General features: G+C 39.5%; 2 protein-coding genes across 2 annotated transcripts; one reads left to right on the top strand and one right to left on the bottom strand.

The window, feature by feature from the left end:
• Positions 1-659: 659 nt before the first annotated feature.
• On the bottom strand, positions 660-38,901 carry MRPL13 (mitochondrial ribosomal protein L13). The gene is made up of 7 exons (XM_040979366.1): positions 38,802-38,901; positions 37,881-38,004; positions 25,469-25,562; positions 21,572-21,632; positions 14,348-14,434; positions 11,260-11,381; positions 660-920 (listed from the first exon to the last, which is right to left on the bottom strand). Exons 1-7 carry the CDS (start codon positions 38,826-38,828, stop codon positions 896-898), a joined length of 540 nt encoding a protein of 179 aa, XP_040835300.1. The 5' UTR covers positions 38,829-38,901; the 3' UTR covers positions 660-895.
• A 211-nt stretch (positions 38,902-39,112) lies between these two features.
• Positions 39,113-103,473, top strand: LOC121155893 (MDM2 binding protein). Its single transcript, XM_040979365.1, has 22 exons — positions 39,113-39,293; positions 40,038-40,118; positions 41,784-41,857; positions 41,940-42,091; positions 43,834-43,892; positions 45,719-45,863; positions 46,790-46,907; positions 49,292-49,426; positions 51,627-51,721; positions 53,754-53,826; positions 58,218-58,335; positions 69,003-69,176; positions 71,119-71,226; positions 77,799-77,960; positions 79,196-79,313; positions 85,229-85,384; positions 87,417-87,512; positions 94,621-94,887; positions 96,783-97,032; positions 97,929-98,042; positions 102,776-102,841; positions 103,412-103,473. The coding sequence occupies exons 1-22, from the start codon at positions 39,185-39,187 to the stop codon at positions 103,448-103,450; spliced, it is 2,709 nt and encodes a 902-aa protein (XP_040835299.1). The 5' UTR covers positions 39,113-39,184; the 3' UTR covers positions 103,451-103,473.
• Positions 103,474-105,496: the final 2,023 nt, after the last annotated feature.

The raw sequence follows: 105,496 nt of genomic DNA, 5'->3' as shown, positions 1-105,496 counted from the left end.
CTGGCGGGGAATGGAGGTTGAGAAAGGTTTGAGTGACATCTGCTTAACCAGTGTTTAACACTAAGCCTGGAAAACAGCAATACTCAATATATATTTGCTGGACGAATGAAAATGTGGTCTGAAACCCACTTCTTAATTGGCTAGTTAGAACAACACAAGGAAAAAATGGAAATGAAATGCATTGCCATAAATAATCTCAGACAGAGTGGTTTAGCACAGTAATTTCTAGAGCTGACACTTTTCCAGGGATATTCCTTGCAGGACCTCAGTCTCAGTACACAGCACAGAGGCAAACAGAAGCCCCTAGCACAGGTGTGGAGATCCCGTGGCGAGTCTGGGCAGTGATTTCCAGGAAGCAGCCAGGCATTTAACTACTTTGGTGTCATGGAAGATCAGCACGCTAGACAGAATACAGAAAAAGATAGTACCTTATAAAGACTTCAGGGAAGGAGTTACTAAACTGAGCTACAAGGATGAAGTAAGGTAGAAAGGGTAGATAAAATAGCCACTGAACGGAAGCATGAAGGTGGGGTTTAGTCACAGTGGAAAAGAACAGTGACCTGTAGCTTAGGAAAATTTGCTTTGATGGGTGTTTTTTGGCAACTTTTAGGTACAATTCTATACCCAGGACCTACATTTTCATCAAAGAAAAAAAACCGAATACTCAAGTAAGAAAACTTTTAATCATTATTTAAACCATTCAAACAAGATTATGTAATAAAATAATTCTATCAAGTTATGTATTTTGTTGCGATTTCCTCTTGAAGGAATATCCCTCCCTGACCTTTCCTTAAAAGTGTTTAGCATGTGCAATCAACGCAGATCCGGAGAAATTGCCTCGCTCTGCCCCACAGTTAGAGGAACTCGTCAGAAGGAAGTTTCAGTCGCCTCAATGCTACTTTATGCGATAATCTTCAGGTCTGAAACACAGAAATCAAATCAACAAATATTTATATCTTCACGAATCACTATTTCACTTCTTGTGGCTAATGCATAAAATTATTTTTGTGACTTAAAATGAATTAAGCTTTTTTTTCACTGGAAAATATCTGCAAACATTTTCTGACTTCTGGGGAAAATCACTAAAGCTAAGTCATTCTAAAGCAGGCCTGCTAAGCGACAATTCTGAATTTCTTTTGAACATACATTGATGTGTGCCTCTATAATTGAGTGTATTTAGTGCCTTACTTCAATTTGATTTCTGTTACATTTTTAAATAATTTCAAAAAATGCCTTGCAAAAAAAGGATTATTGTAATCTTTAGGAGTTTAAGATTTGTAAAAACAAACTTAAAACGACTAGTTTTCCAATTTATATCCTTTTCCTTATGCTAAGTTCAAATTTCATTATGATATGCTGATTACATGCATAAAAGCCAGTCCTATCATGCTTCATTTACAAATGACTATGTCCTCATTTATACAACTATGTTGCACTTGCAAATTGCTTCCATTAGTCAATTAAAACGAAGAAAAATTTCAAGGAAATGTTAAGCCATAACAACAGGAAAACAGGAAACGCCACAAATGTAATGTATCGTTGCTGTCTTTCAGCAGTGTAGTGTAAATGTTGGGCTTTTATGTGGCTATTTCTGAAGTAACTTAGGAATAAGTAATCTAAATTGATATTTTTGAAGCAGCTTTAAGGATATTAAAAGTTCCTTAAATAGTAAGCTATACCTGAAACAACTTCTCTAAGTCTCTTTCTAGGTTCACAGTGTGTTTCCTTAAACTGAATACTCACAAGACAGATAGCCCAGCTAAGCTCAACTAGCTCACTAAGAGCTCTGCACTACTCTTTAGAACTGCTTGCTGTTCAACTCGGAGGGTCACAGGCACTCCCCTGGGAAAGCAGCCAGACATGCTTCGCCATGTCAGCTACTCCTAACAAGGAGATGAACTGCAGAATTGTGCCACTGCATTTCTGAAATCTCCTCTCAAATGTAAAAACTGCGTGTGAAGTGTGGGGAATGAGGGCAGCTCAAAGTGGCCCCATGGTGTGCCCTCCTCTAACCTCTGCCACGTGTAATCAAAGCAGTTCTAGTCAAGAAACGTCAGTGCATTGGAAGAAGCAATTTCTTCCCCCATCCAGCTGGTTCCTATAATTGCACCGGGGGTGGTGGTGATGCAGCTGGAAAGGAATCTAAGCTGATGTCCCAGAGAAGTCTTCGCGTCTCCACTTAATACTGAAGTCAATGTGCTGAGTCACAGCCACGAGCTGTTTGCACAGTAAAGGTTAATTTGTGAAGTCCAAAGGAAAAGAATATCACCTTTCAGCAGAAATAAATATGAGGATGGTATCTGTCAGGCAAGGGAATGCGAAGATTGACCTCAAGTTAAGAGGGGGGCAATGGAGCCCAAAGCTGTATTCAATTTTTTAGGAGAAAGTGAGGAGAATGTAGACGATGGCTTATTGAGAGTGAGAACAAGATCTGGTTCAGGATTTTAGAAGCAACAGAGTGATATGCTAGAATGGGGCTGGGGAGAAAGGGAGAGACAGGGGGAAGGAGGCCTGGGACTATCAGAAAATGATACTTCAAGATAATACTCATTTTCTGCTTAAAGAATGCAGTGAATGGCGATCCTATTTTGAAGGGTTTGGGATGCAGCATTAATCTGGTATTATTATTTTTAATATTTTTACTGAAAGGCAGAATTACACAGAGAGGAAGAGAGAGACAAATATCTTCCAATACTGTTTAATTCTCAGTGCTGCAACAGCCAAGGTTTGCTCAGGCCGAAGCCAGGAGACCGGAACTCTCTGGGGTCTCTCACATGGGTGGAGGAGCCCAGGCATTCGGGACACCCCTAATACCATCCCAGGCACGTTAGCAGGGAGCTGGATTGGCAGTGGGCAGCCAGGATTACAACTGAGGCTCTAAGAAAGGACATCCCATCACTGTGGGTGGCTTAACTCTCTGCATCACAACACTGGTCCCCAAGATAGACTTTGAATAGGATGAAATCTAACACAATATGCAGAGAGAAAAGAGGGCCAGAAGTTCAGGGGAGTTGAGGCAGGGAGGAATAAAGCAGAGTGTCTTCCGCACACATTCTTTGTCAGCCTACTCGGCCATTTAAGAGGGCTCTGCTTAAAATTCTTCAAGATCCCTTTTGTTTTATTAAAGGTCAGATATGTTTGAGTTAAATATGATTCTTTATGAATGGGCCAACCTAATCTTGCCGAGTCATTTCTTCTGCATTCTGTCTTTCTGTTAGTTGCTATTGTCCAGATAAAAACTTGACACTACTGTTCTCGGGAACTTGAGATTTCTTCTACTTGGAACTTTTCTCTGCATGGCAAACCTCTTTAGTCTTTCAAGATGTAATTCAGAGGTTACATCACATCACTTCTTTTCCAACCTAGGAAGAGTTCTTTTCTCTGGCATGGCTTTTCAGAATGCATGCATCTACTACAGTTTGTTGATTTATATTGACTCTAATTTGCAGTAACACATGACAAATGCAGAAGTGTAAAATATATTTGTGAAAAAGCTGCTCTGGTTAGATACCACTTTGATTCTCAGTAACCAGGCTAAGGCCGGAGTTGGGGACCATCGATCTGGTCCTTGCCTGGAAGCACCCTTTCATTCCACCAAACTCCTATTAGACTGCAAGTTCCTTTGAGGACAAGATGTTAATATGATTGCCCTGCCCCTCCAGCAACCAGCGTCATCCCCAGCAGAGTGGTTGCAGAATAAGACATTTGTTATTATAGTATCCTGACTGCCTTGAAAAGCCCATTTTGCAAACTCATCCTTTCCTCCTTTTTCTTTTTTAAAGATTTATTTATTTTTATTGGAAAGATTAACAGAGACCAGGAGGAACAAAGAGAAAAATCTTCCATCTGCTGGTTCATTCCCCAGTTGGATGCAATGGCTGGAGCTAAAGCAATCCGAAGCCAGGAGCCACAAGCTTCTTCTGGGTCTCCTATGCAGGTGCAGGGTCCCAGGGCTTAGGGCCATCCTTTGCTGCTATTCCAGGCCACAAGCAGGGAGTTGGATGGGAAGTGGAGCAGTTGGGACACAAACTGGTGCTCAAATGGGATTCCAGCACTTGGAGGTAGAGGATTTAGCCAATTAAGCCATCATGCTGGACCCTTTTCCTTTTTCTAATGACAAAGAATCACGATCTTTACCAGACTCTCAGTTTATTTCCAAGGGGGAGAAACAGAATAATCGCCAAGGGAGTGGAAACTTTAGATGCCAGTAGAGTAAAAAACATCACCTCTCACTGGGGGCAATTAGCCCTGTGACATGGCTTCAGAACTCTGTGGGAAACACGGGGCTTTATACTCAAAATGGTTACATTTCGCACAAACAAAAGCAAGCATACTCATAACTCTCCTGGATTGCTTATTCCCGTCAACTAAAAGGAGATCCAATGATAGTATAATCAAGGGAGGGCAGTGTTATTTACTTTGGTACTTCTCGAACTTGAGTTGCCCACCAATCATTTGTGCAATGAGCACAGGCTGAGGTTTTCCCTTGCCTGTGTGTGGAAGGGTTCGCCATTCTGTCCTCCTAGAAGCTCTCCTGGGATGCGATGTGGGCTCACTGCTAGCACTGACTAGTGTGGGCTCACAGCAAACTTTAGATGCAGGAACAACTATTCAGAAGGGCCGGGAAGTAAAGAAGCACTGTTTGGTGGAATTCTCTTCATGGCAGTCTCCCAACCAGAGCATTGTGATAACAGGCAGTGTCATGTTTTATTGACAGAATAATATCTATGCTTTTACTAATAATAACCAAATGAAGCTGCATACTGAATTAGTTTGATGTCATAAAGAAAAGATCAAATTTTAGTTCAAGAAGTTTTAATACTGAGTAAATTTCTCTGTATATTGATTCTTTAAAATTGGTAACATGGGGCTGGACTTTCAACATAGCACTTTAACCTGCCTGACGTGAGCATCCCGTATTGCAACTCTGGTTTGAGTCCTATGAGCTCAGCTTCTGATACAGGTCCCTGCCAATGTGTTGGGAGGGCAGAAGATGGAAAAGTGTCTAGATTCCTGCAGCCCACATGGGAACTGGTGCAGAGTTCCAGGTTCCCGCACCATTTTTCATTCAATATATCTAATGCCTTCATAACACTAATTATTAAAACCAAGAAACCTCATACATAATACACTTTAATACTATGGATGCTTACATTTTGAAATTTTAGCAAAATGGCTTTATTTTGCATTAGAGGGTTAATCAGTGAATTTAAATGCGCCCATTTTTAACAATAAATTATTATCCAATGGAATGAAGTTTCAGGATGTAGAAATGATGATCAACAAATTTCTATCATCTTTAAAGCGGGGTCATTTAAATAATTCACCTTTTGACTTCAGGAAAATCTTTTAAGGGTTTTAGATTTAATTATAAAATGTAGGTGAAAGTCCATGCAGTTGTGTATAAAATGAAACATAAAGCTATAAAGCATACGGTGTACATTATAGTTCAATTTGTGACAATTAACATTATTTGTCTTGTTAAGGTAATTTAATTTTAAAGTACAAATGCATTCATATATCTGTTTCAAATCCAAGAAGTAGGGTACAATTTAACTCTAGTGAAATCTCAAAACTCTTTTATTCTTCCTTTGGCCTTAAGTCTTTTCCTGTTTAAATCTCTCTTAATGCTTGGTTCACAAAATATTCAAAAAGATGAAAATAAAGTGGGAACAGTCAACTAATCTTAAAAATAATCAAAAGTCAGTTTAACTGAGTGTTCAGTCACTTCTACTGAGTGAATGGAAGTAGGAGAAACCGCTCGAGGCAGTCTGCTCTAAAGACTTCGGATGCTCAGGCACAGGGAGGTGGGGCAGAGAGCCTTCACAGCCATGTGGACAGGCACTGGAGCAGCATCCTGATCAGGAAACACTCACAGTAAGTGCTCTCAAAAACAAAATATCTAGATCCAAAACAGTTTAGAATGACTAAGCTGAGCAAAACTTAGCACTGGAAATACTGAGAGCTAGAGTTGAAACTACTACTGAGCTGGTGGAACTGCGTGGGAAAGCTGGAAAGCAACCTTGCTCCCAATTCTAGCTAATCACTTTTGACTCTGAAGAACAACAAATTAAGTTAAATCTGGTGGGAAAATGCCACATGACCAGAAATGCATAAAATTACGGAAAATTTTAAGCTATCCAAAGATTAACTCCTCATGGGATTGGAAAAGGCAAAACAAAACAAAACAAAACAAAACAAAAAACAAATACAAAAACAAACTTCTTGCTTTCTTAAAATTAAGTCTCTGATTTGAAGCATATTTAAAAGGCATAGGTAAGGCCTGGTGTGGCCTAGAGGCTAAAGTCCTTGCTTTGAACACGCCAGGATCCCATATGGGTGCCGGTTCTAATCCCAGCGGCCCCACTTCCCATCCAGCTCCCTGCTTGTGACCTGGGAGAGTAGTCAAAGACAGCCCAAAGCCTTGGGACCCTGCACCCGCGTGGAAGACCCGGAGAAGGATCCAGTCTCCTTGCTTCTGATTGGCTCAGCTCTGGCCGTTGTGGCCACTTGGGGAGTGAATCAGTGGACGGAAGATCATTCTCTGTGTCTCTCTTCCTCTCTGTATATCTGACTTTCCAATCAAAAGAAAATAAACCTTTAAAATAAAATAACATAAAAGGAATAGGAAAAACTAATTTTCTGAGTATTAAATTAAATCTAAGAATTTGTATATTTAGAGCATTAACAGGTTGCCCATCAGAGAGCAGACCTTAAACTTAAGTTTCTGCGCTCTTTTTAAAGCTGCAGACTAAACAGGGAGTTCAATTAGGCCTTTTTCTAATATTCCCAGCACCTAGAACCTTGCCTGCCTTTGAAAGGAGCCCAAAGGATCACAGACCAAAATTCTAAGTTTAATCACATTTGAAGGAAGCAAATTTCAAGTCCCATCCTGGCTATCCTCATTCCTCCCCTGCTTCATCCTGTCCACCCTCCCTGCCTTTGCAGGCACATTTGTCAGCACACTCTGGAATAACATTTAAGTACCTGGGGTGTGGCTTTTCATGACAAACAAACAGCTGTTTTTATGCATTCAATGATATCTAGACTTTCCATGCTTAATACCTCTACAAGGGCCTGAGTTCAGCTTCAAACAAAGCATTTTATTTTAATAAATAAAGCTTTAACAGTGAGGTACAACAATATACCTCAGAACCTTTCCAAACCTCAGAGGTTTTCCAAAGAAAAGCTCTCCTACTTTTAAAATTTGAAAATAATAACAAAAAAAGCTTTAAATAATCCAAGTTTTATTTTCAGCTCACATAGTGAACATTTTCAATGCAACAGAAGCACTGTAATTTCTACTACTGGGGTCTGTAATATATTGGGGACACTGTAAAAATTATGAATATAATTATTAATAGTATTAACTTGACCACTTAAATGCTACAGTTTCAGGCAACAAAATCATAAAAAAGTAAGGATAATTTTAATGCTATTTCTTCAAAGAAATGGAGAAGCAAATTCTATGAGCAAACCCCACAATCATACCACCTGCACATGCAAACACATTTATAGTACCAAGAAACATGAATAGTAATACATTAGATATGCCTGCTAATTTAACAAGTCCAATGAACAGGCAATAACACTGATACGGGGAATAGTTTGAATTTAACAATATATGTTCATAGTTCTGGGTGGCAGGAGAGCATAGCTGGATTTCTCCTAAGGAGCAAGGCATTTTGTCATCAGAAAGATAAAACTTCAAATATACCAAGACTCCCATTTTTAATGTATTTGGTTATATAACAAATATTTTAACTCTAATTCTAGAGTATACAGTAATTAATAAAATTTTTTGAAATGGGAAATGACCAAAATGGTGTAACCCAACAGGACTCCGTATGAGGCTACTGACATTTAAGTTAATTAAGGTAATTAATTAGTGTAAGTCTTGAAGAGCTACCTTTTCTTTAAAAAGATTTATTTATTTTTATTGGAAAGTCAGATATACAGAGAGGAGGAAAGACTTGGAAGAAGACCTTCTGGCCAATGATTCACACCCCAAGTGACCACAATGGCCTGAGATGAGCTGATCTGAAGCCAGGAGTCAGGAACCTCCTCCAGGTCTCCCACATGGGTGCAGGGTCCAAGGCTTTGGGCCATCCTCAACTGCTTTCCCAGGCCACAAGCAGGGAGCTGGATGGGAAGTGAAGCTGCTGGGATTAGAACCGGCGCCCATATGGGATCCTGGCATGTTGAAGGCGAGGACTTTAGCCACTAGGCCATGGCGCCAAGCCCAACAAACCACTTTTGACTAGGAGCTAGGAGCTCAGATACAAGCCTGCTTTTTCTTTTTTTTCCATTCTGGAAGTTATTATAGATAGCTCTATTGGATGACACTAAATGATCATCTACTTACTGGATAGCAAATTCATGTTAACCACAAAAAGACTAATTTTTCCTGTCACATACTTTCCATGTGATAAACACTAACAGGGCCAGACATCAGTTCTATTGTGCAAGGAAACAACAGACTGAATGATTTGTTGCATGATTATGAGGTTATCAAATATTCATCTATCCCCAGGCTTCGTTAGTGCAGTCATTGTGTTATTTAGAGGACAGAAGTTATCACAAAGCTATGTGAATGCTGAAGAGGAACAAACTCAACCAGACAGAGCGGACAGGAAATGTGTACTAATGCAAACTCCTGCTAGAGAGAAAACTGGGATGGAAAAATATAGGTGAGGAAAACCCATTTCAAAGCAGTCACTTAAAAATGTATCAAGTAAACTAAAATCAAAATGTCAATGAAGAAGTCACAGGATGTGGTTAAGAACTTGCATTTTTTTTTTAACATATTGGTTACTCAATACTATGTCCACTAATTCCATAACGTTATAAATTGTTGCTGATGTTATCTTGGGGCTTTTAATTGATCGTGATGATACTCTGCCAGCTCTACCTTCAGACCAGAGAAGGTCTCCCCTTTGAAGCCTTGAACTTATCTGGGCAATAAGATACCGGACTCTATGCTCGGTATATGCTTGCAATGAAGAAATCTCAACTGAACTTGAACTGTGGCAATGCAGCAAGGTGGAGGAATCCACCATGGAGGGAGGGTTTGGGGAAGGGTGGGGGGAAACCCCAGTACCTATAAAACTGTGTCACATAATGCAATGTAATTAATACAAAAAAACAAAGCAAAACAAAAAACACATCAAGTGGCTCTAAGTTCCTCCAAAAGTATCTTTAAAATAATAATAAACCAAGTGTTCTAAATCTATTACTAAAATCAAGGCACTTGGTCAGCTTCTCATTTTACAGTGAAGCAGAAACTATTCAGTAAAGTGAACATTCTTAACAGTCCTCTGACTATAGTCACACTTAATACACACTGCTATGAATGGTTACTACATTACTATACAACTCAGTTTAACTGATTTACAACATATTTTGGAATATTCATGATCTACAATTTTAATACATACTATGTGATTGTCATCTATTTGCTAAAATTACACCTTTGGTACTTCTGGTTTAAAAAAAGTAACACATCTCTCTTGATTAGAAATCAAATGCTTTTAGATTGGCATTTCTGTAAGAATTATATAAGACCCACTTACTGTATTCATAGAGCTTCTTTTAGGAAGGTAAGCTGCCAAAACTGCCAAAAATGTAAGGACTTAAATGTTTTTCTCAAAATATAATTTGCAAAACTAAGTAACTGAGAACTGTGAGAACATAAACTAGCAAAACACTAGTAAAACCATTATGGAAGGAAGACAGTATGGAGTTTTCTCAAGAAATTTGAAAAATATTTTACTATAGCACTCAGCTATTCCACTCCTGGGAATTTACCTAGATGAAATGAGTCAGTATATAAGAGTTACATGTACCCTCATGTGCACTGCTGCTCAAGTCACACTCGCCAAGACACAGAAGTGAACCAAATCTCAGTCACAGATGACTGGATAAAGAATAAACACACACACACACACACACACACACACACACACACACACACACACCTGCTACGGAATACTACTCAGCCATAAAGATGAAATCCTGTCTTGTCACAAGACAAATGTAAATGGAAACCATTATCACCACATAAGAATAGCATCTGGCCAGTTAGGGGTACTTAGTACAACAAGGGCCCTCCAGCACAGTGACCAGCAGTGTGATGTGGGGACCTGGTCACACAGAGTCCTTAATCTAACACTTAGAAATATCTAATCTTAGGTAAGTTAATTCATCTTGATTCTTATTTTTTGTATGTTTGAAAAATGGGGATAAACTAACTCATTCATTTGCCCTGAGGTTATAATTTCTTTAAAGTATGCAATAAACGTTCCTAAGCACTTGTTATTTTTATTACTGCAATTACTGTAGACCAACTCAGAGGATGCAAAGATACAAAATGAATTATTTTGGACAGTGATAAATGCTGTGAAAAATGAAAAGTGCTGCTCGGTTTCTTGTAGAAATTCTCTCATAAAACTGTTAAAAGGATATTTTAAGTCTTCACAAATTTATTCCATAAATACTTGCTAAGTGCCTACTTAATGTACTAGGCAGAGTGCTCAGTGCTAAACAAGAGATAAATGTAGTTCCCTCATGAAATGTAGTAAGGGACATCGACCAGATAATCCCATCAATGCTTAAGTACATAAGAGTAAATTTAGTGAATGAAAAGGAAAGTGTTGGATGACACTGCATAACAGGACACCTAAGCCAGTCCATGTGTTACAGCTTGTCACTGCCTCCTGCTGCACCTGCACAGGCCAGGCAGAGCAGCCTGCAGCAATCAGATGGAGGCCGCTAGTCAGATCTTGGCAGCTCTATGGGCTTTAGGAAAACAGCATCCAGGACAGCAAAAAGTTTTGACTTTGTTTTTCTACTTGTTCAATTCCAGAATGAGTAACTTCATTACATGATATTCTTGGTTTATAAAGCAATCTGGAAAACTGGAAATCACTTTATTTTAGGTTAATGACAATTAACTGAATTATTTATCATGCAAAAGGACTACAGGCAATCCAAGTAAGGCCATCTTAAAAAAGTAATTAACAACTAGAGGCATCTAAAAACATTCTTGATCTTACGCAAACAGGCTGAGGCATACATAATTTTGGTTCTAACATCTATATGTAGAATTTACTTAAAGGTAGTGGTTGCTGAGTTTCTAAGAATGGAAAAAAAATATTTCATTTTTCATATTTCCAAGGTTCTTATCACTGAGGAAACAGGCTACCAAATTGAACCTTACAAACAAAGAAGAAAGCCAGGAAACAGAAAGGAAACACTTACGGAGACCATACTCTTGGGAAAGCCTCTATTTCTTCTTGTGTGTATTCATCAAGACGTTTAGGTACTTTGCGTGGCTGAGGAAGTTCTTCCACTAAATTTTTAAGAATATCTTCTGGAATATTCTATAATAAAAAAATAAGCTTAATTTTCTCAAAATATTTCTCAATAAGTATCAATAATATTTAGGAAATGTTAAAGAATAATAAGCCAAAGAATGCTAGGATGGCAATGGTTCAAACAATGGCTGGAATACTACAGCCCATACAAAAGTGCCTGTGAAATGAAGCCAGGTCTAGTCAAGAGTCCAGCTTTGTTGTAACGAACACCTGATGAGGCATTAAGTGGTGGCCCAGGTAGTTGGGTCCCTGACACCCAAAGAGACTTGGCCTAACCTCCTAGCTTCAGCTTTAGTCTGGCCCAATCTCAGCCACAGTGGGCATTTGACAAGCGAACCTCTATCTGTCTCCTCTAAGTATCTCTCTGACTCTCAAACACAATAAACAAAACAACAATAATATAAAAGGCCAACAACTACGGCAGAATCTTAAAAACAAATAATTATAGAATCAGGAAACTAATCTTTAAAATGAACAAAACCTGTATAAAGCCCCCCAAATTCATTATAACAATGTATTATCTATTTTTAGAAAAATACTATTGGTTATTCCTTCCTGCATGGCTTGATCTCAATCTTTTCATCTGATGGGTGCATGAACTAGGGCTACTGTATCCAGACTCACTACCTTAATCTATGCCCCAGGTTGCTGCTAGAAAAAAAAATTTTAAATGATCTTATAGTCATTTACTTCTCTGTGAAATGTTTTCTGAATTTCTTACCAGAAACTGTGCTAGGTGCCAAGAAGGTAGAGAAAAAAAATCAGATCATAACTACAGCAATGTCCCCACTCCTGGCTGGCCTCTCCGACGTGATTTCCACACACCTATGGCTTCTTATTTTTAACTTCTTCACTTTTCATGGCTTTGGTTTAAACCCAAACCCTCGTGCCTTTATTAAGAGTATTCCTTCTGCTCAGAACCACTTTCACCCTATTATATATCCAAATGTTCAGAAAAATGAAAACCTGCAAGACCGATTTGGCATAGCAGGCATAATGGACTGCAATAGGAGGGCACTGGAAAACAGCTAAGTGGCTATTTCAGCAATCAAATTAAAATGTGAAAATCTGAATGTCGGGAAAGACAAATCAGTTAAAGAGTAAAGCAAGACTCTGAAAAGTAACTTAAAAGAAGAAAATATAAGAATCAGAGTAAATAAAGGAAACAATAAAGAGCAGAGGTAACCAATAATAAACATTCATCTTGCGCCTGTGACACAGAAATACGGAAGTTCGAAAAATTCTATTTTGAGACTCCAAGACAAATTAGTTTGGGAAACATTATTTAAATAATGGTAACATGGGTCCGGCGCGGTGGCACAGTGGTTAAGGTCTTTGCCTTGCACGCCCAGGATCCCATATGAGCCCCGGTTTAATCCGGCGGCCCTGCTTCCCTTCCAGCTCCCTGCCTGTGGCCCGGGAAAGCAGTCAAGGACAGCCCAAAGCTTGGGGACCCTGCACCCGCGTGGGAGACCCGGAAGAGGCTCCTGGCTTCAGATCAGCCTAGCATCAGTCGTTGCGCTCACTTGCGGAGTGAATCATGGGATGGAAGATCTTCCTGTCTCTCCTCTCTGTATATCCGCCTTTCCAATAAAAATAAAATAAATCTTTATTAAAAAAGAAATAATGGTAACATGCGGATATGGGAATATCGTATGGGTATTTTTACAAGGACAGTCAGTAAAATTCCCTATTTTCGTTACAGATGTTTTCAAAAAGATTATCATACATTAGATCTCTTTACAGAGAGTAACATTGCAATTTCAAATCAAACATTTGGCAAAAGATATGGCACCAAAGAAGACAGTTTTGGCCCCTTAGGAACCTTCAGTATATGTTAACAATAAAATACAATTTTATAGTAGCTTTAGAATCACAGAATTCTACTATGTTAATTCTAAAACCTGAGAGAGCAAACTTTTTTTTATAGTTTGAAGCCTTAAAGACTTAAAATGGCTATTACGATTGTGGCTCGGATTGGCTCAGCCGCTATCGCTGCATACCACAGTCAGTGTTGATCACATGCTTTCTCACTGAAAAGTCTATAGCAAGATGCAAAATGCCTTTCCCCAGCTCCGTCACGTCCTCAATTCAAATCTGTCAGATAATTACACAAAAACAGGACAGGAGAGAATGCCTGAACAACCACGTACTCGTAAGACACCTGTTTTACTTATGAAGGCACCTACTTGGGATTTAGAATTTTATTAAAATTTATGATATTACACATTCCTTTGGGTAATTATTAAACAAATCCTTGGTTATGTTTAAAGACAACTGTACATAGTGTTTTATGATATTACACTAAAAAGCTCAGTGCTTAAAATAGCATAGTGGCAATAAAGAAAGATGTTTAATTTTAAAAATTACTTTTTAGCTAGCTAAATTTTGAATAGGAGAAAAATCTAAAGGTAATTTACAGAAAATAATTAACAAGAAAAATTATTAACAAATCATTTGTGGAAGTTTCAGTATTGGTCAAATAAAAAAAAAGTGGATTCACTTAATTTTTTCCCATAGATGGTAAAATTATCCAAAAGTACTGCAATATAAGAGGAGCTCTAATCATAATTTCTGTCAAACCAAAGCGGGTCCCAGCACTGCCTCCCACTCCAGCCTCCTGTGAATGCAGACACACGGAAGTACCAAGTGTTGGTTGAAATGGTTGGGCCTCAGGCATCCACAGGACAGACACAGATGGAGTTTCTAGCTCCTTGTTTGAACAGACCCACTTCAGCTGTTACAGGTGTGTGGGAAATAAACCAGCGAACAGGAAATGATTCTGTTTTTCCCCTCTCTGTTTCTCTGCTTAAACAAGTAAAATTTAAAAAAAAACAAAAAACTAAAAATTAAAAGAAATTTAGAAGTTGACATAATTATTAAAAATAGCTCTTCAGCAACTATTTAAGAATTAGAAAAAATATTTAATTGAAAATTTAGGACGTATATTTCATCAGCAATTACTGACTTACATCATCTGGAAAAAGATGCAGTCGTTTCATCATTGTTCTTCTCTGAAGGTTTTTGGGCAGCATGCCATAAACAGCCAATTTTACAATCTGAAAAATAGGTACACTTACAATTAATAAGAAAATTATGACTCCCAGTAAAAAGAATGCGAGCAGAGTGGTGGTGATGGAAGTAGGTGGGCAAGACTGAACAGGACCTCGGGACAGAGGGGATACAGACGTGGGGCTACACAGGAGGGGGTTTTAAATCACCATGTGACAACTTTGTTTAGGCTCTATTTGTTTTACAGCATATTTAGAAAAAGAAAATAAGAAACAAGTTAAAACTATTCTGTGTGTGAGTATGTGGCAATTCTGGATAGAGTAAGAAGAAATTCTCTACGAATAAATAAGAACCTGTGGCTAAAATAATTTATCACATGCTGAGTAGAGAAGAACCTATTTCCTCCCAAAGCAAGATCAGCATTTTTTCAGCTCTCACAGCTGTTGAGAAGCAGGGTTACAACAACAGCGAATGTCTAAAATGTAATGAAACTGTGTCTGGTGATCAGTGCATTACATTTCAAAAATATCTTATTCACAATGCCGTGAAGTAGGTTACAACAGCTCCAATTCACGGTAAAGAAAGCAGACTTACCGCACTTAAAGGAATTTCCCAATTTGATGTGTCTGATAAATGGGGTACTGGAATTCAAACTAAGAAATCTTTCTCCCAGAGCAGACACGTGCAACCACCCCTATAATATGCCTCCCTTTATGAACCCCTCCCCACAGCCAAGTCCCTTCTACTCAGCACATCCCTCCCCCCCCCAAGACAGGAAGCTGTTCTGCGGTTCACTCTTTCCTTCTGAGGCTACACCTGCTGCTACCTGCTGCCGGTCTGCATGACTTCTCCACACCGGGTTAGGAGAAGGCCACACTGTGTCTCCTGGCGCTCGCCAATTCCGAGGGTTGCCCGGTTTTTAATAAATACAGAGAATACACAGTGAGCCCTGCATAAAATCACCAATAGAAATTTCTGAAGTGCTACATTGGGTTTTATCATCTGTACTATAATTTTATGTCTGTTGAAGCTAAGCTCACTAAAATAACACGTTTCCACAGGGCTGCCTAAATAAGAGGATTTCCTATTCCTTTTACCCTTCCATTAAATCAGACTACAATGCTAAGCGAGTAAAGCAGGGCCGCATGGAACTTAATTTTCAGATTCAAAAATATTCAGCTGTAATCAGATTATCGAGTTGATATTTCATAAATTTTCTCTTTCAGAAAATGCAAACATTGTGCATTAAGTTGGGGCAAACCAGAAAATATGAAAAACTTACATTAACAGACAAGACCCATACAAATATATGCAGACAAAAAAAAAAAACAACAAACAACATAGATACATAATAAAATGATTCTAGCAGTACAGACTTCAGCAAAGTTTTTCAAAAGTCAGGAAGTGGCAAAGACAGATACTATTAAAAATGCTTCTCACTTGAACCCAGGCCTGGCCCCTTGGAGCTGGGAAAGGTGCACAGAGGCACCAGCGTGCCCTGTGAGTGCTGGTTCTCCCGGCTGCTCCGCTTCCCGCCCAGCTCCCTACCTACGGCCTGCGAAAGCAGCAGAAGATGGTCCAAGCCTTTGGTCCTGCCTGGGTGCCTCCTGAAGAGTGAATCCCCACAACCCCTCTGCGCAGAAGCGCATGCTCGGGATCACACAACACAGCCAGATACTGTTTACAAGCAAACAGCCCCAGCACACGGCTGCTGTGGGCTAAGTCACTGCTTGCCACTCCAGCATCCAGTTTGACGATCTCTTTCTTTTCCTCCTGTCCCCACCCTTTTCTCTTTCTTTCACATAAATAAATGCATATTTGAAAAAACAATGTATAACCCAGGGCCTGAACATCTACTTCACACAAAACATTTCAATTGCACGAAAGACAATGTGGAACAAGGAAGTACATTGGAAGAGAGAATAGATGAAGAATCTCTTAAGGAGACTACGGTCATAAAGATGTGGATAACACAGAAGCAAAGCACACAGGGAACGGGTAGAAGTAAAGCATCTATTTGAAATTAGAATATATGTAACTGTAAGAGTCTTTGAAATATTCAACATGTCGCCTATTTGTAAACAATATTCTGGTTCTATATTAATAATCAGAAATTTTCATTATTAAAAAAATTCTTCAGCAAGTTAGATCTGATGATAAAGGTCTACTCTTCCAGAAAAATAGTGCCTGAGCTGGAAATAAATAAACTGATTTCTTCCATAAAGACATTCACTTTTGAAACAGAAGGTCAAAATTCAGACATAAAAAATTAAAGATCATTTTATGAGGTGATGATTAACAAATTCAACTCTGCAATATTTTCTAACCCTTCCTGGAACATTTTATAATACATTTCAATCTTTGCTCATAAAAAAAAATAGATCTGAAGTTTGTGGAAATGTTAATTTGAACTCTTTAATAAGAGCTGGACTATACTGCCTCCTAGTGTAAATTTAACATATCTGAATAGAATTATTTTTAGAAAATCTTTAAATACAAAATATTATAACAGGGTACACATTACCAGCAGCCACCGCAACCATTTATTTTTGGACTATTTATTTATTTTTATTGGAAAGGAAGGTTTATAGAGAAATGGAGAGACAAAGATCTCCCCATCTACTGCTTCACTCCCCAAATGCCTGCAACAGCTGGAGCTGAGTCGACCCGAAGCCAGGCCTCTTCTGGGTTTCCTATGCAGGTACAAGATCCCAAGGGTTTGCACCATCCTCTACTGCCCTCCCAGGCCACAAACAGGGAGCTGGGTGGGAAGAAGAGGAGTGGAGCAAGAACTGGCACCCATATTGGATCCCAGCGCTTGCAGGGGGATGTTCAGCCAGCTGAGCTATGGCACTGGTCCTACAACACCTATAAACATTATGCAGAAACCATATTCACAGTCAAAATAGGGAATTTAAAATATTACCTATAAAACTGAACGTTAAGGGCCCAGAGGCATGGCGTAGCAGCTAAAGTCCTCGCCTTGAACGCGCAGGGACCCCATATGGGCGCCGGTTCTAATCCCGGCATCCCCATCCCAACCAGCTCCCTGTTTGTGACCTGGGAAAGCAGTTGAGGACAGCCCAAAGCTTTGGGAACCTGCACCCACATGGGAGACCTGGAAGAAGTTCCTGGACCCTGGCTTTGGATCGGCATAGCATTGGCCGTTGTGCTCACTTGAGGAGTGAATCATCGGACGGAAGATCTTCCTCTCTGTCTCTCCTCCTCTCTGTATATCTCACTTTCCGATAAATAAATAAATCTTAAAAAAAAAAAAACCTGAACATTAAGTACTTTTAAAAAAGTAATCCTTGAGCATTTTTGGAAAATAGGAGAAATGAATGGCATAAAATAGTTTGAAACACTGAGTCAGCTTTAATATAACAAAATATCCCTCTCTTTCACTTTGCCAAAAGAAAAAAAATTAAGTGCTATCCTGAACAAATGTTTGCCTTCTTGAAATATATACTTTTGTCACTTTAGTTAATTAAAAACATTTTATCTGGGCCCGGCGCAGTGGCGCAAGTGGTTAAAGGTCCTCGCCTAGCACGCCCGGGATCCCATATGGGCGCCAGTTCTAATCCCGGCAGCCCCGCTTCCCTTCCAGCTCCCTGCCTGTGGCCCGGGAAAGCAGTGGAGGACGGCCCAAAGCTTTGGGACCCTGCACCCGCGTGGGAGACCCGGAAGAGGCTCCTGGCTTCGGATCGGCATAGTATCGGCCCGTTGCGCTCACTTGGGGAGTGAATCACCGGACGGAAGATCTTCCTCTCTGTCTCTCCTCTCTGTATATCCGCCTTTCCAATAAAAAAATAATAAAAATAAATCTTTAAAAAAAAATTTATCATGTATGAATACTTTTAAGTGAAAAACTAAAACAGTCTTTGGGCTGACATATGTTATCTGCCCCAGGTGTATCATGCCAAAGCCAGGTCTGTCCAGAGTTCAGTAAGGTGCCTGGCGCAATGGCTCAGTGCTCAATCTTTGCCTTGCAAGCAATGGGATTCCATATGCATGCAAGTTCGTGTCCTGGTGGCCTGCTTCCCATTCAGCTCCCTGCTTGTGGCCTGGGAAAGCAGGAGAGGACAGCCCAAAGCCTTGAGATCCTGCACCTGCGTGGGAGACCCAGAAGAGGCTTCTGGTTTCTGGCTTCAAATCTGTGCAGCTCTGGTTATTGTTGCAACTTGTGGAATAGCCTGTCGACAAAAGATCTTTCTCTATCTCTCCTCTCTGTAAAATCTGCTTTTCCAAGAAAAAAAAAAAAGTTAACTAAGGAAGCATTGAGAGTCAGCAGGAGTGGGTGATTGCAGTGCTGGTTAGGCCCCTGCCTGAGGCTCCTTCAGCCCACGTGCTGTGCCTGGTTGGAGTCCTGGCTCTCCTGACTCCCAGATTTCTGCTGTGAACCTTGGACGTCAGTGGGTGACGGATCCCTGCCATTCCCCTGGAAGACCTGGATACAATAGCAGACAATGGCTTTGACCTAGCTTTGGCTGGAGAGTGAACAAGTGGATAGGGGACGTGCCTGTTCCTCTTTTAAACAAAAGCAGAAACAAGAGACTTCACTTTTACCAGTAGCAGAGACTAATATGCGTCAGAATTTCAATATATGAGTTAGTGAGTGGGCAATAAACAAATACTGGTAAAATTGCAATACTGTTTACAAAGGTAATGTTGAAACACGGAATCCTCTGCAGGCAGGAAAGAGAAGGCCAACGCCCCAAGGAAACGGGAGGCCTAGGGATGGCTGTCCTCAAGCAGCACCTCAGCCTAGGCCCTGGATTTGAAAAAGGTAACGCCTGCTGCATGAGCAACACGAAAGACCCTTTACCTTGAAAAAACCACAGCAGAAGTGCACAGTGAAGACATTTGGAAAAAGATGAAGCATTTGTTGATAAATAACTATTAATCCCAAGTACAAAATCTTAGGTCTTTGAGCTTAAAATCCACCCTCCTTATGGGGTCAAAATCCGGAAAGTCAGGAGGTTTGGTATTCATTTTCCAGACTTATTTTTTAAAAGAAATTCACTTTTAACACAGATTCAAAGAAATCCTAGAATAAACTACCAAGAAATGTGAGCTTCCTGAGTATCTCAGGCAGACAAAATAAGTGGCATAACCACAAACACAAGAATCAGATGTGAATGCTAAGAAGTATGTTTATTATGCTGAAAGAAATATGAGGGAACCCAAATATAAAAAGGAACAGAGTTCCACGGGCTACAGAGAAATCTGAAAACAAACAAACAAACAAACAAACAAAGTCTCAGGAAAAGGAAAGAAGATTCTAACTGATTGAAAGCAGGAACTCAGGCACTGTGGCATGGTGAGTAAAGCCACCATCTGTAGTGCCAGCATTCCACATGGGCACCTGTTCATTCCCAAATGTTCCACTTCTGATCCAGTTCCCAGAAAAAGTTCTGAGAAAGCAGCAGCAGTGGATTCAGGAGTTGGGCCCTCTTACCCAGGTGGAAGATCAGGAAGAAGCTCCTGGCTCCTGCACTGATACAGGCCCAGGCTGGGCCGTTGTGGCCATGTGGAAAGTGAACCAGTGGATGGGAGATATCTCTGTCCTTCTCTCTCTTTCTGTCCATCTGCTTTTCAAATAAATAAATAAATAAATAAATCTTAAAAAAAAAGGTGAGAGAGTAAGAACTCAATAAAACTTAGGTCAGACATTGGTTGAAAGACAGAAAAAAGAATCACAAATGTGAAAGAATTACTGACAATGCATTAGAAGACAAGTGAGATACAGTATTAGTTTAGAGGAAATAGAGCCAGATGTCTAAAGAGAGAACAACTCGGGGATAAAGAGAAGCAATATCAGAAGATACAAAAGCTAACGAGTTTCCAGAACTGAAACCTGGATCCACAAAAACTCTAAAAATGTATGTAATACAAAACTTTCAGAACACCTGAAGCACAAATTAATAGACATGTAAGGTAAAATTAACTCAAAACTGAAATTTTAACAATTAGAAATATTTCAAGTAATGAGTGCATCAAATGAACAAATAAGCAAGTTAAATGTAAAACTGGAATAGCAAACTTAGCATGTTGGATAATACATAAATATTTAGAAGTGCATACACACATGCTTAACCCATGCATATGTAAGACTTTCAAGAATTTCATGGAAAATGCATGAAAAAAATAATGCATGGGTTTTAATTATCTTGCAACAAAATAAACTCCTACTTAAAAAAAAAAAAAGATTATTTACTTTTATTGCCAAATCAGATACATATGAGGAGAGACAGAGAGGAAAATCTTCCATCCGATAATTCACTCCCTAAGTGACTGCAATGGCCAGAGCTGTGCTGCTCTGAAGCCAGGAGCTCTTCCAGGTCTCCCACACAGGTGCAAGGTCCCAAGGCTTTGTGCTGTCCTTGACTGCTTTCCTAGGCCACAAGCAGAGAGCTGGATAGGAAGTGGTGTCGCTGGGATTAGAGCTGGTACCCATACGGGAACCCAGCATGTTCAAGGTGAGGACGTTAGTCACTAGGCCACTGTGACCAGCCCTAACTCATACTTTAAAAAAAGATTGTTTTATTTGACTAGCAGAGTTGCAGAGTGAGAAAGAGATACAGAGAGGACTTCCACCTGACGAATCACCCTCCAAATACTGTGATGGCTAGAGCTGGGCCAGTCTGCAGCCAGGAACCAGGAGCTTCTTTCGGGTCTCCGATGTGACCACAGAGCCCCAAGAAGTTGGGTTGTTCTCTGTTGCTTTCTCAGGCAAATAGCAGGGAGCTGGATTGGAAGTGAAGCAGCTGGGACTTGAACCAGTGCCCATAGGAGATGCTGATGCAGCAGGCAGAGGCTATGAGCATGGCACCAGCCCTCTAAACTCATATTTTCAGTTCTACTACTCTGAAAATTTTTAGAAGTATCTTTGTACAGTATTTGTTTTTCCCTCACTCTTCAATGCACCTTCAGTAACTTCATCAATTAAAAAAAAAATTATGCAGTTTCTCAAGAAATTAAAAATCATCAGAATTCTTTGACTAAGTACAAAGTAAAAGTCAGCAGAAAACAAACCTGAAAAATAAAAATAATACTTTAAAAACTTATATACAGCTAACATAAAGCATTTGTAACCTTGAATACTCTACACTGAAAAAGAATGGAGACTGAAAAATTTAAATCCGTTTTTCACAGATTATGAATAAAAGCTCAAAGACACTTACTGCCACTGGGTCCCGCTGGTGAAGCTCAGCAGCTGTTACTTGTCTAAATCCACCTGGGTAGCTGTTAAAGAAGCAGATATGACGAATGTTCACACGTATACAGAGCTACACAGAGAGAGAACCTGCATGTACTGTTTTATCCCCAAATGCCAGCACAGCTGGGGCTGAGACAGCCTGAAGCCAGGAGCCAGGAACTCCAGCCAGGTTTCAAAGGGATTGCCAGGAACTCATCTGGTGGCTCGATGGATGCAGTGGAAGGAAACTAGGCAGTAGGCAGAGATAGACCTGAACCACAGGTGCCACACTATGGATGCAGGTATCCCAAGAGGCACCATAACCTTGCCTGTCAGGAATTATATTCTTAAATTGATCTTTTTATATTAAGACAACCGTATTAATAGATAAAATTTTGCTTCAAAAAATTTGCTGCTTCTTAGTATTTCAAACATTTTGGTACGCTGGATTATGCTGCTGCTTGGTGACACGGGCATCCCGTTTCAGAACACCAACTTGAATCCCAGCTGTGTGTTTCTGATTCATTCCCTAGTACTGTGCCTGAAAATACAGGAGTAGATGGTACAAGTATTTGGTCCCCTACAACCTGAGCGAAGGGACCAAGATGCAGTTGTGCGCTCCAGGCTGGCTCTACAATTTAAGGCTGTTAAGGGAGTGAACCAACAGATGAACAACTCCATCCCTCCTTTTTTTCCCCTCCCCTCTATATTTCAAACACATACATCATTTTCTTTAAAAAGCTTAAAAATTACATAGTAAACTATTCTGCTGGAAACACTAAAAACAACAATAACAAAGCAGAATACAAGGGGATTTTAAGTTGGCTGAAATAGGGTTGATTTTTGAACAGAAGATATCAAAAGAAACGTGGAGGAGGCACATGCCCAGGGCAGAGCTGGGGAGAAGATGGTAAGAGAAATTCCACAGAGAGAAGCTGTGGGGCAGAGAGGACAGCACACACACAGCAGTGTGCAGGCACATCGCCGTGACCCCCTAGGCAGGGGTTAAGGAGACCACAGGTTCAGAGGGCAAGCACAGGCTTCTGATACCCACTAAGGGACCAGACACCCTACTAAGCCACACAGGTGTATAGCAAAGGTTAAAGCCATCAAAGGGGAAAACCACCAAGGGCTTAAACAAAAACCACAAAGAATAACAAGGAAGACAACATGACTCCCCAAATGATTAAGGGATCAATAAGTGACTACAGCAAATGCATATGCACCCAAAGTCAGCTTATCTGGCTACTTCAAACAACTGTTTATGATCTAAAGGAAGACACACTGCAAAACAGCAACAACAGACAATTTCAACACCCGATTTTCACTCATGGACAAACCAACTAGACAGAAAATCAACTAAGTAACAACAGAGCTACTGTACACTATGGGCCGAATGGACCTAACTAATACCTACAGAACACTTCATCCCACAGCTGCAGAATACACATTCTGGAACGGATAGAGCGCATGCTAGGCCAAAAGCACGCCTGAACAAGTTACAAACAAACAAACAGAATCTGCAACAACACTGCATGTCTTTTCTGATCAAAACGGAGTGAAAATGGAAGTTAACAGCTCGAGAAATTCTAGAAAGTACCTAAACAACATGCTCCTGAATGAAGGGGGGAGGGTTCATAGAAATCAAAAGGGAAAGCAAAACATTCCTGGAAACAGATAAAGAAAAAAACATAATATATTAAAATTTATGACAATCCTTAACAGCAAAAGGAGTGTTGAGAGGAAAGTTTCCGTAGTAATTAGTGCCTACATCAAGATTAGAAAGGCATCAAATTAATGCTCGATCAATGAATCTTAAGGACGTAAACAACAACAACAACAAAGGAAACCCAGAGTTGGTGGAAGAAAAAAGTGATTAGTACTAGAGAATAAACAAAGCTGAAACAAAAAATAAAGCAAAAGATTAGGGAAATGAATAGCTAGGTTTTCAACAATAGAAATAAAACTGATATACTACTGACCAGATTAATGTTAAAAAAAAGCAAATAGAATAATCAAATCAATAAAATAAATAGGATTTTAGAACAGATACCAAGGAAATAAGTATCATCAGAATACAAAAAGCTGTATGTCAAAAGGCAGTAAAATCTAGAAGAAACACAGATTTCTGGATACTTGTGCCATTAAGACATCCATTAAGAAAACCAAACACACTGATAACCCACACTGAATCAGTAATAAAGATTGCCCTACAAAGAAAAGCCCCAGATCAGGGATGGCTTTACTATTGAATTCTACCAAACTGTTCTAGAAGACTTCATTTCAATCCTGAAAATTTTCCAAATAATCAAAAAGAAGGAAATACCCTGAAACTTCTTTTATGAGGCTAGCATCACTTTAATTTCAAAGGCAGAAAAATAACAAAGAGAATTATAGACCAAAACCACTGATGAACAAAGATGCAAAAATCCACACAAAATATGAGCTAATTGAATCCAATAACACAACCAGAAAAATCATTCAACCCAGAAAGTTGAACCAAACTTTAATGGATAATTAAAAGTCCCTGAAAAACAGTAACATGTCAGTTCTAAGAACAACATCTTGACATGAGGGAAGACAAAAAGGTAAGAAACAGCACTACTTCAGCTAAGCAGAGAAACAGTAGCGGCAGCTGGGGGGCCGGGTCTTGCCGAGGAGACTGCGCTGGCAGCCATTGTGAGAACCGCTGGCAGCAGATGCAGAGCCACGCAGTCCATCAGTGGCTGGTGCGATCCTCTGGTTCCAGGCAGTCACAGTGCACGTAGCAGTGCTTCAGCAGCTACTACACAACCGTGCCAGCCCTTCACACTTTGTCACATTAATTTCTTCTGATGTTTCCAAATCTCTCTCAATTTTGGAGAACCTGGCTAGCATGTAGAGATTTTCCAGAAGCAGAAACCATTGAAGATGGATGTAAATACACTTCTTGTTATGTTATACAAATATTTCACGTGTTCTAAGGGGAGGACTGGGTGAAGGCAGCTGAGGAAGGCAAATTAAGTAAGATGAACTTGAGCAAAATATGAAACAGATGGAACTATCAAAGGACAACGTAAAGTTGCTAATAAAAGAATGATTTTGGTAAGAGTGAAAAAAACCAGAATTTCTGATTACAAAGTGAGAGAAAAGATTTAGGGTTAATTAAATTTGCACATGATCTGAAGCTCCAAGTTAACTAATAAGCTAGATGATAAAATCAGAATCAAAGATCTTAAAAGGCTGGAGATAAAATTCAGCATAGAATAAGCACACAGTCTTACAGTGTGAAACACAAAAGAACCTTGAAGACAGACACATCCTTGAATGGGGGCATGCCTGAAAAGGACTTAGCAAACTCAGCTGACAGTAAATTCCAGGAATCATATAAACAACATGGCTTTGAAGAACAATTATATCGTAATAGATTGCCTAACAAAAAGATGGAAGAAAAAGTTACCCCGTACTTGGAAGTTACTGTAGCACATGTAGGTAAGTCTACATACTTAACACAAATACTAAGAAAGATCGTATTTAGAGAAGAGTGGCCCTTGCATAAATGTCAGGTGAACCTCTCAACGTTCTCAATGGTTCAGGAAACACAGTAAGATGAAGTATCTGGAGGAAAAAAGAAAGAGGTGACAAAACTGACTTAAAAACATGAGATCGTAATTGATCGGAACGGTCTTATAAAAAGGTGGGAGGAACAAACATTACCAGGTAATAGCTAACATTTTCCATTATTTTGTAGGGTATTTTTAATGAAGGAAATCATTATGTATCATGAATAGAATCAGTATTTTCTAAAACACCTTTTGAGAATTTTTTTAAAAGAATATTCGAAGTATTCCTACAACACCACATCGTAACTTCCATCTTCCTCCACAATGCATTCTTCTCTTACCCAGAGTGTGAGGAGTACACTTTCTGCTCCCATTTGTTTCCAGAAAATGCAATGTGTCTTGTGTTCATTATGACAACATGATCGCCACAGTCACCTAGGTCACAAAAGAAATATGTAAGGACAATTTGATATGAAAAAATCATAAGCTTAAGAAAAATGGCCTTAGTTATTTATAAACCTTAATGAAGTAGGAAAAATACACCAAAATATAAAAAGCAAGTCACAGTGTAGCATAAAAAAAAATCCCTGAATAGATTTCTTTCACTTTTTTTACATAACATTTAAGCATAGAAAGAACTGGCTGGCTATTTGGAAAGTCAGAACCCTAGAAGGAAAATTACATTTAAGATTCCAATAACAACAATACATATCCTAAAAGGAAACTTCTGTTATTCCTATTACACTTCACATAAAAATGTTGATATTCACCACCTTCTAATTCATGACACAAGTTTTCCCCTAAAAAAGAGCAAAGCAAATGAAAACAATACACACACAGATATAAAAAACTATTTGCTCAGTAGGTAAATCGAAAACAAATGTGAGCTTTTACAATTGATTATTCTTTTCAAATTTAGAGAACAACAGGGAACTATGATCTTGGGCTTCAAGGCCTCTGCCAATCACAACAGTTATATAAAAACTGCCACTCCCAAATATAACTGCAAATGTATTTGAAGGATGGTTTGAAAAACCAGAATGTATATATTCTATCAATAGTGAAAGATATCCCTAAATTCAGCTGTTCACTTAAAAGCAAATCAAAAAGTCAACAGTCAACAACTTTTTTTTTTTTTCATTACAAAGGCAGAGTTACACAGAAAGAGCTAAAGGAGTTAAACTTATTATTATTATTATTATTCTTTTATGATAGTTAGATAGCTCTGGGATTTTCCTTATCCCCCTACCTAATTTTTTTCCTCACCATTGATTACCACTAGATTATGATAACATAGTCCTTGCTAAATAGCCATAAGTCCATTATTCTCCTATTTAAATGTATCCTGACATTGCAGAAAGTCCAATATCCTATTATCAACATATATTTAACAGTTTCCCTGGGACTCCATTTTTCATTTTGAAGTAGAGATGCATATGCATTGTATCTTCATATCAGTACACAACAGTCTCTTAATAGTTATTACACATCCCCTTATTAAGTCATAAAATCAACAGGAAGAAAAACAGAAAATATACAATACCATGAAATGAATATGCTACTGAATGACCAATGTGTCACTGAAGAAATGAAAATCAAAAACTATTTTAAATAAAATGATGCTACTGTACAATCTATGAGTCTTTGAAGAATCTAATGAGAGGAAAAAAAAACTATTTTGAATATATGAAAATAATAAAACCCATGAGCTATAGCAAAAAGAGTATTGAAAGGGTTATTGATCATGTATTTTGTGAAGAGGTTGCCTGGTATCAGACAGAACATACGATATTTGACCATTTGTGATTGACTTATTTCACTGAGCATAACGGTCTCTAGTTGGGACCATTTGGTAGCAAATGGTAGAATTTTTTTTTTAAAGATTTATTTTTATTATTATTATTTTTTTTATTGGAAAGGCGGATATACAGAGAGGAGAGACAGAGAGGAAGATCTTCCGTCCCATGATTCACTCCCCAAGTGAGCACAACGGGGCAGCCGATGCTATGCCGATCAGAAGCCAGGAGCCTCTTCCGGGTCTCTCACACGGGTGCAGGGTCCCAAAGCCTTGGGCCGTCCTCAACTGCTTTCCCGGGCCACAGGCAGGGAGCTAGAAGGGAAGTGGGGCTGCCGGGATTAGAACTGGCGCCCATATGGGATCCCAGGTGTGCAAGGCGAGGGCCTTAACCACTTGCGCCACTGCATCGGGCCCAAATGGTAGAATTTTATTCTTTTGATGGCTGCGTGGTATTCCATGTAGTAGATGTACCACAGTTTCCTTATCTACTACTCTTTGGATGTGCATCTGAATTTTTTCCATGTCTTTTCTATTGTAGATTGTGCTGATATAAAAATAGGATCACAGGTCCCTTTGTCATATGTAGTTTTCATTTCCTCTGGATATATTCTAGCAGTGGGATGGCTGGGTCCCCTATCAACTGTGTGGTGTGCAGATTTTCTGCCATTCTGTTGGCTGCTTCTTCACTTGGTTGATCATCTCCTTTGCTGTACAGGGTTTTAGTTTGATGTAGTCCTGTTAGTTTATTTTGGCTTTGATTGCTTTTACTTTTGGCATCTTTTCTAAGAAGTCTTTCCCTGTTCCTATATCTTGGAGAGTGCTTCCTATGTTCTCCTCTAATAGTTTGATGGTTTCTGGGTGCAGACTTAGGTCCTTGATCCATTTAAAGTTGGTCTTTGTATAAGATGACAGCTGAGGATCTTGTTTCTTACCTCTGCAGGCTGCTATCCAATTGTCCCAACAGCATTTGTTAGACACCAGTTTTATCCCTGGATTATTTTCAGTTTTCTTGTCAAAGATTAGTTGGCTATACATGTGTGGGCTCCATTCTGGGGGTTCTATTCCGCTCCACTGATCATCTTCTCTGTCCCTGTACCAGTACCAGATGGTTTTGAGGATCACTGCTCTGTAGTATGTCATGAGATCTTAAGTTGTGATTCCTCCAGCCTGGTTTTTATTCTTCAGAATTGCTTTGGCTAGTCATGGTCAAGAGAGAAACTTCTATCTGTGATTCACTCCCCAAACAGATATAAGGCTGGGTTGGGTTAAAGCCAAGAGCCAAGAGCTTCATCAGGGTCTCCCATGTGGGTGGCAGTGCTTTTGTTGCTTTCTCTGATACGATAGCATGGAGCTCAAGCAGAAATAGAGAAGCCAGGAATTGAACCAGTCGCAGGCAGAGCTTAATCCACTGTGCCACATTGCCAGCCCCAACATGTAGGTTTAACATGAATCACTATACACAGCAAAATCATGTAATCTGGGTCACAACAAATGTCTATTTTATTAAGAAAAACAACTTCAAAAGATCTAGAAACTTAAAAAAAAAAGAAAACATTACTGAGAAGTAGTAAAAACATATAAACAGGAAAGGATCTCATTATAAGATCTATGTACTGCACTAAATTAAATGGTTTTTAGAGAGCTTCATAAAGTATATAGGATATGAGAACAATAACGAAAAAAAGATGAAATAGGTGTTTTCATGTTGTATTATGACAAGGTGACAGAAGTTCATGTAACTGACACACAAGGAGCTAGCAATGCAGTGGTGTACTGACAGGAAGAGCCTCTGGGTGTGAGAAAATACCTTGACAGCAACAACGAAGGCTGACGTCACCTTAGCTAGCAGGAAACCAAGACCCAAGGACACAATTACCCTTAAAAGTCACCCTGTCTCCTTGCAGGCCCTTCCAATGCTAATCTATTTGGAAGGGGAAAATAAAACTGGAGCACCTTCTACTAAATTATTTTGTAAATGTTATTTAAGCTTTAATAAGCAAAAAGCATCTTGTGCCACTCAAAAATGTTTATATTAATCAAAAACGAGTCTTTGAAGGCACTTTTGAGAGTATACTGCATAGGAAGTGAAAAATGCATTTCTCCACTAACTAAATAAGTTAATCTAAATAAGTTAATCATGCAAATATTCACATTCAGCTACATTGCATTTGAGAGGACTTCAAAGATAATGGGAAACATAAAAGATTCATTTTGGCTGAAAAAAATCTATGCATAGTTTTCTCATGATATATATTCCATTGAGTTTCTGAAGACCTTCATATGCTTCAATTTCACAATTATTTTTCTACTAAAATGAATTTATCTTTTACTTCCATTTCCCACACACTCTGTGGAAATACCCTCGTAGTAACACAAGTCAGCAGTATAAAAGGCAGACACTCCTGGGACCACTGTGGGGGCACAGCGTACTAATCCTCCACTTGCAATCCAACTCCCTGCTCTGGTCAGGAAAGTAGCGCAAGATGGCTCAAGTCCTTGCATCCTGCACTACCTGGGAGACCCGGAAGAAGCACCTGGCTTCATATCAGCTCAGTTCCAGCCACCTGGGGAGCAGACCAGTAGATGAGGATCTCGCTCTGTCGCTCTGCCCCTCCTCCTTTCTGTTTAACTCTGTTTTCCAAGTAAAATAAATCTTCAAAAAAGTAAAAGTAGTGACTCTGGATATAGGATGATTGCCCTATTTGTTAATTTCAATGAATACATGTATTTTCACTTAAAATATTGTAACTAAATCTTACATCTATGTAGCCAATGTAACTAAACCACGGCTCTACTCCTGGAACAACAGATGGTCAAAAGAGTCACTGCATAGTGAAAATGGTTTGCAAGGTTTTGTAAGCAACTTTTAGAAATATACATTTTCAGTTTATTCACAAAAATTTTCACCTTAGATTTCTAACTGTATCTGACTACTTTGTACAATGTTGGATGCTAAATTAGGTGGCCACACAAAACTCCAAAGCTTCACATGAGGGCACACAGGCCCCCCCAGGGGTCACTCTGTCATGTCTCAGTCCTGTAGCCTGTGTGTTTTGGCCCACTTTCTCTTTTAAGCCACAACTGATAGTTTTTCTTCCCATTTGCCTGAATGGAGAATAAGTGACATTTATTCAGTATCTTCCTGATGTGAGAGACTGAGCCAGGAATTTTGTCTTCACACTTACTAACACCAAACATGCTATAAGTTACTAGATGGTCTTTGTTGTACCTTCTGTCTCCCATCACTCAACGTATTTTTAAATGAGAACACAGGGATTAAAAAGAGCTAGGGTTATATGGCCAGTACCCAGTAAAGTCAAAATCCATTTCCAAAACTTACACTGTTACTGTTTTAATCCCATCCCGGCTGACAGGAAGTGAAGGCTGTAGCTTGATGTGCATGCCACTTGCTCTGCTAGTTTCGGGAGTTTCAGAAATGCTGCTCCTAGCTGAAAGTCAAAGCGACGTGTTGCCTTGGCACTTCACTAAGTGCCAGTTCCTCAGCTAGGTATTCAAGGAAACCTACAGCACAGAAGGAGGTTTTCCAGCCGTACTGACAAGCCCTTTCCTAGGCCACTATAAGCAGCGAAGCCGCAGCACCTGCAAAGCAGCATCTCACCTTCCTTGTTGGACTCCATCCTTGCACACACACACACTTGCACATGCATGGTCTCCTTCTTTGATTTCGGTCTTTGTTTCTTCCACTAGGAAGGTCCTTTTGACATAGCTCATCTATTAAGTTTTACCCAAGCTTCGAGTTCCAAAATACATATCCTTTTCTTCATAAGTCCCTTCCTAATATTAACTTTACTTTGTCTCCCTAAAGATGTCTAACTTTTTCTAGATACTGAGTTGACTCTACATTGTCCTAGCATTTTATAATAAATATCTTTCCAACTACATTATTAAGAAACTGCTGGAGCTGGCACCATAGCTCAATTGGCTAATCTACCTGCAAGTGCCGGCATCCCATATGGGCACCAGCTCTAGTTCTGGCTGCTCCACTTCCCATCCAGCTCCCTGCTTGTGCCTGGGAAAGCAGCAGAGTACAAGCTAAAGCCTGGGACCCTGCACCCTTGTGGGAGACCCCGAAGAGGCTGATGGCTCCTGGGTTCGAACTGGTTCAGCTCCGGCAGTTGCAGCCACTGGGGAATGAGCCAGTGGATGGAAGATCTTTCTTTGTTTTTATTTCTTTGTAAATCTTCCTTTCCAATAAAAATAAATATAAAAAAATTAAAAGAAAACTGCCAGTCTTGTTTAGAGCTGCTATAATAATTTACATATTCATTGACAATATACGCATAATCCTGCCTCTCAATCTTCATCAGCATTAACTGCTGTCACCAGTTTTCACTTTAGTCACTGACAGAGCGATATCCATTTGCATTTTTCTAACGGCTGCTTACACTGAACATCTTTTCATGAGGTCATCTGGATCCTGGACTTTTCATATTTAATTAATTTTTTTAAATGTTGAATTTCCAAAGTTGTTTAGATGTATTCCATATACAATGCTTGTTTGTGGTTTACAAACATCCTCTAGTTGGCAATCTGCCTTTTCATGTGGTTAACAAACGTCAAACCCTTCCTTCTAAGCGCTCTAAGCCAGCACAGCGATCTCTACGCTGGATCCGACAGTTCTTAGGGTTCTAAGATGACTTAAGGGGCAAGTCAAAATATTCACTTCCAAAAGGGGAAAGTGTTACGGGCACAATATGAAGCCGTGCTCTCCCCCAGTGTTTTATAGGATGATATTTGAGGAGTGAAGACCTACTTGAGATTTTCTGGGAAACTGGAAGCAATTTCAAAAAGGAAAGTTCACAGTGATTACGAGCCCATTACACTTACTTAATTCATGCTTACAAAATACGTGTCAGAAATAAACTTTTGATATAATTCTATAGGCCCTGGGTTTTCCCTTATCCCCTCCTCTCGATTTCCCCTATATCTTTATAATAGTATAGTCCTTCATAAGCACACCATTCTGCTACACAGGGGTATTCTGACATTGAGGGTACAGACAATGGCAGAGTCCAGCACCCTATTGTCAAGATACAGATAATAGTTTCATTGCGAGTTCATCTGTCATTTGGAAGTAGAGATGCATACTGCATTGTACCTTCACAAGAAATAAACTTTTTTTTTTTTTAAGATTTATTTTATTTTAATTGGAAAGGCGGATATACAGAGAGGAAATACAGAGAGGAAGATTTTCCATTCGATGATTCACTCCCCAAGCAAGCGCCACGGCCAATGCTATGCCAATCCGAAGCCAGGAGCCTCTTCCAGGTCTCCCACACAGGCGGGTGCAGGGTCCCAAAGCTTTGGGCCGTCCTCGACCGCCCTCCCAGGCCACAGGCAGGGAGCTGGATGGGAAGTGGGGCCGCCGGGATTAGAACCGGCGCCCATATGGGATCCCGGGTGTGCAAGGCAAAGACCTCAACCACCGCACCACTGTGCCACCGCGCCAGGCCCAAGAAATAAACTCTTAAAGCACATCATATTTATCAGTTGAAAGTTACTTGCAATTTAAGCTTTGATTTTAGCGACACCTTGTGGACACAAAATGTTATGGTGATAAAAACCATAATGAATATAATGAAAGAAAAATGCAATTTGGTCTTATGATTGTGACAAATATATTTAAGATTTAATTTAAGATGAAACATATGGGAAATGGGGTCTTGAGTATATAGGGATTCTTTTCTCAACCTCAAAATTTTTTTTTCTGTAAATCTTCAAGTATTCCAAAATACAAGTTTAAACAAAGATTTTAGAAATTTCTTGGGGCTGGCATTTTGATGCAGTAGGTTAAACTGCGATGTTGGCATGAGTGGTGGTTTAAGTTCTGACCACTCCAGATCCAGTTCAGCTCCTTGTTAATGCTCATAGGAAAGCAATAGAAAGGGCCTGAGTGCTTGAGCCCCTGCTAGACATGTGCGAGACCCAGATGGACTTCCCCACTCCTGCCTCACCCTGGTCCAGCCCAGGCTCCGGGACCATCTGCAGAATGAGCCAGGATATGGAAGATATCTGTCTCTCCCCCTCTAACCTGCCTTTCAAACAAACAAACAAACAAATCTAAAGGGAGAGAAAAAAAGTTACCTTCTCATTTCTTAGAGACCTGATAAGTAGCCATAGCGACTCTCCCAGTATTCCAGCAGAACGCTTCATCTCCAACATCTCAGAAATGCTTTTGTAAAGGAAGGAGATGCTTACACGGAAGGAGAGCCTCAATCAAGAGCACAGATGGTACTCTGTGTGGAAATGAAAATTAACTGACTATTGATGATTCTACTTTCCTTCGAATTTGGTATTTTTCATTTCTGCCAAGGCAACTCAGGAGAGCTGCTGATACTAATGCTAAGGAACAAAAGAAAAACAAAAAATCACGCAAGAAAATGCACTTGTAAGTGGCTATGAATTATCATACAAAAGTGGAACAGAAATTACCTCCATGAGAAAAGAGGTGCTTCTAGTCTGGTCTAGTCTCAAGGCTGCTGCTTCTTCTTTTTTTGATTTATTTATTTTGCTTGAAAAAGTTACAGAGGGAGAAAGGGACAGACAGATCTTCCAACTACTGTTTCACTCCCTAAATGGCTGCAATGGCCAGAGATGAGCAGCACCAAAAACAGGAGCCCGGTGCTTCTTCTGGATCTCCTGCATGATGATAGGGGCCCAAAGACTTGGGCCACCTCGTGCAGCTTTCCCTGGCCATTAGCACAGAGCTGGAACAGAAGTGGAACAGCTGACACATGAACTGGCACCCACACGAGATGCCAGCACCACAGGCAGAGGATAGCCTGAATGCCACCACTGCTACCCCTACATGCACTTTTACTATAAGGTAGCTGAATGACAGCAAGAAAGTCACTCCATGCTTTTGATCTTCATTTTCTAATCTGTCAACGAGGCAATTAAACAGAATATCTACAATCCTAGGGAAATAAAGTTGATTCTATAAGGATGGTGTTTTTCTGGTATGCCAAAACATATTTTTAAAGAAATTAATTTATCAGAAGTGAAAATTGTAAGGTTGGTGATTACTAACTTACCATCAAAACACAGCTGACCTCATGATTCATGAATTTTGTGTTTGCAAACTTGACTAACTGCTATTTTCAACAGAGATTGAACAAAGCAATACTTTGTTTCACTTCTCATAAAGTAAGCGAGTGTCCTCTATTGTGGTATATTTAATATCCTGTTTCTGGCACGCATGCTCTTTTTGTTCGTGACTTCACTATTCAACATTTCACTCATGAACGGTCCTGGAGTTAGAAGGCTGTGACAGAGCTCACAGAAACAACATGCTTGATAAACTTCATTTAGGCATGAGTGCTAATCCTATTGGTCATGAGTTCAATATCAAAAGAATCAACATACCCAGGAACCTCAAAAGTCTGTGGAAAAATGGCAATGAAACATCAGTTTACTTTGGTGCAAAAGAAAAACTCTGAACTACTTAGATATTAAATAATGTCTTTGTAAAAGAAAAAAGCATGTTAAGAAAACATACACAGATACGCAACCAGCTCACCTGGCCAGCGGAAGATAGAGAGTGCCTCCTCAGAGGACAGAACGCTGAGCAGGTCGGACAGCTCTCCTGACCAAGCACTGCAGCAAGTGGATGTGCTAAGGTGGACTTTGTAATAGACTGGGAAAGATTTTCTCAACCACAACATCTCAGAACTATTAAATCTGGTCAAGTAACACCCTCAATAGGGTCTCTAAGGTGACACCAGAAGACTGTCCCTATCCCCAGGCGCTCATGTACTTAAGACAATAAGGAGGAATCCTTTCTGTCTGTCCCCTGCCTCCCACCCCCACACAGAAAGGAAAACGAAAAATAACAAATACTTATCCCTGCCACCTTCCTCCATAGCTTAACACTCCTCACCCTCACGTAGGCCCACAAAAGCATGCATCCTTCTTAAACACTTGGAACAATATTAAAAACAAATGTCATGCATCCAGCTATGTGTGAGGCCCTGGAGATGATGCTGTGAAGGAAACAGGCAGATTCTCTGTCTTCGTGGAATCTGTCCAATGAGGGGAGGTGGAGAAGTGAGACATGTCAGATGAGACATGAATGCTGCATGGTGCTGAAGCATAAAGGGATACAGAGCAGGTGAACGGAGTCAGGAAAGACCTTCACTGAGCCCAAGATTGCAATCTGTGAAGGAGTAACCCAGACGGATATCAGGGAAACAGCATCCAGGCAGAGAACAGAAAGAGAGAGGGTCAAACATGCTGGGCAAAAACCTGCAGGGCTGGCAGGAAAATGGAACAGCAACAGGTATGCAAGGTTTGCCCAAGTGCCAGACAGATAGGAAATAAAGTTAGAGTTGTAAGAGGAGCCACCTCGTATATATTTTTGTAGGCACTGGGAGAACTCTGGCTTTTGCTCTGAATGTCACTGTGGGAAAGATCATCACAGCTGTAATGTGGAGAAAGGATTATCCAGGGAGAGAATTCGGAAGAGACATTTGATACAAAACACGAGGGTACAGCAGCTTATACTAGTGCAGAAGGCAGAGATGATGAAAGATATCAAGTTTTAACTAAAATTTTAAAATCAATTTTGGGAGAAGGAGTGCTAGTGAATCAAGAGGAGTTGTAGATAAAGCAAAGGCTTAACCTAGAGCTAGTAAGAGGGCAGAAAGGCAACTAGTTGGCATTGGAGAAAACTGAGACGGAACAAGCTAGTCAGAGTAGGATAAACCAAGAAGCAAGCCACACCCAGACAGTCCTCTTCATTGGTGATGTCTACCAGATAACTAAGAAGACGTGCCGCACATCCACTAACACTGTCAACCACACAGTGAAGAAATTCAGTCCCGTGAGTCCAGAGAACAAGCAGGGGAACAGAGCGGGAGGCACACGCGCAGAAGGTAATAGGATTCAGAATTTCTAAGATCAGTGAGAGTGAAATCTCTTAAGAATGAGAAGAGAAACAGAGACACGGCCTGTGGCACTCCCCACCTTTAGTGAAAAACAACAACAAAAGAACACGTGAGAGTTTGGAAAGCTGAAGATAGCAAAGGGGATGTGTACTCACGGAGAAAGTAAGAAACAGAATGTATTCAAGGAAACAATGAAAAATGTATTTTAAGAAGAAAGTTCTCCACACAATTAGCTGCACTGCTGAAAGGGTAGGACAAGAAAAACAGCATTGTTTTACATCCAAAGAGAATGCAGGAATATAAAAATTAAAGGCAATGCAGAAACACTGGTTGGATCCTAGAGTAGAACAAATAACCGAAAGACACATTTTCGGAATGACTAGGGAATTTTAAAATTACACTGAACATTAAAACATGCAGTTACATGGTCTATTTTCTTAGGTGTGATGATGGCATTTTGAGTATATAGGAGAACAGTACTATGAGATCTATGCTGAAGAACTTGGACAAACACCTGCAGCATGCTTTCAAATGACTGAAAAAACACAGTGCTTTACAACACAAACATCTGTGTAATCTAGATGAAGAATTAAGAATGTTCTCTGTACTATTATTTGAACTTCTTAAAAAAGAAAAAAATAAAGAACAACCCAGTGGAATAAAGGCCAAAACTCACACATAGCAATTTTATAGAAAGGACACATCAAGGTCAATAAACAAATGAAAAGCTGTTCAAGCCTATTTGTAATAAGGATGATGCAGCCGCAGCCTTGCACATCTACCTAAGTAGTCAGAATTCAAAATCACACCATTAAATGCCACTAAAAATGGGCAGCAGAAACTAGAATTTGCTGCTGACATAAAGACTTCTCAGCTGCCCAAGCATCTTTTTTTTAAAAAAAGATTTATTTATTATTATTGGAAAGTCAGATGTACAGAGAGGAGGAGAGAGAGGAAGATCTTCCTTCTGATGATTCACTCCCCAAGGGGCCACAACAGCCGGAGCTGAGCCAATCTGAAGCCAGGAGCTCTTCCAGGTCTCCCAAGCAGGTGTAGGGTCTCAAGGCTTTGGGTCATCCTTGATCGTTTTCCCAGGCCACAAGCAGGGAGCTGGATGGGAAGCGGGGCTGCTGGGATTAGAACCAGTGCCCAAATGGGATTCCAGCATATTGAAAGTGAGGACTTTAGCTGCTAGACTACCACGCTGGGCCCCAAAGCATCTTAAAACTCAGTCATTCCTGCCTAGGTACACCTCAGAGCAACTTCCCCCTGCACAGAGAGCAAGGCACAGGACTACGGAGGAGCTACACTGTTGTGTCAGGTGTGTAAGTATTCATTTAAAATTACTATTACTGCAAATTTAAAGTATGCACATATCTATAGACACTTACATATGTATACAAATACACATAAATACCTTTACACACTGGCTACATTTCACAAGAGTTAAGAATGTGACCAATTGCAGCCAATGCTGACGGTGTTACACAAATCGAGGATGAAGAACTGACATCTGCATGTGCCAGTCAAGTGCCAAGGTGACAACCAAAACCACCACGAAGCACAAGTCTCAAGAAAAATTTTTGTTTTGGAAGAAAGATGCAGAAAAGTGCACCGACCAATTCAAAATGGTGAGAAACAGGCATGCCATATCTCACCAGGTCTCCTGCTCTCCCTGAGGGGAGGGATATTTTTAGGAAAGGGCAAGATTATTTTGAGAAACTCTGCTTTAGATGCATGTTATCCTGTGAAGACATGTGCAAAGGTGAACATTTAATTCCTAGTGCAAATCAAGATACTTTCAGGAGGGTGCCCGGAGGGGCTAATGCTAATTTGGCTGGACAGTGGCATACAGTGAACACTCCCAAGAAAACTGGTCCCCAAGGTTTTCTAGAAAGAAGTCAGCTCAGTTCTGTGCCCTGTTAAGGTTGAAAAGTTGTCAGCAAACCTGGAATTAAGCCTGGGGAGCTGGCAGGGGAGGGCACATCTTTAAATACAGTTCCGTTACATGAACACCTGTTTGCTAAGGAGAAACATACAGGTACTTACTCAGTTGATGGTATATAGGCTTGTGGAGTCCTTGGAGTTTCATTGATGCTAGGGCGGCAAGTTTTCCCGGAGGCTGCATTTTCCCATCTAAGAGATACCACATTCGGGCAAAAGTGGCCCATTGCTTAAAAAAAAAAATCCCAGCTAACATGAAAATCATTTAAGATACTGTAACATGACCTCTACTGTATATATTCTCTATATGTCATCTCTATTGTAGGATTAAACTTGGAAACTACTGTGAGCAGAAGACACTAGAGGGTTTTTGTTTCTGCAAAGCGGGGAGGGTGCGTCTCATGTTGTATAACGGAAACAGTGGTTTCTTCTTTGCTTTTCTTTAAAAAACATAACATGCAAAGCCCCTGGAGTTAATATGGTCCACACTGGACCCTTCAGGAAACCCTAGTGGCTCCATGGTCAAGCAGCCCCTCCACCATCGGCTTGGCACCCTCTGGCTAGCTGGGTTAGCTGTCTGGGCTCCCAGATCCCGGCTTTCCCTGCCTGGAGAGTCCACGCCCAAGGTGGACCCAAGGTGGACCCGAGGTGGACCCAAGGTGGACCCGAGGTGGAGCCAAGGCAGACCCAAGGTGGACACAAGGCAGACCCAAGGTGGACCCGAGGCAGACTCAAGCCCTCGCACAGAACCTCATTCACTTAGCAAAACGCAGATCCTCACAACGGCCCACAATGGCCCGCCGCCATGTACCCTTCTGGAAAAAGAGACACCCAGAGGCCAATGAGGAACAGGACAGAGCGACAGGTGCGGTTTGGCTTTCTCGGCCGGAGTTCGCGTCCCCCGACACAGCCCCGGCACGGCAACTCCTCCGGGTGAGTCTCGCTGTCCTGTCCACTCAGCTTCGCCTCTCTCTCTCCTTCGGCTGCGGCAATGAACCGCATCGAGCCATCAGACTCCCAGCTTACCTGGGACGCCTTGGAGAAACTCGACATGCTCCCCAGGCCGCCCTCTCACCCGGCGCGCGGCCCGGTCGCACAGCTTTACAGACCCGGCCGGAAACGCCGGGAGCCAAGCAGGACAGTTCCGACCCGGCCCGCACACAGGCTGCTTCTTTCCTGGGCTCCCTTCCGTCTCCGCACGGAAACAGTTTCGTCTTGCAGCAGGGAAATAACGCAGTATTAAAGATGAAAACTCCAGAAAATAACCCATTCGGTTGAAAACAGCCGAAACATAATCCAGGACCCAATTTCCAGCCGGGCTGAGCGGCAAGGAACCGGAAGTACGTCACAGCGCGCGGCTTTTTGGAAATGGGAGCCGAGACCTAGAACTTGGGGTGACTCTGGACGAGATGGATCGGTACCTGCTGCTGGTGGTCTGGGGGGACGGAAAGGCTTCCGCGACCACCAGTGGGGACGCCGAGCCCGCGGTGGCGGCTGGGGAGACGGAGAAGCCGCCCGGTGAGCGCCGGGAAGGGGCGGGAGCAGCTGGCGGGAGGCGAAGTTTGGGGTTTGGATCAACTCCTGCGGGGGATGCACCTCACACATCAGGGTCCCAGGAGGCTGGCCGGATGACCGGTGAGGCGTCTCAGTGGAGAAACAGGGACACCAGATGCCAGCCCTGAGGAAAATTTGAGACAGCTTAGCTGAAAGAGCTTTCCTTTACAGTGGAATTTCCGCTCCGTGGAAACGTGTAGAGTCCCTCTGCCTCCTGAATTCCATATGCAGTTAACGAGACAAGGGTTTGTTGTCCTCCAGGTTACTTTTACTGGGAGGACGCATTTCACCAATACCCCGAGCTTTAAAAAAATGACACATTTTATTGATGATGTTTATGATTGTACCATCTCTCGGTGCACCTGCTAAGACTCTGAAATACTTTTTTTTTCTTTCGTTTTGGATCGGGAAGGCATTTTCAGGAGGCGACATGTGTGGGTGTGTATAAGGTGTCCTGTGTCGTGTCATTCGCCCTCCTCCTTGGAAATGATACTTTGGGAAGGGATTTTGAGTTTGTGTTAACGGGCTGGCATGTTCAAGGCAGGAACCGTCCCAGGCTCTTCCAAATGCTTTGTCTCTACTCTGTGGGAACTTGAATACCTTTTGGGTAAAGTGCGGTTGTTTATGGATGGGAATCTGATGGTCACACTGGGACGGACCCAGTCGGTGCACCCGGGAGCCACTGAGCTAGTCTGATTTCCCTTTCAGACTTCACAGCAACAGGTGTTTATCAGCTCCTGAAAAGAAGCATTGGTGCGTCAATTCACCCACAAGACAGCGCTTTCCCTGGTAGGTATAAAATGCCCCTCTCTGGCAGAGCAAGTGTCTGGAATGAACTTAGGACCTGTGGGAATGGCAGGTGTGCTTGTTAACTCTGCAGGGCTCCGGGTTTTGGACCGAACAGAAGATAAGAAACTGAAGAAGGTATTATTTCTCTCTTTGTGATGCTTGAGTGTCATTAAGTTGTTACGATAATTAATGTCAGTACTCAGCTTGACTTTTGCTCCTCTTATAAATGGGGATGTTGCATTCTAAGGAGGCTTAATGCCACCAGCGACTTCATTACCATTACTTACTATTCTGTTCTTATCTGCTACCAAGTCACTTCCTTGTTGAACATAGCGGTTTGTTCCCATCTGCTCTTTCTGAAGTATTTCACTTCATCTTTTATGATTTCTTAAAATTTTTATTTGAAAGATTTTCAGAGAGAGAGAGACAGAGAGGCCTTCCATCTGCTGGCTCACTCCCCAGATGGTCACAATGGCCAGAGTTGAGCCCATCTGCAGCCAGGAGCTTCTTCCAGGTCCCTTATGTGGATGCAGCCTCAGGCTGTAAACAAGGAGTTGAGTGAGAAGTGGAGCAGCCGGGACATGAACTGGCATCCATATGGGATCCTGGTGCCGCAAGTGGAGGATTAGCCGGCTACAACACCGTGTCGGCTCTGAAGCATCTCACTTTTTGGACCACGCCTCTGTTATTTTCTGTTTGCTTTATACAAATCGATCAGCCTGCTTTACTAGTTATGTTTTCTCGTTCTTGGCCTCTAATACAGACTAATCCCTAAGGACTCCAGCAGGTCTCTGGATGCCAGGGAGAATTTGATCGTTGGATAACACTGAAATTGTCATGACTCTACAATCTGGTTCTTTTTCTGTTTCTTTTTCCACTCAAAAAATTCCTCAGTGTTAGCTACCAGTGGGAAATCATTTTTAGCATGTATTTACCGCACCGGCCTGTTTCCAAGTCCCAGTAATACTTTTAATGGCTTAAGTTGACATCACGTTAGGCCATACTACTCTTACTACAGCAAAGACCTGTGTTTTTTCTAAAAAGATGTTTTGGAAATTATTGCATGATAACTTCTGTTTTCTTCAGAAAGTAAGAGATGACGTCTTCTGCTGAAATTGTTAGAAGAATGAGTTCATAGGTACTTAGCATCTTCCCTAGCTTCCAGGAGACACCTCAATAGCCATATTTCTCTTTCCTTTGGGGAATCCAATTTCTTTACTCGTGCTAAGTTCATCATGATTCCTGTGACATACACCATGGTGTTGTCTTTAACTTTATAATCCTCCTGTAATATTCCATTCTCCAAGACTGGCTTCCATGCCCTTAGGCTGTGTTGTGCTAGTATGGTTTCTGTGATTTTTGTGTCATTCAGAAAAAATCAAGTAGTTCTAATTTTAAACATCTTTGTGATAGATTTAAATCTACAGGATCATAAAAACACCTTAGATATTAAACTGTGTTGGCCTAAAGCAAATGATTCCTTCTTGGTACATGCTTTTCTTCTTGAGGCAGGTAACATTCAACTTAAACTTTTAGCAGATTTTAGAAGATCCATACTTCTGCAACTTTGGAAAGCTGTGCGATTCAAAATGACAAACTTCTCTGCACACGCATGCTGTGACGTTGTCTCGCTTGTGGTCTGATCAGTATGATTTTGTTTTCAAGCCTGTTCCATTGGCGGTGGACCCGGATCCAGGAAGTGGTTCTTTGCAGTGCAGGCAATATGTGGATTTGAGCAGGTAGTAGTTCCTAGTGAATATCTTTGCTGATACAGAGAACCCTGGGAATTCCATTACTTAGCGCACTGTGTTCCTCTGTCAGTTTTGCAGTTCTGATTGGCAAGAGGTACATTTTGATGCAGAGAAAGATGAAATTGAGGACGCCCTCCAAGCAAGCCTGGGAGAATGTCTGAGCACTGCTGAGTTTGCGGAGGAGGAAGACAGTAACAGCAGGGAGTCCCTGTCCTTGGCTGAGTATGTCCGTATGCTGCCTATTTGCTCCGTTAAATAATTCACACTTGGCAGTTGTTCAGGACCATGAGACTGAGGATTAAGATCTTTTAGCAATTATAGTAATAAAATGAATTAATTAGAGATGTTTGCTCTTCATTTTGGAAGACTGTTAGGCAATTTGGGCCTCTTATTTCAATGAAATTCTTCAAGAGCAAAAATGGATACCTGAAAATGTTTTGTTTCTTATGTGATTGCAAGAATGATACAAAGCAATTTTTTTGTTAGGATTTACTTTTATTTGAAAGGCAGAATTGTAGAGAGAGAGAGAAGAGACAGAGGACAGAGAGATCGAGGAGCCAGGAGCTTCTTCCTGGTCTCCATGCAGGTGCAGCACCCCAAGTACTTGGGCCATTCCCTGTTGCTTTCCCAGGCCATTGACATGGAGCTCCATTGGTAGGAGAGCTGGTAGGGCTTGAACTGGCACTCATATGGTAAGCTGGCACCTTAGGCAAAGGCTAAGCTTGGTATGCTACGGTGCTGGCACTAGTGAAGTAACATTTTAATTAACATGTCACTTTTAAAAAATAAATTCTATTATATATTTTATTTTAAAGCTTGAAACAAAGAAACTGTCATTTTCGCTTTACAACTTGAGGCTCAAATATATGATTTTTGTTTATCTTCTGCATTTCAAATAGCTGTTGAAATTCCTAGAAATTTTGAGAATTATTTACATGGCCACGTTCCCTGGTAGGTTTTTTGGAACTGCAGTGTGATATTTAACTTGCCTCAGATGACAGCTATGGTGCTGTTTTCTTCGTGTAGTATTTCATCTGTGACTCTGAGTAAACAACCTTTCATCTTAGCTTCAGTGTTTCATGAGAGCCAACGGCTTTCGTTACCTTATACAAATACGATGCTTGTACACCTGTAAATAACTGCAAGCTTAAGTATTTCCTTTTCTGCTGCTAAATCAGATTTGTTGGTGAATGGAGACTCTGTAGGCTGAGGGAAAGAGCCCAGTCAGGCAGCATTGGCGATGGTCCTGGCTTACGCAGCGCTGGGCCAGTTACTTAACTGCCCCCGTCCTTGGCTTTCTCATCCATAAACCTTGGGATCTTTTAGACGATATCTGAGGTGCCTTCACTCAGCCCCCAAAGCTCTGACCACTATTAAAACGACAGCTTGAAAAATGTTATTTCTGATGTGGGATCTAATAACGATTTCCACAAGAGGGGGCTAGAAAACCATAGTTTAACGTAAGATACTTTGTGATTTTTAAACAGTAGTGGATTTATAATAAAGAATCTGGGTAGTTTCATGCTGTATAATGAGCAGCTTGAGAAGAATGTCCAATAGTTCAACCTAATAGATTTTAAAGAATCAGAGGAGGGCATTAAATTATTAGGACAGTGAAGAAAAAGTAATACCCTTCTTATATACTTATTATCTTTTTAATATTAGAACAATGTTTTGTTCTCAACTATGTTTAATACACCATCTATTATTTGCGGAGTTTGTTAGTATTTTGGGTGTGGAACAGAACTTTTGCTTGGATTTCCATGCATGCTAATTATGTGGCTCTAGGCAAATTATTAAAGTAGAAATGTAACAGTAGTGTTACTTAGCATGATTGTGTTGATATCAAGATCAGATGAGATAGTACATGTCACATACTTCATGTTGATCCTTTTAGTTAACGCTTCATATTTTGGTGCATGTACTCTCTGCCTACGTGTCGCTAATTTATCCTTTCATTGTAGTCTCTATGAAGAATCTGCAGAAAATTTGCATCAGTTATCGGACAAGCTTCCTGCTCCTGGTAATATTTTATTATTACTTTTATACTGTATATCTTGCTTTATACTTATTTGTTATTTTTTAAAATTTATTCATTTGAAAGGCAGAGTTGCACAGGAAGAGAGACAGACGAAAGACTCTTCTGTTAAGGCTGAGGCTTAGTCTGTGCCACAGTGCCAACCCCATGTCACATGTTTTATAAATGAGTGATGATTCAGCATTTTTGCTAGTACTCTGAAATGAAGAACGTTTTCTTCATTCGAGTTCACATAAAATATACGCTAGCATTTTATTGAAATACATTGCTGAAACATTTAATTCTTTAGAAAATTAAGTACTCATTGTTGCTTCCCTTTTTCTTTTTAAAAGATTTATTTATTTATTTGAAAGTCAGACCTATGGAAGGAGAGATATCTTCCATTCTCTGGTTTGCTTTCCAAATGGTCACAGTAGCCGGGGCTGGGCCTGGGTGAATCCAGGATTTTATCTTGTTCTCCCACATGGGGGACGTGGGCTGCCTTCAGCTGCTTTCCCAGGCACGTTAGAAGGCCAGGTTGGAAATGGAGAAGCTGCTCTCCGGCTCTGGGGCGCCAGCATTGCAGATGCAGCTTCATCCACAAGGTCCAATTACTTATCTGTTAATTCCATTTTCCATGGACCGTTGTTGGGCACACCATGTGCTGTACAAGTTCTATGGACAGTTCCTTAAGGAAGAGGGCAATAGGGAATTTGGATAAGGTCTAGTCAGTGTAAAATCAAAATTTCTTAAAGTAAAAGAAATCCTTGAGTCAACTATTTTTTTATAAAATGCATTTTTTCCTTATATTGATAATCATATTTTATGAAATAATGTTTCATTATATTCTTAAAGCTGGTTTTTATCTTAAAGTAATATTTCTTTGTGTTATTTAAATACTTACCATGAAGAGTCTGGGACAATCTGACATTCACAAATGTTTTTGAAGAATATTCTTTTCTGAATATTTTCTATGAAGGCTGTTTATTGTACAGACATTGCAGTGACTGTAATGTGACGTTATATTAGGAGTTGAGGATGCAGTGATGAATAAAGCATGTAAGATGACCATTAAGACCTGTGGCTCACAAAAGTCTATATTTAAGACAATCATATTTCAGTGCAAAATGTCCCACATTGTAAATAACTGAATGCATTGATAAATGAACTTGCCAATTATTTTAATGTTTTATTTTCAAAATATGTATTAAAATATTGTATAGGTGGTGTTTTGCCAAATTAGAGGACTTGCATTATCATTTTTATTTGGTTTCTATTTCATTTTGTTTTTTATTCCAGTAAATTTGCAGCCTTATGAAATTTAAACTTTGTGAAGTTATTCTTTTTTTCAGGGTCAACTAATGTTATCAGTATAATTGGGTTTTCTAAGTGTTTCATTGTACTTTAAAAATGTAATTTCTTGGAGTATGTAATTTTATAATGATCCATTCCCTTTGGATAACAAAATATAGAAAAATATAATGAATTGCACAGGGTTTTTTTCCCTACTGAGTACAACAATAGCATTGATGATCTTGAAGAGTAATGTGTATCATTAACCACTACTGTAGAATTGGCAAGTAGTTATTGTACAGTTCATTGCTTTGTAGCACATGCTAACTTGCAGAAGAACATGCTTTTCATTAAATGTGGAAATTAAAAATTTTTTGAGGTCCTAAACATATGTATTCTTAGCAAGAATTTCAGAAATTCAAGTTAAAATTCCCCTTTATCTTCTAAATAAATAAAATCCAATTTTTTAGGGTACTGGAACATTGGCACAATTCAAAAATAACATCTCTTAAATGTGTATTTTTTTCTTTCCTTTCTAGGTAGAGCAATGATAGATGTAATACTGTTGCCTTCTGACAAAGATCCTCCAAAAGTGAAAGACTGCTTACCCGCCGTAGGAGCTTTGAAACATTTCAGAGAATGGCATTCTGCAAAAATTACTGTAGCCGGAAATCACTGTGAAGTGTAAGCTTCTGTGTTCATATTTGGTTATTATATGGTTTCCAACATGCTGCTCAAGATTTTGAAATTACTTTAGGGTAATACCATAGTTTTATGTCATAGTGTGATTGGAGAATTATTCTCTTGAGAGTAATTAGATTTTTCTTATATTTGTAAAGATATATTTTTAGCAAATATGTTATCAGTGCTGTCCTATATTGTTGAACATTAATTTCCTAAACTCACTATGTGCATTTAAATTGGCTTGTGTGGCCAGTGAATAGCATAGTGAATATCATGGGTACACTGTATTTGTAATGTCATTTGTTTTTGTGTCATGTGACAGTGTGCAATTATACTCTGTTGTCATTTATGACAGGTTTTTTGTTTTGTTTTTTACAGTTTTGATTCTTAAATAAGCATTTAAATCGGATTTATTCATGACATTTTTCATTCTACCATATTGTTGAACACTTGCCAAACACAGCTGTAAGTGCTGTTGAGTTAAAAAAGTAAAAAGACATGATCTTTTTCATCAAAATGCAGATGTAATAAGAGAGACAATGGTTAAGATAGTCTGTAATCAATGTTTTTAGCAATTCCATACAAAGCTATTTGGAAACAGTTTAGTTGAACAATTCTGTCTTTGAATACGAAGAACCAATGTTGTGTGTGTGTGTGTGTGTGTGTGTGTGTGTGTGTGTGTGTGTGTGTGTGTGTGTCTGTCTTACATAGTTAAGCCAACACTAAAAAGAAACCATTTCTTCATTGTTGGTTATGAGGGTAATTACTCTTAATTTGTAGATATGAAGGATTAAATCAGCACTTCATTCAGAGACTGAATTAATGGTTGTTCTGTAACATGTAGAAACATTGCAAAACTTTCAGCTTCTTATATAAAAATATAAAACCCTACAGTTAATTATAATCGTTTTTTTTTTTTTTAATAGAAACTGTCAGAAAATTGCAGAATACCTTTCCGCTAATATTGTACCTTTAGAAGATCTCAGAAATGCTATTGACTCAAAGGAATTGTGGAGGGGAAGGATTCAGATATGGGAAAGAAAGGTAAATGAATTTCTCTTTTATCACAGTGTGCAAAGCAGGTCTTTCAAGTCTTGACTATGCAGATACTGTAAGTACATCTTAATGGAAATGTAGCCTTTAAAGATGTTCCAGATCAGCACTGTTAGGATTTTCTACGTTAATGGAGATGTTCTCTGTGCCAATGCAATAACCAACTAGCCATGTATTGCTACTCAGTGCTTTACCTAGGACTAGCGTGATGGCTGAACTACATTTTAATTTTGATTTTAATTAAAATATTCACTCCTGTTTTGATCATTGCTATTCTGTAATGTAGCACTTGTAAACCAGAATTTGACCTTAACCAAGTTCATATTTATCTGAATCTCCTTTTTTATTGCTCGTGTGAAGTATCTGGAAAAACTGCTCGGACTGTGTTAGGTTACTTATAATCCTACCTTTGGTGATCTCCAATTTCTACTAACCAGTTTTCTAATTTTGAATGAATCTTTTTGTTGTTGTTAGATCCTAGTTTTCTAAACAACAAGATGATTGTGTTAGGTTATTCTGACCCTGAACTTCTGTGAGACTTGATTCTCTTTTGGCATTTCTTACTGAGAACAAACATTTTGCAAAGCTTTGCTCGGTTGTGCCCTTGTGGCTGCCTTTGTGGTAAGTGGGTTGAACCACCACAGCTTAATGCAGGTTGCCATATGGGTGCCAATTCAAGTCCTATCTGCTTCTCTTACAATCCAGCTTACTGCTGGTGGCCTGGGAAAAGCAGTGGGAGATTGCTCAAGTGTTTCGGTCCCTGTACCTTTATGGAAGACCCAGATGAAGCTCCTGGCTCTTGGCTTCCATCTGTCCCAGTGCTGACTACTACAACCATTTATCGGGAACCAGAGGGTCAGTGGCCTCTGTTTCTAACTACGTCTTTGAAAAAAAAAGTCTTTTAAACTGTTTTTTGCTAAAATATTCTTAGTAATTTATGTCTTTCGTAGAGAAGCAAAACAAAACCACAGGTTTTTTTTTTCTTTTTTAGATGTATAGACCATTTGTGCAGTTAGCATTGGAATATGAGTCAGACCTTGCATTTTTATAAAGTCTGCGGTTTTTTTTTTTTGCATTTATAGGTAGACTTTTTAAAAGATTTATGTGTTTATTTGAAAAGCATATAGCTAGGGAGAGATGGAGATGGAGATATAGGCTTTACCTACAGAAAGAGGAAGACAAATAGTCCATCCTCTGCTTTACTCCCCAAAGGATGACAACACCACGACCCAGAAGATTCTTCTGGTTCTTCCGTGTGAGTGGCTGTAACTCAACAAGTTGGGCCATCTTTTGCAGCTTTTCCAGTCCGTTAGCAAGAAGCTGAATAGGAAGTGGAAGAGCCAGGGCTGGATTGGCACCCAGGGGATGCCAGTGGCACAGGTAGTGGATTAAACTGCTAGGCTGTAGTCCCTGTCCCTAGACTTTTCAATTCATCCTTTAAAATTGCTTATTAAAATCTAAAGAAAGGTGATGAGAATTGATTTGATGGGCTTATTTGTTGATTGCCAAGTTGACCCATCCTAATCTCATGGAAGGGTATATCAGCAGGTGAACCTTTTATGCAAATGACTTTAATATAAAAGAAATATAGTCAAGTAGAAGAGAAGAAATTATGAAGAGCTAAGATTGCTTTCATATATATATATATTTAATCTGTATGTTTGAACATGACTTATTTGGAACCAAAAATTAACCTAAAGTCACATTTCACTGCAGAAAACCTTTCAGCCAAAAATCGTTTAGTATATCTAGTTGTTCAGTACGTGGGACCTGACATTACAATGGGTTTATTCCAGTCTCTCCTCTGCTTCATTGTGACATATTGGAGGATACTTTGCCTCTTGATAACCCGCTTGTATACATTTATAAAAGAGTTAATAATAGTTCGTATTTCATGGGTTTTTATGAATATTAAATTGTTTCAAAGTAACCATCCTGTATTACCTATTGTTGTGGTTGTTACCATTAATATTGTTAACACTGCTGCTATTATTACTTGCAAAGTAATTCATCTCATAAACACCATATATTGGAAGCCTTGTACTTAGGTTCTAGTGGTGAGGAGAACTGACATTTTCTATCTATGCATTATAGACTAGTACCAGAATTCTGACTAAGCACATGCAGAAGAGGTTATTTGGCCTTGTTACAGCGTAGAAGGGGCTGCTCTTGCTGGCTGAGGAAGGGCCAATGAGAGCTCTTCATGAAAACCTGGTGTGTTAGTTAGGATGGAACGATATGTACCTAGATAGAAGAGCCAATTGTTAAACTGGGATTCAGGAATTTACACTGGGAATTCATGAATTTTTTCAGGAATTAATCTTTCTCTGTCTGTTCATGAGACTGCTAAATGTGTTTTCTTGTTTGCTTTTCAGTTTGGATGTGCAGTTAGTTTTCCTGAATTTTGTTTAACTGGAGTCACACCTAAGAACTTTAGTATACATAATTTAGATACTTGCTTATTTGCCCCAAAAAGAGTGACATCAAAGGATAAGGATCTTTTGCCAAAGGTAATTATGTTTATATGTTTGTTTGCACTCATCTATTTGTGCGTTTTTATTCCTGTAAAATGTATTTGAATCTTGAGTTATTATCACTAATATGTGTGCTAAAGTGTGCTTGCTAGCGTAAATTTTACTAAAAGTAAGTATAAGCTTTGGTGAGACTATTAATATTTTAGAAATTTAAAAAATTTGTTAACAGTGCTAATTTTCCGGCAGCACACACCTGAAACTACCTTTGGTTTGGACTTTACACTGTGACCTTTCTAAGACTCAATTTGGGGAGACTGTGAAGGAATGGGGAAAGGATGAATTTGAGTTAAGCTAGACCTGGATTTCAAACCTGACTCACAAACCAGGTGTTGGGTACACTGTGCCTTGCATTTGTGGATAATAATGATACATTTATCTTCTCAAAGTTATCCAGTTTAGATGAGGTAAAGAGATTAGCATTTGGCATACACTTCAGAAGTATGCGTTTTTATCCTGTGTCATGTCTAAACTTATTATTAAAATACATGTAATCATTAAATGTAAAAATTAGAAAAAGGATGAGTTGGATTTAAAAAAAATTTTGAATGCAACAGGAGAAGAGATATCTCTGCGAAAGCACTTTGGAACATCCTTTACTTAAAAATATTTGTTTAATATTAAAAGTGAACAAATTTCATGTATTTCATATAGACAATTTTAAGAACATGTGGATACGATACTTCCCATCCTGCCCTTCCAATATACTAGTCAGGAAGTTACAAGGAAGGCCAATTGATGGCTAATGTTTTCTGATCAAAGAATGGTATGAAAAAGAGTGTAATTCCTGATGTGAGCTCATTTCCCATATTTATTAAGAATTGTTTATGTAACATACTGTGTCCATCTTTCATAATAACATTATTTCCCAATGACTAGCATCATGGGATGGATGCCATTACTCTCTCTTGGTAATGTTACCACACTAGTATGATTTTTTTTGTTAATATTGAATAGAATGTTAGGGTTCATCTTTTTCATTAAATATAAGGTTTCCTCTCCCTGTGTGTGCCATACACAGGTACATATATGCAAATTATAATATATGTGTGTATACACATTCAGGCCAAAAATTTTGTGGAAAATGGAGTCGAAAGATAACTATTTTGGTTCAAAAATTGTTAAAATCTTTGGATAGGACTTTTTTACTAGGCATTTTTCTGGGGCCGGGGATGGGGCTCTGATGGGTTCAGCTGCTGCCTGCCATGCTGGCATCCTGTAGGGTTCCTGCTTGATTCCAGGTTGCTCCACATCCCATCCAGCTCCCTGCCAAGGGGTCTGGGAAAGCAGCACATGACACATAACCCCAGTGCTTGGTCTCCTGCCACCACTGTTGGAGACCAGAACTATGCCCTGATTCCTGGGTTCAGCCTGGGCTGGTCCTGGTCATTGTGACCCCTTGGGGAATGAACCTCCCTCCTTCTGGCTCTCCCTCTCCCTCTGTAATTTTACCTTCCAAACCAATGAACTAACCTTAAAAGGAAAAATTAATTTCCATGAACTTTTCTAGGACTCCTTATATATACTATGTGTATGGTAGAATTATGGAGCTTTCTTCTGCACATTACACAAGTTTCATCAAGATGTAGTCCTTTGGTTTTGTTTGTTTCTTTGTTTTGTTTTTGCCTCATTTGTGACGTGCTATGGTACCAACTGTTGAAATGTTAATCCTTTTTCTAGCTCACTCCAATTTCGTTTCAGACTCAACACTAAGAAATGCTGAAATTGTATTTCTGAGTGGAACTTTCTGTCTTAATTGGCAGCTGTTGTCTTCACCAGATTGTTGTTTGTTTCTTTCCTCCATCGTGGGGTGTCTTTTCTTTGTTTCAGGATTCCACCTGCAGAGGTAGCTTACTCGTTTGCTTGTTCAGCACTCTCAGCCCTTGCATCGCTTAGGCTGCTGAATATAAACAACACAAGTGGAGAACTCTTCTGTTCCTTGCCTCTCTATAAGCGTTTTCTTCTCTAAAGTTCTTTTTAGAGAAGGAAACCTCCATGTCTCTACTCTTGAGGTGGAATTTGATTTGAAGAATTGTTTTCTCTGCGATAGATTAAATGTTTGGCTTGCGTAATGTATACAATATTAGATTGAAAGTTTTGAGCCCTTTATAACTAACTTTGTAATTTTTGTTTTGTCCAGAGTATTCAAAATACTATGTAATTCTAATATGTTTTTCAGGTTTTTCATTATTATGGCCCTGCTTTAGAATTTGTGCAGATGATAAAATTATCAGATCTACCTTCCTGCTACTTATCGGACATTGAATTTGAGCTGTATCCTTAATGTGCATATTCATTTAGGTCTTGTTTTCTATATCGAGTATAATGGGCTTGTATTGTCAGCTAACTGTATTGTAAGTATATATTCATTGTTATTTTACTATATGCATTGTTTTTATGTGGCTGTGTAGGTATGCTGCCAAATTCCTTAATTTTTAAGCTGCCGAAGAAAAAACTTCTTGGTCTTTCCATATTCTGGATCAAGTACTTTTCCTATCGGAAATCTGTCTCGCTGTGCAAGTGTTTTCTGGCAGTATCTGCTGAACGTTTTCTGTGTGCAGAGCTCTAGAAGGAAGCCAAAAGTGACAGTCTTGGTTTCTAATTATAACGCTGTCCGCCTGAGCAAAGGCCAGATCTCTGTCTCACTTGGTCCGTCAGTAACTAAAGCTCTTACTCCTCCTATCTCCAATCAGACAGCCCCACATTCCTACTGTATGTGTTCTTATTGCCTCTGCTGTCCCTCCTGTTACTACTTAATGCTTTTTAAAAATAATTTTCCTTTGTCTGAAACCCAGGAAACCATCTTCATGACTTTGATGTTTTTCTCCATAAATATTTCTGTTGAAAAAGTCTATCACTGCAGTATGTCATCGTATATTGCAGATATACTCTCTGTATTATACAGATATATACATCAGCTCAAACCAAAATGTTGATTTGTTTTCTTATTGCAAATTCCTTTCTACAGAAGATATAATATTTATGAAAGAATAAGAGAACCTTACTCAGACGAGAACTGTTTTCTGGGATCACAAAGAGTGGTATCTTAGTTTGTTTCGGGAAGTTTTTGGTTTATTGGTTCTGGTGGTAAGGGAATTTGCAATGAGATCAGTCTGCAGTACCTTTTCAAATGGACCACATGCTGTCAGTTGGATTAAACTGTCCTGGAGAAGGAAAAAAAACTGTTGAAGAATTGCAAGCCAGGAAGTAGCTTAATCGGGAATAAATTTTCCCATAGGAAAAAAAATCTATCTGAATTTTGATGAAAATTCAATTGCATGCATAGGTCAGTTTGGAAAACCGAAAATACTGAATGTTTGAACTTATAACTATGGCTATTTATTTACATGCTTAGCTTTTGTTTCATCTCAAAAATGATATGTAGTTTAGAATATAAAATCTTGCTTATTGTGAGTATGTATATGTGACTTTAGGTGGCTTTCATATGAAGTGTGTTAAGCATTAGATTTCAAGTTCTATTCATTTGTTCTGTATGCAAATAAAATTGAACATTAGTTCTTAAACAATACAAGTAAATTGTAGTGGCTGGTAAAACTCCCACCGATGACACTGGCATTCTCTGTGGGCCCTAGTTTGTGTCTCTGCTGCTCTGCTTCTAATCCAGCTTCCTGCCTAGTGGCCTGGGAAAAGCAGCAGAAGATGGCCCAAGTGCTTCGGCCATGCCATCCATGTGGGAAACCCAGCTGAAGCTCCTGGCTGCTGCTCGGGTCTGGTCCAGCTCTGGCTGTTGCGACCATCTGAGGAGTGAACCAGTGGAAGAAAGATCTCTGGTTCTCTCTGTCTGCAATTCGTTCAAAATAAATCAATTTTAAGTACATCTTAGAGTATACTGGTAGGATATTGGAACTTAGAGTTTGAACAAAAGAAGTGTCCCTTGGAATGGAGAGCCTGGGCAAAACACAGGATGAGTTCAAGACTTAACCGGAACCATGACCTGAGCCAGTCAGGGAGAGCAAGGAGGCTGTGTGGGGAGTAGCATGGTTGCCTGTGTTGATGCTCAGACACGAAGAGGCCCTGGGAAGAGCAGTTTCACAAAGGAAGAGTTCAGGTTTGGGTAATTGGAGTATCCGTATACATTGAGTGATTCTGAAATTTTTTTTCCAGTGTACATTGTGTTGAAAAATGTATGACTGTTTCTTACCAATAGTTTATATTAATTCTTATAGTTAAACTTTTTAATAAGTGAATTTAAGCAACATGTGGAAGAATTGATTAAAATTAATTTTCTGGAGTACAAGTGTTTTTCAAGTTCGTATGCCCTTACTTCCTTAACTCCCTAGTTTAGAGGGTTGACAAAGAATAGTACCAGGCAGAATTCCATGTTGCTGTTGCAGCAGCTCTCCTCCCTGCGTGGCAAGGTATACTTGTGCTTGGGTTACATATTTTGTTTTTATACTTAGCATTTGTACATGTGTAAGAAAAAGGATGTAATTTGTTTGCATAATGACTTGGTTTCTTTGATGTACTATATCATGATGCTATTCCTGATTTGGACATTTTGGATTTTAATATGCAAAATATTTACTGACAGTATTTATGTCACATTTGCTTATTATTTCTACAACATATAGACTATTATCAAAACTGCAAAGAGTAAATGAATATTACAATGAATGGCACTGCACCATGGTGCTTTAACAAAATCTTATTTATAATTTTTTCAGAAAATTGAAGTTGAAAATGAAACATGATTTAACCTTAAGATATTCAACTAGTGATAACTCAGACTTTTGGCTTTCAGACTTAGTTTTCCATATATTAGATAGTCTTTTGAGTTACTGTGCTGAAATAGTTAGTAATGACATACCCTTTGGGTAGCCCAAGTTATAGTGCTTTGTTAACTAAGTTTTCATTTTGTGAAGAAAAACCCACATGCTAAATTTCAAAATTGCTAAATTGTAAAATTTATTATCCAACATATATTCTGCTGTGTTTCAGCACTGTGCCAGTGTTGGGGACCATGGGACAAATTTTACAGATTTAGCTTCTATCCTCATAAAACTCAATATATTTGGCCCGGTGCAATAGTGGCTAACTCATTAGCTTGCATCAGCTAGGATTCCACATAGACGCTGGTTCCTGTGCCAGCTGCTCCACTTCCCAGCCAGCTCCCTGTTTGTGGCCTGGGAAAGCAGTAGAGGATGGCCTAATGCCTGGGGAACCTGCAACCTTATAGGAGACCTAGAAGAAGCTCCTGACTCCTGGCTTTGCATTGGCTCAGCTCTGGCCATTGTGGCCATCTGGGGAGTGAACCAGCAGATGGAAGATCTTTTTTTCTGTATCTCCTTCTCTCTATGTATCTGCCTTTCCAAAAGCAAAAAAAAAAAGCTTAACATTGGTGGCAAAAGCATAACTAAATCTCTACAGGTATGAAACAACAGAAGAAATGAACACTCTAAGAATGTATTTTAAATACAGATGAGCAAGATTAAACTTGTTGGGGCCCAGCGCAATAGCCTAATGGCTAAAGTCCTCACCTTGCACACACCAGGATACTATATGGGCACCAGTTCTGGTCCCAGCAGCTTCACTTCCCATCCATCTCCTTGATTGTGGCCTGGGAAAACAGTCAAGAGCAGCCCAAATCTTTGGGACCCTGCACTCATGTGGGGGACCCAAAAGAGGCTCCTGACTCCTTGCTTCGGATTGGCCCAGCTCTGGATGTTGCAGCTGCTTGGAGAGTGAATCATGGGATAGAGGACCTTCCTCCCTGTCTCTCCTCTCTGTATACTGACTTTCCAATAAAAATAAAATAAGTATTTTTAAGAAAGATTTAATTTGTGCCTTTCTATACAATTGTGCACATAGAAGTCGTGTGATGCAATTTAAAAATATGTACTATGAATTAAAAAAAAAACACTTTCTATTTTCACTCAAATAGCTAAGTTGTTCTCTGTGTAGCCCTGTCTGGTTACCTTTTTTTTTTTTCTTTGAGTCCTTCATTCTAAGAAAATTAAGAACTTATCCAGCATGATTATTTTGTAGTGTTTGAGAGACAGAGGTTCCACCTCCTTGTTCACTCCCCAGACACTGAGCACTGAGGGGTGGAGCAGGCTGAAGCTAGGAACTGGACACTTAGGACAAGTTTCGCATGTGGATTACAGGGACTACATCTGCAGCCATCACCTGCTGCCGCTTGGGCTGCACGTTACAAGGAAGCCGGAGTGGGAGTAGGGTTGGAACTTGAGTCAGGTGCTGCGTTATAGATTGTGAGGATTCCAAGCGACACGTCAACCACTAGATCAGCCTTGGCCGTGCTGTTATTATTTCACCAGTATTGTCACATAAGCTAGAGAAAGAAATATGTTGTAGAGATTCCGAAACAGAAGGGTGTATATCTTAGAAAACTTATAATTAAGGCCTTGGCTTTGCACTCACAGACTTAGACCTTTATAAATTATCAACTGGAAATAATATATCTTGTGTTACCTGTCTCAGATTTGTAATGAAAACCAAATTAGAATATGAGGAATGCTGAAATTTTCTTGCACCAAAGTAAACTTTTACTTAGTGGAAGTGCCATTGATAAGTGATAGCTGTTATTCTTCATTATCTTTGAAGCTTATGTGTATCAGATGATTACACTTTCATTTCCTGAAATGTGTGGAATAATAGATACTCTCCAGGTAATTTGAAGATGTGATAAGATTTGTGAACATTATGTGGAGAAATTCATGGAAAATATACTGTATGGAGAATGTTACAGAGTATAGTCAGATTTGCAGAATGTTCATTGGGTGTGAGGTTAGGATGCTGCCTGGAGAGTCTTCATTTCGTAGTGTTTGGGTTCACGTCCTTACTCCACTGTCCGTTCTGGCTAATGCGCACTCGGGGAGTCAGCAGAAGGAAGGGCAGGGAGTTAGAACCACACTTCCCCAGTGCGAGCCCCAGGTTAGTCCCGGATCCTACTGGCCCGGCCCACTCCTGCCCACTGTGGGCCTGTGGAGTATGAACCAGTGGATGGGATGTATCTGTGTGTATCACTCTGCCTTTCAAAAAAATTTCTCAAAACAAATTTATGCACTGGAATAGCAAAAGTTTAAAGGAATCTTTACTCCTTATAGTTATTTAAAATTGGCAACAGCAACTCTAAAAGCAAGGTAAAAAAAGACCTTAATATTTGTTATGATCATAATTTCAATCATTTTGTTTTAAAATTGCTATGTTAGATTGTCAGCGTATTGCTTCTTGGACCAGGAGGTTTGAAACTCAGGTTTGAGTTCCTAGATTTGGCCTTTAAAGAGAATAATAGCCTCAACAAATTGTCGTCAGGCTCCGTAGAGGTTATCTAATGGTTAATGGAATGGTGGGACCGAGGTAAGAAACTAAGTGAACTATGAGTGCAGTGGAAGCAGGTGAGAAATTTATGTTGTGGAGAATTACTGTTTGAGATTTGAAAATGTTTATTTGCATATCTGTAACAGATGTTTAATCAAAATTACGCTATCAAAAATGTGGCCACTTCGTCAGCTGCTGGGTCCTGAGCTTTTCTGTCAGGCTGTCAGTCATGCATGTCGCTGGCATGTTGAGGAAGCTCTGCTGGGACCCGACAGGGCATGCGCACCTTAGAACTGTGTCCAACTTCTAGACATGCAGTCTTGTCATGCATTTGGGGATTTGATATCTTATTAATGCAAGAACTGGGATATAATATCTTAAAAAATTAGATGTAGTTTTTGTGTTAAATGATATTTTGATTTCTAAGTATTTTTATTTTTAATGCCTAATGCTTAACTGTGTAAATTTTGGCAGACTTAAAGTTATATCTGTTATAAGAGAGACTAATATATCTATTGTGCCATTTATTTTCACCTAAAATATTATTTTTTGTATCTATCATGAATGGATAGTGAAAATGAATAAAAACAAAACTAGTGGTTAAAGTACTAATTATATGAGTGTCACAAAGCTCATGTAACCAGTCCATCTCCGCTGGGAGATGAAGTGATCTGTGCTAGGTTTGAGTTGTTTGACAAGCACCTTGCTTCCTTCATTTCTTCAAGAACTTTTGAAGAAAGTTTGCCCTTTGCTAGGGTATGCTCACTGATGCAGCCCACTGCTAAAAACTGACAAATAAATTTTCAGAGCTTCCCTTTGTTCATTTTTAGCATTTAATCAAATTGAAAACTTTGCAAATTGCTGGATTTTTGAACAAATATGTAAGAACCACTTGTATGCCCAGCCCTGGGTGAACAGAATGGATGTGTTGAATTTGCATCCAGGTCAGCCCGAAGCTGCTGTTGTCCATTATGTAGATCTTTGTCTTTTTCACACCATCCCAAGTCCTTACTTGTCAGAATTAAATCTGATTTCTAGGAATGACTGTTTCTAAGCTATAGATATTCCAGTTCTGAAGCCAGGACAGTAATCCTGTGCAGTGACTCAAAATTATGACTGAATGTGACAAAATCTTTTGGTGCTAGAATCCCAGCCTTTCTTACTGCTTTTCATATATGCGAAGAAATTACCCCCACAACCTGAGTTTCAGGCTGATTCTGAATAGTAAGGTTTTCAGAGATGTACACCTTAGTGGCTGGATGTTCTGTCTGCTTTTCTTTGTTGCTTGCCTTTTTTTTTTTTTTTTTGGTGGAAAGTAATACTGTTATGCTTTTCTTTGGTTGGTATGGTAGAGTTGTTTGGCAAGATTGCTACTAAACATTTGTTACCTAGGTAAAATGTGAGTGAAAACTTCTGTCATAATGATGACTTTGAGTATGCAGTCAGTAAACACATGTTCTGTTTCATCCAGGTGGGTGCTCTGTTTGTGTTGCCATGTACTGTGAGTAACGTATTTATCCCACCTCCCAACCAACTCAGTTCAAGAAAATGGAAAGAATACATAGCTAAAAAACCTAAGACCATCAGTGGTAAGTAGTTAACCTTTAAATTGTTTTAATGATGATGCATAGATAAAGCATCAGATTTGAAATGGAGATGATGTTTCTTTTTAGAAAATAGTGTTTGTTATTTAATGTCTCTGACAACCTTATTTAAAAAAAAATAGTTACCAAAAGGCAGAACTCTTTTTTTTTGGATTTATTTATTTATTTGGAAGTCAGAATTATGGAGAGAGGTGGAGAGAGACAGACAAAAGAGAAAAAGACACATTTTTCATCTGTTGAGCCAGGCCTAAGCTAGAAGCCAGAGGCGTCCTCTGGGTTTCCTGTGATGATGATGGGGGCCCAAACACTTGGACAGTCTGCTGCTTGTAGGAGATTAGCAGGGAGCTGACTTGGAGGTGGAGCAGCCAGGATATGAAGTGGTACCCATGTGGGATGCCAGTGTTGCAGGCGGCAGCTTTACTTGCTGTGCTACTGTAGCAGCGCAGTGTCAGCGCTTGTTGTTATAGAGATGATTGCTTCCAACATGGATTTCTTCAAGATTTCATGAATCAATTTGCTGAATATTAAAAGAGCTCATTAATGTGTTACATGGTGATTACAACTTTTGTTTACTAATTCTGAAATTAGTGAAATCCATTATTTAGCAGTTTAATTATTTTATGAAGTTTTCTGAGTACTGTAAAAATAACAATTAGTTTGTATTTTTACAATAACTCAGAGGCTGTATTTTATTCCCATTTTATAGATGGGGAAATTGGTGCTTGGAGATGTAAGAGAGCTGTTAAGTGACAGAATGTTGGCACCAGTCCTGGCTCTGTCAGCTAATGAGATTAACTTCTCCAAGGATTTGAACCTAGACCCTTTGTTCTTCACTTCTGTTTGATGCTAACAGTCTGGGGTATTCAGGGTGCCGCCACAAAAATCAAGTCTTAATTTCTATTATAAAACCAGAGATTTGTGTGAGGACAAGCACTACTATTTATAAAGTAATCATGGCTCAGGCTGTTCAGATTACTTTTTCATAGTTCCATAGCCAGTTAAGCTATTCCCTCACACTTTTGCTTTAGTTTCAGCATTTTTTTTCCAAATATTGAGCAAAAATTTGCTTGAAATGTGAGCTTACAATTTTTGTGACCCACAATATAAAGAACATTGAGGATATACATTATAAGTGTCCCCCTGGGACTATTGTAGACAAAGCCTATAGAAATATCTCAGAAAGCTCTAAAATTTGAGGAGTAACATACTTAAATTAGTGATTGACACTGTATTTTATAGGAAATAAGGGGACATACTGAAACCCATTAGCAAATATTGAATTTGAGATTCAGGCAATCTAAGCTACTTGGAATTTGACTAGTTTTAAGCTATAGTTTGGAATTCAGATCTGGATCTGTGGGGAAGAGTCAGGGTAGAGAGCTGAATCCTGAGTTTACCAGAGGTTCTGTCTGTTGAAACTCGATGGTTTGGAAGGGCTAACATGACCTCAGCCTGGCGGTTCTCTTGTGTTTCCCAAATGGTCACTCTTAGATGGACTGCTCTGAACTCTGTGGAGTCTTGGGAAACTGGGTTCAGCTGGGATACAGGCACAACTGGCAGCATCTCTGCCTGGGCTCTGTCCAAGCCTTTGCCTTGACTCGTGGTCTCTTCACATGATCTTGCTAGCAGTTGATCTAGAATTTTTGCAAAACAGAAAAGTTGAAGCTACTGAGAGTTTTAAATATCAAGTCCCAGAACCGGCCCGGTCTTACTTCTGTCTCAACATTTAAGATTGTCACAAAAATGGTCCAGATTGAAGGAGAAGATATCCCTGTACAAGGCGTGAATCACTGAGAAGGCACCACTGGGAAAGCCTACCATAGATGCACAGCACATAGAAATCATGGCTGGAGAAGACAGCCAAAGCTGTGGTCTTAGAATTTATGGTAAAAGTGGAAGAAAAGCTAGAAAATAATTTAATAAATTATTTGGTTGTTGGAAGACATTAATTACATAATCGAAAAGCAAATATTGCACTATATGGAGTATATTAGATCAGGTGGGTACATGGCATGAGTAATACACGAGAAGCAGAAGTGTCGGTTAATCCAATTGGGGAGGTAGGTTTGTGGGCCTTCATGAGATACATAGTGGAGAGAGGAGTGTAGATAAGAAAATAAAAGCCTATTTTGCTGCAATTGTGAAGGTGAAGTGAAGGGCAGTTCTGGCGCTTTGACCCAGCCAGCACCACGAGCTCCAGCTCTGGGAGGAAGACACATTAATTTAGCTCATTGCACTGTACTGATATGTGAACAACCATGGCATTAACTCTTTTCCTTCTTACAAGGAATACATGGGTACCTGGTGATCTCAGCAGTTTGCAAAACAAAAGCAAAAGTTGACTTGCTGAGTGGTTACTGTACAATAATACTGCATAAAATCATAGATAATACTTACCCAGTCCTGATAATATAGTTCTAAAACTGATTAATAATATTATTAATAATATTCTCAATAGGCTGTCATTTTTCCTTTTTTTGACTTTCTGGAGGTTCTAATTTCAAGGCAATTTTTTTAATTTAAAATTTACTCTTGTGTTTTTGTGTTTTTGATTTTCATTACAACTTTAAGAAAATAATTTACCATGTATATTTCAATTTCAATTTCATGATCTCTTGGATTTGGGGGTTAATATTGGTAACTTCAGACTAATGATAAGACTTAGATCACATGATAATGTTTGAAGCCAGGTTGTTGATTACTGATTAGGCCAGGTCATTAAGGGCTGATTAAACTGACACTTCACGGTATTTTTTTTTTTTAATCTTAGAAGTAAAAGCAGAATCAAATTGTACAGTTGATTATTAAGTTCTGTTCTACCCGTAACCCTGTCTGAAGGGGAAATTCGTTACTAGTCCCATTTAACAGAGCTCCTTTGGTAAAAATAGAGAAGCCAAGTTTTTCTTAAACATGAAAATGTCCATTACTCTTGCATTTAGATAGCCTCCCATCCCTGTCCTGGAACCACTGACAGTTGCCTGTTGTTGTTCTAAGCCATTTATCAGCTCAAAGCATCCCAAACTGTCACTGTTTCTGACATACCCACTGAATCACGTTCTGTGAATTAGGTTCTGTGTTACTGCCCTGCATATTCCAGTCTCCAAGCCACACCTTAAATCGTTTCCTAAGACCATTTCCTGATTTTATTTTGTGATCTTGTTCACTGAGTTCGTCATGCCTTTCGTTCCTTTCCCTTTGGTTGGGAAGCAGATCCTGCACTTCAGGCTTGGTAGTATAACTTGTGGATTAGGAATCCAGTAAATAGACCTGGATCTTCCTCTCAGGGATTTATGTTACAACATAGAAAATAGATATTAAACAGTAACTATACCTGACATGGTAACCTAGCAGCTAAAGTCCTCACTTTGCATGCGCCAGGATCCCATATGGGCGCTGGTTGATGTCCCTGCAGCTCAGGTTTTCATCCAGCTCATTGCTTGTGGCCTCGGAAAGCAGTCAAAGACAGCTCAAAACCTTGGGATACTGCACCCATGTGGGAGACCCAGAAGAGACTCCTGCTCCTGGCTCCAAATCAGCTTAGCTCTGGCCATTGTGGCCACTTGGGGAGTGAATCAATGGACAGAGGATATTCCTCTCTGTTTCTCCTTCTCTTGTATATCTAGCTTTCCAATAAAAATAAATAAATCTTTTTTTTTAAAAAAAGTAACTATAAATCTTAATGTTGTATTTAGTAGCAACTGACTCGAAATAAAGTTTACACTATGTTATGTGAGAAAAGGATGCTATACAATGGGTAGGCTACCATTTGTGGGAAAAAAATTACATTTGTTGAGCATGAAATATTCCTTTTTTAAGTAGATGCCTTTGTTGAAAACCTACAGTATACTAAGCACCGATACACGTGCTGGACTAGTGGGTGTAGAGCAGAATGGCCCTCATAGAGTTTACGTTTATGATGATGTAACAGGTGCAGTTCCTGTTGCAGAAAGCTGTGTTTGTTAGGTCTCTCAGTGTTTTCAGGCCTTTGCTCCAGAGAGATGTTCTCATTCAGTATCTGCTGTCCTCCTCCACTGCCTTCTCCTGACTTTATATCTATCTTCCCAGCTTTATATTTTATACTTAGGACACACTACTGTATAATCTACTAAATATGTGTCTACCTGACAGTAATTCTTTGACTGTAGTGATACTCTACAATATCTCTTAAAAATTAAGGTGGAATTGAAGTTGTGGCAGAGAAAGGCTGAGCCTCCACCTGCAATGCCAGCATCCCGTACAAGTGGTGGTTTGTGTCCTGGCTGCTCCATTTCTGACCCAGCTCCTTGCTAACACACCTGAGAAGGCAGAGGAGAATGGCCCAAGTACTTGAAACCCTGAACCCATGTGGATGACTCAGAGGAGGTACCAGGCTCCGGGCTTCAGCCTAGAGCAGCCCTAACCATTGCAACCATTTGTGGAATGAACCAGTGAGTGGAAGATTCTCTTTCTCGGTGTCTCCTCCTCTCTCTTTAACTGCCTTCCAAGTAAATAAAAGCAAATCTTTAAAAAAAAAAAAAGGCATACATTTCCAGATAGTAGTAATTGCTATCCCGGAAAAAAAAGGAGAAACAGAAAGGCATTGAATGGAATCTACTGAGGCAACGTGAACCAAAGAATGTGTTCCAGTTTCCTATCAGTTCTGTAGGTTTTATTTGTTGATGAAATAATATGCATGCACATCAGTTTGAGTGACAGGATGTAGATTTTATACATCTCTGCTTTTACATATGCTTTGAACTAAGCTGGCAAATCATGCTCAATTTCAGGTATGAATATGGTTAAATTACCTTAGCAAAAAAATTCAGTTTTTTAAAAAGTGATGTTCAGGGGAATACCCAGAAGTTACACAAGAAAAATATAGAACTATGAACAAATAAAATTAACACCCTACTTGATTTCTAAAAAATAACTTTTTTACGTAAAAGCCGCATTTGTAAGGAAGAGTCACTACCTGCTAATGCATTCAGAGTCATTTTATGAAATTGTGAAAAAGCTGAGTGATCTTTGTACAATACATACAAATCATAAGTTTTTGCAATAAAAATGTTAGATACCAATATCAAAAACCTGTCTGACATCTACTCTGTATTCATTATCTTTACTTCTTACAGTAATACTGAAAATAAACAAGTATCCTTACATTACAGATGAGAAAACTAACCACAATAAAAAGAAATCAAGAAATTGCTTCTAAACACATCCACAGGCCCAGTCTGGTCTTGTTATTGTGTCGGGTAAAGCCTCTGTTGAGAAGACTTGTAACAATTTGGCCTCCCTTCTTTTGCATTTTGACATTGGTGGAAGTCATTTATTGTGTGGCAAAATATTATGAAATTTTTTTAAATCAGTAATTTTATACTCTTGAGTTTCATTGCTCTTGTTGGAATCTTTTGAAATGCAAACATTTGAACATGTGCTTGGAGAAAATGGAATCTTACTATTTTGTTGATTTACAGATGTTATAATGAGAAGCTTTTTAAGGAACAGGGCTGATAATTACTGTTGTAATGTTGTGAGCTAAGGAAGCAGGAACCTTCATACTCAAATCATCCTGGTAAAAATGGGCTGAAACAAACAGAGTTAACACAGTTGAACTGACTTGAAACTGATTCTCATCATGAGAGGCAGTTTAAAGGAGGCAGGCAACATGTTCCTCCCCAAGATACACTGTAACCTTCAGCTGCCATCTGAGAGTCTTTATCTGTCCCAGTTGGAACTTTCTGTCCACCTCTGCTGGGAGTGAGTTGGGAAAAGCAGGTCATGGCTGGTGTGGTATCTCTCTCATGCTCTTGTGGAATTTTCCAGTTTTAGTATATTTTTCAGATGAAATTTTATTCATTTACTCTAAAAGTATAAGGATGATTTTATCAGTTGTCCTTGTAGTATTGCAAAATGCATTCATAAATCACCTCACCTGCCTTCCTGTTGGCTCCCAACATAAGCCTAAGGGAAATAGAGACACAGATAACTTTTTGAAGAAGTAACTCTCGCTTACCTGTGGCGTAGCTTTGGATTGGGACAGTCAGGAGCAGATATGATTGCCCGTGTACAAGACAGCGGACCTGGGGCAGCTTCTTGCGGTGCGAGTATTTGCAGGGGTCAACACTGATGGTTGATATGAGAAGAACGGTGACTTTTCAATAAGACACATTTATATAGGCTCTGGGAAGAGCCAGCCCGGAAATGAATCCTCTCGGTTGCCCATGGTTATTTTGAAGAATTTTTCAAGTGATTTCTTATGAAAATATTTTGCATTTTCTGCCATTCTTTAGTTTGGTGTCATCTCTATTATTTTTAGTCTATCAGTATTCCAAGAAACCTCCCACGATGAATGCTCACACTTTGTGGCTACTTGGATCGTTTGACTTGTCTTATGAGTTAGTCAACATTACTGAACCTTAGTCATGTACCACATATCATAGCTTTGGGGGTCATGAGGTAGTGGTCCTTGTGGTGGAAAAGGATTACTTAGTATTGTTATTTATTGGTTATTCCCTGTTGTTACATTTCATTGTGTTCTTTCTGTACTTTTATGCTTTTCCGAATTTCTGCATAGCATTCAGAGAATGACCGAGTGCACATCTCTTTAATGAGTCCTTTGTCTTCTTCCAGTGACCCTCTCCTTTAATTGCAGTTTTGCCTTTGTCATTATCCACCACTTTATTTGTAAGTACAAGTGAAGAAATGTAATCAGAAGTGTTAGTTAATATATAATGCTGTTATGTCTGTAATTTCTGTTCCTTATGAGTAAATTTAATTTTGAATGCTTATTTTTGCATTTAATGTTTTCGCAATGCCATAGGTACATAATATTTAAACAAGAATGTTTTAAGATGTTCTGAGATTTGTGAAATAAACAGTTACTGCTTGTGAATGTGGGGTTTCTCTTTTGGAGAAATACAGATGCTCTAGAATTAGATGGTGTTGATGGTCATGCAACTCTGAATGTATGGAAAAGCTGTGAAATTGTTTACATGGGTAAATTTCATTCTTCTTCTGTGCAGTTACGTTTCAAAAATATTTTTGAAAGTGAGCTGTTCTTGCCATTTCCCTTTTTATTTCTTCTTCTCTAGAACCAACTATTATCAATTACAAATAATTCAGCTACTTATATTGCCATTCTTTAAAGTGTAAGAGTTGACTAACCATTAGAGAATTAGGAGGATTCAGCTCCGTTTCTCTTGGTTGCTTTCACTATTCCTTCAGTCTTCATTTCCCTGTTGTTTCAGAGTGGCCTGTGTTAATTTTAGATTAGCATTCATTGTTTTTGATGTTAGGGTTGTGCGGCTAGTACTCACAATTCAACCTTGGATCATACTATTCTATCAGCTATGTATGTTTAGGAAGTCTCTCAGATCTTCGGCCATGGGATTGTGTGGTTTTACTCTCTAGGTTTGTTCTGTGGCTTTTGGGTACAAAAGTTGCATTTCATCATCATGATTTCTTCTGGTTTTTCTTTGTTGGTTCATTGTAGCCTTTATGTTCAGATATTTATTCCCCAATTTTGGTGGGCCACATTCTTTAAAGTTTTCCTGGGAAAGAACAACTTTAAAAGAAACAATTTGAGACCCTGTGTGGCTGGAGAAGTTTGATTCTATGCTCATGCTTTCTTGCGGTGGGCTAGGATGGAGACCGTTTTGTTTTAGCGTGGTGGAAGGTGTTTCTGTCTCCTAACTTTTAACGTTGTTGTCCAGAAGATTAGTGCCATTCTGCATTCCTGGCAGGAGCGCTGGAGCATTTCCCCTGGAATGTTATAAAATCCTACTTGATATTACCATTCTGTTTTCTCTGATGTGTGTGCTATTTTCTATTTTCAGTTCTTTTTTCAATTTGCTCAATATTCTGGTAGATCTACTACTACAATTTATGTCTTAATTTTTAAAAAATATTTATTTTATTTTTATTGGAAAGTCAGATACACAGAGAGACCAGAGACAGAGAGGAAGATTTCCATCTGTTGATTCACTCCCCAAGTGGCCACAACGGCCAGAGCTAAGTCCATTCAAAACCAGGAACCAGAAGCCCAGAGCCTCTTCAGGTTTCCCATGCAGGTGCAGGGTCCCAAGGCTTTGGGCCATTTTCGGCTGCTTGGGAAGCTTGGGAAGCTTGGGAGCTGGATGGGAAGGTAGGTCAGCCGGGAATAGAAACTGGCATACAGGACATCCCAGAGTGTGCGAGGCTAGGATTTCAGCCACTAGGTTACCGCATTGGACCCTATCTTAATTTTTAATGTTAAGTTGAAACACTTAATTTTTAATTAAGTTTAATTCTCATGAGTTCTTTCTTAACCGGCTGTATTTAGATATTGATATGATCAACATACAAAGAGCTACACACTTAATATATACAGTTGATGTGTTTGGAGATAAGTGTGCTTCCATGCAGGTACCGTAATCTGTATTATAAAAATATGCATCATCTTCTGAAGTTTCCACCTATTCCAGCTATTTATCTCACAATTGCCAAAACTCATAGAAACAGAATAAAATGGCAGTGGAAAAGCTGTGGGGAGGTGCCATTGGGAGAGCTTAGTTGAAGGGTGTAGAATTTTGGTTATCCACGGTAAATGTGTCTAGGAACTGCAAGGCATGGTGCTTGTAGTTAATGATACGCATACTCAGAATTCTTCTACACAGGCGATAGTCATTGTCTGTCCTTGTTTATGAATGTGTTATTTTTTATGGTGATTTTAGTCATCTTAATTGCTGTCTGTAACTTGTTTTTAAGACCTTGTTTTGTCTTCCTGTAAATTGTTTTTCGTATCGATTCTGGTGTCTGGTTTTCATTTTGGAAAACTTCCTTGAAGTCTCAAAATTTTGGGTTACCTCTTTATATTTAGAGTATTAAAAGGCTTGTTGGAAAAATGGTGTTTGATGAGAGGTTATTGACTGTGATCTTCATTTTATCTTAAGATATCAATTGACTACTACTCATGTCTCCTCCACCTCCCTCCATACCCACGTGGTGTTGAGATTCTTCAGTCTGTCCTCTAGTGGTGGCTATATTTCCAAAGGAAGGCCCAGTTCAGCTATCTGGATTCCACAAATCAGGAAGTTTTGTAGGAGAAGGAATGTAAAGAGCCATGACATGCAATATTCAAATGCTCTCTTAGATCAGGGATGGAGAACGGCGAGCCTGCAGGCCACGTAAGGCCTGGGAAAGCTTTTGTGATGGCCTTACCAAGACAACCACAGGCAGGACTTGAAATTCAATATGTCTGTGGCGGGCCAATTTTTAAGTTGATCATTTTGTATGACTCATGAATGATCTTGTAAGTATCCAAATAGCCCTTGGCAGAAAAATTGTTCCCATGTCTGACTCAGATTAACTAATAATCAGTCCAGAACTCCAACTCCCTGGCCTGCCTTCTTTTCCCTGGGCTGTAGATACCTTGTTTCACTGTCTCCCGAGAGTGAGCCTCTCCTCTCGGCTTGAAAGACAGTCATTTGTCTGAATGAAATAGGGAGGGACCAGGCCATCTCACTGCTCCTCAGGCTGACTTTCACATGCCTTCTTCTCCCCACTTCATTTCGCTTCCAACACTGTCTGGGGATGCTATTCTAGAGCCCTTTAGAGGGTACCTAGAATTTAAAATGTGTGTGTTTTTTTTTTTTTTCTGAATTTTCCCCAATATTCTTCTCAGCTTCTGTAATAACTGAGAAATTGAACTGTTACAAATTGTTCAGATACTTTCAAATTTTAATTGCTGTTTTCTCATCTCCAGATATTAGACATTGTAGATGTATACTGTTTTAAAAATCTGTTTTCACTTAGTAGACGTTTAAGAAGCAGTGGCAATAAGTACTGACATCTTCAACAGTGAGGATTCTGCTGCTATTTTTCCAGTATGCCAGAAGCTGTCCTGACTGACCTTCACGTCGCTGACAACCAGATTAATGAATGCTCCTGTTCCTTTGTGAAGTGCGTCATAGATGCGCACTGCTACTCTGAAGTATATCGCCACACTTCTGCTCCCAGCAATGGAGCTGTGATTGCTGGAGTCTGTTCTTCACACTGTGAAGAAATAAAATCTGGACATAGTAGTAGAGAAGGAATGGGGTTATGTAAGAAAGATGTTGTGAAACTCTAGTAAGCAACATCAAAAGTTAATGAGTGTTTTTTTCATAAAAGATTTATGTATTTTATTTGAAAAGCAGAGTTACAGAGAAAGGGAGGGTAGAAACCGAGGGGTCTTCAATCCACTGTTTCAGTTGCCGGATGTCCTCAGTGGCCAGGGTTGGACCAGGCTGTAGCCAGGAGCCAGGAGTTTTCCCTGTAGGCCTCCCACATGGGCACAGGGGACCAAGGGCCCAGGCGCATTAGCAGGGAGCTGGATGGGAAGTGGAGCAGCCAGGACCTGAACCAGTGCTTGTATGTGATGCCAGCTTCGCGGATGGCAGCTTAACTTCTATACCATAACACCAGTCATGAATGCAGTCGTAATTTAAAATAAAATGTTCATACTTTGTGACTATTAGTTTGGCTATGATGCTTTGATTTTAGCAGCCTCCTCCATGACGTGGACTGCCGTTAGCCATGTGTCGGCTTGCTCTGATTTATTCAATTCCCTAAGACATTGTATGGTCCTGCTGTGTGGTATGTGGAATTTCCCATACTGAAGGATAATTGTTTGTTTGTTTGTTTTTCCTTAGTTCCAGATGTTGAAGTGAAAGGGGAATTTTCGAGCTATTATCTCTTGATACAGGGTGATGGCAATACAAGATGTAAAGCCACACTGATACACTCAGCCAGTCAGATCAGTGGCTCATTTGCGCTCAGCTTAATTCATGGGAAGATGCAGAGCAAGAGAGAAGAAGCCAAACCGAGTAAGTGTGAACACTGGATAGAAAAACATTTTTAAGTTTGTTTGTAAATATACTTAACTTTTACGTGGCTTTAAGCGGAAAAAAATTGCCTAGTTTAATAAGCTTGTAATCCCAAAACTCCTTTTCTTTTATTAATATGTTTTTTTGTTTTAACCATATTATAGCACATGTTTAGAATTTAAAGTGCAGAGAATTGGTTCTTTTTAAGTTATGCCCAGAAATATCCAATAGATCGGCCTTTGCTTCAGAAACAATTTTTTGCTGTTTTGTACTTTAGACACATAATATTTTTCTACAATCTATTTTAAAAATTTTATTTTGAAGCCTCATGTTCTGTTTATTACCCTTCTGTCTCTAAGCACTAAGTTTACCAGACCACCCAGTTGTACTGTAAAAGCAACGACTCGTTATTCCTGCTATGGCTCTGTGAGTTCAGTGAATGCTGCTGCTGTTTCTGCTCTGAGCTCTTCGATGTGATTGGAGTCACATGCAGGTGGGGCCCCAGGCATGTGCACACTCCCCAGGCGTGGCGTCCAAGATGGCTTCCTCATCACCACGTTTAGTGCTTGGGCCAGGATGACTAGAAGGGATGAGCCCTGATTTTCTTCCAAAAGACCTTGCCCATGAGCAGCATGAGTTTTCTCACAATATTGTGATCTCAGGGTAGTCCGGCTTCTTACAGGAGTTCAGATTTCTTTTAGAGCAGTTGTTTTAAGAAATCACAAGGCTTTTTGTGAGCTAGTATAGAAGTCATTCAGTGTCACTGTTTTTTCGTGACTTATACCTACTAATGGCAGAAAATTGATTAACTTGTTCAGTAGAAAATTACTGAAGGTCATTATATCATTTTTTGTTGCACATGTGTCTGTGGTTTGAGTAACAGATGTGCTCCCTGTGACAGTTGAAGGGTGCTGCAAGCTCCCAGAGATGCATCCACAACATGTGAAAATGAGTCAGGCTCCCACACTTGCTGCTGATTGCCATACCATTTTAAAGCATACATTATTTGTGCATTGTATGAAGCACGGTCTCAATTGGCCATGGCCACAATGTGGAGAGTAGAAAAAATGACCAGGCCATCCACTGGGAGCAACAGTCCAGATAGCTGAACCCGTTGCACCTGAGCTGTTGTGTAGGTCAGCCATGCTCTGGTTACCATGTTGGCTGTCAGAGCATGCCCATCCACAAGTTATCCAAAGTGAATTTACTACTGACCAAAAGATAGTAGAGGACAGAAGAATGGTACAGTTCATTCTGGGATGGACACTCTAGGCTCAAGGGAACTTCCTAGGGCAGATGAAGTTTTGACCACATGTGAGCCCATAGAACCACAGCTGAGGAACCCTAAAATATGACTCTTCCTGGCTGCTACGATTCACTGGACACAGCTTTGCAGGACATCTGCTTCTAGCAGAGAGATGTATCCGATCCAGGCTTTCCGAGCAGTTCTGCACTATCTCTGATGTAATATCCATCAGGAGGGTCTAGAACAAAGGCCAAGTTGTTCTGGGCAGTCCCTCCTTATCTCAAAATGGTACATTTCCAGCAGATTCTGCAGTTATTGTAAGCCCTAGAAGGAAGAGGCTCAGTCAGAACTATCTTTGGAGCATCCAGCACACGTGTCTAGCCTAGCTTCATTGTGGAAGAGACTGTACAAGGTAGGATAGTAGGGGTTGTGTATTACTGCAGACAGGTGCTATCTCCATCTCTATTTCTGCTAACTTCAGTTCCCACTATCTAAGAATCATGTTAAAGTTTGAAATGCAGAGTAATTTAGTATGTTTGTGTTCTTCTGCTTAATTGTTATCTTAAAATCCCTAAGATCAAGAGAGGTAAGTGATCTTTTTTTTTTTTAAATCATGTCGTAGCGTATTTCCATTTTCTAGGAATTAAACAGTGATTGTTGCTGTACAACTTCATTAATGTTTTGTTTCTTTTTCAGATTTTCCTTTTGATTTATTACCACTTCCACATTTTTCTGGGGACCAGATCATACAAAGAGAAAAACAGTTAGCTAGTGTTCAAGCTTTGGTCTTTAAAGAATACCTGAGTAAGTAACAATTGGTGCGCTTACTCCTCGCGTAGGAAGCTGGCCTGTTCGATGTAAGCTGTCCTCATTTGCACACCTTGTCTTCTGTGTTGTTTTAGAGTGATGCTGTTTGTTACAGAACTGCTCTTGACAGAGATGAGGTAGAGTAGAAGTGATCTGCAATTTTATTTTCACCAGACTCAGAAGATTGCTGTTTATTTGTGTACGTCACTGTTAACATTTGTAAAAATATTTTCCTATTAAAATTTGTGTTTCATATTTATCTTAAGCTATGTGTTTGAAAAAGATACGTTATTGTTTTAACCAATGTAGAATTAATATATATTTTCGTAGAATTAATATATATTAATTTTGGTAGCAGGAAGATAAGAGACTACAAATAGAGGAAAATGAAAGTCCAGTGAAATTAATATTCTAACTTGAGCATTGATTCTTAGACTTTAATCATGACCATCAATAGTAACTGATCACATTGCATGTACTGTGAAAAATTGACTTTATGAGCTTTTCTTATTTGGGATATTAACGCTCTTTGAGGAGTCATAATCTAAGAGTTTACTTGTATTGTTATTATTGTTATTGTTGTTATCACTCCTAAGTTCATTGCTGTAATTATGAGCTTACTGTTATGAGTCATTGTTATAGTTGTCAGCCATTGGATCAGTTGCACATTAGGACTATATAAAAACTACCATTTAAAAAAATATTCGAAATATCTCAAACTTAGTAGCCTGCTTATGCAATGGAAGATAATTTTAGAAAACTTAGTCTCAGTTATTCTTGTAAGGATCTTAAACTTCCAGTGTGTAAATTCATACTGTGTATTCTTGAGCTGCAATTGTTGATTTTTTTTTTCACTTGAGAAAATGATGTTCATTCACGGGAGATATGATTAGAAAAGCAGATCTGTTTAAATAAAAGTAGTGCATGCTAAAAGCAAGAAAAAAATATTTGGAAAAAACAGTATTTTTGTGGGATGTAAATGTTTATTACAAACATCTGCCAGCAGTATTATTCACTCCTTGACTTTGTTTTATTCTTGCCCAAAACCCTTCAGGTCCCAATTTCTTTGGCATAAGCCTCTTACAGTTTTTCATAACTCAGTTCCTTCACTATCTCTACTTGTTCATCCTCACCTCTCTTGCTCAGCCTTGCGGTCAGAAACACTGTCAGGGCAGGAGAGCTGGGAGCTCTCCGAAGCAGGGGGAGAAGGGGATGCTATGTCAGGGCCCTGCTGGCTGAGTGGGCCGGAAATCCTGACAGCCACCATGAGGTTGCCGCCTCAAGGTGTGAATGAAAGTTCTACAGCATGAGGAGGACATAAGGGAGTCAGGAAGCGCTGAGCCTGTGTGCCCCGGGCAGAGGGCAGCAGGGATCTGAAACCCAGAAAGGCTTTCCTGCTCACTGCCCCAACGTCAGCTCTGGGAATATCCATGCAACGACTGATGATTTGAAACCGTCTATCCTAATTCAAACTAGTGACCTGCCCCATCCGTTTGTGATGTAAGTGCTTTCTACCTAGAGAGTGGAAAGTAGATTAAAAATGTAGGAGCAAAGAAGCAGCTGTTCAATTTTTTTAATCTCAAAGGCAGAGGAAAATGACAGTTAAACAAAAGTACTAGTGTAAGCATATCTAAGTATCTACTTCGGTGATATCCAAATAAGAGAAATGGCACAAAAGTCTGTTGAGGTATTTAGAGTTCATTCATTCGTACCATGGGAAAAACTACAAATGTATTAAGATAGCTGGAATTGTAACGAAGCAAAGAGTAATCAGGGATTCAACTTCGGTATAAAGATTGCATTTCTTGCAGCAAAATAAGATTTGTTGAAAAGGATTTCTTCAAAATTATCAGCAATATATTGAGTTAACATTTCCTATCTTACTACTCTCACTACTTTTGAGATAGAACAGTTAGAAAAAGAAGTGTGCTGACTCAGGGCACGCTTGAGGTATTTTGCTTTTCAAACATAACATAGAAAATGCAATCTGTTAGGTATTAGCTTTACCATAATTTTAGTTTATTTGAAAATTATATCTAATGCCATTATTTTAGAAAGGCTATTTTTATAACTTGGTTATAATAATTTTAATCATTATAAGTTTTATAATTTTTATAATTTTTACTTTTTAAAAAGATTTATTGTTCAAAACATTTATTGGAAAACCAGATATACTGAGAGGAGGAGAAACAGAGAGAAAGATCTTCAATCCGTTGATTGATTCTCCAAGTGACCAAAACAGCCAGAGCTGCACCAATCCGAAGCCAGGAGCTTGGAGCCTCTTCTGGGTCTCTCATGCGGGTGCAAGGTTCCAAAGCTTTGAGCCATCCCTGACTACTTTCCCAGGCCATAAGCAGGAAGCTGGATGGGAAGTGGGACCACCGGGATTAGAACCAGCACCAAAATGGGATCCCGGCGTGGGCAAGGTTTGGATCTTAGCCATTAGACTATTGCACTGGGCCCTATTTTTTAGTTTTATGTTTTGTATTTTTTCTACTATTGTACATTTTTATATTTGTAAATGTAAATATATTTTTTCACTGATTTTTCGAGAAAAAGCTTAGTACCAAATCACTTTAAATAAGACTATTTAGTATGAAGCAAGATAAATATTAGAAGAAGAGCGGTGTTTCTTTTTTTTTCTTTTCTTTTTTTTTGTTTTTTTTAGTATTGTGATCACTACTCTGAGCTCCCCTCAGGCATTTAGCAAAATTCTGGAACCTGGTGCAAACCTGACTGATGCTCGGTCTGCAGAAACTCATAGTTTTCTTGTTGGTTCTTGTTTGATGAATCCTTAATTATTGGGAGCCTCTTCAGGAACACGGCAAGCTTTTTCTACTTTAATATTCTCCACCCAAATGTATATTCCTTACTTTTATGCAAATTTCATTGTGTAGAGATTTTCCTATGACTATGTAAATTACCCTGTTTCATAGTGAAACACCATCTGTTTTCTCTTATTTTTCAGTCATTAAGGTCAATATGAATTCTTAGTGTTTCTCTAAAGTATGATAAAATTGGCAGTTTTAATAAATGCAGGTTTAAGTTCATGACTTGAGTGTATTTTTAGTATTAGTAAAAAGGTGGAAGCTAGTAGTTTCTGAAGCTCATTAATCATTACAGGTCTTTCAGATGAAAGCAAACCAATGATACGTTTCAAAATGAGTCTTAGCAGTTTGTGCAAAAATAAGAACGGTAGAGCAGCTTTTATTTTCTGAGGATGCAAACTAGGAGCAGGACATATCACAGTTCTGATTTTACCACTGCTTCAGCTACATTTTCCATTTGGTCATCTCTAAAGTTCCTTGATTGCAGAAATCTTGTGTGACTATCTTGGGTTGGATCTGGAAAGCCTACCAACAGCCATGCTGGTGAGATGGAATTTTATAGAAGAATGTGTCATAAAGCTGGCATTCAGGGCCCAGCGACGTGGCCTAGTGGCTTAAGTCCTCACCTTGCACGTGCCGGGATCCCATATGGACACTGGTTTTAATCCCGGCAGCTCCACTTCCCATCCAGCTCCCTGCTTGTGGCCTGGGAAAGCAGTAGAGGACAGCCCAATGCTTTGGGACCCTGCACCCACGCTCCTGGTTTCCGGCTTCGGATTGGTGCAGCACTGGCCGTTGCACTCACTTGGGGAGTGAATCATCGGATGGAAGATCTTCCTCTCTGTTTCTCCTCCTCTCTGTATATCTGACTTTGTAATAAAAATAAATAAATCTTAAAAAAAAAGCTGCCATTCAACAGGGGAACCTCTAGGCGGGATGGCGCCTTCTCAGCCCGTTGCCTTCCACTCTTTGTGTACTGATCTTGCACAGTGTAACGTAGTATGCTTTAATTTTCTGTGTCTCACGGTGGGGCTCAGTGCAGGGCAGGCAGTGAGTTCACAAGAACTGTTTTTTGATTTGAACTTTGTATGAGGTTATAGGTCATCCTCCTATTTTTGGAGAACTTGCTATTAGTCCGTGAGTATTTTTAAATGGCATGTTTTTTAATCAAAGTGTTATATTGATATAGTTGGAAAGCAGATGCTGTTGGAAAAAGGCCCTGCCCTCCCGACTCCTCACCTGTCGGTGTGTGTGTAGAGAGCAATCGCCCGCTCTTCCAGCTGGATCTTCTGGCCTTTGCTCCATTTCTCTAAGCAGTGTATGCATTCTACTGTTTCCTCATTTACCATTTCAGGCACTAGCTTAACTTGTATCTGTGGTGGCCAAAGCCTTAAGTGTCCTCACACATATTCGCTTTCCCTTACGTCCTGAGTTCTGGTTAAATCAGTGATTTACTAAGCATTATTATAACTTTATAAGTCCGTGCATTGAACCATGTAACAAATGAAGATGATCAGATCTTCTTTTAAGTTTTACGCTTCCAAATGGACAAAGTATGTTTTGCAGAGGCTCCGAGACTCCTGTCACTTCCACAGCATCAGCATTCACTATTTGTTAGAGCGCATCGGCGCCTTTGTGCTTCCTTAGTAGTTTTGCAGGGCAGTGTTTTCCATTGTTGCTCCTCCATGAACGGACTGCTTCTTAGACCTGCTGACAGCCTGGAGAACTCTTCTGTGGCTGCTCTTCTACCTTTAGAATGTCATTTATCCTAGACCTTTAATTCTTTACTCTGGCTTATTCCATCTTTTTGTTGAAGTATATTGTCTGGTAGCTTCTTCAGCAGAAGTTCTTGAATGACAAATATGCTTGGTTTCTTGCATGTTGGAAAATAATTTGATTGACAGCTTATAGTATTTGAAATTTTAAAATTGCTTACTCTCAGAATTTTGAAGGCATTGTTCTGTTGTCATCGTCTTTGCTGTATGCCTATTGATAAATCTCATGCTATTCTTATCCTTTGCTGAGATCTTGGTGGTTTTCTGTTGTTGTTGTTTTCTTCCTCCCTGGAACCTTGACTGTGAATCGTAGATATATATCTCCTACCATGCCGTCAGCGATGTGCCTGATAGGCCATCGTAATGACGCTGGCATACATAGGCAGAATGTCTAATTTTCTTTCCTATGTTCATTTCATTTTATTTATTCTCATTTTTATTGGAAAGGCATATTTATGGAGAGAAAGGTCCTCTGTTCACTGGTTCGCTCCTCAGATGTCCACAACAGCTGCAGCTGAACCAATCCAAAGCCAGGAGCCAGGAGCTTCTTCCGGGTCTTCCACACAGGTGCAGGGTCCCAAGGCTTTCCCAGGCCACATGCAGGGAGCTGTAAAGGAAGTGGAGGCATTGGGACATGAACAATGCCATATGGAATCCTGGCATGTGTAAGGCGAGGCTTTACCACTGAGCCAATTTGCTGGGCCTTCCAGTTCATTTATTTTAGAGCTTTTATATATATATATGTATGTATATATATGTGTGTGTGTGTGTACATATGTGTGTATATATGTATATATATATATATTAGAATTGGAGCTCTCATTTATAGTCTTATTTTTAAAAAAATCATATAGTTCTCTATTGCTTTATTTGAGAATTTGAAAGAGAGCAAGAGTGAGAAGTGTCTTCCTTTTAATGATTCATTTGTCAGATGTCTGTTACAGCCAGGGCCTTACCTGGCTGAAACCAAGAACTGGAACTCAACCCAGGTTTCTCAGAGGGGTGGCAGAGACTCCAAGACTTGCCATCACCTTTTGCCTCCCATGGCATGCATTGGCAGCAAACTACACTGGCAACTGGATGCAAGTATCCCGTGAGACAACTTAAATGCTATGCCGAATGCCCACTCCCAGATACTTTCTTGTTTGTTGCTCTTTTATGAAAACATTCTGGGCCTATTTTAATATCTTCTTGTTACATGGGAATATTAACCTTAGCAGACTGTCTTTTGTTCTCTGCAGTATTTTTGTTTCTGCTGAGCTGTTTTCTATTTGTTAATTTTTAAATCTCTTTCTCATGTTGCACTTCTTTTAGTATGGGCGAAATACAGCAGCACTTCCTGCCGGAGTTGGACACAGTTGAGAAATAAACCTGAGAAAAATACATCCTCTCCATCCCCTCTCTCCAATATTTCGCCCCCATTATTGCAATAGTACTTTAGTGACAGTCTGCTATTTTTTTTTTTAAGATTTATTTTTATTGGAAACTCAGATATACAGAGAGGAGGAGAGACAGAAAGAAAAATCTTCCATCTGCTGATTCATTCCCTAAGTGGTTGCAATGGCCAATGCTGAGTCGATCTGAAGCCAGGAGAAAGGAGCTTCCTCTGGGTGGAAGGAGCTCCCACATGGGTGCAGGGTCCCAAGACTTTGGGCCGTCCTCGATTGCTTTCCCAGGCCACAAGCAGGGAGCTAGATGGGAAGTGGGGCTGTCAGGACAGGGACTGGTGTCCATATTGGATCCTGGCACGCATGCAAGACAGGGACTTCATCTGCTATGATACCGTGCTGGGTCCAACATGCTGCTACTTAAGTGTAGCATGGCATTGTACGTATAGGCAATGGTAGAAAATCTGTCATTGTCGAGGTGTATTTAGCAGTTATTGAAAGTTCTCCTTTTGCTTGGGAGTACAGATACATACAAATACTACATCTCTTCGCTTCTCGACATGTGGTTTGTGTTACAGAAAGAAGAAAGTTGGCAAATCTGCCTGAAGCGGTTTCTGCTGATGAACTCAGAAGTCTGTTAATACTGACAAGAGAACGCTTTTTAGCTCGTTTTGATGCTGTTATCCCTAAAACAGTTTTAGGACAGATTGACAAAATTAAAACCTCCAATATGTTGAATGGTAAGTTTTTTATTTCTAGGCTTAGTGGCTTTTTGAGTGTGGTATCTATAATGGCTATTAGTATTATAACTTACTGGATGTATTAATGAAACCAGATTCATTGAATGAGTTTAAATGGTAATGACCTATAGTTAACATCAGCTATGCTTCCCATCCTTTAAATAACACAGACTTTCTGAATCATCATTCATTCAGCCTGTTTGGTATGTTGGTTTCTGCGTTATCCTTTTTGATGGTCTTACTCTAAACTATTGGAATTTGTGCATTTCTGTATAAGCTGTGTTTTCATAAAGCAAGGAAAATTAAATCCATCCTGCATGTTTAGTGGCGGTCAAGCTAGTTAGTACACAATGCCCCCTTACGGCACTGTCAATTTCCCAACTTCTCCAAGGAAACAGGAACACTTTGAATGAACTATCAATTCCTAATAAGACTAGCAGACACATATGTCTAATCTATACATTTTATATCATGTAGTAAATGAAGAATGCTGAATATCTTCTCATGGGTAATTCTTATGCATAATTATGTACATTTCTTTCTTTTGTATAATTATTTCTTTAGATTTTTGTTGAGAATCCAGTGTGAGAACTGTCTTTATTTCACTGCAATATTTTAGCTAAAATATCTGTACACTTTACATTCATTTTGTTTTTCATTAAATTATATTCAATGTTAATTATTTACAGATATGTATGTTAAGATGTCTTTATTTAGTAGATAAGTGAGAATTATTTCTAAAATAACCTTTACCTGAGAATATCATTTTAAGTTATTTATTATTTGATTGTTATACTTTTGAGAATGAGGCAATGTCTTCCTTAAAAATCTGCATTTTTTTAGTCTGTTTATGTTAATTCCTGTTTTGGGTGTGAAAATCATATATTGTATCCAATATGTTCTCAGAAAGTTGCTTCTTTTTCATTTAAAACTCATCTCACTAAAAATAGTAATTTTATGTTTTTATTCATATTCATAATGTTCATTCAGTTCTCTGTATTCTAGTGCATGGTATTTGTTGTTTGGGAGTATTTTATTTTCATTTCCAGCAAGCTTTTCTGTGACATTTTGCACAAATCAGGCAGCAGAGAGGCCTTTACTAGATGCTTGAGCTCAGTATTTACTTAGCGCTTACACACGTACGTGTCTGGTGTAGACAAATTACTCTTTTGTCATGTAGCAAGCTAAGTTTGCTGAATATTTTCCATACTTCCTGTGTAATTGTTTCTCTTCAGAAGCTGGTCTAGAGGAAGCCGACTCCTCGAATCTGACTGAAGCCAATCCTCTGGAATGGCCAGAGAGACAGGTTCTGCAGAACCTGGAAACCTTAGAAAAAGCTAAACAAAAAATGAGGTACGTTTGAGGCTGCTGTAAAGGATACTGTTGCTTAGTGTTTTAAAATGGACTTTCTGAATCCTAAATTATCTTGTTTTATTGTTAAACAAACAAACAAAAATGTTCTCCATATGAAGATGGCCAGTTACTGGAATAACCTGTAAGTCAAAAGGAAAATATTTGTCTTTCTTTGCTGTTGTGCTTTCCACATGTAACTAATCACAGCAAACATAGCTGGATATAGCTTCCATCAACTTATACAAAAATATCAGTGTCTAAACCAACTTTTTACAGGAGCATATGAAATGAAGTAGAAGCAATCCCCAGTTTTGAGCTACTTTATTACTATTATTTTTTTAAAGATTTATTTATTTTCATTGGAAAGTCAGATATACAGAAAAAAGGAGAGACAGAGAGGAAGATCTTCTGACCGATGATTCACTCCCCAAGTGAGTGCAATGGCCAGTGCTGCACCAATCCGAAGCCAGGAGTCAGGAACTTCCTCCAGGTCTCCCACATGGGTGCAGGATCCCAAGGCTTTGGGCCATTCTCGATTGCTTTCCCAGGCCACTAACAGGGAGCTGGATGGGAAGTGGAGCTGCCAGGATTAGAACCGGTGCCCATATGGGATCCCGGGCGCGTTCAAGGTGAGGACTTAAGCCATTAGGCCACGCTGCCAGGCCCCTTGAGCTACGTTACATTGTTTCTGTTTTACATTCATGTGCGTGCATATATTCCCTATTGACTAGTCCCAGTGGATAGGGCTCATCTTTGCTTTTCAGTTTTGATTCAGTTTATAACAGACACTGAGCGCATAATTATCGCATGGTTGAATGAAAGCGAAATTTAAATCTCTTATGTGAACTCTTTTTCAACTATTACAAATTATATTTCTGTTTTTAGCTCTTCTGTTGATATTATTGTGTGCCTTGCTGTGAGTTTTTTTCATATACATGTTTCAACTAATATTTATTGAGCACCAGCTTTATGTCATTCACTGAGAATATGAGGATGAACAAGCTATGCATTTCCCCTGTACCCTGAGAAAGGCCACTTAAGAAGAAGGGAAGTGGTCCCTGAGATGAGATGGGTGGTCAGGGGGAGGGCTTAACGTTTGTGCTAGAGTGTAATGAATACATCGGTGACACACATCCAGTCATATAGGTCTGAACTGTCATCACACAGACTTTGCATTTTATCATCATGGCATTGGTAAGCTTTTGAAGTTTATTTTTGTTTTTTTTTTATTTCTTTAAACCAAAAATTGATGGGACTTTGTTTTTCCAAAAAGTTTCCTATTTTTTGGCAAGTAATTTGTAGAAGAGAGAGATTAGGAACAGAAAAATTATTTTCTTTGGGCTAATAGTAGATAGACAATTGTATTTCATACTAAAATAGTAATAGTGGGAAAAATTAGAGTGTATTCTGGTGGTATTTAGGGAAAAAACAACCCTCCCATGATGGATTTGCTGTGGAGGAGAGGGAAAGGGAGACATTGGAGATGGTTTAGATTTCTGACTTAACAACCTCACGAGTGGTGGTCTCACTTTCAGATGTGACAGACTGATGGAAAGTTGAGATGTTCAACTTTGAAAAGAAATGAGTTCTGCTGCAGGGATACTAAGTTTGATCTGGGAATTGTCCAAATGGAAGCACCAAGTTACTGGAGGCAAGCTGAACAGTTTGCAGTCACTGTAAGACGGGATTAAATGAATGAATGAGAGTAGATGGGATTGGTGAGGCCATGATGAGGAAAGAAAGATGGGACAGGAAGGAAAGGACAGAAGAGAAGAGAGGGAAGAGGAGAGAAAGAGAGCTTCACGTTGGCCCCTGGGGTTCTCTGCAGTGTCCACATTAGGAGGAAAGTTACATGGAGGGGAGAAAAGCAGAGCAGTACATCTTTCCCGGAAGGAACCCCACTTTCTTGGCAGACCATTTCAGTGGTTCCCTTTTAACTCTCACGGTTGAGGATGACGACAGTTACGCCCCTATTATTCTTTTTATCCTACTGCCATCTCTAAACCTTATAATATTTGCATTAGAAAATTCATTTTCTTCTGAAAGTTGCTTTCCTTGTTCCTACACTGCCTTGTACAGTTACCCAAACTGCACAACTCCTCTCCTGTTGTTGACTGTGCTTATATGTCTATGATTTCTTTATTGTTTTTACTTCATACCTTGAAAAAGCTAATACCAGATTAATTTTTTTAAAGATTTATTTATTTTTATTACAAAGTCAGATATACAGAGAGGAGGAGAGACAGAGAGGAAGATCTTCTGACCAATGATTCACTCCCCAAGTGAGCGCAACAGCCGGTACTGCGCCAATCCGAAGCTGGGAACCCGAAACCTCTTCCAGGTCTCCCATGCGGGTGCAGGGTCCCAAAGCTTTGGGCTGTCCTCGACTGCTTTCCCAGGCCACAAGCAGGGAGCTGGATGGGAAGTGGAGCTGCCGGGATTAGAACTGGTGCCCATATGGGATCCCGGGCGCGTTCAAGGCGAGGACTTAAGCCGCTAGGCCACACTGTCGGGCCCTACCAGATTAGTTTTTATACTTCAGTGATTATCCTGTTGTTTCTTAAACTTTAAAAATTTTCTGTTGTCTTTAATGAATGGAAATCCCGTGAGGCCTTGGTCGGGGCTAGCTTAGTCTCCGGAATTTTTTTTTTGTTGTTAAGAAATGTGCTGTTACTTCTTCGATAATGTTGTAACCCATTTACCTGTTTCCTTCTGTCTCGGAAAGATTTGTTTAACTATTCGTAAACGCCTTTTCTGCTTTATGTCCTGAAATGTTTCTTTTATTTTTGCTTCCCTTTTTTTTTTTTTTTAATTTTTCGCTCAGCCGGCTTTTAAACTCATTGTACATTTTTTCCTGTTCTTGTATTTTTTTTCATACTGTCTTATGTTAAAGACAGTATTTCTGTAATTCTGTCTTTCTGTTAAAGACAGTAATTCTTTGCAATTATAAGAATGTTGAAGTGTTTTTCAAATGTTTATCTGTTTCTTGAACATTCTCACTTCATTATTTAAAAAAAAAAATGTTTATCTGAAAGGCACAGTTATAGAGAGGGAGAGACAGAGAGAAGAGGTCTTCTGTCTGTTGGCTCACTCCACAAATGACCCCAATAGCTGGGGCTGAGGTGATCTGAAGCCTGGAACTTCTTCTGGGTCTCTAGTATGGAAGGGTCCCAAGGACATGAGCCATCCTCTGCCGCTTTCCCAGCCCAGAAGCAGGGAGCTAAATCAGAAATAGAGCAGCTGGCACATAAACTGGTGCCCGTATGGGGTTCCAGCACCGCAGTCCAAGGCTTAGCCTATTATACCGTTAGCACACCCAAGCAGTCTCACTTACTTCTGCAACTGTCGAATTTGTTGCTCTGGTGGTTTTCTCTTGTGTTCTCCTCCAATGTCTGATGGTCTTTGTCTCTTCACAGTTAGGAACTCGGCTTGTTTGTATATGGTCAGTAGCTGGCATGTGCTTTTTCTCTCCATATGTTTAGGTCTGTTCCCTGCTTGATCCCAGCTGCATTAATATTGGAGGAGGGAAAGGAAAGTTGGAGCATGATAAGCTTGGTCAATTTGGAACGCATTGCTCTGTTTTCTTATAGAATAGTTTCTTTGGTTTTAACATGAAGGTAAAAGCAAGAAGTTGAGGTAGATTATGGGAAGGTAATATTTCAACGATACCTGTAAGATTCTTAAAATTCTTGCCTTGATTTGTATGCGTTGCCACCCTCTAAACCCAAATGTAATACCACTGTGACTCTGTAGTAAAACAAGAACAGTTCCATCTCCTTAGCTCTTGTGGAGCTGCTTGCTGTAGTGTCCATTCTTTAAAAACCATTGAACCCTTGGCCCACTATATTTTCCTCCTTTTCCCAAGTCTGTTATTAACTTAAATTTTGGAACTTCACTGTGGTGTTTTCAGTTTGTTTAAGGGGAGAGGTTAATGTTTATGTTTATTGTGCCTGCTGAAGCTATAAGCTCGTTTCTCATTTAAGATTCAGGTCAAATATTTGGTGTAAGCCTCTTCACATATATACACTGTGGCTCAGTGTTGTTTTCATCCTTGAATACCGTATACACTATTCTTTGATAAAACTTTTCACCTCATCCTGTCCTTATATATATTTATATTTCAGTGTCCATACTTTCTCTCCTAAGTCATTCATATATAGTGAATTATGAATGGTGATTATATATCCTATGTGTTAATCTAGATTCTTTTTGGTGTTTCCTAATGGTGGTTATAAGGTGAATGATCAGTAAAAACCAGTGAACATTGTCAGAAGAGTAGGAGATGCTACCAGATTTTTCAAGCGAAAGGGACAGTGCCTGTGTTCAGAGTTCATGTTGTGTTAAAACACTTAGCCACAGAGAAAAATTATATGTTGAAGCTCACAAATCATAATGATTTGGATTTAGACTTACTCAACAGCCTGTAGTATGACTTAGTTGCCTTGTCTTTAAGATGGAGATTAAAAAAAATCTGGTTCTACTTTGAATTTAAAGAGGAAATATTTGAAAAAGTACTTAGTAAACCTGAAAATACTGAAATAAGATGTTATCATTTTTTTTAACCCAACACATATCCTCATATTGCAATTTATCACAAATGAGATTTTCAAATTGCTTTGATATCTTTTTACTCAGGGTTCTATATAAATGCAAATTATACATTTCCCCATTGCATTTAGCCTCTACACTGATTGAGAATAATATTCGTTAAGAAACATTTGTGAGTCATTATTAGGGAACAGCTATATAGAAATTAAATTAGACTCATAATGTAGTTCCTGCCCTCCTGGAATATGAAGGCCAAAGAAAATATTTGTGTATTATTTAACTCTTTTTATTAGGTTTATATTTCCAATTAAAAATAAAGGAAATCAGAAAGGGAAAGTAATGCTGTTACTATTATTAATCCTTAACATACAGAAATATGTCTAAAATTGGCCTATATTTTAAATATCTGTGAAACTGCCTAGTTTGATTAATAGCGTAACCATGGAGTAGTTGAATTTACTTAGGTAAGAAATCGATTATTTATGTAGATGTTGAAAAATATTATTTCTGCTGTGATGATAGAACTTCGATGCCCTGTAATTCAACGCTTGATAAAACTGTTGTAATTCTTTAAAACTAAGATACTTGTATTTCCATCTTTCCAATTTTTGTAATGTTCTGTGTTCTTTGCTTATACAGTGATTAAGTAAAAACACCTGATCTGAGATAATTTTGACTTTCCTTTTAACAGCTTGGTCACCTAGGATCTGTAATGAAACCTATGGCTGAGGAATAGAAATAATGATTGTTTTTTAGGTTTGTTAAATTGATTTTACTTTACAAAGTACTTACAGCTTTATTTTAAAATAATCTTATCCATCTTTGTCAAGGAAATTTGTTAGAATCAAGAATATATTGTATGTGAAATGGTTTAAAAGCTATAAAGTTCTGCATGTATTTTAGATTTCAAGGATCCAGTGTGTATTAATACAGTGGTGCTCATGGCTAAAACACATTAGAGAATTTAGATTATTGCCCCACTTCATGATTTTCCGTTAAATACTCCAAGCTCATATAAAATTGGAACATTAAGTTCCTGCCCATAAAGATTTTCGTTATTGTGGGGTTTTAGAACATACAAGAAAGTTCAGATTTCAATTGTACAGAATTGGTAACTTCATGCTAATATGCTTATGTTTATTTTAGTGCTTAACTAGTAGAATGATTGAAGTGTTATTTATAAATGCATAGTGACCTACAGATTTTAAAAAATATAACTAAATGATTTGCAAAGATTTTACTTTATTTCTTTAAATACATAATTATTCAATTTTCTTGTTGCTTTTTTCTGGGTGTTTGCTTCTATGTTTTCATGACAATGGTGAATTTGAATCCTCCTTTAATAAATCTATGTAACATCTTCCCAGAACAAGCTCTTTGCCCTGTTCATCTGAACAGTTGCTAGGCCACAAAGAGGTTCCACGGGATTCGATCACATTGTTGGATGCTAAAGAATTGCTGAAGCATTTTACTTCAGATGGTTTGCCAGTGGGAGAACTTCAGCCTTTACAGACTCAGAAGGGGTATGTTACACACGCATGATAATTCCTACTTTTACATACAATTTTTAAATAGCACTGCCTTCTGCTTTTTAATTGACACTGTGTGCAGCTGAAACAAAAATTGACTTGGGCTTGATATTTATCAGCTGGCCTTACTCCCTTCTCGCAGTTGTTCGGTGGTTTTAAATGTAAGGGAATCAGGAATAATAAAAGCAACCTTGGTATACTGTTTGTGGAAGTCAGAAGCTTCTACTTGGTATAAAAAGAACAGTTGTCTTAGAAGAAAAAATTGGAATGTGACTTGCAAGTTTTTAGAAAATGTTTTCTGTATTATTTTCCAGTTTTGTTTTGTCACTACTTTGCCTCATCATTGTCAGTCATTGTCAGTAGCAGGAAGCATCGGCCTCGCACTGAGAAGAACAAGCTGATGCAGTAACAGTGCGTCAGAAACATGGTATTACCAGCGAGGACTCAGTGTCCTCATGGATAATTTACAACTGGTTTGACTTAGACAACTTCTACTAAATCATTAATTATCAACTGCTAGATACCATTGAAATTGACTAGATTATTGGCAAAATCATGGTTCTAAATCCTTATGAGAATCAAATTATTTTGCTCATTATCCTATTTTCTATTTTTTATAGCTTTTCCATTATCTTGGAAATCTTCCAAAGAAGCTTTAAATTGTGATACACTTAGATCATTTTTATAAAGCTTGTTTTGAATGACACTATGGTAAATATCAATTTTTAAAGCTCAGATTTGAAAGGATTTATTTGATAGTTCTCATATCTCAAAAATATTATTGGAGTGCTGTTGCATTCATGTACATATTTGCCAGATAGGTAGAAGGCAACTTTAGAAGTGCAAAGTGGCCTAATAACACCAGGTCTTAATGACTTAATGGTCATAATGACATACAAATGATGGAACTTTGAGGTGCTTTGCCTTCTCTCACAGCTTTGGGAGATGAATACTTTTTATTTTTTGTGGGAATCCAAACAGTGCACAAGCATCCAGAGTTTGATCTGTCAGAGCTGTTGGGTTGCAGTCATTTCAGATGCTGAAGCAGGAATGAGCAGGGTCAGATGGGCTTGTGGAACTGAATTATTCAGTTATGTAGATTGTATTTTTTTGGCTGGAGTGCCTCTCTAGGTGCAATGTCCGGGAAATATGATTAATTCTTTATGTAGTTTCCAAGTGATTTATTTAGGAAAATCTGATTGCATGCTGTGGTGTGAGTGGAGAAGTGCACCGTCACCAGGCGTGTCGTCTGCTAACGTCAGTGCCGCAGGGTGAGCTTTCCCGGCACTGCAGCAGCAACCAGCGTGCTCCACTAAAGGGGTCACACAGTGCTGTGTCCAGGGAAGCCAAGGGCAAGGATGACCCCTGCGATAAAACACGTGCTGACCAAATGCGTATTTATTGAAATGTTTCTTTTAGCAAAAACCAGTTGTAAGTGAAATTAAACCAGAACAAGTAACATTACTGAGAGAAATTAAATACTTTGAGTCGTGTATTATGAAATGACTAGGTCTAACATACCTTCACTTCACAAGAATGGCAGGAGTCAGCAGTTAGTCTCAGTGAGATCAGGAGGACGGCGTGTGCAGGCCAGGGAAGATACGGTCCCCACCTGTGCTGCAGCGGGAAGGCAATACTTCTGATGTTACCGAACAGTCAAGGTCACTTGAATCCTTCGCCAAGAAAGATTCATCTTAAACCTGTTAGGCCACTCTACTGAGAAAAAAAAAGTTCTTTTGGAAATGACATTGTTTATGAGATTCCATGACAGATCATTTTCCGTCCTTCACGTGTCCATTCCCAAGAACAGCTTTGTGTGCTGACTAGCGTTCTCAGAGCCGAGGTGCAGACAAGGGGCTCGACACAGCCACAGGCCTGACCTTCCTGTTCCAACTGCCACTTCCGGGAGCGCCTCACCTTTTATCCCATACAAAATTCAATTGTAAAAATAAGAGATACACGTTCGAAAGCACTTTACATTTGCTATTAAGTAAATGTTAAATAAAAATGATTGTTTTTTCTTCAGGGAGAAGACTTTCATCTTAACACCAGAACTTAGTCCTAGGAAACTGCAGGCCTTGCCATTTGAAAAAGCCTCAGCATGTCATTATCATGGAATTGAGTAAGTTTTTTCTAAGCTTTACTCTGTGCAGATGATATAATTTTTGAGTGATTGTAATAAAATGGGAAAAATTGAGGTAGAATTTTTTTTATTCATTCTCTCAAAAGGTGAAACCACAAAAGGAAAGAATGATAGGTTTGTCTAGTTTTAAATTAGTCAATAGTCAACAGTAACAAGATTCATAGTTCAAGGTTAATTTCAGAAAATTGTTTTTAACATAAATGAGAAGGTACATTTTCTTTATATTTAAAAGATACTTATAAGCCCAGTGCGGTAGCCTAGTGGCTAAAGTCCTTGCCTATCCCGCACTGGAATCCCTTATGGTCATTGGTTCTAATCCCAGCAGCACTGATTCCCATCCAGCTTCCTACTTGAAGCCTAGGAAAGCAGTCGAAAACATTCCAAAGCCTTGGGACCCTGCACCCATGCGGGATACCCAGCAGAGGCTCCTGGCTTCAGATTGCCTCAGCTCCAGCCATTGTGGCCACTTGGGGAGTGAATCAATGGACAGAAGATCTTCCTCTCTGTCTTTCCTCCTCTCTGTATATCTAACTTTCCAATAAAAATAAATCTTAAAAAAGAATACAAATCTGTGGGGGAAAAAAAGGCGATGAACACCCTATAAAAGAGCTGGCAGAATCAAGCCGTTTGTTTATTAAAGAAGAAATAAGAATGATGCATACAAAGGAAAAGTTACTTTCCTTTGCTAGTGAGCAAATAGTTAGTAGAAAAACCAACAGTAAGGTCACTTTTCACTCATGAAACTGCGAATCAGTCTAAAATATTACACCCAGTGGTGGTGTTGTTGAAGGCACAAGAATTTGGATTGTAAGAACCTTGTAAAGGCTGTTTAATAATTTTCCAGTGGTTACACAAAATGCATAACCTGTATTGATTAATTCAGCTTAGTGAAAAAAAAATTTGTGATGTACAGTGCGTTATCATGCAAGGGTGTTTATAGTAAGAAACACAGGAAATGATATCTAACTTGGTTAAGTAAAATATAGTACATCTAAAAGGAAGCATCTATGCAACCTCAAGAATGCTGGAAATTAAAAATATTGGCAAGTATTGGAACCATCAGAACTTGCATACATTGTTGGTTGGGTGTAGCTGGGTCTTCTTCCCAAAGGGATCTGACAGATTCTTATAAAACTAAATATGCTCATGTCCCAAGTCCTCTGAACTCTGGTACTAGGTGGTTTCCCAAGGGAAGTGCAGGCGTATCTCTATGAAGAGACTCGCACCTGAATATTCTTGGTAGTTTCTTGGCAACCACCCCAAACTGGAAATAGCCTAGGCAGGTATCAATAGAACTGCTAAACTGGGATATACCTATACCACACTTTGCTATTCCACAGTACCAAGGAACGAGGTATTGAGACATGCAGTATTATGCAGCATCTATGTTGAAAAACAGTCACAGTAAGAACTTGAAGACAGTAGCAATAAGTTAGGAAAGAGATGCAAAACAGCAAGAGAGGGGAGAGGAATTCACAGCAAAAATCACATTTCTTAGAGAAATAAATTTCCAGATGGTGGCCGACTGCAGGATGTAGACAGAAGGGACATGCAGCAGCAGCCCAGCCCATGAGCAGGCCAGGCGTTTTGTTCTTGGGGTGTTCAGAGGGATGGCGAGTGGGCAAAACTTAGGTCGGTTTCGCTGCCATTTCAAACCGTGGGCGCTGGATGGTCCCCTAGGAATACGGAGGGTGGGTAGTGGAGCAGGACCATGCAGGGCAGGAGCCACAGAGTCCCAGGGGGACTGGTCTGTCTGCTGTCTGGGAGTTGTAATGGCCACGACCTGGGTCCCTGCTCCTCAGGCGAGACAGTGTCGTGCAGTGAGTATTTCCTGACAGAAGTCCTTTATGAAATGCTGAATGTGAATCCCAGTGTTCCCCTGAGAGCTTGACATGATTTTGTGAACAACAGCTAGGCAATCCAGAGATAATTTCTCAATTGTAAGAAGATAAGAAATGCCATTACTTCCAGATTTTTATTTCCGATATTTGACAAAAAGACTTGTTGTTGGCGAGGATTCTTGGCCTCCCTTTAACATCAAAAGGCTAGTTTTACATTTAGCTAAACCTTTTATTTAAATGATTTCTATCTTTGGCTATATTTTGTGAATTAATTATAAAAGTGTGGATCTTGTTTATACTAGATTTGCCATAATCAAGTTCAAGTGGAGCTTCTGGTATTAGAAGAATGCGACTGTTGGGATATTTTTCTCTTTCCTCCTTTTGCATTTTATTCAAGCCGTAGCATTAACCAGTGTGGAAAAGTTTCTGATGAACTCGGCAACTTCTTACACCATGTAACTAACTGCAGCCTCGGTTTTCTGCAACAGCTCTTTGGTTGCTTTGCTTCCAGCTTTCCCGACTGTTGCGTGTCCTGTGCTTTGCGTGTAATTTTGTCAGTATTATAAAATATTATGAACTCTTCTGCAAGTAATGTGGACTTGGTTTCCCTCTTAATTTGAATTTTCTAATGTTTTCTCTCATGTTTAAAATCTGGTTAAACTTCTGACTTATATGCTCCCCCATTTTGTTTGGTAAGAATTTTAATTTTCTGAACTCTGAAAAGAACCTAGTTAGCATTTTAGGTATTTGCGTGTAACTTGCATAGGATAGTTAACGCCAGTAAATGATGTTATTATGATGGTGATGAAAAATAATGGTCACAGCTGAGTAAATATCCTAGAATTATCTTTTTCTTTACTAAATAACCAAAATATTCCCCTGGGCACCCATGCTTTCAGCCCATTTGCCCTATAAACTCACTGAAGTACTCATTTAAATAAAATAATTTACAATAATTCTATTTTCACTGCTGACTCAGGTACTCACCATGTAATCAGTCACATTTTAGGTCACTAAAATACTTTGGCTTTCTCTATTCTATTTCATTTTTCTACTTTTTTTTTGTCTGTTACTTTCCATTTACTATAGAAAATTTTGTGGTACACATAAATATATAGCGTTTACAGAGTATGTATTCTTCATCATGATTTATTAATCATTCAGGCTTAAGTGAGCACTGTTTCCCGATGGGCCTAAACACAACATGCATAGGCCTTTATTGCTTCTTACACCTGCCATGTGACAGAGCTCTCGTTCTCACCTGGAGCACACCTCTTCGCTGCCTACCTCCAGAAACACACAGCACTCAGCTCTCACTGGGACTCACTTCAAAGACACAAAACTGTGAACGTGTGCTCCCTGAGCAGGGGTAACAGACTAGAGTAACAACACGGCAGGTGGTGAGGACCGTGGATCCGGAAGCGTGTTCTTCTGAGACAGTTCATGTGGACGAGGATGGTATGCAAGGGCCTTTGTGTGTTGAACATAGCTTATGGAGTTGAAACAAACTTCAGAAGGAAGGTTCATGCGTGTGCAGGGCTGCCCCCCTGTCGCTGTGGGCCTTTACAACCCATGGACACCATAAAGGAATGTTTGGAAACAAATATGCTCACTATTTACGTGTGAATCAGTGTTTCTTCAGGCAAAAAACGAAATATGCCAACCACTGTCTTTTTTTTTTTTCACTTTTCTGCCCTAACCCAAAGTAGAAAATCATTGATTGTAAGTAACATTCTTTCCTTAAAAAAATGTTACTCTGCTTTCACACTGTGCTGATCATTCTGCCACACCAGCCGCTGTTGCTTTGAAATGTCTTTCCTCCGTTTCAGGAGATTGGGCGCTTTTTCCTGCCTTCTCTGGCATTGCCCTGACGTGTGTGACAGCACTTTGCCTGTTTCTTAGTTACAAAACGAAATAGCTCCCCCATCTGAGTGATGTTTTCCTTCTTAGGACCCAGAAAACATTTACTTCGTGTTTCCTAACAAAATATGCCATCGCCGTCATTCATCTCACAATATTTACTTTGCTCAAGGACAAATACACAGTAACCCCTTCATTTGGTTTCCTTTTTAATTTATGAAGTAACTTTTCTAACAGCAAATTGCAGCATAATCATTGTAAATACATTTTAAATGCCAATTAAAGCAAACATGTGCAGCAAACAGAATTCAGATGAAAGGATGACACGAACAGCTGTCAGCAAGAGATGGTAAACTGGAAGAAAAAGCCTGCATTTTAGCAATAAAACCCTAGAGGAGGAAAAAATATTCACTTTAGAATCCAATATGCATATTTTCTCTCAGCAGTGTCATATACACAGGGTAAGCAAGCACAAGACTTTTTGTTTAAGCCTACAGTCTTCCTGAGAAGAGTTGGTTGCTCATTTGACTATAGCTTCTACGTGACCGCCAGCGAGGGTTCTCCCTGGGCTCAGGTGTCTCACACAGTCACAGCTGTCCAGTTAAATAGGAGACTTTTTCAGCACTAGTTACTTCTCGGACACATGTTGACAATTTTTTTTTTTAGCTGTTTATATTTGAAGTGTACCACATGGCATCTTAATATCCATTTTAAAAAATGATTACTTTAGTCAAGTAAACTAAGATACCCATCATCTCACAGTTACCTCTTTTTGTCTGGTGGACATATCCAAAGTCTTTTTTTCTTGGCAACCTTGCAAAGTGTAACACAACGTTATTAGCCAGGTCGTTGAGTGGTACATTAGTTTCTCATCTTAAATAACCATAATTTTGTATCCCATGATGGACATCTCTCACCTGACTGGTAACCACTGGTCCACTCTAAGCTTTATGCAGTTAGCTGTTAGAAGCAATCTACTTGGGTGTTTGAAAATGTGCCTGATTACATCTTCCTCAAATCAAGTAAATCAGACACTGTGGCTGGGCATGTAGTCTGTCTGTCTTTCTCCCTTTCTTTAAGATCTATTTTTTTTTTTTTTTTTGGAAAGTCAGATACATAGAGAGGAGGAGAGACAGAGAGGAAGCTCTTTCGTCCAGTGATTCACTCTCCAAGCAGCCACAGCAGCTAGAGCTGAGCCAATCCAAAGCCAGGAGCCAGGGGCTTCTTTTGGGTCTTCCACACGGATGCGGGGTCCCAAGGCTTTGGCCCATCCTCAGCTGCTTTCCCAGGCAAAAAGCAGGGAGCAGGATGGGAAGTGGGGCTTCCGGGACATGAACCAGCGCCCACATGGAATCCCGGTGTGTGCAAGGCAAGGACTTTAGCTACTAGGCTACCGCATGTAGTATTTCTTAAAAGCTCTCATAAGATGCTCATGTTCAGTGAGATGCTGACCACTGAGTAGGATGATGCTTTGCATAAGAGATAGTATGCTAAAATGGATACTGAGTCCTGGCTTATCCTACCTTATTGTCAGCATATGATAAGATTTTTTTTGTGGTAGAAAACAAACCTAACACTTACGATTGTGATGGTAGCTTCATCTATTAGTGCCTGCTTTGCTCCTACGTTCCCAGCGCTTGTGGTGGGTGCTTATCGCTACCTGTATTTCCCACAATCCTTTTTTCAGATAAGCAGTTTAAGTGTCAGCTCCTAAGGAAAACAGTATGGCACAGGTGAAGTTAAGTAGTTTGACTGAGTTCACGTAATAATAAGTAGATCAACAAGGGACTCACAGGATTCTGGCTCTTACTGTTTTTTTTTTTTTTTAAGATTTATTTATTTATTTTTATTACCAAGTCAGATATACAGAGAGGAGGAGAGACAGAGAGGAAGATCTTCCATCCGATGATTCACTCCCCAAGTGACCACAACGGCCGGTGCTGCGCCAATCTGAAGCCGGGAACCCGGAACCCCTTCCGGGTTTCCCACGTGGGTGCAGGGTCCCAAAGCTCTAGGCCATCCTCGACTGCTTTCCCAGGCCACAAGCAGGGAGCTGGATGGGAAGTGGGGCTGCTGGGATGGAACCGGCGCCCATATGGGATCCCGGCATGTTCAAGGCAAGGATTTTAGCCACTACGCCATGCTGCTGGCCCGCTTTCTACTGTTTTACAATGAAAAGATAAAATTCTTAAACTCTGTGTCAGGAAATCTAATGTTTGGATAATAATACACTGCTTGGAATTGAACTTCAAAAATGTGATTTTAGGGAACATCTAGGACAAGCAAAGGCCCAGCGCAATGGTGCAGTGGCTAAATCCTTGCCTTGCACGTGCCAGGATCTCATATGAGCGCTGGTTTGTGTCCTGGCTCTTCCACTTCCCAACCAGCTCCCTGCCTGTAGCCTGGGAAGGCAGTCAAGGATGGCCCACGGCCTTGGGACCTTGCACCCACATGGTAAACCCAGAAGAAGCTCCTGCCTCCTGGCTTTAGATTGGCTCAGCTCCGACCATTGTGGCCACTTGGGGAGTGAACCAGTGGACAGATCTCTGTCTGTCCTTCTCTGTAAATCTGCCTTTCCAATAAAAATAAATAAATCTTAACAATAAAAAGACAAACATACAGAAATGTTTAAATTTCGATTTCTTCAGTCTTGGCTTCACAGGTGTGTTTCCTTTATGCACCTGCAGATGGAGGGAGTACAGAGCTTGGCAAGGTCACACGTCTCACGGAAGAATTTTCTGATGTGCTTATTTTCTAATGTGTTTGTTGTTCTTACTGACGCGGGATTTCCTTTTTTTGAGTCCAGAAGGACTCACTGAGCTCCCGTTTCATTGATTGCCTGAATCAGACTTGGCTGGGAACCAAAAGCATCAAGTGTTTGAAGGAAATCTTGTTCATCAGTCAGTAGCATGGGGAGGAAGCTTCAAAGAAGTGTTCTGAGCTGTGTGTGCTGAGGCAGTTGACAATGCCTTATACCCTTCTAATCTTCATGTCAAAAATAAACTTGCCCTTTCCAAGAGAAGTCAATGTTTCAGAGTGTGCTGTAGCAGCCACGCTGCGAAATCAGAGCTCGGGAGAGTTTTAAAAAGTATTAGAAGAGCAGCTGTATTATTTTGAAAATAAGTCACAGGATTAACTTAATCTGTTACCCAGAAACAAGTCAAAGCGAAAGCAGATGCTACTTCAACTTTCACCTTCTGCTTGCCGAGCAGCCAAGGAGGAAACAGCTGATCTTGTGGGAGTAGTAGGCCATTCACTCAGCCTCTAACAATTGTTGGGAAGTTAAGCAAAACTTGTTTAAGGTAGATGTCTTACTGTTTTCTGAGACCGGGAGAGCCTGTTGCTCTCCTGGAGACTTTTGTTAAATGATCTTTCTTTCATCTCAGATATTGCTTGGATGACCGAAAAGCTTTAGAGAGAGATGGAGGATTTTCGGAACTTCAGTCTCGTCTTATTCGTTACGAGACTCAAACGACCTGCACCCGGGAAAGCTTGCCAGTGCCTGCTGTGCTGAGCCCCCTTCCGTCTCCTGCCGTGCTGTCGGAGTCTGGAAGTGTCCCTGATGGAGAAGCCTTGCAAAGTGAGCTTCGAACTGAAGCCTCCCGACTGAAGCGGAGATCTAAGGATCTGAACTGCCTTCCCGCCCCCAAAAGGTGAGAAACAATAAGCACAAAAACAGTGTTTTCACAGAGTTCAGGGCTTCTTTTCTTTATTTTAGTCTTTCACATTTTTCAGTTGCTCCCTGAATACGCTTTCGATTCCTCCCTGCTAGGAAATATTTTTTTGCTAAGCAGTGATTTTGCTTTTACCTTATAGAAATAAATGACTTAGCAAAAAAGTTCCTTACCGTTTATGCTGATATGTGGAGTCTTAATGCACAATGGATTGTGAATTTTTTTTTTTAAGATTTACTTATTTGTGTTGGAAGTTCAGATATACAGAGAGGAAAATCTTCCATCTGCTGATTCACTCCCCAAATGCCCAGAACAGCTGCAGCTGAGCCAATATGCTCTCCCACACGGGTGCAGGGTCCCAAGGCTTTGGACCATCCTTGACTGCTTTCACAAGCCACAAGCAGAGAGCTGGATGGGAAGTGGGCTTCCAGGACATGAACCAGTGCCCATCTGGGATCCCGGGGCGTGCAAGACAAGGAAATTAGCTAAAATAATGGAGAATTCTCCCAAACCGTGAAGCCACCCATCTACCCTGTTGCAGATGGTGTTCAGAGATGAGAATTCTGGTAGCTTTTCTTCCTGACGGACCTGCCTGTTTCTGCTCACTTTGCTGCCAGGCAGGGTGTTCCACGAAGCCCCGTTTTCAAAACATTCATCACATGCAAGTTACAGCATTAAACCCTGTAAAATGTGGCATTAGCAAAACTCTGGCAGACACTCTTTTTGCTCACTAAATGAAGTGTCCAAATACTTGTTCAGAAATTAGAAATTTGTATAACCAATACTCATTTTGATTGAATTTATATATCTTTAGAATGTTGATCAAATTTAGGTCTTTGGCATTTAAAGCAAAATTAAATTCTTATGTATTTAAATATTTCAAAAACTATGTAATAAGTAACAATTAAATTTTCAGATCTTTTGTGAACAGTTAAAAATGTTAGAATTTTTTTTCTCCTGATGTGAGAGAACTAAACAATTTTGATGATGATTTCATAAATTTTTATGCCTATAATTATTTCTCTACCTATACAGCTAAAATGTAAATCCATTCACATTTGCGATACATTTTTCTAAATTGTACTTTTTAGTTCTGACCTGTGACTAATAAAAGAGATGTGTTGAAGAAAATAAATTGTACTTGTAGTCTGTTGCTTAGCAGAAATGAACATTAAAGACTGTAGTCTTAAGAGGGAAAATTTTGGTTCCTGACTGAAGAACATGTGATTAGAAAAATTAAAACAAGAGTTAGTGGGCCCGGCATGGTAGCCCAGTGGCTAAAGTTCTTGCCTTGCATGTGCCTGTATCCCATATGGGAGACAGTTGGAATCCGGCTGCTCCACTTCCCTAGCAGCTCTTTGCTTGCACCTGTGGGCAATGGAGGGTGGCCCAAAGCCTTGGGACCCTGCACCTGTGTGTGTGACCAGCAGGAGGCTCCTGGCTTCTGCCTTTGGACTGGCTCAACTCCTGCTTTTGTGGCCACTAGAGGTGGTAAATCACCAATGGAGGAACTTTGTCTTTTCTCTCTGTATCTTTGCTTTTCCAGTAAAAAGAAATAAATCTTTAAATTAAAAAAAAAAATCCAAGAGTTGAGTTATAGTTTTAATTGTGTTTTATACTGTTTACTTTGCACAGGAAATTCCATAAGTAGAATAAAATATAGGTTGTGGTTTCTTACAGTTAACGGCATTAAGTAGTTAGCAGGTAAAATGATCGGGGCAACTTTATAATGTGAAGTGGAATGCCTCCTTAAGGCAATAGATGCAGGCAATTCTATTTACTTTTCTTGAATGACTGTTTGAATGATTAATATTCGAGGCAGGAAAAGAGTTTCATTGTTCCTGTACTAATCTTAACTTTTTCTTCTACCGCAGACTCATGAAATGTGAGAGTTCAGATCCCCTCCGCGCCCAGACAAGTGGCGGTAGCAATCATCATCCCCACGTGCTCCCATCTGGAAAGCCACGAGCTACGCGGGCCTTAACAGCGACTTATCCGTTGGTTCCAGTTCCTGGCTGTGAAATTCCAAAAGTCACTACAAAGGCCAGTTCTGATCCAAAAAGTGTGCGTGAATCCAAATCATCAAGACAAAATAAGGAATCAAGATCACAGAAACACACAAGGGTAATGATTCATTGCCTGTCTTTCAGAGCTCTACCTGGAAACATTCCTTGATTTGATTCTGAAATGTATGTTTAGAAGTCTAATGTATGAAAGTTCGTGACTTGAAAATTCAGTGCGTGAAGGAGGAAGGTAGATGACTGAGGGTGTAAGTGAAAAAGAGTGAGACATAAGTTCTTTGTGAGGCCGATTGATATCTCTATCAACACAAGCCTTGGTTACATTCTCTCTACTTTTGTAAGTTTGCAGTTTTTTTCATAATAAAACATGAAAACTTAGAAATATGTACCTATTGTAACTTTATCCTCAGATTCCAATGTGGACCATGATTAGAATCCTTTTTACGATACTCCAGTTATTTCTTGCTAACATATAAATCCTGTGACACTTGTAACCATATCAGTATTACCGATTTTCTTTTGCTTTCAATTGTTTTGTCTTAATAATTTACTTACGGGGACCAATGTGGTCGGGCAGCAGGCTAATCCTTTGCCCTGTGGTGGCGCATCTCCTGTGAGCCCTCGTTGGTGTCCCAGCTGCTCAACTTTCAGTCCAACCCTCAGTTTATGACCCAGGAAATCAACTCAAGTCCTTGCGACACAATACACACATGGGAGAACCAGAAGAGGCGTCTGGCTCTTGGTTTTGAATTGGCTCAATTCCGATAATTGATGGCAATTTGCGAAGTGAACCAGTGGATGGAAGACCTTCTCTTTTCTGTCTCACCTTGTCTCTGTAAAATCTGCCTTTCAAATTAAAAAAAAAAATCTTAAAAAAAATGCTTTGCTTCTATTTAGTACAACTAAATGATGTGTAGTACACAATACTAAATTCTAAAGCTGAAATGGTGTATTTACTGTTCCCAATAAATATTCATCCGATGTTATGCTCTCTCCTAGATACTGAAAGAAGTGGTTACTGAAACTTTGAAGAAGCACAGTATCACCGAGGCTCATGAATGTTTCCCTGCGTGCAGCCAGCGCCTCTTTGAAATCTCTAAATTCTACCTAAAGGTGGGTGTGGTGTTGTCTCTTAGTGGCAAAATGTAGTTCCTGTTCCAATGTGCCTGTTTGCACACAACTATTTAAATGAAGATTTTTTGCACTGATTACTTAGAGCTCGTTACCAGGTGTTTCTAGATGGGAGATGAAATCAAAGCAGTTTACATTTTCTTTTAGTTCATCCATATAGAAAAAGCTGCGTTTTTACTGGTATCAGTATTTCCTCAACAAATCTTAGGTTGAAGCTTCAAACAGTAGTTAATAATTAGTGGTTTATTATAGTACATAGTCAAAATGCTGGTGAAATGAACATAAGAGCAACCATTTTAGCACTTTCAGATTGCTTGTCAGTTAATTGCAACACATTGGGAAGATTAGGTGTTAAGTCATTTATCCATTTCTGGTGAAAATGGTGAAGTGACCATATGCATTCAATTTCCTCCTTGTATTTATTTATTTGTTTGTTTGTTTGTTTGTTTGTTTAATTCTTTGCTTTTCATGATGTAGTTCCTTAGGCTCCACCCCCTCCTCGCTATCCCAGCCAACACTGCTTTCCCCTTGTATTGTAACAATAGTTTAATCCCTCAACAGCAGCCACAAGTCCATCGTTCTGCTATTTAAGTGAGTTCTGACATTGTAACTATGGTGAATGGTTTAAAATCCAGCATTCTAGTGTCAAAATATACTTAACAGTTTCATTGGGAGCCCATCTTTTATTCAGAAGTAGACATGCATACTGCAATCTATTCTAAAATATCTCAAAGAAAACAGTATTAAACAACAAAACACAGGCATAATGGCAACTAAAAAGACTTATAACCGTTTTTATTGCTGAACAAGAAAGCGTACATGGAAACACAGCAGAAGAAGATCATAGAAGTTCCTTGCCTTGTGAAGTACCATGGAGGGCCATGCCTATGTGACTAACAGTATTGTCAGGTGCTCAGGATTTGAAGGTGGTCAGGTGCAAGGGGCCAAATAAAAGAGAAGTTAGAGGCTGACACATGGCTTTATTGGATAATCCTCTACCTTCAAACGCTGGTATCCTATATGAGTGCCAGTTCATGCCGTGGCTACTCCACTTCCTATCCAGCTCTCTCCTGGTGGCCTGGGAAAGCAGCAGAGGATCTCCCAAATCCTTGACATCACACCCATGTGGAAGACCTGGAAGAAGCTCCTGGCTCCTGGTTCCTGGCTGTGGATTGGCCTAGCTCCAGCCATTGCAGCCATTCGAGACATGAAAAAATGAATTGAAAATCTTTCCCATGTTTCTCCTTTCTATAAATCTGCATTTCCAATAAAAATAAATAGTTCTTATAAAAAGAAAATAGGGAAGTTAAATAAAGATCTTCAAAGAGAACTGGGGGACCCTGAACTTGTTCTGCATGCCCCTTTCCCATGATGGACCTGGAAGGTCAGTTACACACAGTTCTCTTCCCCATGCATGAGCTAGTGCAGGAGATGCTCTGTAAAGGAACAGTTAGAAGCTGGCCACCATGTCGCACTTAGCCGCCTTGTAAAGCCACCGATGAGCAACCACAGAAATGCTGTAAGATTTTTGGTGTCTCTTTAAATGTGATGTCACAGCCAAGAAATAGCAGTCTTTGAGGAGGATGTTCTAAGACAAGTGATGGATGCCAAAATAAAAAGGAACATGGAGAGCTCTGAAGGAACAGAAAGTTGATTAAAGCTTCGTAAAACTGTAATTCTCTCACAGCTAGATAGTTGCTTCCATGACTAGAACAAGATGCTGTCCTTGTCCCCTGAAAATGCATAGAGCACAAAATCCAGAATATGAAATCAGTTCAGTGGGAAGACTAAGCAGATTGAGATGAAAAATTCACCCACAATCCAACCCAGTGTCAGAAACACTGTACACAAAATAAGAAAATTGAAGGATTAATTCAGGAGATCCAAATGCAGATAGTAGAAGTTTCAAAAAAATGCGGAGCAGAGAAGAGAAGAGTTTTGAAAATACAACAGAAAGTTTCCCAGAACTTAAGATGCCAGGCACACTCTCCAGCCCAGGGAATGAAACATCTACAGCAAGCCACCTCTCAGTGGAATCCCATGTCATTGGCATAGAGGAGTTCCTGGAAGAGTCCCTGGAGACAATGCAGTTTACATATAAAGTGTCAATACATGGCATTGGACTTCTCCACAGGAGCATCATATCCTGGAAGACAGTGAAGAAATGGATTCAAATCCGGGCCTGCAGGGCAGTGCGGAGGGCATCCCTGAGTCCCCATGGCTGCGTGCCAGAGCCCAGCAAGCCTGGCAACTGGAAGGAGATGCTTGAACCAAACAAGCAAACTGCTTAAAGTCCTAAGGATTTTAGGTGCTGAGAACATTCCCTGTGCATGGGAGTCAATATTAAATGGCTCTCTAGGATCTATGGTAGCTGGTGTTGGACATTTTTTATTAGTTGGTAGATTCCAAAGATTATGTGATATTGGATTAAAAAGATCTATCTGGATGACTTTGGGATGCTGGTTCCACTGTACAGTCATGTACAGGTACAGTCATGCATAGCAAGGAACCCAGGGGACCATTGCCAGAGGAGGAATGTAAGATTTCATATGAAAGTACTCACCTTGATCCTAAAAAGAAAACAAACCAAGAGCAGTGGCAGCCATTGGGAAATATTAAGCATAGAAAACCAAAACACGGCTCCCTAAAGACTTGGGCTCAGCTGCAAGAAAAGGCTGAGGTACAACAAGAGAACTTTAAGCAATTAAATAAGCTATGTTTTAGCTTTCTTCTTTTATATTGGCATGAAAAAATACATTCACATTTTGAAGGGAAGAGGCTTTACTGAATATTCTAGATGCCCTATCTAGAACGTAGTCAGATTTGGGGGTTCAGTGAAGACTCTGCTTTGAAACATGATGTGTCTAAAAAATACTTTATCTCCTTTGAGTCATGCATCAAAGAATCTTTTGGAAGAAGTTCAGCAGAACAAGGATGAAAAAGTAAAACAAAACTAATCTGCAGTGAAGAAGGCGGATTCTAATTGGACCAGGCCTAGGGAGCCATTAGACCACATTACAGCAAGCTGTGGGAGAGACAGCCTCAGGTTAGAAAAATAAAACTAAAAATAGAAACAGGAAGACATGACTGAGAGATGACCCAGTACACTTGAGTACTTAAGAGAACTTTGCTGCACGTTTAATCGGTCTGTTACTAGTATGTGAGGGCAAAGGGGATCAGAATTACCTACACGGAGAACTAAGCAAATGAAAAACAAATAAATAAACAAAAAATAAAAGGTAGCTCAACTACAGGACTAACAGAACATCGGATGTCAGAAAAATCATAGCCATAATATACTAGTTATAATTAGCTCAGTTATTTTCCTAATATAATAATGCAGGCACTATTTCCTAATCAGAAATGATGGTGCAACTGTAATTGAGAGGAAGTGAAGAGAGGTGGGTGTTTGAGACCTGAATGCACAATTACTATCACAGATATCTGTAGTCACTGCTTGTGTTGATTAGATCAGCATGTGCCGCGAGAGGGGTATTGGTGGAATCAGGAAGGTAGGAATAAGGGGAACAACCGACAGAGCTGGAAGTGCCTGTTATTGTGGAGCCTAACGATAAGGTCCCGGCAGACTGCCTTCAGACTGTTTAAAAATGTTTCAATCTAATTGGATATAATGTTCAAACTTACAGGTTTTTTTCCTTTATCATCCCATGTTCAATGAAGTGAAATAACCAAAAAGATATAAAGACAGGACAGAAAGGTTTTTTATAAGTCAGCCTAAAAGTGAATATAACGTTGGGGCTGACATTGTGGTACAGATCAAGCATCTCATTGGTGACGGTTCCAGTCCCAGCTGCTCCACTTCCAGTTCAACTCCTTGTTAATGTTCTGGGAGAGTAGCAGAAGATGGCGGAAGTACTGAGGCATCCGCCATCCCACCCCCACACCCATGTAACCCAGATGGAGCTGCTGGCTACTGGATTTGGCCTGGCCCAGTCTCAGCCATTGTGGCTCTTTGGAAAGTGAATCAGTGGATGGAAGATCTCTCTCTCTCTCTCTCCCTTCACCTCAATCCCCATTCCTCCTCCACTTCTCCCATCTCTCTCTCTTTTTTCCCTTCTGTCTCTATAACTTTGCTTTTAAAATAAATTAAAAATAAATGAAAATTAGAATAAACATGAATATATGATGAATAAAAATAATTAAAATAAAAAGGAATATGTTAGACCACAGATATATGGTGTGATAATGCCAGTTAAGATGCCTGGGCACCTTTATCACAGTGCCTGGCTTTGACTCCCAGCTCAGGTCTCAGCTCCAGCTTCTGGCTCATCTGGACCGTGAGAGAGTGGGGATACAGCCTCACTGCTTCCCTCTGAGGGAGAGTCCTGGCTTGGGTTCCTGGCTCCCAGCCAGCTGGCTTCATTGCAGCCTGATGGACCTTGGAGTGAGCCAGCAGATGAGCACGCTCCCTTTCCGTTGCGTTCGGTCTCTGTGCCTCTCCAGGAAAAAGTTCAGAAACAGCCTGGAGATTAATCTCCCGGGTCACGCAGCCGCAGTGGCTGTCGTGGTAGGACACCAGGCTTAGAGCAGGTCCAGCACCGCTGGGAGTGTGCGAGTATGTCTTGGATTTTGGGGATAGTATGTTCATAATTGCGTTGATACTTGTACAATGACTTAGGATAATATCAAATTTCCTTAATGAGTTCTCTAATTTAATATGCAAATTACAGAATACTGTATTTTATTATGTTTAGGATCTTAAAACCTCAAGGGGTTTACTTGAAGAAATGAAGAAAACTGCAAACAACAATGCTGTTCAGGTAAATAGATTATCACCAGGAAGCTGCTTCCGGTCCGATTAGTGCTTTAGGTCACAGTTGCTCTGCCGCTGCTCTTCATACAGTTATCATTAGCAAGTGGTCTTCCCAACCCTGAGCCTGTGAAAGCTCGTTTAGATACTTAATCGTAGACTTATTCCAGCAGAGTGTTTAAGAGTGCTTAATAGGTTGCTCTGTTAACAAAAGAGTTTCTAAAATTATGTTGAGAGAAAAAGAAAAATACAAGTAACCCATTGAGCTGGAAAAAACTAATCCATTTTGATTAGATGCTGACAAAGTTCAGTTTCTTTTGAGTAACACTTTGAAGATGTATTTTCCTGTAGAAAGGAGCCAGAGTCGTCACTTTGTCGAATGAGAACAATACTGAACTCACATTGGAAGTGCAGCAAAAAGTGTTACTTAGCAAATAAAATATGGTTTTCACTGCAAGGTTTAGCTATATTGTGTTTATTTTAAAGCTTTCTACCATACTCCTATGAAGTTGCTGCAGATTTATAATTACTTGTATTTCCACCAGGGATATACCACAGTCACCTATCTTTTCTCTCACAGGTAATTCAGTGGGTGTTGGAAAAGACAAGCAAGAAATGAGACAGAAGCACTGTTTTTAGGACAACTATAAAATTTTACTAAGTCCTCTATTCCATAGTTTAAAACTTATGCACAAATATTTTATTTAAAGAATGTTCCATGTCTAAGGATTTTCACAAATATCTTGTATTTATGTAGTTGTGACAATGCTTAGTTTTAATGTATTTTTAATTACATGCTTATTTTATACTTTTTACTGCAATTTTATTTTTAAGGTTATTGTTTTTAAATTTTTGCTAATGATTATTTAATTAAATGGAAATATTCTTTACCTCTTAGATTATGTTTCTTTGTTGTTGGCCCTACTTAGATTTCTGAGTCTTAAGTCAGATATTGCCAAAGTTTTTCCTATGTGTTCCAACAGCATGGTTTATTGAAATACTCTGTTTAGAAATAGCGTTTTTAAAAATTCAGTTCTTTTGTCCTATAGCTGCCACCGTAGGAGCTATAAATGCTTATTTTATTTAGACTTAAATATAATAAAGGACAAAAATTGTAAAAATATGACATAATGAAAATAATCCAATATAGATTTCCAGAAAAATATGTTTTTTTCCCATTGTATAGAATCTGGAAGATGCAGAAAACATGAAGAGTAGAAAAAAACTGACATTCCCTCTCTGTAATATTCACACATTGTTAATATTAGCAGTTTACATTGTGTGTGTGTCGGTCATTCATAGCGTGCTTTTTCAGCTAATAAAACAGAAGGACTCCTTTGCACTGCCATCAGTAGTTTCACTTTATGCAGTTTTAGTTAAAATAAAAAAACGGGGAATTCCAGAAATAATGGTTATAAATTGTGTGCCAGTCTGGGTAGCTGGTGACGTCTCCTGCCATCCGGCTCAGGTGCACACAGGGCGGGGGTCGTTCCTGTGTCTGAGCATGCGTGCTGTGTGCACTGCCCTCTCCTGCTCGCTTTCTGCCTGGGTTATAAGCTCTGTTCTCATAGAATTAGCTTGCTTGTGTTCAGGTAAACAATATTTCGTTTAACAAAATCCCCAAAGCACTGGAGTAGTGGATGCTAACATTTTGGCTATGCTAAACAAAACAAAAGAAAACAAAACAAAACAAAGCAAAACAAAACAGTCTTAAAGTGATTCCTGTAAGTGAAAAGGTGAAGGTTCTGCTCTTAATAAGGAAAGAAAAACGCTGACGCTGCTAACATCTATGGTAAGAAGGAATCTTCTAGCTGCATTTTAAGAAAGAAAAAGAATTTTTAAAAAAATTTTGTATTGTTCCTCAAATTGTAAAAGTTAAAGGCATAGTGCAGTAGTACTTAAGATGGAACGATATTAAATCCTTCTCGGAATGTATAGGAAAAGAGCCATTCTGTGTTATAGGTAGATAGACAGAGAGACAGATGGTTACTATTTGGTACTACATAAGGTTTCAGTTATCCACTGAAACACCCCATGGATGAGAGAGGACTAGTTTTATATCATTATGTTGATAGTTGTACTCTGAAAGTGAACCACAAGTTAACACCCTGTTTTGATTGTAAAGATTCAGCCGTTTCCTGTAATTAAAACCTTAATGGATTTTTCTAGTACATCACCTGATTATTTCCTTATTGTAACTTAGTAGAATTTGTGTCTCAAGCTTTTTCATAAACATTTCCAAATTGTCTTCCTAAAAGGCCGATACGTGAAGTTTCTGATTTGAAATGCTTTTGCATGAGTTTTTCACTAATCCAGGAATCGATATTCAGATTCTAATAGTTCAGCGAATTTTTTTTAAAAAAATAAGTATGCCAGTTGGCTCTTTTTTTTTTAAGATTTATTTTTTATTGGAAAGTTAGAGTTATAGAGAGTAGAGGAGATAGAGAGATCTTCTGCCTGCTGCTTCACTCCCCAAGTGGCCACAGCAGCCAGAGTTGAACCAATCTGAACCCAAGAGCCAGTGTCCTCTTCTGAGTCCCCCACACGGATGCAGGGTCCCAAGTCCCTGGGCCATCCTCAGCTGAGCCAGTGTCCTCTTCTGGGTCCCCCACACGGATGCAGGGTCCCAAGTCCCTGGGCCATCCTCAGCTGAGCCAGTGTCCTC

The sequence above is a fragment of the Ochotona curzoniae genome, unplaced genomic scaffold (genome assembly GCF_017591425.1).
Source record: "Ochotona curzoniae isolate NIBS_2020 unplaced genomic scaffold, NIBS_Ocur_1.0 contig_3190, whole genome shotgun sequence".
Classification (NCBI taxonomy): domain Eukaryota; kingdom Metazoa; phylum Chordata; class Mammalia; order Lagomorpha; family Ochotonidae; genus Ochotona; species Ochotona curzoniae.
The sequence above is the reverse complement of the archived record's forward strand: the minus strand, read 5'-3'. Positions and strand labels throughout refer to the sequence as shown.

What these genes read in the sequence shown, in the direction of transcription:
- MRPL13 (XM_040979366.1), bottom strand. Translation starts at nt 38,828, where the DNA reads ATGTCGAGTTTCTCCAAGGCGTCCCAG. An exon ending in ACCAGCGGGACCCAGTGGCA is followed by an intron (nt 14,435 to 21,571) that starts GTAAGTGTCTTT and finishes CCTATTTTTCAG; the next exon opens with ATTGTAAAATTGGCTGTTTA. An exon ending in TGCATCTTTTTCCAGATGAT is followed by an intron (nt 11,382 to 14,347) that starts GTAAGTCAGTAA and finishes TTTTTATTATAG; the next exon opens with AATATTCCAGAAGATATTCT.
- LOC121155893 (XM_040979365.1), top strand. Translation starts at nt 39,185, where the DNA reads ATGGATCGGTACCTGCTGCTGGTGGTCTGGGGGGACGGAAAGGCTTCC. An exon ending in ATAAGGATCTTTTGCCAAAG is followed by an intron (nt 49,427 to 51,626) that starts GTAATTATGTTT and finishes TATGTTTTTCAG; the next exon opens with GTTTTTCATTATTATGGCCC. An exon ending in AAAACCTAAGACCATCAGTG is followed by an intron (nt 58,336 to 69,002) that starts GTAAGTAGTTAA and finishes GTTTTTCCTTAG; the next exon opens with TTCCAGATGTTGAAGTGAAA.